The 134,171-nt window shown below is 58.4% G+C and overlaps 7 protein-coding genes across 22 annotated transcripts in view; 4 read left to right on the top strand and 3 right to left on the bottom strand.

Annotated features, from left to right (window-relative positions):
- KLHL21 (kelch like family member 21) overlaps window positions 1-4,392 on the top strand; it is a 12,373-nt gene extending 7,981 nt beyond the window's left edge. Inside the window, exon 4 of the mRNA XM_043573678.1 lies at window positions 1,025-4,392. Within this exon, the coding sequence (XP_043429613.1) occupies window positions 1,025-1,318 (294 nt within the window). The 3' untranslated portion in view covers window positions 1,319-4,392. The remainder of the gene's footprint in view (window positions 1-1,024) is intronic.
- Window positions 4,393-6,304: 1,912 nt separating this feature from the next.
- Window positions 6,305-13,816, bottom strand: ZBTB48 (zinc finger and BTB domain containing 48). 3 transcript variants are annotated; one of them, XM_043573674.1, is made up of 11 exons: window positions 13,656-13,816; window positions 12,409-13,105; window positions 11,690-11,931; window positions 9,521-9,632; window positions 8,825-8,917; window positions 8,347-8,433; window positions 8,040-8,194; window positions 7,466-7,602; window positions 7,230-7,394; window positions 6,751-6,839; window positions 6,305-6,664 (listed from the first exon to the last, which is right to left on the bottom strand). In XM_043573674.1, the coding sequence occupies exons 2-11, from the start codon at window positions 13,096-13,098 to the stop codon at window positions 6,368-6,370; spliced, it is 2,067 nt and encodes a 688-aa protein (XP_043429609.1). In that variant the 5' UTR covers window positions 13,099-13,105; window positions 13,656-13,816; the 3' UTR covers window positions 6,305-6,367. The 3 variants fall into 3 exon arrangements, with proteins under 3 accessions (XP_043429609.1, XP_043429611.1, XP_043429610.1); XM_043573676.1 differs by having other exon boundaries at window positions 13,723-13,816; XM_043573675.1 differs by having other exon boundaries at window positions 12,409-13,101; window positions 13,656-13,810.
- A 497-nt stretch (window positions 13,817-14,313) lies between these two features.
- TAS1R1 (taste 1 receptor member 1) lies at window positions 14,314-23,509 on the bottom strand. The gene is made up of 6 exons (XM_043573677.1): window positions 22,517-23,509; window positions 20,407-20,713; window positions 17,297-18,058; window positions 16,672-16,884; window positions 16,240-16,360; window positions 14,314-15,245 (listed from the first exon to the last, which is right to left on the bottom strand). Exons 1-6 carry the CDS (start codon window positions 22,705-22,707, stop codon window positions 14,314-14,316), a joined length of 2,526 nt encoding a protein of 841 aa, XP_043429612.1. The 5' UTR covers window positions 22,708-23,509.
- Window positions 23,510-23,622: 113 nt separating this feature from the next.
- NOL9 (nucleolar protein 9) lies at window positions 23,623-46,563 on the top strand. Of its 2 annotated transcripts, none has more exons than XM_043573673.1 (12): window positions 23,623-24,009; window positions 25,630-25,849; window positions 27,935-28,062; window positions 31,572-31,707; window positions 31,833-31,926; window positions 32,483-32,580; window positions 37,421-37,582; window positions 37,783-38,080; window positions 39,287-39,398; window positions 40,662-40,839; window positions 42,347-42,480; window positions 43,167-46,563. In XM_043573673.1, the coding sequence occupies exons 1-12, from the start codon at window positions 23,653-23,655 to the stop codon at window positions 43,314-43,316; spliced, it is 2,067 nt and encodes a 688-aa protein (XP_043429608.1). In that variant the 5' UTR covers window positions 23,623-23,652; the 3' UTR covers window positions 43,317-46,563. The 2 variants fall into 2 exon arrangements, with proteins under 2 accessions (XP_043429608.1, XP_043429607.1); XM_043573672.1 differs by having other exon boundaries at window positions 31,830-31,926.
- A 21,124-nt stretch (window positions 46,564-67,687) lies between these two features.
- PLEKHG5 (pleckstrin homology and RhoGEF domain containing G5) lies at window positions 67,688-95,477 on the top strand. Of its 5 annotated transcripts, XM_043573666.1 has the most exons (22): window positions 67,689-67,772; window positions 68,635-68,711; window positions 84,091-84,220; window positions 85,409-85,511; window positions 85,891-85,948; window positions 86,293-86,384; window positions 86,807-86,943; window positions 87,225-87,370; window positions 87,858-88,052; window positions 88,130-88,324; window positions 88,613-88,708; window positions 89,319-89,369; window positions 89,496-89,645; window positions 89,958-90,068; window positions 90,200-90,349; window positions 90,440-90,577; window positions 90,748-90,867; window positions 92,510-92,642; window positions 92,742-92,857; window positions 92,940-93,127; window positions 93,927-94,703; window positions 94,989-95,477. In XM_043573666.1, the coding sequence occupies exons 1-22, from the start codon at window positions 67,769-67,771 to the stop codon at window positions 94,996-94,998; spliced, it is 3,177 nt and encodes a 1,058-aa protein (XP_043429601.1). In that variant the 5' UTR covers window positions 67,689-67,768; the 3' UTR covers window positions 94,999-95,477. The 5 variants fall into 5 exon arrangements, with proteins under 5 accessions (XP_043429603.1, XP_043429601.1, XP_043429602.1 ...); XM_043573668.1 differs by lacking the exon at window positions 94,989-95,477 and having other exon boundaries at window positions 67,688-67,772; window positions 93,927-94,707; XM_043573667.1 differs by lacking the exons at window positions 67,689-67,772; window positions 68,635-68,711 and adding an exon at window positions 73,803-73,945.
- A 66-nt stretch (window positions 95,478-95,543) lies between these two features.
- On the top strand, window positions 95,544-100,717 carry TNFRSF25 (TNF receptor superfamily member 25). Of its 3 annotated transcripts, XM_043573671.1 has the most exons (10): window positions 95,544-96,290; window positions 96,834-96,954; window positions 97,148-97,282; window positions 97,649-97,816; window positions 97,915-97,993; window positions 98,737-98,792; window positions 98,888-98,995; window positions 99,205-99,242; window positions 99,731-99,905; window positions 100,099-100,717. In XM_043573671.1, exons 1-10 carry the CDS (start codon window positions 96,249-96,251, stop codon window positions 100,428-100,430), a joined length of 1,254 nt encoding a protein of 417 aa, XP_043429606.1. In that variant the 5' UTR covers window positions 95,544-96,248; the 3' UTR covers window positions 100,431-100,717. The 3 variants fall into 3 exon arrangements, with proteins under 3 accessions (XP_043429606.1, XP_043429605.1, XP_043429604.1); XM_043573670.1 differs by having other exon boundaries at window positions 95,544-96,954; window positions 99,208-99,242; XM_043573669.1 differs by having other exon boundaries at window positions 95,544-96,954.
- Window positions 100,718-100,939: 222 nt separating this feature from the next.
- Window positions 100,940-132,806, bottom strand: ESPN (espin). 7 transcript variants are annotated; one of them, XM_043573661.1, is made up of 15 exons: window positions 132,355-132,782; window positions 129,240-129,433; window positions 118,422-118,608; window positions 118,104-118,286; window positions 117,805-117,936; window positions 115,113-115,314; window positions 113,942-114,210; window positions 111,145-111,306; window positions 110,856-111,054; window positions 109,508-109,534; window positions 108,183-108,328; window positions 107,828-108,091; window positions 103,260-103,339; window positions 103,151-103,162; window positions 100,940-101,861 (listed from the first exon to the last, which is right to left on the bottom strand). In XM_043573661.1, the coding sequence occupies exons 1-15, from the start codon at window positions 132,646-132,648 to the stop codon at window positions 101,714-101,716; spliced, it is 2,499 nt and encodes an 832-aa protein (XP_043429596.1). In that variant the 5' UTR covers window positions 132,649-132,782; the 3' UTR covers window positions 100,940-101,713. The 7 variants fall into 7 exon arrangements, with proteins under 7 accessions (XP_043429596.1, XP_043429597.1, XP_043429595.1 ...); XM_043573662.1 differs by lacking the exon at window positions 109,508-109,534 and having other exon boundaries at window positions 132,355-132,780; XM_043573660.1 differs by lacking the exon at window positions 109,508-109,534 and having other exon boundaries at window positions 110,856-111,306.
- Between the last annotated feature and the right edge of the window lie 1,365 nt (window positions 132,807-134,171).

Here is a 134,171-nt window from a genome sequence, read left to right as displayed (position 1 = left end):
GGGGCACTGAGACCTTAAATAAATCCCAGGGTTAGACAGTTTAGTGAGTTCATCCATTCGGACCAGCATTCGATGAGTACCTGCTATAAGCCAGAGAGCATAGGGAGAAGAATATTCCCCAGAGGGACAGCAAATGCAAAGGCCCTGGGGCAGAGTATGCCTGGTATGGTCGCAGAACAAACCTCACAGTCCAGGGTGGCTGGAGCAGAGTGAACAAGGGGACAGCGGAGGCAATGAAGTCAGACAGAAGGTCTTTGGGGATTGACCCTGGGGAATACAGTTATTTATTGAGTGCCTACTGTGTGCTCTGAACAGGACACTGCTACCACTATCTGATCAGGGTGTCTCCCCTCTGCTTGTCGAGAAGAGAGGTGCTGAGTCTGACCCTGTGATGGAGCTGGGAAGGCTCGGTGGCATTTGGCCACGTGAGCAATCTCCTTAGTCCTAGTAGTTGTATATCTCCTCAACATCTTTTTTCTTCCTTAAAGTTCCCAAACCTGCTCCCATGATACCTCTGCATGGCAATTGTCACAACTTACAACATCCCAGTTTAACATTTGCACTTAGCAGATGGGACTTCTCCCCGTGATGACCTACACGTTACAGCAAATTTGGGCAAGAGGAGAAAGTCCAGGGGTGTGGTTCAGAGCCCAGATGTGAGTCAAGTCCTGGCTCAGCCACCGTCAGCCACATGAGGCACTGCTTTCCCACCTGTACGATGGGAGGACAGCCGGGCCCGCCCCAGGGCTGGTGCTGCTCACCGGGAGAGTCGCTGCTTCAGCAGCCTCCCGGCCACTGTAGGAACCAGGCACGGCGTGTGGCGCGCACCCCTCACCCCCAGCCCTGGTTCTGGAGCCGGGGTGGAGGAGGGCATTGGCCTGGCCTGGGGAGCGTGCAGAGGGCCGCTCTCATTTCTTCAGGAAGTGGCGAGGGTCCCAGGCACCTTCTCCATGGAGAGAGGCCGTAGGGTTTCTGCGCTGGCCTGGCTGCCGGCCTCCACTTGCCTGTCTTCCTTGACCCGCAGGTGCACGTGGGGGGCAGCCTGGCCGTCCTTGGAGGGAAGCTCTACGTCTCAGGTGGTTACGACAATACGTTTGAACTCTCTGACGTGGTGGAGGCCTATGACCCAGAGACTCGGGCATGGAGCATAGTGGGACGGCTCCCGGAGCCCACCTTCTGGCACGGCAGCGTCAGCATCTTCCGCCAGTTCATGCCCCAGATGCCCTCTGGTGGGCGCGGCTTCGAGCTGGACAGTGGCAGCAGTGACATGGATGTGGCCCGACCCCGGCGGCCACAGAACCCTGACGAGCTGCACTAGCCCTGGCCTGGCCCGGGGAGGGCCTCGGTGCAGGTAACACAGCATGTCTGGGGGCGGGGCAGTGAGCCCCTCCTTCGTGCACAAGGACGGGTTGGGTTCACCAGGTGGAGCTGGGCTCTTGGGTCGCCGAGTGAGCCTCAGGATGTGACACCAGGAGAGCCTCTGCATTTAGAGCCGGACTCACAGCTGCTGGGAGCTGCCTCCCTGCCAGCACAGGGCTCTGGCTCTAGCAGGTGATCCCTCATGCTGCCTCTGCCTATGCCTACTTGCTTCCATGTCAGAGAGGACGGCCTCTTGCGGGGACAAGTCCTCCCACGAGAGTCTGAGAGTGATCCAGGCCTGCTTTCCTAGGCCCGCGGGCTCTGCTGGCCTGGACCATCGGGAATCTGGCAGACGATGGCTGCAGTGGGGTCCCCAACTCCACGTCCGGTGCTGGACATCCCAGGGGCCAGCTCCCTGGATGGAGGCGGTCTGCCTGCCTGGCTCCTCACACCTGCTGGGATGTCCCACCAAAACGTGCCTCACAGGCGCAGGGCAGTGTGACTGGACGGGAGTGTGGCCTTGAAGTGGGCCCCAAGGGACGTGCTGAGTAAATCCTGTCTCCAGTGAACCTGGGTTGAGGCAAATGCTGGGTGCTCCATCCGCCTACCCCACCAGCTGGTGTTGCCACCTGACTTGGAGGCCTCCAGGACCGTCGTCCCAGGTGGATGCACGAGAGGGCAAAAGCCTGCAGGTGCAAGGTCGTGGCTCCTCCCTGGGAGGCCCTAGGAGTTTCTCATTGAAGCCCAGCCAGGCTGATGGTTGCGGATGCCCTTCTCTCCCCTAGGAACAAAGAATCCTGCTGCTTCCAAAGGAAGCCCTGGATGGGGTGGCCCCCGTGATTGGCTGCAAGGTAAATGCAGTCTGGCCCTTCCTTAGAAGAAGGGTAGGGTGGCCAGGGATGCAGCCAGAAAAGAGTCTCTTACGGTGCCATTGCTGAAGGTCTCTGCAGGGCAGGGGGACAGCCACGCTCCTCCCAAGCCTGGGGCATCCCCGGGAGGGTGGCGGGAGGAGCTCCCAGGAAACTGGGGCTCAGGGGTCCCCGGTTCCCTGTTTTCTCTGGGGAGTGAGTGGTCTGGCCTCCTCAAGGTCCCCAAGGATCCCTTGGCTGGATGTGTCTCTCTTCCAAAGAGGAGGATGCTTGCATTTCCCTCACTAGAAAGCTGGAAAGCAAATGTTTGTTGAGTTGCCTTTCCCAGTGAACCGCCTTGGAGATGTGTTCTTAGCAGGAGAAGAAAAGTTCTAGATGTCGCTTCACAAACAACACTTTCTTAAACACTTTCTTTGGCCAGATGGCAAGGGTTGTTCTGGGGGAGGAAGTCTTGAGGCCTAAAGAGCTGTTGGCTGGGGCCCCCACCTTCTCTGCCATATGCCGTCACTGTCTGGTTAGACCTGTTGCAGGAGCAGCTCCGGTCCACAGCCAGCCCTTCCCATCCCCTCAACTGTCACTCACTGGGTCACTCCCGCACACCCACTGCGCCAGGCGCTGCCAGACAGCCGGCCGGGTGGTGGTCCTGCCTGGGGCTCCCCCGCCAGGCGGGCCTGGCCGTGGGATCCCTTGGGCCCCGGGGGACTCCTTCATGCCCCAGGTCCCACCTTCACCCCTCCTGGCGTGCGTGTTCCCCCTCGATCGGGACTTGCTGCCCCTGTCCCCCAGTGATGGTCTGACCTCCCCTCCTCGGGGCTGGTGCTGCCTCCTCCTGCTCTGGTGCCTTCCCAGCAGGCTCACTCCGCGGGGGGTTTCCATGCCCTTTGGTCCCTGTAGGTAGAGGGTGTCCTGCCACAGTGGCTTGTCTCCTGTCAGTGGCAGTGGGGAGGGCAGGGCAGCGCTGCACAGGACCGAGGGAGCCCTGATGTGCACCAGGCACGGAGCTCTGCGCCAGCAGCTGCGGCCTGCCCACTCGGTGTGGGGACAGGCCACGCAGATAGGTGTCACGATGCCTGCTGACAGGTCACCTGCAGCCACCCCCCCACCCCTCCCCGGAGCAAGAGTGCAGGCCTTGATCTCGTGGGGAAGGCTTTGGCGCCCTTCCTGAGGGCTGTCTCCGTGGAGGGTCCCTTTGGCAGCCGGAGAAGGTGGGGTGAGGAGGTGCCAAGGCTGCTGGAGCTCTCCCCACCTCCCTCCAGTGGGGCTGGGCGCTGTCAGGGTCAAGGACTTCCCGTGGTCAGCGACTTCCAGGGAGAGGTATCGTGTAACACTTTTTTGTCGGGACGGGGCGCTGCAAACACGTTTTTCTGACAAAACCAGCCTCTGTGGACCGTACAGCAGGCCTGGTCCGTGCTGAGGGCTAGCGACCGCTCTGGCCTTCACCTGGCCTTCCCTGCAGATGCTCCCTTGTGGCAGGGGGCCCTGAGTCCTGGGTTCCTGCCCTTGGTTCTTCACCGTGACCAGCTGACACACCACTGGCAGCTGTTGGTTGGCTGGTTCAGTGTGTACCCGTGACGTCCTCCTCCACACTCGCTCTCTAGAACTACGCGGGTCTCCTCCACCCGGGCCCCATCCTCTGTCGGGAGCACCAGGGCGGGGAAGGGGAAGCAGCAGCCTCAGCAGCAGCGGGTTCCTGCAGTCCGCAGCCGGGGGTCCACGGTCAGGGACGGCCCTTCGGCAGCACCTGCTGCCCTGCCCAGCCCTCCCCACTTCCCCCGGTGGGGGCTCTCGCCTGGGGACACCCCCCCGCCCCCACCTTAGGAATGTCTATACACTGACCAGGGTCAGAGATGGGCCAGCTGGAGGTGGAACTGTGTTTGGATATACGGAACTTTTTAGTCTACGAGACAGTTTAAGTTATGAAAATTCAGTGACTCATATTTAATGCTGATTTGCTATAAAGTATTCTATATTTATATGACTTCAGAGACTCTTATGTACTAAAGGACACGCCCCTTTCAGTGTCCCAGCTATCTAGTTCCAACCCCAGACGGTGGGGCAGATTTGCCTATTTATTTGTCCTATAGGCCTAGGTGTCCAGAATCCTGTTGAGAGATTTTAGGATGCCTTCGATGTATACTTTTTGAAATAAAACTATTTCCTATAACTCGGTGTCCTGGTCTTCATCCTGCCGCTGCTGTCTTGGAGACTTCAGGCAGAGGCGAGGCGGGGCAGCGGAGGGCTGCCCCCGTGCCCACAGAGGAAGAGGACAGACCGGGGTGCCCAGGGCTTGTGCAAACGGTCTTGGAGCAAAGCTTCTGAGGCCCTTTCTTGTCTCCGATCGTTACAAGGTGGCAAGTAGTGGGAAGCGGAGGCTGAGCCCAGGGCATGAGGAGCACGGGAGTCCTAGCCCCACGTGCTGCCCCACGGCCAGTTTGGCCTCCCTGCCTCCACCCCTTCACCCGGTCCCCTGCCTCGCTCCCCCCACCTCCTGAAGGTGGGCTCTCCGGTGGTGAGGAGACCCCCGTCTGCAGGGGGTAAACCTCAGACCTGGGGCGGGGAGTGGGCCCTTAAAGGAGGATCCTGGAAGAGGCCGTGAAGTTCAGAAAGGTTCCTTGCGTATAACCCAAGGCATAGGCCGGTTTCTTTGTGGGGCAGGGAGCATTTTGAGGCCATAGTTTATTTTTTAATAACCTCACTGAAATAGAGCTGAGACAGTTCGTAGTCTGGGCATCGGCTGTTGTGCCTGAATATGGGCCTTACCTCTAAGCACCCCAGTGGTCGAGGAATACAAGGAAAGACGGTTAGATGGGTTCTGGGTGTAAAACAGATCGTTTCCTTCCTCAGACTCCAGGAGGAATTGGGCAGTGTGGAGCTCGTGTTTCAGGAGTCTTCCAGTGATAAGATTTAGGTGGTGCCCGACTTGAGCACTTGCTCGTGACTGTCACTGCCCCAATTCAGAGCTCGTTCTGTGCCGGGCACTAAGCAGAGCACCTCTGCTGTGTGTCAGGCGGTTGTAGAATGTGTGTGCAGAACTGGACACCCATCAGCGGGTGGGGCCTATATCCCCTGCCCTTGAACCTGGGCAGTGAGGTTCCGGTGTCTGCCTGGACCAGTACCACGTGGCAAAGGGGACACTGTGACTGGAGGGCTAGGTCATAAGGCCTCACAGCTCTGGCTGGAACATGGGTCCTTGGCACACAGCCACCATGCTGTGAGGAAGCCTGGGCGGCCCGTGGAGAGGGACCCAGGCCCACAGCCAGCACCGCCTTCCCAGGCACAGACACCCTCCCTCCCCCCAACCGCGCCCTCGCCAGCCTCCAGGGAAATCCTGGGGCGGCTTGCCATCTGGCGGGAGGTAACCGCGGGCTCTCTCACTGAATCCTTGTCTACAAAGCGGGTGCTATTACTAATTCCGTTGAAGGGGAGGACACGAAGGAGTCGCCTGCCTCGGGCAACAGGGCTGTCAGTGAAGAAGCTGAGGGGGAACGTGGGCGCCGGCACCCACACGCTTTTCCTGCAGGATGCGCACCCGGCCCTGCCGGCCCTGCAGAACCCGGGGACCAGCAAGGCCTCTTGTCATTCTAAACTTGGCCTTGCCGGCACTCCAGGCCACCTGCACCGGCAAAGCAAGTGAGGACCCTTCCGAGGGAAGGATCCTGTCGGCCGTCATCTGCCAGCCAGGGTCCAGAGCCCGCTGACCACCAGCCCTACCTCAGGCTCCCCGCTGGGATCCGCAACAGGCTGGCGGGGCGAGGTCATCGTCGGGGGCCCTGAATCCCATCCCCACTAGCTGGCAGCACCACAGCTGTGAAACAGCAACGCCATGGCTCCCAGTCCTAGAACCCTGACAGTGAGACAAGAGCACCCGGGCCAGGGCCTGGCCCCTAAAGACACCCGCCTAGAGTCTGCCTCTGCTGAGGTCTCCCAACAAGGTGGGGAAGCGGCTGGCCGAGCAGCACCCTGAGGCGCAGAGATGGCCGGGCGAGGCACCGTTTCTCCTAGAAGATTCAACGGGAAAGCAGCACACCCTGGACACCAGGTTACTGGGGAACAGACCACCAGATAGGCTGAAACGATGGAGTCCCAAACCGTGTGATTTATTGGGGGCTGGGGCCAAGTGGGCTGTGGTGGCAGGGGTGCTACGTGTCACAGTCCTCAGGGATGGCTGCCGTGATGATGAGCGAGGGCTCCATGACCCCGGAGCTCACCAGGCTCTCTTCCGCACAGAGTCTCTGGCTGGGCAGCTGGGAGGTCAGGCCGCCCTGCGCCAGGGATGCCACGATGACCTCGGCCGAGCCCACCTCCAGCTCGGCGGGTGGCTGAAGTGCCACCACCACCATCTTCTCGTCCTCAATGACCAGGTTCCGGAGTTTGCGCTGCCGCGGGTTATAGTTCTCCACCCGGTCGTGGATCTCCATGTGCCTCCGGAGGTGGGCCTGGGGGGCGAGGGGACTCAGGGCTGGGCAGGGAGGGGCCCGGGGTGGGGGGCAGGAGGAGGGACCCCGGCCGGCCCCAGGCCTACCTGCCGGGTGAACTTGTAGCCGCACTCGGTGCATTCGAACTTCCTGACGCCCTTGTGCCTTCGGACGTGCACGCGCAGCTGCTCCACGGCTGTGGGAGGGAGGGGACCCCGGTGTTGAGGGGAGGCAGGAAGTGGGCACCACGGTGCCCAGATGAGGGCGGTCCGTGGTCTGCAGCTGCTCCGAGGGCCCTGCCAGGCTCCAATGCCACCCTGAGGGTGCCACTGCACGAGACCCTCCAGGGCTCCCGCCCTGCCCTGTCACCGCAGCTCCAAGCTCCAGTCTTTAACGCACAGGGAGAAGAGATTCTCTGGTAGGAAGACTGGCACCAAGAAGGAGCGTGCGACAGCCACCGCCACGCCTGACCTCTCCCCGCGGACGCTCTCTGGCCCCGGTCAGCGGGATATGGCCCACCCTCCACCCCACGCAGGGCGTGCCTGGGGAAGGGTGAGCGCCAGGGGCCTCCCGCAGGCCCAGGTACCTTTGAAGGTCTTCCCACAGATCTGGCAGAAGTGGGGCCGGCCTTCCTGGTGGCGGCTGGCCACGTGCCTCAGCAGGGGCCCCTTCTCGGTGAAGCGCTGCTCGCAGAACTCACAGCCGAAGGGCCTCTCGCCAGTGTGAGTACGGTTGTGCTTGTCCAGGCTGGCTGTGGGGACAAGGCGGGGGCTCAGCCGCTGCGCCGCGGCCTGGGACGGGGAGAGGACAGGCCTGCCTCACCTTGGGTGCGGAAGGTCTTGCCGCAGAGGTGGCACTGGAAGGGCTTCTCGCCCGTGTGCGTACGCAGGTGCATGTTGAGATTAGCTTTCTGGGTGAAGGCGTGGCTGCAGAACTCACACACGTACGGCCTCTCATTCCTGTCCGGGGCAGGGGGCGGGGCAGGAGCATCACCACGGGAAGCAGCCCCCTTCACCCGGCGACAGCTGGGAGCACGGCTGGCCCCGGAGCCAGGGAAACCGGCCAGGCCGAGGCAAACCCGCCTGAGCCGTGGGACCAGGCACAGGCCGAGACCAGCCGTGCGGCACAAGGGCTCGGGCAGTGACAGGAGGGGCACCGGCGCCATCCCGGGAACCACAAAACTAAGAATCTGCCATCATGTTACCCTGAGATCCTCTCCTTCAGCCTTTCTGCCTGGCAAGCCTACTCCCCCCTCAGGCGCCCCCACCGAAGAGGCTACAGGCACCGGACTCGGGGTGGAGAACGCTCTGTCCCACGAGAGCATCACCTAGCTGCCTTCTGGACCCTCCCGGCCGGCAGTAAGACCAGGCCCCGTTGAAGCCCGGCCAGCCCGCACCTGTGCTTGGCCTTGATGTGCATCTGCAGGCCGTTTCGGCTTGAGGCCCTGTGCCCACACTCCTCACACACGAACAGTTTCTCCCCTCGGTGCTTGAAGGCCTCGTGCAGCTGCAGTTCTGTTCGGGACAGGAAGCACTTGGCACAGGTGGGACACTGTGGGGCAGAGGGAGTGAGACCAGGCTGAGAACGGGGAGGGGTTCCCTGGCCCCCCGCACGACAGGAACCACACAGCCTGCCGGGTCTGACGCGGCTGTGGCCACCTCTCTACGGCCAGCTCCCAGTTCTCAGCACAGCCTGGCACTTACGGCGTGGGGCTTGGGGGCTCCGTGGAGTTTGATCAGGTGGCTCTGCAAGTCCTTCTTCTGCATGAACTGCTGGGAGCAGGAGGAGCACTGGAAAACAGGCCCGAGGTCACCTCGGAGGCCACCCACACCAATGGGATCCTGGCCACCCCTAGGCTATCGGGGCAGCAACCCATAGGCAGGGCCCAGCCCGAGACGACAGGAGGCTCCTTGGTGTGAAGGACGCTCCAGAGAGGACCCCCCCCTGCCCCGTGCCGTGCCCACGGAGATGCCGAGCCTGCCCTCCACAGAAAGAAAAAGGACCCAGAGAGGGCCAGGGGCACTGCCTGAAGGGAGGGGACGCTGGATGGGTCCAGAAGGCTGGGCGTCTTGACAGCTGGCGAGAGGGAGGTGCCTAACATCACCCCACGTACAGGGCTTGGCAAGAGGGATCTAGGGGCTGTCCCTCCACCCACGGCCCCGGGGACAGGCCGAGCCTGACCTTGTAGGGCATCTCCCCGGTGTGGGACACCATGTGCACCCGCAGCTCCATCCTCCGGCGGAAGGTCTCCTGGCACACGGAGCACGTGAAGACCTGGCAGTGTGAGGGGCAAGCAGGGCCGGCATCAGGGGGGGGCCTCTGCCTGTGACGGCAGCCTCTGACCGGGCTTCCACTCGCTGCTGGGAGGAGTCTGCCCGAGGGGGGGATCGCTAGGGTGGGAGAGGGCAACACGTGACCTGCCTGCCCTGACCCTGACCGTGGCTGAGCACTGCAAACCCACCACACAGGCTGGGGGCAGGAGCCGGGAGACCTCACCCGCAGACCCCACACTGGCGACAGGCCTCCAGGAGGAGAGGGTGGGGTTCAGCCGGCCATGTCACGTGGGCCGGCCAGCAGGGTGGGGGCAGCAGCCCGTCCCCACCAAGGCGCCCCTTCTCCAGAGTCCAGGGACCCAAGCAGGCAAACTCAAAATGCTTTCCAAAAAGTCCCTCTGGGGCCGGTCCCTTCCACCCTCGGGACCAGTGTCCCCACCTGTAATACCAGGAAGCGGACTCAATGGCATCCGCTGGAGCGGACACTCCAGCTCTCTTGAGTTTACAGTCCTAAGACGGCTTCCTGAGGGCCCCTCTCAGATGGCAGGAGGACGAAGGCCAGCGTCCCCTGCCCACAGAGTCCTGGGCCAGTGCCCGCAAGTACCTGTTCCGAGCGGTTCATGCAGTTCCGGGCTTCGTGCTCCAGGAGGTTCTCCTTCCGAAAGTAGCACTTGCCACACTTGGGACATTCAAAGGGTTTCTCCCCAGTGTGTTTCCTGCCAGGGAAAGCCACGGCGGGCGCGGGAGACTGAGTAACTGCCCGCCTCCCCCTCACCCGGTGTCCCTCTGGCTCCCCCACCGACAGCGCCGTGCTGCACAGTGCAGCGCAAGAGCGGTCCTGAGGCCGGCCACGGCTCACCACGAGGCTTGTTCGGGCCTGGCCGATGCACCTGCACGGGGCAACCCAGAAACCCTCCTCTTGTGAGAGCCCGCACAGCTCCCTACAGCGGGGCCACCGCAGGGCCACACAGGCCCAGCTGGCTAGCATCTCTGCAAAGACAGAAATGATCCCTGGGTCCTGACTTCCTAGAGAAAGCACCCGGTCTGCCTGGAAGTTCTGCGGGCTTTACCTTCAAAACCGTAGCCAGAATCTGAGCACTTCACCTCACCTCCACTGCTATCACGGAGCGCAGCCATGCCACCCCTGGGTTCCCGCCAAGTCTGCCTCCCGACAGACGTGAAATTCAGCGGCCAGAGGCGCCCTCAGATATAGTCAGACCTCATCGCCTCTTTGCTCCCAACCCCGCGATGGTGCCTGTTTCACCGAGAAGGCCGGGGGCCTAGCCGGCCTGCCCCTGACCGTGGGGCTTCGCTCCCCAGGTCTGGTCTCCCTGACGCTCACTGGCCCCTGGCTCACCCCAAGCTCTCTGCTCTGGCTCTCCTGGACCCACAACCCCCTCCCCTCCGCCCCCCCTCCCCCCCCGCCACCCCGCTGCCATGCGCTTGGTGGAAGTCCTCATCTCCTTGGAGTCTGCTCAAAATTCCTTCCTTTAAAACTGCAACCCCACCCCACCCCTAGGTGGGACTCTCCTCCTTTCTTCCGTGGCACTTCCCACCTTCCAGCACCCTGTCAAGTCGCTGTCAGTTCCAGTCTGCTCTGCCCCGCTGAGAGGAAGGCCCCACGAGGCCCCTGCTCTATCTGCTAAGGTACACCAAGCGCCCAGAACAGTCTTGTCAGCCACCCAGCAGAAGACTGGAAGAGCTCTTACGACTTCGCAGAGGCCATCCTCCGCCACTCAATTAACTGTCCTTGTCCCCATCCCAATGACCTCACGGGGGCACTATCCCCTCACAGTTCTCAAGGCCAGTCCAGCGGCCTGCACCAGAGTCTTCTGCCGGGGGAGCATCCAGGCTGACGTGGGTCACTCCAGGGTGCCTCCCACACGGGTCTTCCCCAGACCCCACTGGCCGCAGGTGCCTCACAGCAAGGCGAGCAAACAGGCATCCCCCAGCTCCCGTCACTACTAGCTTCCCAGAGCGTCGCACTGAGAACATGTGTGTGGCCCAACCTGGCCTGGCGAGAAATCAGACTGGTGACATCTTGGACTATGAAGTGGCAGGACTGGAAGGCATGTCACCTGGCTGCCACCCCCAGAGGCCTTGCAGAGACCTGGAGCGGCACTGTTAAGAGAACTCTCTGTAACCAGGGAAGTGTCCTGTCTGTGCCGAGTCAGCTGCCGGGGCCCACGGGTGACTACCGAGCACTTACAACGTGACTACTAATCTGAAAAGCCAACTGTACTTTTATTTTAAGTTAACGTAGCTTCATACGGCACCTGGTTACCTTTTCGGACAATGCGGTTTTAAACAAATAGTCCTCTAGGCTCCACTGACACCATGGGGCTAACGTTTCCCCCAGAATCACAGGAGGCACCGACCCTAAAGACTGACACCTTGGCCCAAAGCCCACCTTGCTGGGCTTTAGAAATACCTAAGGCGGCGCCTCAGCCACAGCACAGAGCCATGGGTTTCTCTCATCCCCTTGGCAAAAGGCAGCTAGTGGTCAAGGTCCACAGTGGGTGGAACTTATTGACAAGGTGTCTACAGACCCACTCCAGAAGCTCAGAGTAAGAGAGAGACGAAGAAAGAATCTGTTCCACCACTAGATTCTTACTCCCTGATGATGAGAGGCATGTCAACATCGGGCACTACGAGTGTGAGACAAAGCCCTCAGCCCCCACGTGGCCCAGAAGCAGGGAGTGCAGGCCCCCTCCCCCAACAAAGGAATAGCAGACAGGAAAAAAAAAAAAAAAAAGAAAAACAGAACGTTTACCTGTTGTGGACTTTTAGATAATATTTGCTGAGGAACTTTTTATGACATGTGGGGCATTCAACCGGCACCGCTGTACCTTTTCTGCTCTCAGCCGGCTCGGCTGCCAGGGAACCTGTGCTCAGGGCTGGCTCTGCAGCACAGGGTTTTCTGATCATGTTTGATTTCCTCCTGGTTGGCAAGGCCTCACTCTCAGAAACATAATCACCATCCCCGTCGTCCTCAACTTGAACCACCACTTCCCACTAGAGCAGAAAAGGCAGCAGGAGGCAAGGTCACCAAATGAACCATTAGGAGTTCTGGGGGCAGATCTGCAGGGCAGTCGGCTCATTCCAGTTCCATCCCAAGATGACTCCCTTTATCGGTGACTGTTCCCATCAAGGTCCTAGGGCAGGCCTCCTCGGAATCTTGGATTTGGAGGGCAGTGACTCTGTGGTGAACTGGAAGTTTGGCTGGACTTCACTACCCTGGGGAAACACCTGTAACCCTGAAGCCAGCTGCCCAACCCCAAGAAGCTGCCAACCCTGGACAGCTGTGACTCACAGGAAGGTTAGCCGGAGGCTGCAGGATGGAGCCGGATTCCTACGTTTGGAGGAAACCTATTCCAGCCCCACCTAACAAAGATTGTATCTTGGGGTCCAGACTATCCCAGAAAAGTGTCAGTGTCTCCACCACCACCCCCAACTCCTACCTCCCCATTCCCAGCACCCTGGGCACAGTACCTCATTATTCCCGCCCTGCAGCTGGACACCTTCAGCCTCAAAGGGTCTTGGAGGTGCTTTGCAATCCTCAGGCTCCTTGTCTTCTGGGGGACAGAGCTTCAAGGCTTGCTTGAGTTTCCCACGGTGGAAGGAGGGGCCCTCACTCGGGGCCGGGAGACCAAGCTGGGGCCTTTCGGGGCTGTGGCTGCCACTGATCTCCTGGTCTCTGGGGACTTGACCCAGTGTCTTCGAAACTTCCTCTTCCTCCAAGCCTGCCGGCTCCTTGAGGTGGCTGTTTACATTCCGGGGGGTAGGTTTCCCCAGCCCACTCTGGCCACTTGATGCCTGCCCCACTGAGGCTTTGGGCTTGAAGCTCTGGCAAAGCTCCACAGCCTCTGGCACTCGCAACTCCCTTGCTGCCAAAAGGACCTGATCCCGGTTTCCGGAGGTGAGAGCAAGGTGACCAGTATAGAAAAAGTCCAACAGGAGACCAAAGATCTCAGCAAAGCCGGCAGGGAGGACAACACTGCCCCCTGAGCCATCCCCATAGAGGCTCTGGAAGAAGTGGCTGCAGCAGGCAAGGACACTCCAGTGTGCCTTGAACACCAGGCCTCCCACGTCCAGGGTGGCATCGCAGTACTGGCCCTTCTCTCGCTGCTTGTTGAGCTCCTGCAGAACCCTCACACTGTGCTGGATGAAGGAGCCGTCCATGGTCTGTCTGGAGGAGAGGAAGGTAGAAGTGACATCCTGGCAAGCCTAACCCAGGAGGAGCAAGGGGAAGCCCCTGGACTGGGGAGAACAAAGGGGGAGGTGGACGGTACTCGGTCATGTTTATCTCAACGAGAGCTTTAGGTCAACGTTAGAGGAAGTCAGCTCAGACAGGAATGGACTGAACACCTCCCTGGGAGTGGGAGCCAGGTGAGCAGGCCATACTGGGTGGGCCAGAGACAGTGTGTGGCGGGGGCACAGACGGACTAGGTTGGGGACGGAAGCATGGCTTGGCGAACAGGACAGGGTCGTGAAGAGGTGCGGGTGGAAGGAATCAGTGTGGGGGAAAGAGACGGAGAATCAGAGCGAACTGATCGGCCTGGCAGAGCGAGAGGACCCGTGGCAGGGAAGCTGCGGGTGCGGACAGGTGAGCAGAACCCACGCCGTGCCCACACGTCCGGGGCGGCCGGGCGGAAGGCGGTCGCAGTCACACTCCAGTTGGCGGCCACGGCGGCCCGCAGCCCTTCCCTCCCACACCCTGCTGCCTCCGAACTCCTCACCCGGGCCTGTCCTCCCTGCGACGGCCCCACAGACCCCGGACCTCGTCGCCTCCAGAGCCCCACTGACCAACTGCCCGGGCGGTACGTGCCCGGCCGACCGTACGGAGACGCCGCCGTCGCCGCCGCCGCCGCCGCCGCCGCCGGACGTGACGTCAGGGAGCGCCGGACGCGCTGGGAAACCAGGAGGTACAGGGCTTCTAGCTCCGCCCCTGGGGCGGGACCAGGCAGAGAACGGCCAATGGTATGGGGAGAGGGGGCTTGGCCCAGAGCGCTCGGCCAGGGCTAACGTCCCCGAGTTGCTTAGCAACGTCAAGCTGCGCCCTCGGGGCTGGGGCCGAGTGCCGGGGTTCCGGCTGCGGTCGGCTCCCGCGGCGTCCGCAGTTGAGGAGGCAGCGCCCCACCCTCGCTTCAGACAGCTAGAGCAGCCAGGACGCATGTTTCACCGCTTTATTGGCAGCTCGGAGCCTGGACTGGACTCCCGTGAGCGTACACTACCCGAGCCAAGACAGGAGTCCAAAAGGCCTCCCGGAGGGCGCGGGGCCCGCTCGCCTCGCTCGACCTTCGACCCTCAGGGCAGGGGAGGCGCCCCTACCCCACCTTCTACCCCTTCACCCCCCCACCCCCCACCTCCCCGGCTAGGCCCTGCCCGCCCCACTGGTCAGGTGGAGCCGCAGCGCCTCGTGTACTCCTGGATGGAGGCCTGGAAGTGCTCTGTGCTGTTGAGATCTGGGCGGCACAGGATCACGTAGCACTTGGGGAGGAAATAACCGCTGAAGCCGCCACTCAGGCTGCTCAGCGCCGCCAGCACGTTGACCGCGGGCAAGTACTTGCCCTGGTAGACGCTGGCCGTGGTGAAGAAGGCAATCCAGGACACGAAGTTGAGCAGCAGACTAAAAGTGACACATTTGGCCTCGTTGTAGTTCTCTGGCAGGTCCTTGCCCAGGTAGCTGCAGGCAAAGGCGCTGACGGACAGGAGGCCATTGTAGGCGAAAGCCAACATGAAGCCCGGTGAGTTGGCCTCTGTGCAATCAAGCACCACCAGCTGAGGGAAGCGCTGGTACTCCCTGGTGGGCAGTGGGGTCCACACCGCCAGCCAAGTTAGACAGATGAGCAGCTGGGCCATTGAGCTGATCACCACAAATAGGCCAGGACCGTGGTTTTGGACCCAGGCACGGTAGAAGGTGGGTACCTTGGCAGAAAACTTGAAGATGAAGACCAGTTGGAAGGAGCGGATGGTCAGGCAGGACAGGAAGATGGCAAAACCCAGGGCAAGGAGGCTTTGGCGCAACAAGCATGTGGGCAGCGTGGGCTCCCCAAAAAAGCCATAGAGCCCACAGCTGCCCCCTGCCAGGGAGCCCAGCATGAAGAAGCACAGTCGGCCCCCAGCAGACTTCACCACAGGGGTGTCTAAGTGCCAGGCAAACAGGCCAGCAGTCCCAGTCACCAGCAGCAGCAGCAACGTATTAGCTGCCAGCAGCACCCAAGAGATGGTCTCGTGCCAAGTCAAAAACACCACGGTGCGTGGAAAGCAGGTTTCACTTCCCGCAGGTGCCCACTCTTCTTTCCCACAAGGCTGGCAGCTGTGGAGGTCTGGAAGAAAAGGGGGAGGGGGCTCCTGAGAGCTAGATGAGCAGAGCAGGAATGAGGAAGAGAAGCCATGTAGGCCTGCAAGGTGCTGGGAGCGCTGTACCACAGAAGCCGGGCTCCTACTGCACACAGCGAGATAGGGGGTAGCCCTGAGTGGGGCCCCGCGGCCAAGTGTCTCCTCCAGATGCCTGTGTTAATTGCAGATTCTGGAGACCCTTGGATAGGTTCTGTATGGCTTATGATCCCAGAAGGGGCTTGCACCAAGAGATCCTTAGAGAGGGCCTTACTCTGGTAGCTCTGCCCACATGCCAGTGAGGCTATGATCCAATAGGAGCAACCAGCCCCAAAGGAAGGGCATTTTCATCTCCCCGGCACTTCCATTACCCAAAGCCCCCTATCTGTGCTGCCATTCTGTGGTTTCTCTGACTCTCTGACAACAGAAGAGATGTGTTCTCACGCCCACAGAGATAGTAAAAGGAAAGAACGTGGCTCACAGAGTCCAGCTCTGGGCTGAGCCCTTAGCTACCTGAGTTTGCTCTCTGATCTTGACCTTGCATCATCACTGGGTGGAGTATGCTATGTTTCTTGTCTGCGGATACAATAGTATCTGCATCAAGGCCAAGCTGTCCAAGGTGCTGGCTGTCTTTGGCAGGGGCAACGGAAGGGACTTCACACAGACAGCATGGGAGGGGACAAGGGAACATAACTACATCTGTTTGCATAAAAAGGTTGAATTTAGGATAAGATTGCGTCTGCAGGGATTGCATCAGGAGCCCTCTAGTAAAAGACATAGGGGACCTGAGGATTTCAACTGGTTGTTGGTTTCTGCTTCATCAGAACTCGGTCTGGTGGCAAATATTCTACAACCTGTACCTCAACTGGCAACAGAGGGAGCAAGGCTCTGGTTCTGCACATGCGTGGCCCAAGGGAGATCCCCTCATCTGCCATACAGACCCTGGGAGTGCTCAGTCATTCTCCCACTCATTTGGACACTCACCGCTCTTGTTGAGGAAGCTCCCGGCCTCACAGGGCACACACTCAAAGCAACAGTGGTAGAAACCCGAAATCACTCGCTGGTGCCCTTCGAGGCAGTCGCTGGAGCACACAGACTTTGGCACCTGCAAGAAGCCACAGGTGTTCTGGAACCACATGGAGTGGCCCAAGTCAAGGGATGCTCACATGGCGAATGGGAATCTCCGTGCATCTGCCTTCACAGCTCACTCCCAGGGCACAGCCCCTGGTTGTGTATACCAGCTGCAGCTGGCCATCTGTGTGCGGTCTGTGGGGCTTCCCTGGCAGGGCTGGATAGAGCCACGTTGGCCTGGCACCCGGGGCCCCCTCCTGCTCCGTGTGAGCTGCGTCGACAGTGACTTCAGGCTCCAGGCTGCCCGTAAGGCGGTGACTTGGTGAATGACCATGGCTCCATTACCTGGTTGTCCTTCCCGTTCCACCGGATTTTGGTTTTATTTATGTCCAGCTGAACTGGAGGCCACATGGAGGAGCCAATGACCCTGAAGTTCCACTTGGGGCCACTCCAGTCCCAGGCAATTATGTCGTAGCCACTGAGAGGGTCCCCGTTGTCATTAAACCTCACGGTGTCCTTGTGTAGGAGGAAATTCACCTTGCGGATCTGCTCCAGAAGCTGAGATAAACGGGGATCATGGAGCAGCCACAGATGACGCAGGCTGCTCTTCCTCAACTCTCCCAGACCCGGAAGGCTTAGGAAGCAAATGCTTCCATTTGGGTGGTTTCAGTCTGTCTGGAAATTCAGAGCCCCCTCCCTTCCAAGGAAGCCCCTCAACCCTCCCAACTGGCCTCCTGAGTGAGAGGAAGCTTCTAAAAAGGCCCCTTTCTCAGAGATTTTTAGCCCTGGGTCTGGAGCATGGTGGTGGGAGGGGCCGAGGTCAGAGAAGTGAAGCCCAAGAGAAGGAATTAGCCTTCTGATGGGTGGCCTTTGTCCCCCACCCCCGGCACTCAGTTGGCCAGAGAGGGATCACTCTGTTTGCCTTAGGAAAGCACCCCGTTTCAGGGTGCCGGGGTCTGGGCTACCTTACCTGCCAGGGGTAGACTCGGTCCCTGGAACAGGCTCCAGAGGCACAGCCCAGGAGCTGGTGGAGGCCATGGGCCACTGCGTAGACTGCCCGGTAGGCGTTATAGGCAGAGCTCATGGAGAATGCCCCGAGCGTGGGCATCTGCTCTGCCGTGAAAGCCCGACACTCTCTACAGAGCTGGTTGCTGCTGCACTCGGAGGTCCTGGAGCAAGGCCCAGGGGCCCCCTTATCTGCCTGGACATAGGCCTCTTCAAACTCCTTCAGGCCAGGGACAAGCCTCTGCTGGATGGCCACACCCAGCACCGTGCCAATGCCCTGGATCCCGGGCACATTGCTGATGTGTCTAGAGATGGCCCAGTCTTCTGAGGCGATCCACACCTTGGCAGTCAGGTTGGCCAGCACCACGGACTCAAAGAACACCCTGGCCAGCTGTCTGCTGGAGAAAACGACCACAACGGTGGTCCTCGCTCGGGCCAGGTGGTGCATGATGCCCTGCATCCTCTCGTCGCCCGGCCGGGCAGAGAAGGGGATGATGTCCTTGAAGGCAACGCAGATGCCCTGCTGGGTGGCCTGCTCCTCCAGCGCCTGCACTCCCAGCTGCCCGTAGTCGCCGTCGCTGCCGACCGCCGAGATCCAGACCCACCCGAAGCTCTGCAGCAGCAGCACCATGGTCTTCACCTGGTGCTTGTCGCTGGGGATGGTGCGCAGAAACGAGGGGTAATGCCGCTTCACTCCGAGCGTCACGCTGCTGGCCTCGTAGCTGATCTGCGGAGGGGGGGCGGGGGGGGGTTCAGTTCAGCGACTTCAGTGGCCTTGGCCTCAACTCAGGGCCTCCAAGTGCTGGCCCTGTGCTGGGCGCGGGGACCCGAGGAGGAGGGAGACATGGTCCCAGCCCTGGCTCTCAAGGAGAGCTCTGGTGGACTAGGAGGCTGACCAGCTACATCTAAAGAAGAGGCAGAAACCCAGGGGGAGGTTTGTGGGAGAAGAAGGGGAAGAGAACAAAAGCTACACCCAGTGAGAGAACTGACCCAGGAGGTTGGAAGCCGGAAGAAGGAGCACAAAAGTAGGCGTGTCTGGTCAGGGCAGGAGGCCTTACTCCTGGCACTAAGGTAGCTAAGATACTTGGTCTTTATCTGCAGGCCCTGGGGAGCCCCTTAAATGTCTAGGCAGAGAGGTAATCTGCCCAGACTTGTGTTTCAGGGGTGTATCTGATTTCAGTGAAGAATGTGTTAGAAAAGGCTCAAGACCAGAGTCAGGAAGAACTCCCTAGGAGACTGCTGGAATCATCCCGAAGAGACAGCTTGGCAGCCTGAGTTTGAGCCGTGGCAGCGGTGACGGAGAAGAGGGATGGGCCCGGCAGCTCATAGAAGGTAAAAAGCAGAGGCCGTGGTGGTGGGCTAACTGTGGGGGTGGGGGAAGGAGGAATGTAGGTGGCCCACGGGGTTCCTGGCTTGAGTGGAGGTGGTCACTCTTAAGGCAAGTGGGCAGGAAGCAGAGAGGCTTGAGTTGTATAGGGAGGTAGGTTCAGCTGGGGGGTCCGCTGGATGCATGAAGTGGAGACCCCGGAAGAGCAGCCAGAAATGAGGCTCAGTGCTTAGAACTCAGGACAGAAGCTAGGGAACGGGCGATGGAGCCGTGGGGCCACGGCCTGTGGAGAGGTTCTGAATGAACTGCCCCAAGATCTGCCACCTTGGCGTGTGGGTTAATTTCCAGTTGAAAATCATTAAGGCGCAAAAGACGCAGGGGGAAACTTTGTCCTTTCCCCTAACTGCCCAAAAGAATTTAGAGAGCTAAGCTGCCCCAGGTTCAGGAGCTTCACCATAGAGAATTACATCACAATAGGAACTAGGCGAGGTAAGCAGGGGTGGGGGTGGGGGGAACCTAGCAAAGTCCGATTTGTTAAAATTCCTCTCCATGTCCCATAGTTTCTGGATGGCCCAGCAAACATTGTGTAATACACATTCACTCTCTCTTCTCCTATGAAGTGTCTTCCTTTCCTTTGAAGTCTGACCCCTACCCACTTCTCCATAGTTCAGGATAGCAGATAAGCCTCACTTTGCCTGTCTTTGAACCTCTCGTGTTTATGTAGATTCCCTGTACATACGTGATTTTGACTTTCTCCTGTTCATCTGTGTCACATCAACTTAATCTTTAGACCAGCCAGAAGAATCTTGAAGAGTAGGGAAAGTTGTTTGCTCCCAGCACCTGCCTGGGAAAGGGAGCGGTCCTGCACTCTGGGAATGATCCACTTTTTCAGAAGAGGCGGGGGGAGGAGATTCTCCAAAGGAGACTGAGAAGGAGGAGGAGGAGAAGGAGGTGCCACAAATGAGAGGGAGGTGGCAGGTCATAAATGCCGAGGCAAGAGCGTCACTGAAGGACGGGTCAAATTTGTCACAAAGTCGTCATGTCAAGCAAAGAAGGGCTGAAAAGCATTTGCTGGACCTGGAGATCTAGAAAGCCCTGGAGATCACAAGAGCAGGAGTGGTGGTGCAGCAGTCAGGGCAGGGGCCCGGGAAGCAAGTGATGAGAGGGAGAAGCAAACAAGAAGAGAGAGCTCAGTGCACAAGTTTCCACGGAACGAGGGCAGAGAGAGGGCAGCGCTAAGACCACAGGTGCCTGGAAGACAGAGAAGGGTAAAGCCAGCTTATAGGCGGAGGAGGAAGCCTAGGACAGGCCTACGAGCAGAGGAGAGGGCGAGGCCCAGGAGGACAGCATTGGAGAGGGAGGGGGACCACACCTCTGAGCCTGAGCTGGGAGGGGGGGAAGGAAGACCGGAAGGAGGAGGGCGGAGAGAAGCGGACAAGTGTGTGAGGTGGGAAACAAAGGGTGTTCCATTCTTCACAGAGGAGATGGAACGGAGAGGGCAGAGCAAAGGGCAGCAGTTTCAAAGGAGATGGTTTTTCTCAGGACATTGAGGCAGGGAGGTCTGGATGCAGCACTTGGGGAGGAAGGGATGCTGGGGCGGGGACTGTGAAGGGGGCAGGGCCCCCTGCAGTGTGACCACCCAGGAGACTCAGAGTGGGCATGGCAGCTCTTGCCCACCCCCCACCCCCCCCAGCCCACGCTGGACCTGCCGGCAGGGGAGATGGACAGGCCCCCGGGCTCCAGCTCACCAGGGGCACCAGGAAGGGGCTCAGCAGGGCTGCAGTGGTGGCTGCGTGGTTGGTGGTGTCAGGCCCAATGACAGCCAGGGCGGCAGGCGAATAGTGGGAAGGGTCTGCTCGGATCTCTATGTGATGTGTCCCCAGCAGGGAGAGCACGTTTAGTGTGGCATACACGTTGGCAGACTCCGAGCACACGTCGTACAGCTGGTATCCCAGGGTGATGTTCGGCAGGAGGGCCGTGGAGTTGTTTATCTCCTCGATGCCAAACCGCATGGCCTGGAAGAGGTGGTAGCCGTGACCGTTGAAGCTGTCGGGCCTGTAGAGAAAGCCAAGCTGAGAGCTCAGAAGAGCAAGGCCTTGCCGAGACCCTCTTGGCGTCGGGGCTGGGGGGAAGGGTAGAAAGGAAACTCTGAGGGCATCTGTCCCGTCCCCTACCACCATGACCTCACTGTGGGCCCTGTACCATACACTCAGCTGTGTTAACAGGCCTTCGGGTGGGTGGGGGTGGGGGGTGGGTGGGGAGGGGCGGTTACAACTTGGAGAAACCACAAACCATTCCTCCCTGGGTGAGCATATTAGTGTTGAAAGGCTGATGAAGTCCTGTAGCAGGGAAACCTGCTGCGTGAGTCAGGGTTCTGCAGAGAAACAGAACCAGTTGGATAGAGAGAGAGAAAGAGAAGTTTATTTTAAGGAATTGGTTCACATGATTGTGGGGCTGGCAAGTCTGGCGTTTGCAGGGCAGGCTGGAAATGCCCTCAGTGGTCAAAGTTGCAGTGTTGAGTTCGAAGGCAGAATTTCTTCCTTTTTGGGGGGACCTCAATCTTTTCTTTTAAGGTCTTCAACTGACTGGATGAGGCCCACCCACACAATGGAAAGCGATCTGCTTTACTCACCCTGTTGGTTTAAATGTTAACCTTCACAGCCCCATCTAGACTGGTGTTTGGCCAAACAACTGGGCACCATACCCTAGCCAGGTTGATGTATAAAATTAACCACACACCTGTCGAACCTCGTTTACCTAGTATCTCTCTCATCAGGACACTTGTGAACGTGGTGAGGGTCTGTGTTCCTCAGTGCCTCTCGGGAGCTGCTGACTGGATCCCAACAGGAACACGGTTCAGCTCTGCTTGAAGAGTGTGCTAGCACGTTTCACTTTCCAGCCCTTCTGCTTGTTAGAAGGGTCGTCCATCATTTCTATCACTTGTGTCCATGAGTCCCTCAGAGGGTGCTCATTGCCTCCCACGGTGACACCTTCAGAAGCGGACATCCATGTGTCTCCTCTTCCCCAAGTCTCCTCTACCTGGGCTCCTATCTGTAGCTCTTTGGACCAGTCCTCATGCGCCAGACTCTCCAGAACCTTCTTCCTCGAACCCTGGCTGTTTGCCTTGGCCTTCCGGGCCTGCGGTCCTACTCAGGAACTGGGCAGGGTGAAGGCACAGGTGCAAGCCAGGTGGCGGCCGCTGCCCCTCCCTCTGGATGGTTGTGGGTTCTGCTCTCGCTCTGGTGCCTGCGGCTTCACCTGGCTCAGAAAGGGAGCCCAGGCGTCTTGAGGGTAGAGGTGACTGTCAGATGTGCGTCATGTTTAAGGCATCCTGCCACTGAGTCCCAATGCGTCCTCGAGCCTCCCAAGCCTGTGACTTGCACAGATGGCAAATAACTATCTTCTTTAGGAGGGAAACATATTTTTCTCTATTAGGCTGTCAACTTCCCAAAGGCAAGGCACCAATCTCAGGTATCTTTGCTAGGTTCCCAAAGCATGCTCCCAGTGCCTTCCCTCTCCTCCTCACTTGGCATCGGGGAGACACAGGAGTTTGAACCTGGAGAGGAGTGGGGAGGACACGAAAGCAGGGGAAAACCTAACTGCCTATTTAAGTCCCAAAGCCCAGAAATGACCGGAATGGGATTATAATACAAAGCACTCGAACAGCCAGGACAAAATCACGTATTACAAAGCAGAACCTGGGCAGAAGTGCCAGGGAAAGTCCAGCCAAGGCTTGAAGGTGGTGACCATAGGATGGGGAGGGATGGGAGGTGGCTCGGGAGGCAGAAAGGGCAAGATCCTCACTGAGGAGGACAGAGGATGGGCAGAGGTCCTAGAGGCACAGGACCCCTCACTCACCTGTCACAGAGGGTCACCGTGGGCCGGTGCCTCACGCCCGGACAGTCAGAGTGCAGAGGGAACAGACCTGCGAGGAGGTAATCCCCAGGGAGGCTGAAGTCGGCAGACGTCTCTGTGCTGTGGCAGCTGAGAGCCCAGCAGCAGGAGAGGGAGAGCTGCAGGCCGACCAGGTGAGCCGCCGGGAGTGACATGCTGGCCAGTCCGTCCTGTGCCTGGCATGGCCAGCCAGCACCCTCTGACCAGCTCGGCTGTTTAAATAGAATAGACAGCGGCTGCCCAGATGCTTCCCAACTTCACGCCTGTGCCAGGGGTGGGGCTGGAACCCAGTCGTAGGAACCAGGCTGTTTGCCTTGGCCTTCCGGGCCTGTGGTCCTACTCAGGAACTGGGCAGGGTGAAGGCACAGGTGCAAACCAGGTGGCGGCCGCTGCCCCTCCCTCTGGATGGTTGTGGGTTCTGTTCTCGCTCTGGTGCCTGCGGCTTCACCTGGCTCAGAAAGGGAGCCCAGGCGTCTTGAGGGGTAGGGGTCAGAGGAAGGCAGGGACACTGCTTCTCTGGGGGACAGAATGTGGAGGGAGCTGTGGGTTTTAGAACTTTTTACCTGGGCCTCAGTTTACCAAATGAGACTGACTTTAAGTTGACCTCCTCCCAGTCCTCAGTTTTCTGACACTGAAATTTTGGGTGAATCATCCTGGGTTCGCCTTCTTTTCCAGGGTGTCCCCTTCAGCCCAAAGACAACTGCATGCAAACACGGTATGCAAATAGACTGGTTTTGTTTAAACTGCCAATCTTGGCTCTTTTTCTGCAGGAAAAAAAAAAAAAAAACAATTCCAAGTGGATTTCCGGAGATGTGGCCCTGGACTCCGAGTGGGGTATCTGGCCGGGGTGGGGCTTTTGCATAATGTAAATAGGGCCCTCGGTGGGACGGCCCCACGAGGTGTGACCTAGGCTGCCGCCCCTGCCGCTCCAGGTCGGCAGGAGCCTCCCGGGGGCCTGCGGGAGCCCACGTGCGCTGCCGCGGGCGGCCGGCAGAGGGCGCCCCCCCCCCCCCGGCCTCTACTTTCCGCCGCACGACGGGCCGAGGGGCGGAGCGACCGGATCTCGGGAGATTCTCGCGCGGCAGGCGCCCGTGGCCAACATGGCGGACGCCCAGTTGCTTCTCAAGCGGGGTCCTTCCCGCTCCACGTGGCTGCGGGCCCGCAAGGCTCGGCCCCAGCTCGTCCTCAGCCGCCGGCCCCGCCGCCGGCTCGGGACCTTGCGCTGGTGCGGCCGGAGGCGCCTGCGGCGGCGGCTGCTACAAGCCCAGGCGGCCGGCGCGGACTGGCGGGAGAGCGGCTGCCTGGTGTCGCGCTCGGCCGCCCGGAGGCCCAAGACCGCGGCCCCCAGCCCGGCCCCGGCCGCGGCCCCCGCCCCGAGTTGCCCCACGACCCTCCCCATCCCGCCGGTGCGGCCGGCCGGCCCGGGCCGCGCCTTGCTACTGCTGCCGCGGGACCAGGTGGGTCGCACCGGTGGGGGGAGGCTGGCCGGCCGGGATCGGGGGGGGGCGGGGGGGGGGGAATGGGGAGCAGCTCCGGGACCCGCGGGCTGGGAGAAGACCGTGCGGGCTCTGCGGCCCCGGGTCGAGAGCGTTCCTCCTGGCGGCGGTGCTGAGCAGGGGGTGACTAGGGACCTGTTGTGGAGCTCTAGGCTTTGAGAGCCGAAGGGAATCTAATAGCAGGAAATAACAGGACCAGCTCACGTTTACGGGGTGCTTAGAGATGCCGGGCTCTACGTTCTAAGTGTTTTAGGTTTATGAACCCTTTTAATACTCTCAGCTCTATGGAGTCATTACCTTCATTTCCGTAAATGTTTACGGACGAAGAAACTGAGGTATAGTTTGGGTAACTTGCTGAAAGGCGTAGAGTAGGGGCAGAGCTAAGACTCAAACCAAACCGAGGCAGCTTAATTTCAGGACCTGGGCTCTTCATTTGGATGCTGGTGTGGGAGGTCTTCCTGCAGTGCCGGGGGGATGTGAAAACCCAGGAACGGGAGAAACTTGGCAGGCAGTGGGCCTTGGTAGAGATAGGTCTGTGACAGCTGCAGAGCCCAGTTCATGGGACCCGCTTGTTTTTCATGTGTCTGTATACACCGGCCATCTCTGTAGCTGTGGTGGGATATGAAATTAGGTTAAGGATAATCAGTACCCGATGGCCACCTATTACAACGTGTTGTTACTTAGAAGTTACTTGTTATGTGAATAGCAACTAAGAGTTTAGAATTTTATTTTATTTTGGAGAGAGTGAGTGAGCACGAGCAGGGGAGAGGGGCAGAGGTAGAAAGAGAGAGAATCCCAACCCAGGCAGGCTCTACACGAAGTACAGAGCCTGATGCCGGGCTCGATCTCCCGAATTGTGAGATCATGACCTGACCCAAAATCAAGAGTCAGAGGCTGAAACCAACTGAGACACCCAGGCACCTCTAGACGTATTTTTTATTTTTTATGTTTTTCAAATTTTTTTTTAATGTTTATTTTTGAGAGAGAGAGCCCGTGTGCAGGGAAGGGGCAGAGAGAGGGAGACCCAAAATCCGAAACAGGCTCCTGAGCTGTCAGCACAGAGCCCGACGCGGGGCTTGCATTTACAAACCGTGAGATCATGACCTGAGCTGAAGTCTGATGCTTGACCAACTGAGCCACCCAGGTGCCCCAACACATTTTTTTTTTTTTTTAAGAGGAAGGGGATGCCTTCCTTAGTGGGGTGGTGCATGCTACTCTTGGTCTCAGGGTCATCAGTTTGAGGCCCATGTTCAGCACAGAGTTTAGTTAAAAAAAAAAAAAAAAGTTTTGAAAATTTCAGTCATGGGGACACCTGGATGGCTCAGTCGGTTCAGCGTCCAACTCTTGATTTAGGCTCAGGTCATAACCTCACGGTTCATGGGATCAAGCCCTGCGTGGGGCTCAGCACTGACAGGGTAGAGCCTGCTTGAGATTCTCTCTCCCTCTCTCTGTACCCTTCCCCTGCTCATGCTCTTATGAGTATGCTCTCAAAATTAATTAATTAAAAAATTTTTTGCAGTCATTAGTAACAGGATTTGTCATGTTATTTCTTCTTTTTTGCCCGCCCCCCTTTCCTTGTAGGGTTTTACTTTTAGCGGAATCTGCCGTGTGACGTGCCTCTATGGCCAGGTGCAGGTGTTAGGTTATACCATCAGCCAAGGCCACCCTGCCCAAGATGTCTTCTCTACCTACACTCATTCTCGCCTTACTATCAACGCAGTTCATTATTCTGTGCCTGAGAAAAGCAAGAAGGAGGTGAAAAGGGAAGCCCGAGCTTTGCTCAGATCTCATCTTAACCGGGGTAAGGAAAGTAAATGGATAATTTACTGAGGGTATACTATAATAAGGCTAGTGTTATTATTTTTATCTTTTTGTAATGTTTATTTTTGAGAGAGAGACAGAGCGCAGGCGGGGGAGGGGCAGAGAGAGAGGGAGACACAGAATCGGAAGCAGGCTCCAGGCTCTGAGTCGTCAGCACAGAGCCCGACGCGGGGCTCGAACCCATGAAGCGTGAGATCATGACCTGAGCTGAAGTCAGACTCCCCACCGACTGAGCCATCCATGCGCCCCCAGTAATATTTGTATTTTTGTTTTTACTTTTGTTTATTTTGAGAGACAGCACGAGTGGGGGAGGGGCAGAGAGAGAGGGAAAGAGAGAGAATCCCAAGCAGGCTCCACGTTGCTGGCCCAGAGCCCAGCATGGGGCTCAAACTCACAAAACTGTGAGATCATGACCTGGACCTAAACGCTTAACCAACTGCGACACCCAGGTGCCCCCAAGGCTAATATTTTTAGATGCTTCCTGTTGCCTAGATATTGTACACTTTTCTGTGTCTATTTAAACCTTCACATGGGTCCTGTGAGTGAAACTTATTTTCACCATTTTTCAGATGAGAAAAGTTACCCAAGGCCACACAGCTAGAGTGTGGCCAAAGCAATCCTGGATTGACTTCTCTCTCCATCCAGGTGTGTTCTTATTATGCAGTATGGTTTCTTGAAGAAGGCCCTTAACGTAATTACTGCTCTCAAAAAGTTGACAATTCAGCTGAGGAGAAGGTGGTCCTAAACAGTGTAGAATTTAACGAAGTTACTATTTTTTCTTTTTCTTTTTCTTTCTTTCTCTCTTTCTTTTCTTTTCTTTTCTTTTCTTTTCTTTTCTTTTCTTTTTATTTTATTTTTATTTATTTATTTTAATTTATTTTTAAAATTTTCATCCAAGTTAGTTAGCATATAGTGCAACAGTGATTTCAGGAGTAGATTCCTTAATGCCCCTTACCCATTTAGCCCGTCCCCCCTCCCACAACCCCTCCAGTAACCCTCTGTTTGTTCTCCATATTTAAGAGTCTCTTCTGTTTTGATCCCTTCCTGTTTTTATATTCTTTTTGCTTCCCTTCCCTTACATTCATCTGTTTTGTATTTTAAAGCCTTCATATGAGTAAAGTCATATGATGTTTGTCTTTCTCTGACTGACTAATTTCGCTTAGCATAATACCCTCCAGTTCCATCCACGTAGTTGCAAATGGCAAGATTTCGTTCTTTTTGACTGCCGAGTAATATCCCATTGTATGTATGTATGTGTGTGTGTGTGTGTATATATATATATATACACACACATATATATACCACATCTTCCTTTTTTTTTTTTAAATTTTTTAAAATTTATTTTTGAGAGAGAGAGAGAGCACGTGCAAGCATGAGTGGTAGAGGGGCAGAAAGAGGAGACACAGAATCCGAAGCATGCTCCAGGCTCTGAGCTGTCAGCACAAAGCCTGATGATACGGGGTTTGAACTCACCAACTGTGAGACCATGACCTGAGTCCAAGTCGAACGCTTAACCCACAAAGCCACCAGGCACCCCAATATACCACGTCTTCTTTATCCATTCATCCATCGATGGACATTTGGGCTCTTTCCATACTTTGGCTATTGTTGATAGTGCTGCTATAAACATTGGGGTGCACGTGCTTCTTCAAAACAGCATACCTGTATCCCTTGGATAGATACCTAGTAGTACGGTTGTTGGGCCCTTCAGTAGTCCTGTTTTTAGTTTTTTGAGGAACCTCCATACTGTTTTCCAGAGTGGCTACACCAGTTTGCATTCCCATCTTTTTTTTTTTTTTTTTTTTTATCCTAATGTTTGTTTATTTTTGGGAGAGAGAGAGAGTGCATGCCTGCTTGCACAGGGGAAAGGCACAGAGAGAAGGAGCCAGAATCCCAACCAGGGTCTGTGCTGTCAGCACAGAGTCCAACTCAGGGCTCGATCCCATGAACTGAACCATGAGATCGTGACCTGAGCTGAAATCGAGAGCCAGTCGCTTAACCAACTGAGCCCCCCAGGCACCCCTGGAGTTACTATTTCTAAGGTACTTAATTTTTCTTTTTGCAGATGACAGATGCTGGTTGATGAAGAATTTTTCTCCTCTGTGTTCCATTGTGATGTTGGAACAGCTGAGAACCTCCACCGTAAACTTCTTAGTCAGCCACCCGGGTTTATCTTATGTCTTTGTACAAGAGGTATGACCAGTTTTTTTTTTGTTTTTTATTTTTTTTTTTAATTTTTTTTTTTTTTCAACGTTTATTTATTTTTGGGACAGAGAGAGACAGAGCATGAATGGGGGAGGGGCAGAGAGAGAGGGAGACGCAGAATCGGAAACAGGCTCCAGGCTCTGAGCCATCAGCCCAGAGCCCGACGCGGGGCTCGAACCCACGGACCGCGAGATCGTGACCTGGCTGAAGTCGGACGCTTAACCGACTGCGCCACCCAGGCGCCCCTTTTTTAATTTTTTTAATGTTTATTTATTTTGGGGACAGAGAGAGACAGAGCATGAATGGGGGAGGGGCAGAGAGAGAGGGAGACACAGAATCGGAAGCAGGCTCCAGGCTCTGAGCCATCAGTCCAGAGCCTGACGCGGGGCTCGAACTCATGGACTGCGAGATCGTGACCTGAGCTGAAGTCGGACGCTTAACCGACTGCGCCACCCAGGCGCCCCACGACCAGTTTTCATTCAGTTCTGCTCGTTAGTTTCACCAGAACAGTCCTATCAGATGACTGTAGGATGCTCGCTTAGAGAGCAGCATGGCTGTTGTGCTGTGCTGCGGGTTGTACAAAATGTCATACGTGTGTATGGTGAAAAGGTTTGTGTAGAACGGTCTGTCATGAAAAATGTCTCCCCTTCCCCGTGTTGTTCCCTAGCGAAAGCCGTTCTTTCATATTGTAAGTGGTTAAATGCCTTTTGGAGTTGTTATTTATTTTTTCGAAGTTTTGTTTTAACCTCCCTCTCAACGTGGGGCTCAAACACAGAACCTGAGGGTCAGGAGTTGCATGCTTTACCGACTGAGCCAGCCAGGTGCCCCGACTTCTGGAATTTTTTAAATGGTTTTCTTTTTTTTTTTTTTTCTTTTTAAATGATTATTTTTGAGGGGGTGGAGAGAGAGAGAAAGAGAGGGAGACAAAGCACATGCCGGGAGGGGTGGCAGAGACAGAGAGAGAGACAGAATCTGAAGCAGGGTCCAGGCTCCGAGCTGTCAGCACAGAGCCCGACGTAGGGCTCAGACTCACGAACCGTGAGATCGTGACCTGAGCTGAAGTTGGAAGCTTAACCGACTGAGCCCCCCAGGCACCTCAGGATGGTTATCTTTTTATCTTAATTCATTCACTTGAGACAGTGAATAAATTTTTCTCTGTGAATGTACGTTGATGCACTTATACGTTCTGTCATCTCTCTGTCGTCTCCATAGTTTTGCTGGTCACGTTCTTAATTTCTTAACAGTCAGGCTCTGTTTCTATAATTGTTTCCCATGAGCCATAAATTGAGCCTAACCTGCAGGATTTTTATCAGGCTGACTGGATGTGAGGCATGGGGAAGAATCAGGGATGACATCAAGCTCAAGCTTGTTAGCCTAACCGCCCGGGTGCGTGGAGTCACTGACCGGGGTGTGTGTGGGGGGGGATGGCGTAGGGGTTGCAGATTGAGGTGTTAGCTTTGAGGTGCCTGTTAGACCATTGGAGATGTCAAGTGGCCAGTTGCATGTGTGATTCTGGAGTTGGGAGCTTTCAGCAGAATGGTCTCTGGGCCGTGAGACGGGATAACAACACCAAGGGAGTGTATACGGAGAGGCAGAGAGGTTCGAAGTCTGAGCCCTTAGGCGCTGAGACCAGAAGAGGTGTGGATGAGGGAACAGCAGAGGCTGAGACAGAGTGGTCACTGATGGTAGAGAAAAACCAGAGTGTGGTCAAGAGGTGTTCAGAGGAGCTGGACGTGGGCGGTTGTGGCAGATGCTGATGGTAGGTGAGGCCTGAGAAGGGAGCTTGCGTGTAGGCGTGTGGTCTGGACTAGCGTGTCCGCAGTAGACCGCTGGGGCGCGGTGGGGCAGACTGATTGGAATAAGGTCGGGAGCCTGGGCAGAGAGCAACTCTCAGGTTTAATAGTAAGAGATTTTGCCTTTGTAGAGTTAAGTGGTACGGGGAAGGAGAGAAATGACACAGTATTTGGAGGAGTGTGGGCAGAGTTTTGTTTTTTGTTAAGATGGATGAAAAAGCCCCAACAGGTTTGGACACAGCAGGCGCGAATGATCTAGAGCAGGGAGGGTGCCAAGGATGCGGCAGAGAGAGGTGAGGACACTCAAAGTGAGGCGTCCCGAAGGAAGGCTTCTGGTTCTGGTGTCTGCAGGCCTGGGGCAGTGGCCTTGGGAGCACAGGCAGCTGACCTAGAGTAGGAGTAGCAGAAGGATATGGCGGGATGGGCTGCAGGGGTGGGGGGGGGGGGGTGGGGGGGGGAGGGGGGGGCGCCAAGTAGAAGTTCTCTTCTGAGTGGTTCGTTTTGCTCCAGGAAGCAGATCAGGATCATCACTGAGTGGGAGCAGAGCTAGTAAGTAGGTGTTGGAGGTTTGAGTGACAGAAGGTATGAAATGGGGGCAGGACAGCGAATGCACTGTTGTGGTTGCATCAGTTTAATCTAGTGCAGAAGCCAGTAGCTTGGTGAGGACCGTGGAGAAGGAGGTGGAGGCCCCGTGTTACCGAGCTTTGCTTCTTGTAAGCGAAGATTCTAAATGCCTTGATTTTTTTTTTTCCATTTATTTTTAACTTTATTTATTTATTTTTTTCTGGGACTTCACCACCACCGTTTATATTCCTCATGCTCTTTCTTGGGTAACTTTCCTCCCCCAATGTGTGTTACTACCTTCTAGCCTTATTTCTTCATATCCGGCAGATGGTGAACTTTATATGATCTCATAAGATGTTCTTTTTTTTTCTCCCCAGGAGTTACTCTTATTTTGCTCTCCGTGACTGATAGTTGAGCAGAGTATAGAGTCTTTTCCTCAAAACCTTGAAGGCCTTGCTCCATTGTTCTCTAGAATTCAGAGTTGCTGATAGGAAGTCACACACCAGACTGATTCTCGTGCCCTCTACGATGTCTTTATCTTGGGGGTGGTGAATTGCACGAGGATATGATCATGCATGGGGGGATCTTCCTGGATCTTCTTCACCTTCACCCCAGAGGCCTTATTCCCTCCGAACCCCACCTGCGTCCGCGAGGGTCTGCTCTTGATGCTGTGGGTTGCTTCCGTGGTTTCCTGTTGCTTCCGCTGGAGCACCAGTGGGTTAGCGGGCCTGTCTTCCGCGTGCTCTCAGCTCTGTGCATGTTCTTTGTCTTTTTACTTTATGTTTTTGGAGACTGCCTTGATGTTACTCTAAATCACCAACCTGTTGGACAGCTGTGGTCTTCTGTTGAATTGTTCTTGGGGCAATCACTTTTATATTTGCACAGGTTTTCCTTTCCTGGGGGGGCCTCCTGCAGAGGTGACGGCAGCCTGGAAGTATGTGTGAGCTAGGAGGACAGGTAGGGGTGACTGCAGGGACAGCTGATGAGCATTACGGAAGAGTTGGCTTTGGGCGTGAGAGAAAGGAGGGGCCAGGTTTATCTTTTGTAGCTCACAACTGTTTGAGGTTTACTAGCCTAGAGCTAGACGAAGAAATGTGCACTGTGTTCATCTTTTCTTAAAGCTTGCATTGTTAATTTCAGAGCCCAACCTTCCAGATTAACTCTGAACATTTAGCCCTGAGGTCTGTTGGCATCAAAAGAGAGAAGAAGAAGAACGGCCTTCGTTTAACTGAGAGTGCCCTGTCTGCCATGGAAGAGCTAGTCACTGTGTCCTGTGGTGAGTGGCGTGCAGTGATAAACGGAGTGTTCGTCCACCAGAGCCTCAGAGGGTTATGATTTGCGATTAGAGCCCTAAAGAAGGTGGCTAATCCTGGGCGTCAATGTTTCTTTTGCCTCCAGAAGAAGTAGACGGCTGCCCTGTCATTCTGGTTTGTGGCTCTCAGGACGTTGGAAAGTCAACATTTAATAGATACCTGATTAACCAGTTGCTAAATAGGTAAGAGTGGGGTTTTTTTTTTGTTTTTATTTTTTGTTTGTTTCTTAATTTTTTTTTGTTTAGACACGTTATTAGATTTGGGGCATGAAATAGGATTTTTGACTTAAGAAACTAGACAGGAACGCATCTTGACGTCTAAGTAGAGATTGTCTACAAGTCTGTGCAAAGCCGCTCAGCTGAGCGATGACCGTCTCTGTTCTGCTGTGTTTGGGAGCGACACAGTGACTGACCTCACTTATCAGCGAGGGGGCAAGAGGGGCTGCCTGTCTTAGATTCTGTATTTGTCCATACCCAGAGGCTCAGAGTAGGGGAAATTCCGTTGTATTTCGAAAGTAAGATTTTAGGTAGTACCAAGTTGTATCCATATTGTGAGTGGACACTGTGACCGTGCCTGCACATTTTCTTTTCGTTGATTGTCATGTTTGGAGCATCCAACCTAAAAGACTCTAAAAGGGTGGATTATGCCTGTGTGTTGCATAAAATCTATGAGATCTTATGTATTCATTTGACATAGTAAAGCTAGCTAAGGTTTTCTTTATTCCTTTCAAATTTTCAGTATTTCCTGTGTTGACTATTTGGAATGTGATCTGGGACAGACAGAATTTACGCCTCCAGGTTGCATTTCCTTACTTAATATTACAGAACCAATTCTAGGTATGTATTACACGTTTCTTTTTTTTTTTTTTTTTTAATGTTTGTTTATATTTGAGAGAGAGACTGAACACAAACGGGAGGGGCAGAGAGAGAGGGAGACACAGAATCTGAAGCAGGCTCCAGGCTTTGAGCTGTCGGCACGAACCCAACAGAGGGCTTGAACTCACGAGCTATGAGATAATGACCTGAGCTAACGTAGGATGCTTCACCGACTGAGCCACCCAGCCTCCCCCCCCCCTTTTTTTAATGTTTGTTTATATTAGCGAGAAAGCGTGTTGTATATTTCTTAAATGTCTTGGTTTTATAAAACTCAAACATAATGATAGAAAAAACTAAAAAAAAGTATAAATATGAGAAAAAAAGGGTAAAAGTGAATATTCCCCCTTCCACCCAAACTCCTGGTCTTCTTATAACAGTTCTCCTAGCTTCCAAAAAACAAAACTATGGTAATTTTCTAGAGTTCCATTTTGGTAAATGGAACTAATACCCACTTTGTTGTGTGTAAATCAGAAACATACCTTCCTATAGTATTTACATTTTATGTAACCATATATAATGATTTAAACCTAGAAATTACATTGACACAGTACTGTTAACTACAGATTTTAATCAAATCCATCAGTTATCCTACTAACATCCTTTTTATGGTTCAGAATCCAACCCAGAATCCCATGTTGCTTTTTTTTAATGGTAAAATATACAAAATGTGATACTATTTACTGTTTTAACCACTGATAAGCGTACAGTTCAGTGACATTCAGTACATTCACAGTGTTCCGTAGCCATCACCACCTACATCCAGAATTTTTTCGTCATCCCAAACTGAAATGCTGTCCCTGTTAAATAGCACCTGTCCTTCCTGCTCCTGGTGACCTCTATTTTGCTTTCTGTCCCTGTGAGTTCACCTACTCCAAGCCCCTCCTGTAGGCGAGACCTTAACAATATCTGTCCTTGGGTGACTGTTTTTTTCACTAAGCATAATTTTTTTTTCTTTTTGCTGACTTTAAAAGATTTATTCATTTATTTGGGGGGGGGGGGTGTGTGGAGAGAATATAAGTGGGGAAGGGGCAGAGAGAAAGGGAGACACAGAATCCGAAGCAGGCTCCAGGCTCTGAGCTGTCGGTGAAAAGCCCAACACGGGGCTCAGACCTATAAACTGTGAGATTATGACCTGAGCCGAAGTCGGACGCTTAACCGACTGAGCCACCCAGAGGCCCCAATGATCAGTCTTCTTTTTAAAAAAATTTTTTTTCTTAATGTTTTTATTTATTTTTGAGACAGAGAGAGAGCATGAGCAGGGAAGGGGCAGAGAGAGAGGGAGACACAGAATCAGAAGCAGGCTCCAGGCTCTGAGCCATCAGCACAGAGCTCGATATGGGGCTCGAACTCACAGACTGTGAGATCATGACCTGAGCCGAAGTCGGACGCTCAACCGACTGAGCCACCCAGGCGCCCCATGATCAGTCTTCTTACGAACACAGGGTGCCTTTCCAGTTTTTTAGCTCTTTAATTTCTTTCAGCAAAATTTTGTGATTTTCAGTGTGGAAGTCTTTCACTTCCTTGGTTAGATTTGTTCCTAAGGATTGGATTCTTCTAGCTAATACTGTAAGTGAAATTGCTTTCCTAATTTCCTTTCCAGATTCTTCACTACTGGTATATTGAAACACACGTGATTTTTGTGTGTTGACCACATACCTTGCAGCTTTGCTGAATTCCCGTATTACCTCCAGTAGGTTTCCTACGGATTTCTTTGGATTTCCTAGATAGAAGATCATCATCTGCGGATAGAAATAGTTTTACGTCTTCCTTCCAGTTTGGATGCCTTCAATTCCTTCTTCCTGTCTAAGAAAAGGCTAGGACCTCCAGTACAGTGTTGAATAGGAGGAAACATTTCTTACTCCTCATCTTAGAGGGAATGCGCTTCACCGTGCCGTCCATGCTGTCAGCTGTGGGTTTTCATTGTCAGTTGCGTTCCTTCTTTAGGGTGAAGAAGCTGCCTTCTTTTCCTAGCGTGTGGAATGTTTGTTGTCGTGAAAGGGCGTTAGGTTTTCGTCAAGTGCTTTTTCTGTGTCTGTCAAGATAGTTGTGTGATTTTTGTTTGGTTGACTTTTAAATTTTATTTATTTATTTAAAAAATGTTTTTTTAAGTTGATTTATTTTGAGAGAGAGAGAGAGAGAGAGAGAGAGAGAGAGTGAGCATGCACATGAGCAGGAGAGGAGGCAGAGACAGAGAGAATCCCAAGCAGTCTCCAAGCATGGAGCCCAACATGGAGCTTGATCCCACGAACTTTGAGATCGTGACCTGAGCTGAAATCAAAAGTCAGACGCTTAACTGACTGAGACACCCAGGCACCCCTGTTTAGTTGACTTTTAACAGGTTTAAGATTTGAGTTTTAAAGTAATCTCTGTACCCCATGTGGGGTTTGAACTTGTAACCCTGAGATCAAGAGTTTCACTCTCTATTGACTGAGCCAGCCAGGCATCCCTGTTTAGTTGACTTTTAAGAGAAGCAGATGATATATCGGGTGGCTGGATATGTTCTAGATTTAACAGACTTTTTGACAATGAGAATAAGTAGAGCATTCACGCTGCTTTTACAGTTTTCTCAAAACTAATTGTTTGGACTTCGCTCTTTAGCTGGTTTCATTGTTCCTTTGTTTCTTTTATGTTTTCCCCAGTGCATTTACTTTTCTTTTTTACCCCTTAATATTTCAGTAGGTGTTTCCCCAAACAAGGACACTCCACTGTATAATCCTAATGCAGCCACCAAATCAGAGCAGCTGAACTGCTGGAGTACTGTCCCTCGTCCATCATCCAGCTGCCTGCCCCGGCCCAGCGTATATTTGCAAATCTTTAGTCCTCGGTCTGGAGCAGTTCCTCCAGCTTTCCTTATCGTTCATGACCCTGGCAATTTGGAAGAGTACCTGTCGAGTGCCCCTCATGGCTTGATTGAGATGTGGTGCTGTGTTCTCAGTGCATCATGTCAGCAAGCTGTCAGTTGGCCCTGTCACCAGAGAGGTTGCCTCTGATCATTTGGTTAAGATAAGTGTTTGCCAGGGTATTCCACTCTGTCTGTAACTAGGTGTATTATTTGTTACTTCTTCTGGGGTGTCACTGCTTGTAGATCCCCTCGGTGGACAGAGCTAGGAAATACATGCACGTTTAAACCCATACGTGTATATTACGTGCGTACGTATTCATACATACATATACACTACGTTTACACTTCTGTGTACGTGTTTTCTATTTATTAAGAGCCACAAGTTTACTGCAGTCATTCTGATTCTGGTCTGACACCCTGGGTTTATTCTAGTTAGCCTTCCTCCTCCCTCCCGTATCTATAAGTTCCATATCTGATGATAAGAACTCTGGCTGTGATTGTTGTCAGTGTATTTACATATTTACTCAGTCTCTTTGTATTTGTTCAATCCCTCTGCTATGCAGGCCACTTCCTCAGCTGTGGGCTGCCCCAAGTCCCCTTACTCCACCTTTGAGGGGAGCCTTGCCAGCCCTGTCCCAGGTGGCCTGGCACCAACCACATTAACCAAGGCCCTCACCCTGCTGACCGTGGTGCCATGTGGTCCTGGTGACCAGCCAGATAAGGGAAGTAGGTCAGTTTTGACGGACTGGTGCTACAGTTAGGAATGTTTGCTCTGGGGGCACCTGGGTGGCTCAGTTGGTTAAGCAAGCGTCCAACTCTTGATTTCAGCTCAGGTCATGATCTCGCAGTTCATAGGTTCGAGCCCTGTGTGGGGCTGTGTTGACAGCACGGAGACTTGTTGGGTTTCTCTGTCTTCTCTCTATCTCTGCCCGTCCCCCATTCACGTTCTCCCTCTCCCTCTCCCTCTCCCTCCCCCTCTTTCTCAAAAAATAAATAAATAAACATTAAAAAAAAAAAGAAAAAAGGAACGTTTTCTCTGGAGCTGAATCATCTGAGTTCAAGTGCAGTTGGTATCTACTAGCTGTATGACCTTGGTCAGTTAATCTGTGTCCTCCTCTATAAAAATGGGTGTAGTAACACTACCTACCTCATAGGATTTTTATGAAAATTAGAGACTACTTGTGAAGTAACGTGGGGCATAGGAAGTGCTACATGCTAGTGAGTGATTGCTGCTTACTTGTCCGAGGATGGGGACATGGTTTTGTTCACACGTGTATCCTGAGTATCTGGAAAGATACTGACTTGGCTCACTGAGCATCAGTGTCTTGTTGGTGCTCAGTAAATGAATGGCCATATTAGGACATAATAAGAATTGGGATTAATTATATGTGACAATGAGGGGGCGTGCCTGGGTGGCTCCTTTGGGTAAGTATCCACCTTCAGCTCAGGTCATGATCTCACAGTTCGTGAGTTCGAGCCCCTGTCGGGCCCTGTGCTGACAGCTGGGAGCCTGGAGCCTGCTTCGGATTCTGTGTCTCCCTCTCGCTCTGCTCCTCCCCCACTTCCACTCTGTCTCTGTCTCTCTCAAAAATAAACATTAAAAGAACATGAAGATGTCTTTGTATTAAATTTAAAGCTAAGATCTTTTTTTTTTTTTTTTTTTTTTTTGAGAGAGAAGGCACAAGTGAGTGAGGGGCAGAGAGGGAGAGAAAGAGAAGTGGGGCTCGCGTTCACCTGATGTGGGACCTGAACTCACTAACCCTGTGATCATGACCTTAATGACTGAGCCCCCCCAGGACGCCCTGAAAGCTTAGAATTCTGAAAACGAGATACAGCTATTCCCAGTGGTAGGATAGATAATCTTGAACTTCTTGCGAATCTTTGTCACTGGCAATGGCCGACACGGAGCCCTCGCCTCTTTTTAAATAGCCCTGCAGACTCTCACCTTTATCGTCCTAGGACCACCTTTTACTCACCAGAGGACACCGCAGAAAATGGTATATTATGGGAAACCTTCTTGTAAAAACAACTATGAGAATTACATTGAGATAATACAGTACGTGTTCAGCTCCTACAAGAGAGAGGCCCCTCTCATCGTCAACACGATGGGCTGGGTGTCAGGTAAGCCTGCGGAGGTGCATCTCGCGGCAAAGGGTGGGCGGTACGAGTAAGCTTTTGGCTTCAGGCAGTAACGCTGAAGCCCCGTTCTTGGGAAATCGTTCTTACTGATCTTTCTGTGTCGTAGACAGAGGTGCCGTTTTCTCGTAGAAACGTGTCCTTGCATTTTAGTGTGCCAACTGCTCGTGTCCCCTTCCTCACAGACCAGGGGCTTCTGCTTCTCATCGATCTCATCCGGCTGCTGTCTCCCAGCCACGTGGTCCAGTTCAGTTCCGGGCGGAGTAAGTACATGCCAAACCTCACTCCTGACTATGTAGACGACATGGACGGCCTGTACACAAAGAGCAAGTCCAGAATCCGGAACAGAGGTTTCCAGCTGGCGGAGTTTACAGAGAGTTTGGAGTTTGCCGATGAAGAAAAGGAGAGTCCCGTTGTGTTCACTGGACATAAGCTGATTTGCGTCCAGTCAGACTTTGCATTTAGAAAAACGCCAAGAAATAGGTGAGTCAGCCACCGTGGATGGAGGATGGAGTTCTGTTCAGTGTAATAAGCCTCTCTGCTCTCATTTCCTTAAAGGGAAGAAGTTCTCTACAAATGTTCAACGTTTGTTTATTTTTTGGGACAGAGAGAGACACAGCATGAACGGGGGAGGGGCAGAGAGAGAGGGAGACACAGAATCGGAAACAGGCTCCAGGCTCTGAGCCATCAGCCCAGAGCCCAACGCGGGGCTCGAACTCACGGACCGCGAGATCGTGACCTGGCTGAAGTCGGACGCTTAACCGACTGCGCCACCCAGGCGCCCCTCTCTACAAATGTTCAAATCTCTGCCACAGCTACATGTTTATGAAGGAGAATCGGCTATTTTCTGAGCCATTATTTTCCCAATGGAAATACAGACAGTCCCTGATTTAAGATGGTTTGATTTCCAAAAAAAATTTTTAGGGGTGCCTGGGCGGCTCAGTCGGTTAAGCGTCCGACTTCGGCTCAGGTCATGATCTCACGGTTCATGGGTTCAGGCCCCGCGTCGGGCTCTGTGCTGACAGCTCGGAGCCTGGAGCCTGCTTCGGATTCTGTGTCTCCCTCTCTCTCTGCCCCTCCCCTACTCGTGCTCTGTTTCTCCTTCTCCCAAAAATAAACATTTTAAAATTTTAAAAAACTTTTTTTAATTTTTTTTTTTTAAGTTTATTTATTTATTTTTGAGAGAGACAGAGTACAAGCAGGGGAGGGGCAGAAAGGTAGGGAGACACACAATCCGAAGCAGGCTCTGGGGTCTGACCTGTCAGTACAGAGCCCGATGCGGAGCTTGGACCCATGAATCCCGAGATCGTGACCTGAGCCAAGTCAGATGCTCAACTGACTGAGCCCCTCAGTCGCCCCAGTGTGCGAGGTGTCTTAAAGGCGTTTTCATCCTTCCATATTTTCAGCTTCCGGTGGGTGTATGAGGATGAAACCACGTCATAGGTTGAGGAAGACCCATAGCCAGAAGCGGCCTCCAGCTCTGGTTGCCAAGAGCCTTTATTTAAAGGCGAGTCTTTAGGCGTCATGTTTTTCCAGTGGGTTTACAGAAAGGCAGGGTGTGCCAATGTCAAGGTGGGAGTGTGTGCTCGTGTATGTATAATCTGCGTAATGACCAACGTACTGTGTTGCTGAGCGCGAGGTGGATGTGTAAGGTTAAATCTCTATACTTCGTTCTGATTTACTTTTCAGAGAGTCGCATAACAAAGTTCTTCGTGATCTGGCGGTACTGGGTTACCTCGGCCAGCTGCAGCCCCCGGTGCCAAAACCACTTTATCCTTTACATGGTCTGACACCCTATCAGGTAACCTGAACTTGTACGAGGAATTGTCTTTGCTTACTTAGCCAACACTTGTATGGCTTCCTGTGAGCTGGGTGTTCTTCTGGCCTCTTACCCCAGAACAGCCCTGTTCTGTGGCTTCTGTAACTGCCTCACTTTACAGATGGGAGGTTGAAAGCTCTAGCTTGAGAGCCCACGCTCTTAGCTGCTGCCCTGTGCTGGGCATGACTGTGCTTCGTGCTGGTTAAGAACGTTCTTCCTGGGGGTGCCTGGGTGGCTCAGTCATTTAAGTGACTCTGGATTTCGACTCAGGTCATGATCTCAAGGTTCATGAGTTCGAGCCCTTCATCAGGCTCTGCACTGACAGTACAGAGCCTGCTTGGGGTATTCTCTCTCTCTCTCTCTGCCTCTCCCCTGCACACACTTGTGCTCGCTGTCTGTCTGTCTGTCTCTCTCTCTCTCTCTCTCTCTCTCTCTCTCAAGAATAAACATAAAAAAAAAAAAAAAAAAGAAGAACGTTCTGCCTCATCCCGGAGGTGGCACTGGGGAGCCCAGCTCTAGCATTTCTACTTTTGAGCTGCGTGTTTTGGTATCTTATGCAGAAAACAGAGGCTGGGCCGGACCTCCCAAGACGGTCATTTGGAAGCAGTGAGTCTTCACAGTGGTCAGAAGGGGAGGCTCACCCCGCTTGCATTTGCGTCTTGGAATCCCCCTAGACTTCACCCCATTCAGGTTATCTTGAGACTTGCTTGAGTCTTGTGTGTCTGTTCAGACGAGAAAGTTCTAGACATCAGTTTAGGTGTCTAGCAAGTGTTGGCTGGCAAAGAACTTCTTTTGAATTTCTCTGTGTTAAGTATTTAGCCAATGTTTGTTAGTGTTTCCATTCTGTTTAGATACTTTTTGGTAAGCACTTTGGCCAACATAACTAACTTACTAATCTCCCTCCCTCCTCTCTTTTCTTTTCTTTTCTTTTCTTTTCTTTTCTTTTCTTTTCTTTTCTTTTCTTTTTAATAGTTATTTTTGAGAAAGTAAGAGAAGGGAGAGACAGAGAGAGGGCGGACAGAGGATCCAAAGCAGGCTCTGTGCTGACAGCAGCGAGCCTGATGTGAGACTTGAACTCACGAACCGCAAGATCATGACCTGAGCCAAAGTCAGATGCTCAACCGACTGAGCCACCCAGGTGCCTCTGGCCAACGTAACTTTAGATAGCTGGTTAGTCAACTTTTAAAAATTAAAAGTAATCTTTCCAGTTGAATTAATTGAGGGAGATGCACATTTATTTTCCAGGTCCCTTTCAATGCAGTTGCTCTCCGAATTACTCACGCTGACGTCGCTCCTACCCATATATTGTATGCTGTGAATGCCAGCTGGGTTGGTCTTTGCAAGATCCTAGATGATGTAAGAGGGTACGCAAATGGACCAATCCTGCTCGCCCAGACTCCAATCTGTGATTGCTTGGGATTTGGTGAGTGAGAGTAAACCATGTCTGTATATCAACTGAAATTGATCCCCTTCTCCGCCTGTAAATGGCTGGTCTTGACCTTGTATCAGTCTCCCGGCTGGAGTGATCAGAGAGTGCCTCTGGCTTCTATACAGTGGGCCTGGGGGCTGGTGCGCAGGAAGGAAGCAGCATTTTCTCTGCTTCTCCTGCCAGCTCTACATCTAGGATTCTTGAGGGCCCGGTCATGACCTTCTTCTCACTTGACACATTTTCCCTAGGCCACCTGTCCCCATGCTGGGACCCTAGATCTACCTTTAGGCTGATCTCACTGGATCTCTGTAGCCTGACTGCGTGTCTGAGTTCCAAGCCCACGTTAGCAATGTGTGTCTTCACTTGGGTATCTCACTGGCATCTGAGTCCTAGGTCCATGACTGAGGTCCTAATGTTCTCCCCAGAACCCCTCCCACCCGGCATCCTCTCCTGTTCCCAGGCCTGTGAAGAATCCTTGGAAGATTCACCCTGCCCTGGGTCCACCTGCCCTGGGTCCACCTCTGCTCACCACATTCAACCTGCTAGCAGGTTTTGGTAGCTCGTTTCCCAGGGACGTCAGATTCCTCCGTCCGTCTCGTTTCTTCTTACTCTGCCAAGAGTCTGGGCCACTGTTTCCGTGCCGGACTTCACGGTCGGGTGGTCTGAGGACAGACATGATCATGTCACATCCTGGTGGTCCCCATCACATGGGCCCAGGACCATTGGCCTCGTACTGCTTCGGGGCCCTTCCTCCTTCGCCAGGCCTACCTCATGTGATTGTCCCCCTGGCTCACTGAGGTCAGTAAATGTCAGGGTATGATTCTAGAAGGGTGCTGGACTTATGTAACCCGAAATTAGCAAAACCCTTAAATAATCACAAATTTTTGCTTCATATACTACTGCTCCGCAGAAGTGTTTCCACAGAAACTATGTCACCTGGTACCGAGCCTGAAGGAGGAATTGGTGATGGGGAAAGATTGTGTCGTCTGTCTGTTCCTCATGGTGGCTTTTCTCCCTCTGGTCTGTGTGCGCCTTATTGAAGACAGTCCGGGACTCTGGCATATGGACCACTTTGGTTCCTCACAGCTAAACAAGGAGAAGGGGACTAAGAGTCGTCAGATTACTCCTGTCTCTTGGAACTTTGTATTTTCAAAGCAAAACACAGTTGAAATGGAAATTAATTTTTTTTTTTATTAAAAAAAAATTTTTTTTAATGTTTATTTATTTTTGAGGGAGAGACAGAACATGAGCGGGGGAGGGGCAGAGAGAGGGAGACACAGAATCTGAAGCAAGATCCAGGTTCTGAGCTGTCAGCACAGAGCCTGATGTGGGGCTTGAACCCACGAACCGTGAGATCGTGACCTGAGGTCAGATGCTCAACCGATGGAGCCACTCAGGCCCCCCTGAAATTCTTATTTTAAAAGCCATTCTTTGATTCTCAGTGGTAGGGAGATTTAATATTTTCCAGAAAGGATATCTTAGTGTTTTGTGTGTCTTCAAGGAATTTGTAGAGGGATCGACATGGAGAAGCGGCTGTACCACATCCTCACTCCTGTGCCCCCAGAAGAGCTAAGAAATGTGAATTGCCTATTGGTCGGAGCCATTTCCATTCCGCAGTGTGTCTTCAAGAGCCAGGTGAGCACTCACACTCCCAGGGGCAGCCCTGAAAGTTGCTGGTCGTGTCCATGGCGAAGAGAGTCACGGAAACACGTTATTGTGTGGGAAACTCACACTTGGTTGTAGAAGCTGGATGAGGCAGATAGAGTGTCAGGGTGGCCTCATGGTCCAAGACCATGAATTGCCGCCATTTGTGGTCAGGGGTCCGGTGGTAGAGCCATCATCCCAGGAGTAGCTTGTGGGAAAAGAGAGCAGAGGTGATCTCTCCAGAGTTACCCCGTCCTGAGGACAGTCTTTGGGCACATTGATGGGAAGGTCGTGTTGGCCAAGGACATCAGTGTGGTGGCCTGAAAGCCAGACTGCAAGGCCTTCTGGCGGCCTGGGGAGGCCATGGACGTCCCACCCCTCCTAGCTGCTTGTCCTAACTTGTGTGAGAGAGAAACACACCCACGCCCACTTACTCTCGGTTAATGTGTTTGTGGAGTTGAATTGGACAGAAAGAAGCCAGTGACCTTTGTGACTGGGCCAGTTGCATCAAGTGAGCTGTCTGGGGGGCGGGGGACCAGAGGCCTTAGGAGTGTGAGGGCCTTTCTCAGACTCTCACTTTTAACGGTATTTTCTGGGGAAGAAAAGAAACACTACAAATTCTGACTGGCAGGACTTGGGACTCTCCCTCATCCTCCTTGTGTTTGTTTCTGTCTCAGCGTGGGCTTGAAGGGACTATACCTTACGTCACAACAGATTATAATTCTAAACTTCCTGGAGCATCAGAGAAAATTGGAGCAAGAGAAACCGAGGAGACCCGTGAAGAGAAAGTACACCCAAAACCTAAGCTCTATCGAAAAATAAACTGATGCCGATGTGGTCCATAGGGGCAGGAGCTTTTCTACCAGAAAACTCGTCTCGGTCTGCAGCCTGACGTCAGCCTGACGGCGATGGCGGGAATTGTGCGGTGACGCAGCAAGCAGAGCTCCCTGGGTAACTCGTGGATCTGTTGAGAGTAAATTTAACTCTTTTTTTTTTTTTTCCTTATGTTTTTCTTATTTATTTTTGAGACAGAGAGAGACAGAGCGTGAGCTGGGGAGGGGCAGAGAGAGAGGAAGACACAGAATCTGAAGCAGGCTCCAGGCTCCCAGCTGTCAGCACAGAGCCTGATCTGGGGCTCGAACTCACAAACCGTGAGGTCATGACCTGAGCCAGAGTCAGACACCCAACCAACTGAGCCACCCAGGCACCTCTAAATTTAACTCTTTTCCAAGCTACGTGATCTAGAGCTCTGCCCTAGTGTACTGTATGGTTCATCGTACTTTTTTATTTTCTAAAGGGTTAAAACAACAGGAAAAAGGTTGAACGTCATTAGAACAGAAAGAACACAGTTGATGCCTCAAAAAACTCTTTAACGTCCTGGTTTTGGGAATCTGAATAAAAATAGGGAAACTGGGGCCACAGAAATCGACCAAAGAGGAAGGAAGGCCGGCCAGCGGGGTCGCAAGCATAACAGGATGTGGGGGCTCCCCTCGTCCTCGAGCAGCGATGGCAGACGGGCAGGAGGTCCAGCAGTGGGCTCCACTTGTGGACGGTCAGGGCCAGGCGGTCGTTCTCATCCCGCCATTTGGTGCTGTCCACGTTCTCTTCCATTCCTGTGGCCTGGTGTGTCCGGTGTTAAAAGATCATGTTTGGTCTGCTCAATTTAATCAAGGCTTAATAGTTAACAAAGTTTGGACTCAAAAAACCCTTTGTATTTTGGGGGTTTTTTTGGTTTTGTTTTATCTGATGACTGTAAGCTGAAAAAGTTGCTTTGAAATCCAGGAAACCTTTCCTGTGGCCTCTTTACAACTCTGTCTGTCCTAATTGACTTCTCGTCTGAGGTTGAAGACCCAATGTGCACAGAGCTGCACACCAGGCTGTTGGAAGGACAGACAGGGCACCTGTGGGAAGCCCCATCTTGCCTTTGACAGCTGGACCTGAACTCGTATATAAGGACGGACAACTCTGTGTCATGAGCGCTTTCTCCTAGGGGCACTGGGGGCCGGCGATGACACCATTCTCCCAGATGGCTTTGGGGAAGATGACGGGAATCCATCCTTTGCCTTTTTCCCGGTTATCCCGGTTCCTGATCCCCCGGGGTTGGAAGTGGTTTCAGTAAACAAGGGTGTCAGGTGGGATCACGTCATTTGTGCACTTAGATCAGTGAGAATCTGATGGAGGTAGCATTTCAAACTAGTCTTGTGAATTCCAGCTTCCTACGGCTCGTGTGGAAGGCAGGTCGTTCCGATGTGAGTTTTAACATCTGTGTTCATCTGTGTTCATCGGTTATCACCGTCCTACTTCCCCTGGTGGCCCCGCGCATCTCGGAGACCCGCACTCACAAATTCTCACTGGAACTCTGCCGCCCTCCAGGATTGGTTTTGATTCCCTAGACTGTTTAAGGTCTAACTTAGTTGCCTCTTATTTGATTCTAAATTTACCTTGTGTGTGTTTTTCTATCTTGGCCTTGCCAAGAATTTTAACAGTCTGCCATCATCAGCTTTCTGCCTCCTTCCCTACTTCCTTGTGTCTTTACGGTGGTCCCCACTGTAGGTCATTGGCAGCAGGTGTCCAGAGGAAGGAAAGTGGGGCCCTGGCACTTGAGTTTTCATTCCATCTAGGCCTGCCTTTGGCCCGATTTCCCTTCTGCTCTTCAGGGCTGCCCACGAGTGACGTAAACAAGCGTTGCCGCTAGAGGGAGCTGCCAGCCACCGGTCAGATGGCCATCGGGCTAGCACGGGCCCAGGAACCTGCCTGGGACATTCTGGAGGCTGAGACCCTGGGGACTTGGCTCTCTGGCCAGCTCAGTGGGCCTGCTCAGACTGGCAGTGGTGCCATCTGCCCCGGATGTCAGTCCCTTTGTCAGTGTCAGCAGTATGGTAGGAAGTTCTATACTCGAGTTATTCTCAACAAAAACTCCGTGTGTGTGTGTGTGTGTGTGTGTGTGTGTGTGTGTGTGTGTATGATTCCATGCTTATTTAAGAAAAAGAAATAATGTGACTCAGAACTTGAAACCCCTAGTTGCTCCTTTTGTGGTTGTTTTAATGAGATTCCTCTACAGGAAAGATAGATGTGAAAATAGATAACAAGATTCTTGGATCCTGGGGTTTTATTTTGTAAATAAAGTTCAGCTCCCAGCTGTCCTCTGTTAGGCCTGGGGGTGGAAGCAGTGACACCCCTGGAGAGCTGGCCATGGAAACGAGGTCTGAGAAAGGGGAGAGGGCCAGTTGAGCTGGCCCTTCAGGTGCCTTGAATGTTTGCGAAATCGGTCTGGAAGAGGCCTGCGGGGGTGGGGGGCCCTGGGCTGGGTGGACGGAGCCCAGCCCTCTGCTGGGACCCCTGTGACAGGTGGCTGCTTACCTGCTGGACTCGGGTTTCTGCCCAACCTTGTGAGCACCAGAGGACACGGGAGCAGGTTCCTTCCGTTGTGCCAGACGGTGATTTTTTTGTTTTTAATTGTCCGATTGCTAGCTTCCTTCCTTAGGCTTCTATGTGGCCGTATAGTGGGTAAGGCGGCAGGCTTTGATGTCCGAGCTGAGTTGGAATCCCAAGGGGCCACGGGCCAGCCGAGGAACTTTGCAAGAGATATTTGACCTCAGCCTGTTTACTTCTAAGATGGGTTGGTGGCTGTTCCCTCGGGTGCCTGTGCGTGGGGTACATGAGACTTGTCTATACGTGGCGGGGCAGTGTAGACGGGGACCAAGATCGTGTTCCTTACGGTCACACTGGGTCGAAGAAACTAAATGTTTAAATCCACAGCTGTCTTCCCTTTCTAGCCAAGTGTACTGTTGTCACAACCAGGGACGTGGGTTCCATACCCTCCACTGAGTCCCCGTTCCTAGAAGTTTTTCATAGACTTCCACTGAACTGCTTTTCAAGTTGTATGAACGCGTCACACGTGTGGTACGTGGCTTTAGCCACACCACGTGGGTGATCACTGTCTCGTCTGGTGTTTTTCTAAACGGCACGTGTGTTCTACAGAATTGGGGGTCCTGCCGTATGTATGGTTTTCTATGCAGCTCTTTTCAGTTAACACGTGAACTTCTGTATCATTAAAGATTTTTGAGAACATGAGTTTAATTGTGTGCTTTTATTACGTATGCACAGATAGACCATTTTACTCCAGGGAGTTATTTGAACGCAGGAGATGTTGTGATGAACACTGGGGAGAATAAAGCATTGGGACGTGGGATCTGGATGCCAGAGCAGGGAAGACAGGAAATCCTAGCAGATGCCGGTGCCCTTTTCCGGCACAATATTGAGCGCAATGGGGAGTTTAAGTTTTGTTTGGGCCCGAGGATGTAAGTTAAGAGAAAACGCTATGTCCTTTCCGCCCCATCTCCGAGAGTGTGTTGCTGCCGGAGAGGTTCGAATTAAAGAGGAAAACCAGCCTGGGGTCTGTGCCTGAGCGCAGTGATGCGAGCCCAACAACTCCCAACTCTGTCCTCGCTGTCCCCACGCTGGCCTGGCGGAAGGGAGGAGCCTGGGCCAACCAGCGGAGCCCGAACCAGGGAGCCAACTGCTGTAAGGGGGAAGGAGTCCTTTTCAGAAAGGCTTTGCCCGGGAAAGTGGGGCAGGGGGTAGCTGCGGGCAGTCAGCAAGACCCACGTGGAGGCGAGGGGCGGCAGGTCCGATCTGGGAATGCCGGGAGCTGAGGAAGCAAAGTCTTGGGAGTCAGCAGATAGAGCTGAGCCGGCAGACGATGTGTTGGGCTGGGAAGCCAAGGGTTGCCATGGCGACGGGCCCTGATGCCACTGTGGTGCTCAGCGGACCGTGGTGTGGGTTTTCCCGAGGCTTTGGAAGGTGTCTGGGCTGTGAACATCTGTCGGGCGGGGAGAGGCCACCAAACTGAGAACTTCATCTCTCTCGAGGAGGCCGGCCAGCTGCTGGCTGTTGGGATTGCAGAGATGAGGGTCTTCGTGGAGTTGCTTTCCAGGAAAGGAGGGAAGGCACCTGCCGAGGCAGCCGGCACCGCGAGAGCCCTTTTCCAGGGAGCAGATGCGTACTTGGGAATGGGAAGGGAGAAAACCAGCAAGGAGCCGGTGTGAACCATGGCCACAAAGTCCATACCATCAAATATGCAGCTCCCAGGGGGCCTGCGTCCAAGGCGAAGCAGGTTGGCGGGGCTGAAAGCTCTGGTTTTCTGTGCAGACGATTCAGTTGGACGGATTCAGCCTGGGGCTGAGTCTGGGAGAAGCCCTCTGGTGTTGGGTCTAGGTGGGCAGAGACGTGTGTGTGTGTGTGTGTGTGCGTGCGCGCGCGTGTCTGACACGTGGCTCGAGGACCAGGCAAGGTGCCACCAGAGGGCAAGTGTGAATCCAGTCCTGCCAGAACGTGGGTTCTGGCTCAGCCTCCGCCCAGGAAGTGGTGAGTGCTTTCTGCCTCTTTGTCCAACAAGGAGGGTTGACGACCCAGAGCAAGAAGAGGAGGCTTTGAGGCTTTGCGGGTCTCAGAGGGGCCACCACCCCACGCTTGCGGAATTAGTCTGAGCCCTGGAAGAAGCTCTCGGGGCTGGGCACTTCTGTCCTTGTTAATTGGTGAGATGATGAACTGAGAACATGGAAGGCAGGGGTTGTCCAGCCAGTTTTAGCCGTCAGCTTTGATTTATGGCTGCAGGTAACGTCCTGTCTTCTGAGAAGGCGGGAAGGGGAGGCTTTCTGTCTCAGCCATCCAACTCCTGGCAGGGCGCCTGGGTGGCTCAGTCGGTCAAGCATCCGACTTTGGCTCAGGTCATGATCTCATGGTTCGTGGGTTCGAGACCCCGCCCCCCCCCCCCCCCCCCCCGCCCCGTCTGGCTCTGTACTGACAGCTCAGAGCCTGGAGCCTGCTTCGGATCCTGTGCCTCCCTCTCTCTCTCTCTCTTTCTGCCCCTCCCCTGATCATACTATGTCTCTCTCTCTCAAAAATAAATAAACATTAAAAAAAAATTACTCTAGTAGTGGGGCGCCTGGGTGGCTCAGTCGGTTAAGTGTCCAGACTCTTGGTTTTGGCTCAGGTCATGATCTCACAGTTTGTGAGTTCGAGCCCCGCATCTGGGTCTGCGCTGACAGTGTAGAGCCTGGTTGGGATTCTCTCTCTCTGCCCCTCCCCTGCTTGCTCGCTCTCTCTCTCTTTCTCAAAAATAAGTAAACATGAAAAAAAAAAAGCTCTTGTGGCAGAACTGACAAGTTGCCTCAGAAGGGCCAACGGTGACGGATGGTTATCCAGCTTCCTCTGTGCGAGATGGAAGGTGGGGGGTAAATGTGCTCCAAGACCCTCCAAACTGCCACGTTTTGTGCATTACAGTTGTGTCCCCACTGCTAGAATGGTCTGGCCCAGGTTCCTGGGCCTGGTCTTTGAAGCTCTCAAGAAAGGCCTTGAAAGTCCTCTTAAACCATCAATATTTTTAAGTACTCTTTTGATACACGCCGTGACACATTTTGGCAGCGGGGTCAGGAATGTGAGCGTGGAATCAAATGGCATTCCAGCACCCCAGAGCCGGAGCCCTGGCCCGGGAAACACCCCGTTCCTGGCCAAAGAGAAATGGCTTGGGGATGCGTTGGCCACTGACTTCTGCGTGCTCAGATGAGAGCACCCATTCTGGCCCCCGACCCCTGTCACACCCTTGGCTGGCCCGAGGCAGGTTTATGAAGCAGGCAGTCGTGGAGCATTGCCCCTAATACCTACGTAGGCCCTTCATCGCAGGGTATCCCCTACTAGGAAGGGGTCTGCACTGTTGACGTTTCCTTCCTCCGGCTCAACCCCGCAGCAAAGCTCCCCTATCGTGGCTGGTGTCTCTGGGGGGGGGGGGGGGCAGCCAGAGAGTAAAATACAAGTGTGCCGGCCACGTTATACTGATATACGAGTCCCCGTGACTGATGTCCAGTGAGCTCAAGGTCCATCACCGCCTTCTCATGAAGGAGATTATCTCCAGACATGAGTGAAATGTAGGCTACAGGCCATAGGCGGTGTCCCCCAGATCATACCTGCCACACACGGACGGCAGAGAACGGCCCCCTTTTCGGCCTCAGAGTACTCTCGATCGTGCCTTTAAGCCCTTTAACATGTTTTTCCCTTTGGGGAAACCCTTTGGGTCGCTCAGCCAGTTAAGCATCCGACTCTTGATGTCGGCTCAGGTCATGAGCTCGTGGTTTGTGGGTTTGAGCCCCACGTCACACTCTGTGCTGACAGTGCAGAGCCTGCCTGGGATTCTCCCTGGCCCTCTGTCTCTCTCTCTACACCTCCCCTCCTCGAAATAAATAAACTTAAAAAAAATGCTGATACATAAAAATTCTACCTCGTTCTTTTTAGTGGCGTCCTGATATGTATTGGCTACACCTTAATTTTTAAACTGGCCTTTTGTGAGAGGACATTTGGGGTGGTTTCCAATGTTTCACCCTTGTAAATGACACCATAGCGGACGTCCTTACACCTGTATCTCTGTGCGCTTGTGAAAGACTATGGCAGCTCCTGGAAGGGAATTGCTGGGTGGTAGGGTGTGAGCATTGGCACTGTAATGCCTGTTTCCAGACTGTCACCCAGAAAGCCACTTGTTCTCTCCTTGGTGGAGTATTTTGGTTCTTCATCTGCTCCCATGTGCGTTCATCATCCTCCAAGAACCTGTCCCTGACGCGTGAGGGCAGGTGGCTGGGCAGGTGTCCCTTTGTGTGATCCCGGGCACGTCTGTTCTTTGTTCCCTCCCATGATGGAGATGCTGTGGCTCTTAGCCGTGGCACAAGGTCAGCTTTAGGCTCTGTTCTTGTGCCTCTAGGACTCTCTGAGGAGAGCACAGAAGGCACATCAGGCATGATTCCTTTCTCCTCATTAGTTTTCCTTTCTTTTTTTTAAGATTTTATTTAAAAAAAATTTAATGTTTATTTATTTTTGAGAGAGAGAGAGAGAGAGAGACTGTGGGCAGGGGTGGGGGAGGGGTAGAGAGGAAAACAGAATCCAAAGCAGCTCCAGGCTCTGAGCTGTCAGCACAGAGCCCGATGCCGGGCTCGAACTCACGAACCCTGAGATCGTGACCTGAACCAAAGTCGGATGCTTAACAGACTGTGCCACCCAGGTGCCCCTAAGATTTTATTTTAAAATGATCTCTGCACCCAATGTGGGGCTTGAGCCTACAACCCCAAGATCAAGAGTTGCAGACTCCACTGACTGAGGCAGCCAGGCACCCCTCATTAGTTTTCCCTTCTAAGGACCCTCTCGTGTGGTGAGTTTTTAGGGACACAGATGAGAGGCAACTGACCCGTGCTGAACTATACCCCTCTAGTGGGGTGATGACCTTCGGCAAGTCCCTAGCCTCCACACCTCCATTTCATGATCTTCAAAGTGGGGGTAATAGTTGTATCTACCACCCAGAGCTATTGTGGAGATCAGATAAGGAGGTATTTGAGTCAGTGTCTGATAATTCCAGTATTTCGAGTTTTTGTGGGTTTCTGGTGGTTTTCAACCGTGGAGCCTTTTTTCCTTCTGTGCCTCGTTATCCTTGATTCTGTATTGGACATTGTATTTTTAAAATTATTTGTAGGAAAAATTTGAGGTCTAGGCGGATAGAGGATTTTCGTGCAATTCTGCTATATGCCTGCAGACAACGCCAGTCTGGGATGCCCTTACTCTAAATTCAAGTTGAAGATTCTCTTCAACTTTGTTCCCCAGACCCCATATGGCCGTTAAAAGTGAAGCGCAGTTCCCCAGCTTTTTTGTTTTTTTCATAAATAACCTGAGGGTAAGACCATCTGATTTGACTTCCCTAGATCTTCCTTCTCTTCTGAGTTTTAGCTGGGTTGATGTTTTTAAGATTAAAGTATCTTAAAAAAAGTTTTTTTAATGTTTATTTTATTTGAGAGAGAGAAACAGAGACAGAGCACGAGCAGGGGAGGGGCAGAGAGACAGGGAGACACAGAATCCGAAGCAGGCTCCGGGATCTGAGCTGTCAGCACAGAGCCTGACGTGGGGCTCGAACTCACGAATGGCGAGATCATAACCTGAGCCGAAGTCAGTTGCTTAACTGACTGCGCCACCCAGGCGCCCCTAAAATGTCTTTCTTTTAATTCACCTTTTTCTTTGTCCCAAGTGGGAAGGATGATCTAATTTATCTAATCCACTGTTGTAGGAAGCAGAGTCCCCCCTGTAGCCCCTAGGGTCCCCACAATTACTTCTGTGACAACAGCTTTTTAACTAAGTCAGATCACATCCCTCCTCTGTTAAAGAACGAAAACAACAACAGAACTCTTACGGCTTTTGTCTCATAATAAAAGACAAAGTCCTCACGGGTCTTCATGGGACCTGATGCCCCATCACGTGTCTGACTTTATCTCCTCCCCCCTCCCCTGCTCCAGCCACACCGGCCTCCCTGAGGCTCCCTAGCTAGGGTGACCAACTCATCCTGCTTTTAATACTCAAAGTGCAGGGAATCCTCTCCGCCTGGGGCAAACTGGAGGAGTTGGTCATTTTAGCTTGAACCCAGGATATGTCCCTACCTGGGGGCCTTTGGCTTGCTGTTTTCTCAGCCTGAGATGCTCCTTCCTCAATATCTGCATGGCTAGCTTGCTCATATCATTCCAATCTCTGCTCAAAGTCACCTTCCTCAGAGAGGGAGACTGTAAAATACTGTGCATGTACCCCCCCCCCCCAACACTCTCTCCGTTACCTGCTTTGTATTTCTTAGATACCAGTGAACAGGACCCAGGCAGAACCTCGCCAGCTCCATATGGAAGGCTCTTGAACACCAGCATCTGCTACAGAGCCAAGACAGCCTAAGACCCAGCAGCTGCCCTGCCCAGAATTGCCTGTGTAGGCTGGGCTCGTATCCTGGGCTCGGAGGAAGGAGGGGTCCTTAGCCTCCATGGGCCAAAAAGGAGACAAGGCCTGTCCGAGGCAGCCTGAGTCACTGCTGGGGATGTGCAAGGGGGCAGTAATGATAGTCTCCAACCATCAGGATCGGTGTTTCAACGATGGACTAGATATTTTGAAATCCCAGCTGTCCTGGAAGTCTGGCCGGTCTTTTCTGTGGTTGGGAACCTGGCCCAGAAGCCTTTGTTCCTTGGACAGACTTGGCCCTTGAGAGGGCCCAGCCTCTCAGTCTGTCTGGCCAGGTTTAGCAGTCTGCAGTGGCCAGCGGCCGGCAGTGAGACTGGAATGTGGCCATCCTGCCAGGGCCACGGACAGCCCTGGCAATTCAGACCCCCAGCTCCTCCTCTTCCCCCTTCCCAGGCCGGGAAAACCCTGGCACCCCAGCTGCCCGAGCTCCTGGGTCCAGCAGGGTCTCAGCTCCTCCCAGGGGGTAGCCGGATCTGACCCCAGGCTGGGTGTCCCAAGCCTGCAGGCTGCCCTCTGAGCTGGGGTCTTCCTGTGAGGAGCCCTGCCGCCTTAACCTTGGAAGATGAGCTGGAGCCCAGCTGGACCAAACTTTGAGGAATTCAGATGTTGGCCCCAGAGAGAGAGATGGTTGACTGTGAATCGATCCAAGTCCCAATCAATAAGCATTTCCCTGTCACCTTTTCTGGGCCAGGCTGGGCCTGGGCCCTGCATTTGGGGGAGAAGGAAGCCAGTGGTTGCTTCAAGGGGCTCCCAGTCTAGATGGAGCCTGGTTTCCACCATTCTGGTGTGGTCACGTGCTACGGGGACAGGGGTAGGAGCCAGCCCGGCAGCCATCGGCTCAACAGGGAGCAGTGGGTGGGGTGGGTCTGGAGGGTCAGAGTGGCCATGTCAGGGAGGGTGGCCTCGCCCCACAGGTGAGAGGAGCAGGCTTTTAATCAAAGCAGTGACATTTTCAGATCTGCGGCGTGTTCTCATCGTGACTGAAAGTCAGTGTCCACAGAGCCCATACCAGGAATGGAGCCTGAGTGTGAAGGCCGCTCCCCTGGATTAACTCACTTAATGCCCACAGCAACCCCACGAGATAGTGCTATGAATACCCCTGCTATCTGGGGGAGGGAACTGAGGCCCAGAGAGGCTAAGCAACTTTCCCAACGTTCCACAGCTGCAGGAGCTGGGATCTGGAAGCCAACTAGGAGGGGGTAGAGTGAGGCAGGGAACCAAGACTGGATGGGGGGGCCTGAGGGGGGCCAGGGCATTCCAGGGGCAGAGCTTAGAGTGGTGTGGGCACCTGGTCCATGACCAGCCCAGACTGGGCTCGACGCCAGGCTGCAGTGGGCGGACAAGTGGGTGGTGATGGTTGGGCCAGATGCTGGACAGTGACTGGACCTCCCCTCCCATCACCTCTGGGGAGCGGCCCGGGTCAGAGAAGCCTGTTGTCTGCCTGTCTCCCCCACACTTGGGAGCTGAGTGAGGGACCCGCCTCTGTTCAGGCCTGTGGCCAGTGGGCTCAAAGGTCAGGGAGGCTTGTCCCAGCCTGAGGTCCTTCCAGAGTCCCGAGGCAGGGTGCATCCGGGGCAGGAAGGGCCTCAGGACTCAAGTCACCCAGGACAGGTCCACCGGAGTCCCCGTGGCTTGGGGCTTGGCCTAGGGCGCTGAGCAGCAGTGGGCAGGAGGGGCCGTTAACTAGATCCTGGCAGCATGTGGAAATTGAATGTCTTGGCCGTGGAGGGAGCAGCAGGTGGCATGGAAGGTCATAGGGAAATGGGTGGCATCCCCCATCCAGCCCCTGGCTGACCTGGGCAGGTCTCTAGGCCCCTCTGAGCCTTGGCTTCTTGCTCTGCAAAATGGGCGTGATGTTGGCACAATGACAGGATCCTTAGGCAGATTGAGGGGCACCCAGCCCCCGTGGCTCTCGTCCAGAGAGCCTAGCACACAGGTGTTCGCCAGGTGTTCGTGTCCCTGTGTGAGCCGGGCCCGGAGCTGGAGACAGAGGGACTGAAAGAGGGGCTCCAGCTGAGCAGGAGCCTCTGCTTCTGAGGGGTCTGTGTCGGAGCACCTGAGCGAGAGCAGCACAGGCTTCCCTGGCCCTGGCCACTCGGGTCCAGCCTCTCCCGTGCCTGGCACGGGGCTCCCTGACAGCAGAATCTGTCCCCAGGCCGTGGCAATGGGTCACGCCCATTCACATCCCTGAATGTCAGGGCCGCCCGGCTCAGGGGGTAGTGTTGACCATCAGCAGCCTGCCGTGCCCACCCTGGGGATGGAGTGGAGACCCCCTGCATTGTTCTGCCCGTCTCGGTGCTGGGCTCTGCAAACCCTCCTGGGCCTGGACAGCATCTCACGTGTCACAGTCCCAGCCGGGGATTGGAGAAAGGGGTGTGTGGGCAGCAAAAGAGGGTGGCGGTCACCTCTTAGAGCCCTCCTGTCATGGTGAGGGCAGCGTGCCCTGGTGGGCAGTGTCCCACAGAGGCTGTGGGCCACGAGAAGGTGTTCTGGGAGAGGGCATGGGGCTGGGGCCGGGTCAAGGCTCAAGGGCAGGATTGGCTTGTGGCCAGGTGGCCGTGCCCCAGCTTTCCACCAGAACCTCCCACATCGACGGGACGTGGACGACTGAAGCTTCAGGCACATGTGTCCAGGCTTCGGAATGGTTTACTCTGCAGGGGAGGGTGTATGCCGCTCATGCCAGAGACCCCACTGTTTCACCCCTCCTGCAGCTGCCAGACTGGATGACGGGGGTGGGGCACTGCCTCCTGGCCAGGGGTTGGCTTCCATCATACCCTGGGGCCACCCCACCAGGGAGTGGTCCTGAAGGGTCCTTGGCCTGGGCCACCAGCAAGCGTGGACAGATTCTTGTCTTTACCTGGAGCTGGAGGTCGAGTGTGTGGGGGGGTGGTCATGCGAACCATCTCCTCTCAGAGCTGGCTGATGGGGTAGAAACAGAACGGCGGAGGGCCGGGAGGTGGCCAGCGCCAGCCCCCCACTGGGTTATGTAATGGGCCTCCGGCTGGCTGGCCTGACTTAATTCCTAACAGGCTCTGCAGCCCGAACTGAGAGCGCTTATGCAGGACACGGCCCACGAGGCTACTTCTCACGAGAGCCTTGTGGCTGGCCCTGGCACGGCCCCGGGGCACTAGCTCTATTCCCAGCCACCTCCACCAGCCCACACATCTGGCACTCACTCCTGGGCTGCCCTGGGGGTCCAGAGAGGCCTCCCCAAATGCCAGAAGAGGAGGAAGGGATGTGACCCCCTGCTTCTGGGGGGGCTTAAGGGACTACAGAGTGTCATAATGGATCTTGCCTGGGAAGGGGGAGAGGCAGGGCCCGTCGGCAGGATGCAGGGACCCTCCGTCCCTGTGGGGCTCTGTGCCATACTCCTTGCTTAGTCCTATGCGGGCAGGATGCCATGGAGACAACACTGTGGGGGCCTCTTTCCTTAACCCATTTCACAGATGTGGAATCTCAGGAAGTGTGTCTGGGGCTGCCTGGCTCTTGAGGCAGAGGCGGGACCTCGAACCAGTCCTACCTCTTAGGGAGCTGCCCTCAGGGAGCTGCAGGGCCTAGCACAGCGGGGAAAGGGATCAGCCGGGGTGGCTGAGGGGGAGGGGACATCTAGGGCCCAGGGACCACCCCTCCGCCCCCAGTCTGCTAGCTGAGGCAGGGAAGATAACTCCAAGGCCAAGGTGTCTGTTTGGCCAGGGCCTGCTGGGAGGTGGCCAGGGTGGGAGCTGATGGCTGGTTTGGGCCACCTGCCCCTTTTCCTCTTTCACTCCCTTACTCAGTGGGCCTGCGGGCCACTCAGGCAGGGTTCCTGCTTGGATCCTCACGTGGCACTTCTGCTCTCAAGGGAACAGCTGCAGTTTGCAGAGGGCTTAACCCTTTCCCACATCCAAGGCCATTGCCAGGCACTGGATGGAGCAGCCCCCAAACCAGCAACTTGTCCCTCTGTCCGTCCTGGCCCCTGCCCCTGGCCACGGGAGCCTCCCAGTGGTGGGGACAAGAGGCACACCTCTAGGTTCTCCCTGCCTGGGGCTGAGGCTCCAACCCCAACAGGGCATCTTGAGAGAAGAGCATGAACCATTGGTCTCCTGGCTCTCCTCGGGCTGTCCTGCCCAGAGGTCGTGAGGTTCCCGCAGGGTGGGCCTGGAGAGTAGGGCCTGGGACTTCGGGAGGACAGGCTTCCAGCTTGGGACTGTCCTGCCTCCCTCCGGGCCTCGGGCTGCCTGCCTATAACGTGCGGTAACCGTGTTGCCAAGGGCCAGGCCGAGCAGCCCAGGGGTGAGATGACAGCTCTGGGGCTCGTCCCCCTCCCACTTGACCTCTTCCAGCACCGTGTGACCCCTGGGCAAGTTACTGGCCCCTGGCCTCAGCTTCTCCAGCACCATTGTGGGGACAATGGCACCTGCCTCATGGGCGGCCGGGAGACCTAGGGGAGAGAGCATATGAGGGATGCTCAGCTCGGCATCTGGCCTACGGTCAGTGTGGCCGTCCTCACTCCTGACCTTCCTCGGGCTGGAACACAGCAGCATGCGAGACAGACGTGCTGTACCCCAGCTATTTCAGAAGCCACAGAACCGCCCCCCCCCCCACATTTATAAGTAGTGTCACCAGCCATCTATTGTCCTGGCTGCCCCCAGACTGAGTAAAAGGCCCAGGTGTGTTGGTCCACCGCTGCTACAGACACCGACTGCCCCTCGGAGGTGGGGGCTGGTGCGGCACCTGGAACACTGTGGGGGCTGTCTCCCCAGCCTGGGGCTCCCTCGTGCCCTCCTGCTTGGGGAGGATGGACGCAAGGCTGGGGATGCGGGCCTCTCGCCTGGACAGAAAGGGTGTCGATGGGGCGATGCTCCATGGGAGCCAGAGAGGACATCCAGGTGGAGAGGTGGGAAGCATGGACACATCTGGGGACAGAGAGAACCTGGAGAATGACGTTGAATGTGCCCTGGACAGCGGGAGAGGGACCCCAATCTCTCTGCAGCATCAGAGGCCTGAACACAAACAGCCGCCCAGTGGGGCCTCTGCAGGGAGTGGGGACTCCTTGAGCTGAGGGTGGGAAGAAATCCCCCCGCCCTGCCGGGTAGGGCCACTTTGAGGCTGCCTGTTCTGAAACCAGAACCAAGTGTGGCCCCCGCCAGGCCCGAAAGCAGAGGGATCTGGACCGGGTAACTGCTCCGTGACCATCCCCACTCTGTAGCCCTGGCCTCTGTCGGGTGGTCCCTGAGACCCGCCATGGCTGCTGGGGACAGGTTGTTTCACTCCCCTGAGCTTGACCTGATACCCCACACCGGCCACCTGCTCATCAACACGAGCTGGGGCGGGCGCCCCCAACCTCCTGTGCACCCAGGCCTTGTGGGTGCCAGTGATAGAGGACCAAGGGGACCCAGATTTGTCTGTCCCTGGCCCTTTGCCAGAGAAGGAGGGGGTGCTGGGCAGGCAGGCAGGCAAGCATATGGTTTGGATTACTGGAACTGCCTCTTGGCACCTCAGCCCTCAGCTGGGGGCGTGCAGGCTGCTCGGACGGCCATCCCTACCACCCTCTCACCAGACACAGCCCTGGAGTGACACCCCCCCACCCTCGAAAGCAGAGCCTTCTGCTGACAGCTGTGTTCCAGCTCTGCAGCCCCCCGGGGCTAGCTCCTTCTCCGTCCTGGCGGCCTGGGGAGCCAGGGGAGGCTCAGAAAGGGAGGCTCGGCAACACGGCAGAGGCAGGCTGGGGGGCCCAGCACCGTGTCCTTCCCCCTCCCGTCGGGATTTCCAAGGGGCTGCCCCACCCCCCCAGGTGGCCGTCCAGGTCCCTAAACTGGCTCTGAAGTCATACAATCCTGGGTTCAAATCCAAGTTCTGCACCTTGTTAGCCGAGTCCCAGTCTCCTCATCTGGACCACGGGGTTTAATTCCACCTCCACGGGGAGAACCGAAATGACCAGGCAGGCACGGCTTTCCTGGATACGAGGGAGGAGGACTCTCCCCAGGAGGGCGACCATAGGTTTTGGTTTTGATTTTCTAACTAGATAAAAATGTACACGTTTCACGGGGCTCTAGAATAACTGGGCCGGGGACCTTCACCTTCTGCGTAGCTGGTTTTTTCTCCTTCTCATGGTTCTCCTTGCGGGTGGCTCGGTGCCCCCAGCTCCTCCAACCCCCCACCCCCCCACCCTTCCAACCTCCTTGATGCACCCACCCCGGAGCCCACCTGTGCCGGGGGCAGTGAAGCTCCGTGATGACAGCAAAGCCTCTTTGGGTTTGGCCCGCCCAGGGCTCCATGCGTGGTGCTGCCATTAGTGTGGGTGACCGACACATAGTCCAAGAAGGGAGACGGGGTGGGTAGGCAGCCTGGTGAAGTGTGGCCAGCCCAAGGAGGGGAGAGGCCCTTGGGGAGAGCCCAGAGGGCAGAGTTTGGGCCTCACTCGCACCCTGGGGCTCAGCTTGCCCAGCGGCTCCTGCCCTCTGGCCCCTGGATGCCCCCTTCAGGCCTTTGCTTGGTGGAGCTGGGAGACAGGCCTGGAGCTTCCTGGGGGAGGGGACCCAGTCGGGCAGCTGAAGCAGCTCTGGGAGCCGTCCCGTAGCACCCCCATGGGTGCTTGCACTCCTCACTGGGAGACCCTACGGGCCCCAGCTAGGGCTGGGGGCTGGGGTCAGAAGTCAGGGGTGGGGGGGCTGGAATTGCTTCTGGGGCAGCACATTTTTCTCCTCTGAAAATTTATCTTCGCAAAGAGACCACGGAACAATTGCAGTCTTTTCCGGGCTTCTGCCGGCCCCAGACGGCCTGCCCATCCCCTTGGTGGGGGCTCCGAGGGGGCCGGGAAGTTGAAATTTGTAAAATGTCTGTAGGAGGGGAAGAAAGGCGCTTTGTGTGGGGCCGGGGCCCCGGCCATTGGTCAGCTCCAAGGCCCCCAGATGCTCCCGGCATGCTCCCTTCCCAGGGGAGGGCCGTGCTTGCCGGCCCAAGGCCAGCCCAGGGTCCCTGCAGCCCCTCCACAGCCCCTGTACTCGCTGTGTCCAGGCCTCGGGGACCTGGGTCCCCGGGGCCACCCAGCCTCTGAGGGCACGGGCCTGGTGGGGGAGCCCCCTCGGGCCTCAGCATGTTTCTCTACTGGAAGAAGCGGGGCGCCTACGAGCTGGAGGCCCTGCCTGGTGCCCTGGCCGAGCTGGAGCTGGGGGCCGTGGAGCGTTTCTCCTGGAGCTCCACCCTGGACATCATTGAAGACCTCGGGGGTAGGTACGGGCCCACTTTCCCGGGAGGGCTTTCGGGAGCCTCTGACACCCGATCCACCTGGCCACCTCCCTCTGGTCAGGGCCTGTGGCCCGCTTACCACGTACATGTTACTCTTGGTCACGTACTCGGCAGTGGTGTGGAGGCCAGAGCCCCTCCTGAGAGCCGCTGCTGGTGGAGGAGAGGGGCCCGAGGACCCTGGGAGCCATAGGAGAGGTGAGGGCGGGCCAAGGAGCTTCTCCTTCCTGGGGGCTTGCCTGACAGGCATGTGGGCCCCACGCCTGGGCCTGGAGCAGGGCAGCTAGAGCGGAGGACAGCAGCGACCAGTGCCGGCCTTCGAGCCTGGGTTCTGCTTCTGTCCTCTGCCTCCGAGATCAAGGCCATGTGGTAGGATGAATCCTTCTGGAATTTGTATGGTCAAGGCCCCGGGACATGTGTCCACGCAGACGAGGAAAAGAAGCAGAGAGAGATTAAGGTTCCCAAGAGACAGGACAGGTAGTGGGGGTGCTGGGCCCACAGCCCGCGCTTGGATGCCCACATGGCCACTTCCTTTCTCAGAAGTGAGATGTCAAGAAAGCCCTATGAGTGGGAGGATGATGCCAGTGGCACCGTGGAGTGGCCGACGGGTGGTACGCACGGAGCACTTCAAAGCTCTACGTGGCCCAGGTCAAGGGCACCGTTACCTGCTGTTATTACTGCCATTATTTCATCAGAGCTCAACTAATCAGAGGTCCAGAAGAATATTCAGCTTCCGGGTGGCGACTCCAGTTCTGTGGGGTCTGGCCTACAAAAGCCGGGCCTCATCTTGGGCCCCAGGTGGTGGCCTCCCCAGGCCACGGGCCCAGAGGAGCATGGGGAGTGATGGGCAGGCCTGTGGTCCACCGCAGAAGACCACACGGGGCGTGGGTTCCACAAAGCTCGCTGGGAAATGCTCCTCCCAGAGAACGGATGTCTGGTGGGTATACATGACAGGTGTCTCGTGTGTTATCAGTCTTATTGCTTCCAGTCCCACCAGCCAAAATGGATAGGAGCATGTGGCTGCTTGGAGGGGAGGGGCAAGGACTGCCCACCCAGACCCTGGGAGCACCGGGTACCTTCAGGGCACGTGCAGGAGACCGAGGGTGCAGGACAGTGTGAGGGAGAGCCTGTGCCACGAGGCAGGGTGTGGAGCAGGAGGTGGGGCAGGCAGTGTGTGGTTGTGGGCCAGCCTAGAGGCAAGCCTCCCTTTTCCTTCAGTCAGACACTGTTCTGGAGCCAGAGGGTAGGCTGGGTGGGGGGGGAGTGAGCCTGGGGCGTGGGCTGTGGGAGTCCTGTTTGCTTGTACTGACTCACCTGGCAAGTTCCCATCCACCTGAGGCAGGTAAAGTGGCCGAGGTCCCAACAAGGGCTGGAGATGTGCCTGAGCTCATCCCACCTGTCCCGGCCACGAGCCAGGCAAACCCAGCAGGGGCTGTGTCCCCCACTCCTATTTGTTCTCTCTGTCCCCGTCTTCGAGAGGAGCCCAGACTTTGCTGCTGCTGGAGACCTCTGCCTGGGATGCCCTCGCCACTCAGCGTGGCTCCGGGGCACCGTCTGCGAAGCCCGCCCTCCTCGTGCCCTCCCCAGGCAGACCACCCCTCCCGCCTCTGGGATTCCATAGCCCACCGCAGCGCCCATCTGCTTCCAGCTCTGAGCCCCAGCAGCTAACACTTAGAGGGGACCTTCTCCTGGCATCTTCATGAGTACCCTTTGGGGCAGGGATGATTCTTTTTTTTTTTTTTTTTTTAACACTTATTTTTGAGAGACAGAGAGAGGCAGAGCATGAGCAGGGGAGGGAGAGAGAGACACACACAGAGAATCCGAAGGAGGCTCCAGGCTCTGAGCTGTTTGTTAACACAGAGCCCGACGAGGGGTCCGAACTCACAAACCGAACCGCAAGATCATGACCTGAGCCGAAGTCGGACGCTCAACCACCCAGGCGCCCCAGGGCAGGGAGGATTTTTGATGTCCCCTTTACTCTGGAAGCAGGGTCCTGAGTGGCGGGGGGGGGGGGGGGGGGGGGGGGTGGGGGGGGGGGGGGGGGGGTGGGGGGGCGGACACACAAGTCCCGCCCTCACACATGGCCTGCTCACAGCTGGGAGGGCGGCCCTGGCACACAGTGGGTGGTTCCAGGCGCGTGAGCAGACGTCGGGAGTGAGCCGAGGGAGGCTGGGTGGGTGAGCGGGCACACAGCTGTCTGTGTGGGCTCTGTCCTCTGCAGCCAGCTGGCCCCTGGCCTGGGCCCATCGGGGTGGGTGGTGAGCCGGGCGCCAGCACGGCCCCGTGATGGGGGTGGGGCTCAGGCACGGAGTGTGACCGTCCTGAATTGGAACCTCAAACGGGGTTCTGCAGCCCCGCTCCGATTTCTCCTCGGTCACTCTCGGTTCCTCCAAGTCCATGGTGGGCAAATGGGCAGGTGCCCACAGCAGCCTCAGCCGGAGGAAGTGGCTGGTGGCTCCAGGCCTGAGTGTTCTGTCCACATGGTTTCTCTGGCCCCAGAAAGGAATTCTGAGTGGGTCCTCCCACCCCTTCTCACTGAGCCTGTGGAGTGTGGGCACGCACGGCAACGGTTGGGGTCTCCGGACTCCAGGAGATGAGGCCATCGATGGTTCTGGGCTTCAGGCAGGGGCAGCGTCGGAGGCCACGGTCCATGTTCCTTCCTCCAGCTGGGTCCCCTCTTGACCGCCCGACACCAAAATGCTCCACGGGGCTTTGGGGAGGGTACCACATGTCTTTCCTGGGCCACCTGTGATGCTCTGACCAGGGTAGGGAGTGACAGATGGTTTCTGGGGCCAGAAGCCAGGTGCCCGGGACATGCCCTCTGGCTCTAAGCCAGCTTTGGGCCAGATCAGGCCCTTCCACAGGCTGCCTGGTGAGGGGGCTTTATGCAGCCTATGGCGGCTGCCCCAGCAAGGACAGGCTCCCAAGAGGGCTGGGTCTGCGTGGGAGCGGGCATTTAAGGTCACAGCTGCTTCCTGGGAGGGGCAGCCTCTGCAGGGCCAGGCCTGGGTTTGGGAGGTGGTGGGCAGGAAAGGCATGGCCTCCTCGGGGCCGAAGGGTTCATTGAAGTGGGGGCTCACAGTGAGGGGTGTCTCTGAGGAATGAAAAAAAGGTGGTTTCTTATATCCTCAGGCCAGCCTGGGGCCAGCTGGGAAAGGGGGCACTTATGTGACAACGGGGGCATGAATTCATGTGTGCCAGGTGCCATGGGGGCACCCTGGGGCAGTGCTGCCTAATGGTTAGGAGCCGAGACTTTGAGTCTTCAGCCTTACCACCCACACAGCTGTGTGACCTTGGGCGAGTCCCCCGATCCTCTGAGTCTTAGTTGCCCCGTCTGTAAAACAGGCAAATGATCGTACCTCCCTCTCCATTGTTTAGAACGGTGCTCTCCAGGGGTGCCTGGGTGGCTCAGTCCTTTAAGCGTCCAACTTCGGCTCAGGTCATGATCTCACAGTTTGTGAGTTCAAGCCCCGTGTTGGGCTCTGTGCTGACAGCTTGAGCCTGCAGCCTGCTTTGGATTCTGTGTCTCCCTCCCTCTCTGGCCCTCCCCCACTCGTGCTCTGTCTCTCTCTCTCTCTCTCAAAAATAAATGAACATTAAAAAATTAAAAAAAAAAGAGCAGTGCTCTCCAATAGAGCTTCCATTGTTGCAATTTTCTTTTTTTTATTAAAAAAATCTCTTTTAATGTTTATTTATTTTTGAGAGAGAAAGAGAGACAGAGTGCGAGTAAGGGAGGGTCAGAGAGAGAGGGAGACACAGAACCCAAAGCAGGCTCCAGGCTCTGAGCTGTCAGCACAGAGCCCGACGTGGGGCTCAAACCCACGAACTGCAAGATCATGACCTCAGCCAAAGTCAGACACTTAACAGAGTGAGCCACAGAGGCGCCCCATCATTACAGTTTTCTAATAGCCACGCTAAAAAACAAAACAAAGACGAAAAACCAACAACCAAAATTAAGTTTAATGATCTTTTCATTTAATCCAGTGCATTCCAAACATTACCATCACAACTTGTAATCAACGTAAAAAATCATCAATGAGATTTTACACTCTTTTTCTTCCCCCCGTGGAGTCTTCCAAGTCTGGTGTGTTTCACACGTACAGCGCATCTCAACCTGGACTGGCCTTGTTGCAGGTGCCCGGGAGGCACAGACCGTGTGGCTGCCATTTGGGGTTAGATCACACCGCAGAGGGTTGGACAGTGAAAGGAGACCAGGTCTGGAAAGCCAAGAGCGCTGAGCAAGTCAGAGAGCCCTGTGTGGGCAGTTGCTCCTAAAGCCATCGGGTGGGGAGGAGAGGTCAAAAGTAATAGGTCATTTCAGAAGCCCATCCCAGGATAGTAGGATCTAGCAGGCAGAGAGTCATCTGGAATTTGGATATGTTGAGACACAGAGGCCTTGGAGAGTGGGGGGGGGGGGGGGGGGGGGCATCAGTAGACAGTGATGTGAAGGACGTGGCAGGGGGCAGAGGGAAAGAACCAGGAAGGGCAGGGCTGGGGTCAAAGCTCAGTTCCCTTGGGGTGGGGGGTGGGGGGTGCTGCTGTGAGGTCATAGGGAGTGGTAGCGATGGGGGTGGGGGGTGGAAGGGTGGGTGCCTGTCTAAGGCACACGCAGCTCGGGCCCTGGAGCCGTCAGGGATATGGGTCCAGAGCTGCCAGGCTCCTCTGGTTTGTCCATAGAAGCCAGAAATCCGGATTTTTATGTGAAATCTGACTTTTCAAAGCTGGCAACCAATTCAAATTCTTTTGAGGCACCGTGCTTGGCCAAACAAAACATGTCTGCCGGCCGGCTTCTGCCCAGGCGCCCTGTCGGCCAGTTGTGGTAGAGATCATGTTGGGAGAGACGCAAAGGCGGCATCCCATGACTAAGATAGGAGGTGGGGGGAGGGCTGGAGGGTGGGCCTGTCTGCCTGGCCGAGGGGGCCCCTGGCTTTCCAGGACGGAGGGAGCTGGAGGGGCCAGGAGGGCTGCTGGGCTGTCTCACACCCAGGGGGGCAGCCTCTGGCACCCTGGGTGCGGGGGGCAAGTTCAGGGCTCCACGTCTGCCTGAGGTTTGGCTCAGGAGTCGCAGCCAGACACCCACTCAGGTTGACTCAAATCAGAGGGGGTCCTACAGGAGCAGGCGGTGGAGACAGGCCCCGGGAGCTGTGCCACGGTCACAGGGCTGTCTTCTCCCCTCCCTCTCTGCTCTAGGGTCCTCCCCACTGACCAGCTGCTTCTATGGGTCCCCTCATTCTTGCTCTTCAACAATCACAGGGCTCTGCACCCATGCACACTGACTTCCCATGATCGGAGGGCTGCAGGGCTGCAGGGCCCCATGGGTATTGCCCGTCTCGATTCAAATTCTCAAGAGAGCAAATCCAATTGAATGGGCTAGGCCAGGTGGCCACCTCTGGCCTGATCTATGTCCAGGGTATGATGTTACCTGGTACAGTGTCCCCCTCACCAGGCCCACCCTTCCTCCAGGTTGTAAGTGGGCTGGCTTGCTGGGAGAGGAGCTCCCGGCAAGCCTGTGGTGGGGATGGCCTATGCCTGTGCTGAGCCCTCTCCAGGCCCCAGAAGCCCCTCTTACCGGGACCTTCACTGATTTTCCTGTGTTTGGGGTCTCTGGGAGAGAGAAGCACACCCACAGACCCCAGGAGGTTGCAGCTTTAGCACGGAGAAAGCTAGCCCCCAGGCGGGTGAAGAGCAAGCAGTCCAGAGAGAGGGTCTAGAGAACAGATGGAGCATCTCGAGAGAGCTGAAACCGGGGGCTCAGAGGCTAGAGAGTTCAGCCAGGTAGAGCCCCAGCGCCTGGAAGAACCAGGACAAACAACTCCAGAACCACAAGTCAACAACTCAGCGGCAGCTGCGGGCGGATCAGGCTGTGCAGGGGCTGTGGCCTGACCCAGTCACAGCAGGACATAGAGAGCTGGGAAAGCAGTTCCAGAACGTTGTGGTGGAGGAAATAGCCCAGAGCCCCCAGAATTTAGAGCCAGAACCCAGAAGTCTTGGGGCAAAAGGTGTTAGAGCCTGACCCCAGGCCTGGAGTTATGACCCAGGGGACCTGAATTTGAGAACTCCCTTACAGGGCACACGGGAAATACCCCCCAGTCCCCAATATGGCTGAGGGCCCCAGGTCCCCATGGAAACCCAGAAGGCAGAGGGGGGTGGGCAGGGCCCTCGGGACCCCTGACCCCCAGGGACCCTGTCAGGACAGGCCTTACTGGCCCTTTGTACATCTGAGACCACAGAGCTTCTGATGGAGAAACCAGAATTGTGTGTTTCTGTGAACCGAGTGAGCAGCACAGGCCTCAGCGCCCTGAGAATTACAGCAGGCGGGCCTGGCCCTCCTCAGAAGCCCCAGCTTCAACTGCACCAAGAGGAGACTGAGGCCCGTGTGTCATTGGCGCCCTCACCCAAAAGCCTCAGGGCACCATTTAAGCCCTCAGGATAGATGCTTCCCGTAATCCCTCAGCCTCTTCCGGGAGAGCCCCCTCCCCACTGCATGCAGATGTACTATCCCTCAAAGGGCCCACGGGAGCTCCCCAAGGCTTGTCAGGGTCACTGATGGGTCCCCAGTGCCCAGCCTGGGGCTTGGCACGTGGTGGCCCCTCAGGGGACTCTCGATGTGTATTTGCTGAGTGAATCTAGAGAACCCAGAAGACCTGGACCAATCACACTTCCCTCTGCCAGGAGTCCTCGAGGGCAGGGACTGGGTTCTGGTCACCTATGAGTCCCCAGGGCTGGCCCACGTAAAAGATACATGCAGGAAGGCAGTACCCCACTCTGGCTGAGATGAGATGAGATGAGATGAGGCTAGAGGCCAGGGGAGCCTTTGGGAGAGGGAATCCCAGCCCCACCAGAAACCGGATCTTCCACTCCTGGGTCGCATCCACGGAGGGCCTCCTGGCACTATCTAGCCCATGGGGTGGGGTCTAGACAGGCTTGGGAGCACCTTCAGTCCCTCGGGGCAGTGCTGGCCACCTCCCGAGGCTCCATTTCTGTAGTGCAAAGTGTTTTGTAACCATTAAAGTGCTGTCCGGGTGTGAGTGATGCCATTTACATAAAGTACAAGACCAGGCAAAACTAACCGATGCAGTTAGAAGTCAGGACAGTGTCCTCCCCTTGTGGGGAGTTCCTGGCAGCCCCGCGGGGTGGGGGGTTGGGGAAGGGATGGGACGTCTGGGGGGCTGGTGATGCTCTGCTTCTTGAGCTGGGTATTGGTTTTTTTTTTTTTTTTTTAAGTTGTGCCAACTTATTATTTTTTTTTTAATTTTTTTTTTCAACGTTTATTTATTTTTGGGACAGAGAGAGACAGAGCATGAACGGGGGAGGGGCAGAGAGAGAGGGAGACACAGAATCGGAAACAGGTTCCAGGCTCTGAGCCATCAGCCCAGATCCCGACGCGGGGCTCGAACTCACGGACCGCGAGATCATGACCTGGCTGAAGTCGGACGCTTAACCGACTGCGCCACCCAGGCGCCCCGGGTATTGGTTATTTTGTGAAAATACATTTTGTGAACATTTATTGAGCTGTGCGCTCCTGCACTTTTCTGTACATGTTCATACTTCCCAAAAGTTTTTAAAATGTTAACCAACAAAACAACAGTAGCCACCAAGCCCACTCCATTTGCGGAGACCTACCCCTATCCGTGACAGCATTTCCCAATGCGGGTACTCTGCTGGGGGTGGGAGATGAAGGGCCAGAGAGCTGTTCCGACCTGCGTTCCTACCTACAGGAAGGTCCCATTTCCACTTAGATGGTAGCTTTCGGGCCAGGGGAAATGGCAAAGTTGTCTAAAATGCCTTCATTCCCACCTGCCAAGAGATTGAGAAAACGTCTCCTGAGCACCAGAGGTGTTTTCATGTGAGGTGTCTGGGAGGCTGAGGGTGTTGGGGAACGGGGGGGGGGGGGGGGGAATCGCCTCGCACCCTCCCGGCGGACACCCCGCGTGGCAGGGTGCAGGCGCCGCTCAGCCAGGCGCGGAGTAAGCATCGCAGGGCGGGAGACGCGGGAGGCGGGGCGCGGCGCAGAGGGGCGGGGCGGCCCGCGGAGCCACGCCCCACGTAGGCGGGGTCTTCCGTCGGGCTCCTCCTGCCGCCCACCTGCCCCGCCCCGCCTCCCGCCGCCGAGGGTCCCGCGGCGGCGGCGCTCCGGCCTTTCCCCCGGCACCCGGCTGGCGCCCGTCCCCCGCCGCCGTCGCCCGCCCCGCCGGCCGGCCCGTGGCGCCCCCCGCCCCGCCCGCCTCCCCGGCCGCTCGGCGCCTCCTCCATGGGTGAGTGCGGGGCCCCGGCCCGGCCCCGCCGAGCAGGCCTGCCGGTCGGCTGCCTCCGCGCCGGCTCGAGGAGGGGCGCGGGCGGGGGGCGCCGCGCGCAGGCGGGCCGGGCGGGGGGAGCGGGGGGGGGGCGGCAGGGCGCGCTCCTTCCCCTGCTCTGGGTAAGGCCTGCTCCCGGTGGGAGGTGGACGCCGGCCTCGGAATCAGGGCGGTGGGGTTCCAAACTCTGTCCCCTTGTTGGGGCCCGCTTTAGCAGCACCCCTTCCCCTGGCCCTGCACGCTGGCTGGCGCGGGCAGCCTGTCTGCCCCTTCCCAGCCCCCTCCGCTGCTGCACCCCAGCCCCTAGGAAGAGAGGCAGCTTGGAGGGGGCCAAATTCTGGGTCAAAGATGGACCGCGGGGTAAAGGGGACACCCCGGGCCTTTGAAGAGGAGTCCATCCACAGAGGCAGTGATGTGGAGGTCAGGGGGTCAGAAGGGACCGCGGACCCGGCAGCCCTCTGGGGATCCCCCAGGAAATCTGGAGCCCCGCAAGGTCACTGAGCTACCCCGCCCCCCACTAGTGGGACAGAGGGAGGGAGCAGCTCATTTCCAAAGACGTTTTCTCCCCGTGGAATCTGGATAATTTCCCTGGGGAACTGCAACAAGAAAAGGGCTCTGCAAACAGATTCCCGTGCAGATAAGTTGGCATTTAAAAGAGAAAGGGACACTGACCTCCTTTGAAGGGAGGATTGAGGAGACAGCTCCACCCATCCTCTAGTCTGGAGGCCACTGGGGCCCCAGGGCCCTCCTGGGTGCCCTGGCCTGGGGCGCAGCCTCCCTGGACCCCACCCGACTGATAACCCTCTGCTTCTCTCCTCTGCAGATGACCAGAGCCTGGCGGAGGAAAAGGGACTGCGCTGTCAGAACCCCAACTGCATGGACAAGGGGCGGGCAGCCAAGGTAGGGAGGCTGGAGGGCCTGGGTTGCGGGGGGCAGAGAGGACAGGGCTCCAACCCTCTCTCTATTCAGGCATGGATACCCACAGTGTCCTCTGGGTTCAAGGGTGGGCAGGGCCGCAGGGCGGCTTGTTGAAGAGGCCAAGGGGCCGCCCTTGGCTCAGAAACAGCAAAATGGAGGGGACTTCTGTAAGAACAGGGGGCAGGGGTACACCAAAGCCCTTTCCTGCACTGCAGTCCTTGTGGGCACCCTGAGGTGACAGGAGCTGTGGCCCCATGTCACAGATGAGGAAGCTGAGACCCAGGAAGAGAAAGGACGCCCCGCCCCCGCCCCCCCCCCCCCCCAGCTCAGGCTGTGCTCCAGTGCCCAGCTGGCCCCCTTCCTGGAGCACTGGATCACTCTTCAGGCCTGGGCATGGGTCAGGGACACTTTGAGACTTGGTGAGAGTGAGGGTGCCATGGGAATGACAGAGGGAAGAAGGGACAAATTGGTCCTGAAGCGCCAGGCCTTGGGAGCCAGCAGCAGGGCAGAACAAGAGGGAGAACGATAAATATCGTCGCCAGGCACCTCTGTCCATTATGCGCCGGGCTTTGTGCCACATGCTCTCTGTGCCTTATGTGCTGTTTGTGGCAGCTCTGTTGGGCCGGCCTGCGTGCCCCCTTTTCCAGATGAAGATACCAAGGTTCAGAGAGGTCCTGTGACTTGGCTCAGGCCCCACAGCTCATGAGAGACCAAGCCAGGGCTCAAACCCAAGCGTGGCCCCTTCCAGAACGCATTTGAGTGACCATGGTAATGACTGCCAGCTCTTACTGTGTCAAGCTGGGGAGCTGAGGACTCGCTGTCTCCTCCTTCTGGCCTTCTGAGATCTGTCCTGTCGTTATTATTTATAGATGAGGAAACTGAGGCTCAGGGAGCTAATGGCTCACCCCAGGACACATGGCCAGGATATAGTAGAGCTGGGATTCGAACCCAGAGCCCGGCTCTGTGTAATGTCAGAACCTGTGTTCCTAACCACCATGTAGCTCAGCTCTGCCAGCTGCAGGAAATTAAAAATGCCACCCTCCCACCCCCCCAGCTCCCTCTCCCACCCCCCTCCGCCCAGACACATGCTCATACATTCTGCACAGGAAGACCAGGTTAGAAGGAACAGAGAGGACTGTTCTGGGGGCGGAGACAGGAGGGGGAGGCTTTCAGTTGCCGTGGTCACCGGGCAGGGGGGTGGCTGTGATGTCAGACACAATCTGCTGGCACGGATGGTGCCTGGCATTGGGGCTCTGGTGTTGGCTGGTTGCCTCTTTCCCAGATGGGGGCTCCTGGCAACAAACTGGCCTCAGCTACCCCCAACATACATCCTGCCAGGGGCCTGCAGAGCCCTGGGGCCCCTCCTTGGGTAGTTGCTCCTGGGGCAAGTCCCTGAGCTGCTGCAGGCAGGGGCAAGGGTAGGAGGGCTCGGACCACGTAGAGGTGAGGCCTGTGAGTTGAGAGCTGGTCTCAGCAAGTGGGGGCCCTCCGCAGCCTCCCGGTCCTAGCTCCAGCCCAGCCCCGGCCTGCCTGGAACTCGGCATGACTGCCATGGGCCAGAGGGTCACCCAGACTGCCGTGGGAGACACGAGGCCCTGGCACTCGTAGGACCCACTTTAGGACAAATGGCACAGACTCACTTTGGGGCCAAGGATGCCTGAGTGATCAGAGAGGCAGGGGGGCCAGTCTTGCCAAGGGGTCGAGCAGGCTGAAGCAGAGAGCGAAAGAAGAGGCAAATGACATCCTGCTTTGCTGAGGAAGAGGAACAAAGAATGTCCTTGATGGTGACAATTACCACCACCAACCAAACGCACTTGTGCCCTAGGTGGGGTGTCGGGCCCTGATGCTTGTGTCACTGAACCCTTGAGAGCTCAGGAGGAAAGTGTTATTCTCGCATGACGTGAGGGAAATGGGGCTCAGAGAGGAAAGAGCTTTTGCCCACCTTGCACAGCATGGCCGGCAGAGCTGTTTCCGGAGGGGGGATCAAGGGCCTCATTCTTGTTCCTCCCCAGCCATGCTCAGAAGGCTAGCAGGATAGGACTAGCTTTTTATTTATTTATTTATTTTATTTTTAAAATTTTTTGATGTTTTTATTTATTTCTGAGACAGAGAGAGACAGAGCATGAGCAGGGGAGGGGCAGAGAGAGAGGGAGACACAGAATCCGAAGCAGGCTCCAGGCTCTGAGTTGTTGGCACAGAGCCTGACGTGGGGCTCGAACTCATGAGCTGTGAGATCATGACCTGAGCTGAAGTCGGACACCCAACCAACTGAGCTACCCAGGTGCCCCAGGACTAGCTTTTTAAAGGAGATGATGTCATTCATGCGTTCACCAAATGAGCTTGTAGCGTCTGCTGTGCAGGGCCCACTTCTAGGCCCAGGACCTCCTGGAGCGGACATCCTAGGAGGGGAGAAGTCAGCACTTGGGTTTGACAAGCCTGTCTCCAGGCTTTTTAAATTTCAGCCTGTTGTGGGTGCTGGGGCTTCTGAGATGAAGCAGCTGCCCTGCGCCTACCCCCTGCTCTGGAGGTTCCGGGGCACAGGCTCCTGGAGGAGGCTGCTGGTGTCCTGAGGAACGAGGAGGTGTGGAGATGGAGGGAAGCTGAGTGAGCAGAGGGGCAGGAGCCCCCCGAAATCAGGGCCTCGGAGATCACAGGAGAGAAGTTGTACCCCTGCCCCTGCTCTGGATGAGGATGTGTAGAGTGGCTCCAAGGTCAAAGCCTACTCCTTTCCAGCTGTGTGACCCTGGGCAAGTCACTATACCTCCCTGGTCTCCGTTTCTTCATCTGCAGACTGAGGCTTCTTGAGTTGTAGGTAGGATTAAACAGGGCTCAGATGTGAAGTGCTTGGCGTGGAGTGTGGCATGATGTAGGTTCAAGAGAATGCTAGCTGTTCATCCGCCATGGAAGGGGAGAGAAACCCCTAGGCTTTGGGCGTGCCCTCCTTCCCCTCCCTGAGATCTGAGACCTCCCCAGATTCCAGCCCAGACCCCAGCCAACCCCACCCAGCATGGCAAATGTTTATGGCACATCTGTCCTGTCCCCAGGGCAGGTGGAGCTTGGAGTCTTGGGAGGGGTGGAGATGAAGGGAGTGTTTGTTCCCTCTCTCAAGGGGGGCCTGGTGATGATATAGTGAGTATCCAGCCCTCCTGCAGAGTAATCACAGGACAGATGGTGTCCGGACTCCCCAACTCCTCGCCGGGCCCCCTTGAGCTGGGTGATCTGGTCAAAGTCTGCAGGGCACTCCAGGTCACAAGGGGACATGGTGGAGGGCTTTTGCTGGCCCAGGGGACATTGGACCATCACTTCAGAGGGAACTGAAGACTCAAGGGTATTTATCCTGGAGATGGGACCCTCAGGGCATCATTCTCAAAGGTGATGCTTCTAGCAGCCACCGCTCATGTATTCAGCACCTACTGTGTGCCAGGCCCTGCTTTCTATGCCTCCCCAAAGGGACCTCCTCTTGTCCTCACACCCTCCCTATGCCATAGGGACCACCCCATCTCCACGTGAGCGATAGGATCCCATGAAGCAGGGGGGTAAGTGACTCACCAAGGCAAGGCCAGGACTTAAACCAGATCTGTCTGTCCTCAGAGCCTCCCATTTCTAAGGAGCTATCAGGAGGAAAGGGAGGTGACTTTTTCTGCTTGGCTCCAAGGGCCCAGGCAGGATGGGAAGTTTCCAACAGCTGAAGCTGCTCCCCAGTGTACAGGTTGTGAGCACCCCATTCCTAGAAGTATTCAAGCAGAGTGGACGTTGGATTTGATGACCTTAGAGTTCCCTGCCGGTTTAACAACAGGTTGTGAGCTGGCAGGGATGAGTCAGGGGGAGGTGTGTCTAGGGGAGTGGTGGCCAGCTGAAGACCAGCGGACACAGGGCAGAGGAAGGGGTGGATTTGAGATCCTTGTGGGGAAAGAATGGGCAGGATGTCGTGAATAATGGGAGAGGGAGTCACCTATTCTCCCGGGTGGTGCTCTGGGAGTGAGAGGTGGGAGGCCAGGGTGCCCTTGAGAACGGCCAGACTCTGGGGATTTCTGGGGGTGACTTTTAGATGCTGGTCAGCTGTAGGCAGGTGGCAGTCCAGTCTGCAGCTGGAGGAAGCGGCAGAACCAGAGTAGCAGGGCAAACGGAAGTCCTGGGCTTTGGCTAAGTCATTCTGGGGGCAGCGGGTGATGGCATGGGGCGCCAGGCCCAAGAGGCAGGGATAGAGGACCCACCATGTGTGATGTGGCCAAGATGAGCCGTCCTGGAGTGGACCCAGCCCCAGTGAGGTCAGTGCTGCCAAAGAGGGCAGAGCCTTCTAGGAAAGAGAACCGGCAGCCTAGAGGCCTTGGCCTGGTGACAGGCCTGTGGGAGGGGGTTCTAGGTTTGGAAAAACGATGGTGGGCCTGAGCCCAAGATCGGCCCCAGGCCCACCCCGTAGTGATAATTAGGGAAGGGGGTTGGTGTGCTGGGGCCAGTTCCTCTCGCAATACTCCTGTATCCTCCCCGGTATCCTCGTGCACTCCCCGCAACCCCCGTGCCCAGCGCGGAGTTATTCTGAACTTAGGCAGCCGGGAGAGGGAAGCTGGGAAGCACCAAAGGGCCGAATGGCCCCCTTTTCAGCCATGCCAGGCACGGGCTAGGGAAAAGGAGGGGGCAGAGATAGGCGGGCCCGTTTCTCAGGCGCCGTGGACGGCACAGTTCAGAATCCAGCGGAAGCGAGCCTCGCTTGGGGCGATGCCCGGCCGGGCTCGGCCTGCGGGTCTCCGCGCCTGGACCCCCCGGGGCCTCCCTCTCTCAGGCCGGGACTGCTTCCCGCCGCGGGCCCTCGCCGGGGACCGGCGACCTCCCGTCTTCAAGCCCAAGTTAAAGCCTAGGGACTTGGAACTTCCCGCACATTTGTGAAGAGCCAGCCCCCTCGGGGACAGTGACGACCCCTCCCTCCCGGCCCCGCAGCCCGGCCCCTAGATTACCCCCCAGCGCCGGCCGCGCTTCCTTCCCGGGCTCCCCGCGCTCCCCCTCGCCAGCCGGGCGCGCCGATGGTACGTCCCGGCCCGCCCAGGTGGTAGCGCCCGCGCCGGCCTACCGTAATTCCCCTACGTCCCGCGCCCCACGGCGGCTCAGAGCCGACTGAGCCCGCCCCGCGGCTCCGGTCTCCCTGGCTCTGCGCGCCCCTCGGGGCTTTGGCAGCCTTGGCCCGAGCCCCAGCCACAGGGGAGGAGACCCATGTCCCTAAGGTGAGTCTCAAGGGGAAGCTGGGGACGAGACGGGGCTGGGATCGGGACGGCTGTGGTTCCGGCGTCCAGGACTCCCCCCGAATTAATGGACAGAACCGGGAGTAAAGGGACCGACGCAGTCCCAGGGCTGCGGGGGGCGGGGGTGGGTATCGATGGGCTCCACTGGCTCTACCTCCATTTACCTGAGGGTGGAATGGGCTCAAGCTCCCGCCCCCACCCCAGTGATTCTAGGGTGGGGTTGGCTCGGCGCTAGGGCAGTGTGGAGCCAATGGGGACCCCTCTCCGGTGTGAGGATTGTTGACTGGGCGAGAGGATCCTGGAGTGGGGCTTGGCGCGGGGTGGCTGGGAGGCTCGGGCGACCCTGCCCAATCTGGGCGTCCGAGAGTTGGTCCGAGGCGGAAAGTCGTTTCGAGGCCGGCAGGGGGCGCGCGAGTCTGAGCCTCAGGCAGTCTGGGCCGGCCGGGACCCGATTGGGGGAGGGGGGAGGGAGAAGACCCATGGACCTGGAGAGTCCTTGGCTTGCCTTGATGAAAGAAATGGAGACCGAGGGGGTCCTGGACCCTACAAATTCCCTAGTAACCTTCCCCAGGTTTGTGGGGCTGTAGGAGGATTTTACTGTTCTTCTGCCCCTTGGCCAGGGTCCAGGCACATATTAAGGCCCAGGAGCCATCCCTAGGTAGAATATTCTAGAGAACTGGCCAGTGCCCTCTTTGCACAGATGGGCAAGGGCAGGGGTAGGTGGGACCCAGAAGCAGGTCTTCTGTAGCCCAGGCATGTGCCTTCTTCCTCATTCCCTCTCAGGGAGACTTTTATACAGTGCTGGAGAGAGAGGTATCAGGAGAAGGCACTGGCTTCGATGCTGGCATCTGGGGCTCCAGGACCTGGCACATTAGTGCAGGGACTGGGCAGGAGGTGAGGTTCACTGACCACAGCCTCTGCCTCTGTCCCTAAAACTGGGTCCCAGCTGGACTGCTCCCTGGGGTGGTAGGGGCCTTGCTGACTTCTGGGGCCCACGTGGGTAGCTGGGCCTGCAGAGAGGTCCAGCACAGGGCAGGGCCTCAGGGCAGGCTCTGCCTCCAGGTGGGCCCCAGAATCCAAGGACAAGGGGTGAGGCCCAGGCCTAGGGGAAGGGAGGGGCTGGGTGGGCTGTTTGGAGAGCAGCCTGGCAGAGTTGGCCCCACCCTGGCCGACCTGCTCAAACATGCAGCCTCCACCCTTGGATTTCCAAGGAGCTAGATGGGGCCTTGGGGCCAGTAGGCTCCCAGGGAAGCTCAGCCCGGATGGGGAGCCCCTGGGCAGTGGTGTCCCTCTAGCCAAGGTGCTCCAGGCTGGTTGTTGTGGGCAGAACATGGAGCTGGCCCCAGATCTATGGTCTCTCCTCCTAGACAGGGAGCTCCTCTGTCTCACCAAAGACCAGGCCGGGTCCCCCACCTGCTGTGGGGGTGGACTGCCCACAGTCCCCTGCTTTTCTGGGTTTGGGAGATGGTGCTGCGGCGGGGGAGCGGAAGGGGGGCTTCTGCCTTGGAGACTCCATTATTCATCAGCCCCAGCATCTGGTTTCTGGGTATCAGTTTCAACAAGCCAGTCCTGACTCATGAGCCTGGAGCTGGGGCTGGGCTGGAGAGGGGCCCCCTCCCCAGGGAACCAGGGATGAGGACTTCTTTGTCCTGGGCATGGGCTATTTCAGTTCCCTCCTCTAGAGGAAGTGGGGACCCAGGAGTCTGCTGAGGCCTTCTCCCTCTCCTGGCGTGAGGGCCAGGGTCTCCTTTCCTCCCCTGACTCTGCAGCTTCCTTGACCCTCCTTCCCTCTCGGCCCTGGGGCACTAGGGCCCTGGCCTTCTGAGGAGCAGGCCCTCTGCCGTGGCTGGAGGAAGCAAGAAGCAGCGTGACTGGGGAATGGCCAGGGCCTGGTCACTCAGATGACCTCCGGTGACCTACCTGGCCCAGCCCCCGAGGTTTCTGCTTGATGTGACCTGCTAACCCCAGGCCAGTAGGATCCCCCTGAACTGGCTTTGGGACCTGCCCTGTTCCCAAGCCGGTAGAACTCAAGGCCCTGCTGTTAAACCACCACTTAGCTGGTCTCCATGCCCCCCACCCTGCCTGAGGCCCCTGGATAGTGGTCCAAAGCACAGGCATTCTTCTGTTTCCCCACTTTGCACCCGGGGCAAGCCACTTAACTTTTCCAAGCCTCAGTGTCCCCATCTGTTAAGTGGAGATGGTAACCGTGCCTCTTCCTTTGAGAGTAGTGAACAGGATACTGGCACAGGCCTGGCATTTGGGAGTGCTCAGCTGTCAGCCTGTAGGGCAGCAAGAACAGAGAATATGTGGTAGAAACCACCGCCCAGGCCAGCAGGCCCGAGGTCATGTTTGCTAGCAAAAAGAAGCAATCCTACAGTCAGGCAGTGGGGAAGGTTTTGTCGACCACTGGCAGCAGGAAGGGACACCCTGGCAGAGATCTTCCCTGCCCTCGTGGCCTTCTCTGGCATGAAGACCCTTCCTCTGCTTTCATCCATTTGTTCTCCTAGTCTACACTGAGCACCTGCTGGGTGGAGGGCACCGTGTGGGCCAGACAGCTAAGGACCCTGGCCTCTGGAGAGGATATTCAAGTGGGGAGGGGTGGTCATCAAGAAGTGAACAAGGAAGTCAAACAATTTCAGGTAGTTTTAAATGCTTAGGAGGAAAGAGTTTAGTTCAAGAGGATTGGAAGTGAGACATGTAAGGGGCTTATTTTGAGAGGAGGTTAAAGCCTTGTTGAGGAGGTGGCATTGAAGCCGGGATCCAGTGCCAGCCGTGGCAAGATCAGGGGCACAGGGTTCCAGACAGAGAACACAGAGGTGCGGGTGCTGAGCTTGGTGAGTCGTGGGGATGGACGAGGCAGGCTAGCATGGAGACCACCATGAGGGACCTGCCGGGAGGTGAGGTCGGGGCTAGCCATGTTGGGATTTTATTCCAAATTCCTGGAAGGTTTTAAGGGAGGAGTGAGGTGTCCAGGTTTTAGTTTTCAAAAGATCTATCTGCCTGTGGTGTGGACAGTGGATGGCTTGGGCTTTGGGAGTGGAGGTGGTCCTTGAAACCTCCTGATTGGAGTAAACTGCTGCCTCCTCAGAGCCATCTTCAGAGACCCTGCCCTGTCCCCCCCCCTCCACCCCATGGAGGAGGAGCTGTGTAGGGGATGGGTAGGGTGATGACATCATGTCCCCCCTGCAGCACCAGAGGTACTGAGATGGGGTCCCAAGGAGGCCATTCCAGAACAAGAGTCCGAAGTCTGGGTTTCAGTCCTGCCTGTATGTAGACTTTTGAGTCACTCCATAGTAGTGCCCGCCCCCCGCCTCTTGGGAGTGAGTGTAATCTACAGCGGGGACCCCACCATCACCCCCCCCCCCCAATCCTGGTCCCTCTAATCTAGTGCTCTGAAGAGCGCCTCCCTGGCCGTGGGGCTGGTGGAAGGGACCCAGACCCAGCCTGGAGCAGCAGAGATCTGGGGGGAAAGCCGAGTTGGGCTCCCAGGTTTTCCCGATGCTCCGTCTCACCCAACTCCTGGGGGCTCCGGAAGATCTACCATCACTGCCCTTTGCACCCACGTGCCTGCCTATCGCCTGCCGCCTCCACCAGTGGTCGGTCGCCTGGAGCCCTCCGCTCCTCTGCCTTCACCGCTGGCCTGGGCAGTGGGAGCAGGGTCCCCCAGGCCCAGGCTCTGAGGCTGGGCTCTCCAGGACTGTGCGCGGGCGCCAGGGTGACGCTCCGGAGGGGCTCTGAGCGCTGGATGTGTGGCCCGGCCAGTTGGAGGTCAGAGCAGAGACAGGTGTCCCCGTTCTGCCCCCCACCCCCTTCTGCCACCAGCTTTCGGAGGGCTCCCTTGGGAGAGGGAGAAAGGGTCCCGGAGCTGAGGTTCTGAGGCGGGGTCTCCAGGACTGAAGGGAGGGGCCTTTGGGCCCCAGACGTCGGCGTTGGGGGTGGGGTGGAGGGCCGGGCGGAGCGGGGCGCCAGCGGGGCTGGGCGGGGGGTCGGGACTCCGCAGCCGGGGCGGGCCGGCCCGGGCGCCCTCGTCCTGGGAGCTCCCCGAGGCCCAGAGCAGGTCCGACGGGGACGCCCGAGCCCCCAACCTTTGCGCCGGGGGCGGGGCTGGGGTCGCAGCGGAGCCGCCCCGGGATGGCCGAGGCGGGCGGGGGCCCCGGGGTCCCGGCGCGCTCGGCCGGGGGCGGGCGCGGCCGCACAATGGCAGGAAGCGGAGCCCCGCGCTTTGTCCGGCGGGCGGCGCAGACCGCCGCTTCCTCCGGCCGCCATGGGGACGGGCCCCGGCGTCTCCGGGCGCCGCGCGGCCTCCAGGCCGGGCCCCGGGCTGCCCTGTCCGGCGGAGGGTCGCGCCCGCGACGGCGAAGGCCAGGTACGGGGTGTGGGCGGCGGGGCGGGGGTGCGCGCGACGGCCCGCCCCTGGGGATGTTTCCCCACCCTGCGACCGAAGGGCCCCGGGCGGCGAGGTGGCCCGCCAGCCCTTAGCCTTTTGTGTCTGGGGCTGCCTCCCGACTCACCTGTGGGTGCCAGGCCCTGCGCTGGGGCCCCAGCTGCCTGTCCTTCCTCCGCCCAGGCCCTGCCCACCCTCCCCCCATCCCCGCTCCAGCCTCTGGCTGGTGTGCGAGTGGGGAAGTCTGACTGCTGGTGCCCCATCCCCACCGTGCTCCCCAACGGGCCCCCTCTGTTATTCGTAAAGCTGGGGTCCGTTCGCTGCCTTTGGAGGTGCTGGGTGATCCGGCTGTTCCATCCGGTGGGCTCTCCTCTCGGTGGGTTGAGTCCCGGGAACTTTTTTCCTTGGACCCTGCTGCCCCTCCCCCACTGGCAGGGGTGGTGCCAGCTCTCAGAGGGTGGCCGTGGTGGGTGGGCAACAAGGAGGTGGAGAATAGGCACCTCGGTCTGAGAGAAGGTCCAAGAGTCTGGCTTTGGGAAGGGGCTGCCCTGTTTTAGCGCAGGGGAGACCCTCGCTCCCAGAGGGAGCTGCGGACACCCAGCAGTTTGGGGATGGAGGTGCGAGAAGGGGTGGGGGAGCAGAGTCAGAGCAAGGGGCCTCTGCCCACCCCAGTCTGAGCCTCCCAGTGGCCTTGAGGTTCTCTCTGGGGGCTCCTGGAAGCCATCATCAACCAGACTCGTTGAATTAAGTAAAGAAACACCCACCTGGTTCAGATCCTGGGCCTGACCTTCACATGCCCCTGCTGTCCCTGAGCCTGGGGGCTGCTGGGGGGATGGAAGCAGAAGAGGTCACCACGGTGGAGGGGCGCTGGCTCCCGTCACCATTAGTAGTGGTAGTAGTTACGGGTAGTAACGGGAGGAGGAGCGGCGGTGGTGTTCACCAGAGCCCAGGACAGAGCTGGGAAGTGAGTCCTCCTGAGCGCCTCAGGGAGACCAGTGCCTCCACAGGGCGGGCGCCTAGTAGGTGCTCAATAAATGTTCGTGGAATGCTGAATCTGCTATCGGGAGTGACTCTGTGTACAATCTGCCGCCCGTACGTTAGATTGGTTTAAAAACAGGATTGTGGCAGAGAGCCAGGGACTTGGGCTGGAGGGGTCCCGGAGGCCCTCCGCAGGACCCTTCGAACCTAGCATGGCCCCTGCCATGTCACCTCCCACCCACTATGAGACTAGGGCCTGGGTAACCCGCAGGTCCGCAGTCCCACCGCTCTGTGCCTGGGCGCCAGCAAAATGAAGCCAGCGGGGAAATCACAAGAGGCCTGGAAGGGGTGGGAGGGGCCATCTGTGCCAGGCCGGCTGCCAGGCTGGATGCAGAGGCGGGGGATGGCCGCCTGGTTGGCAGACTGCGGGGCTCCTCGGGAAGAAGGGGCTGAAGTGGGGTGGGTGCCTTGCCCGGAGTCATTGTCAAGAGGAGATGCTTGCAGCTGGTGGGGGGAGGGGCGGGAGGAGGAGGGTCCAGAATCTGCAAAGCCAGGGCTGATGTCTGTCAGCCGGGCAGGCAGAGCCATGGTGGAGGATGGCGGTTTTCACACTGTTTGGGAGTAGGTGAAGTGAAGGTAGAAACAGCTGCGCTGGCTGAGGGGCGCCCCTCACCCCTGCCCAAAACCCCATGGACACACTTGAAGACCGCTGAGAAGGGTGTGGGAGTTGGGCGCATGTGGCGCTCAGGCTGCCTTCGGGAGTCTGGGCCATCGTGTCCACGCCCCGCCGCTCACCCAGGGCCCAGCCCTGGAAACGTCAGACCCCCTGGAGCCAGAGGAGTCCCCAGTCTGCCCCCTGCTGGCTGTCGTTTCTCTGCCCACGTTTTTGGGTGTTCTTGTTTTGTTTTGTTTTGTTTTGTTTTCTCTCTGACCGAGGCCTAGGAGGACACAGGAGCCCAAACAGGCAGCATCAAACTATGACTGCTTCCCCTTCTCACTATAGCACTCCCCCACCGGCCGCCCGACTGCTGCCCCCGGGCCGGCTTCCCCCGCTCCTCTCTCCCTTCTTAGCCACCCAAGAGATAGCCGGCATGAATGTGCTGGACATCTGGGCGCTGGAGCTACCCACGCTGGGTTCCAGTCCCGGCTCCGCTGGCTGTGTGAGGCCCAACAGGTTACTCGAAACCTCCCTGAGTCCCACTTTCCTCGTCTGTAAAATAGAGGCAGTCGTAGCTCCTGCCTCCTCGGGGGAGGGGCCCTCCGTGCGGCCCCAGGCACACGGTGACCCCGAGTTACAGCGATCAGACTTGTTCTTCCTCCCTTTGATTACTTTCTCTGCTGTCTGTCCTCACCCTGTCTGTCACCTTGAAAATCTCTGATGGGGCTCTCCCCAGACAAAACTCTTCAGTGACCCTGCATCACCCTGATTAGTAGACCGAACAAGTATTCGCTGAGTGGCTAGGACCTGAGCTAGGGCAGTGAGTCGGACAGACTAAAATCACTGTCCTTGCAGGGCTGGCGAGCTGGAGAGGCACCAAAGTGAAACAGGCTGGTCCACGCAGAAAGGACACCGAGGGGACAGAGAGTGTGGAGCGGCATTGACTTTAAAGCGTTGTTGTTGTTTTTTAAGTTTATTTATTTATTTTTGAGAGAGAGAGAGAGAGAGAGTGCAAGAGCATTCCAGCCAAGGGAGTGGCAGATGGTCAGGGCTCGGAGGCAGCGAGTCGGGGTCGCCAGGGGGCCGTGGGTGGAGCAGGGTGAGCCAGGACAGGAGGGCAGGGCAGGAGGGCCCCTGCAGTCACCATACGGGACTCTGCCCTTTCCTGGAGTGAGATGGGAAGCCGTCGAGGGTTCTGAGGAGGTGAATGTGACTCCTGGTTGAACAGGGGCCACTCTGGCTGCTCACGGAGATGATGCTCAGGGCAGGTGGAAGCAGGGAGACCGGTTATGAGGTCACTGTTGGAATCCCGCTGGGAAGTGACCGGGACGGCCACCAGGGGGCAGCAGTGGGCTAATGAGCCTGGCCGGGTTGAAGCCACAGCTATTGAAGGGAGAGCCGCAAGCATCGTCCCATCATCCCATCGACTGGATGGGGGTGTAACAGAACGGTCAGAGGTGACCCCAGGGATTTGGGCCTAATGTATTCATTCCCTGGAGCTGCGGTGACAGTGAACCCCGATTGCGTGGGAAGTTTATTCTCCACATACGGAGAGCCACACAGTGTAGTCTAAGCCGGTTGCCTCGTTCCCACGTGTCCCTGTTTCTGTCTCTCCTCTTCTTGTGTGAGGACCCCAGTCACAGGATTACCCCATACGCCACTTGGTGACAGACTCCAGCATGACCTCATCTTAACTAAAGGCATCTGCAATAACCCTATTTCTAAATAAGGTCACATCCTGAGGGACCCGGGGTTAGGCCTTGACCTGTCTGAGGGACGCAATTCAGCCCATACACCCACACAGCTGGAAGGCACTGCCATTGACTGAGGTGCAGGGAGCTGCAGGGGGCAGTCCAGCAGCACACCAGAGGACGTGGGCAGTGGGAGGTGCTTCTGGGAACCCAAGGGGGGCATGGAGAAGGTTGGTCTGGTGTCCTGGGTGAGGACCTGACTGAAGATTTACCTCCGGGAGCCCTCGGCACGTAGATGGCTTTTCGGGTCACGAGACCGGCTGAGTCCCCAGGGGTATGGGATGCGGATAAACGTGAGCAGGAGGCAGGCAAGAGAGCCAAAAGCTGCGGGGAAAGCCACAGAACATGGGGTCCTGGGGCCCACGGAGGAGACGGTGTGCAAGAGACCACCTGTGGCAGTGCTGGGTCCTACGCGTGGACTTAGAAACATGGTGGGAGGGAGGGAGTGCCCTTGGGTGTTGGTTAAGTGTCCAACTTCAGCTCAGGTCATGATCTCACGGTGTGTGGGTTTGAGCCCCGCGTCAGGCTCTGCGCCTGCTTGGGGTTCTCTCTCAATCTCTCTCTCTCTCCCCCCCACCCCAAATAAATAAATAAACAAAACAAAACAAAACAAAACAAAACAGTTATTAAAAAAAAAGAAAACATGGTGGGGGCCCGAGATGGGAGAGGGTCTGCGAGAGAAGGGAAGAATTAGAAAATCTTCCGTTGCAACCGTCGTAGTCATGTTTGATTTAGGCAGACGTCACCAGTGGATGTGAAAACCCTGGAGTGTGAGATTGCCGGGAACAGGATGTCTCGAAGTTATCTCCCCACGGGTTACTTATTCATTACAAAGAGAAAAAGGGCCTTTACGCAGTACCGCGAGGCCCCCAAGGGATCCAGCCGCGCTGACGGGCGCACTGAGGAGGGCACAGTCCACTCTCTCGTGTCGTTGCCCCAAATGCTCAGCCTGAAACCATCCAAGGACCTCCAGAAAGATCCCCGTGGAGGGGCTTTCTCCCAGACTGCTGGCTTGAATGCTTCAAAAACGTCAGTGTGATGAAAGAAAAAACAAAAAGGACAGAGAACTCTTTCTTAAAGGGATAAACAGATACAAACGAACGCATGCGCGAATCTTGAATTGGCTCCCGTATGGGGAAAAAAGCTATAAAGGCCATTGTTCAGACAGCGGACCTTAGACGGATCATATACCAGCGTTCGGTTCCCCGAGGGTGCCCATTGTTTTGGGGGTTTGTAGGAGAACGCCCACGCCCTTCTGCGCCAGGGGAGAGGTAGGTGACAGAGAAGGCCAGTGTGACAAAATGTTCGTGACGGGGGAAGGTAGAAGGTGTGTGGATGTCATTGTACCGTTCTTACAGTTTTCTGTAGGTTTGAAACGTTTAAAAATGGAAAGCCAGGGAAAATAAGGTAACGAGTACTGGGAGGGAAAAGTAGGAAGTGGTCAGGATGGAGACCTGTTTCACCGGGCTTCGCAGAAAGGGCTTTGCAGAAAGGGAACGGGGGAAAAGGGAGCCGCAGATGGGAAAGAACCTGTCTTGAGCCAATAGACGGGGAGCCTGACACTATAGGGGAGGGGAGGGCTCGCTGGGAGGTGGCTGGGACCGGAGCACGGTGACGCCCCCAGTGTGGGGCAGGCGGGTGGACGTGTTGGGCTGGGGTGGGGGCAGGGGACAAGGAAAGTAGGAAGCGGAGGGGTCAGAGGTAGGCTGTGGGAGCCGGAGGGCAGAGGAGAAAATGGGACAGTTATCCACAGGGATGGGGGAGAACGTGTACAGGGTGATACGGTAAATACAGTAAATACTGGTGTGTGCGGGGGGAAGGGTACTGCCTGATCACCCAGACTGCCAGCACCTGCCCCTAACTCCCCCAGAACCCCCTCCGTCCCATGCGAGTTTGGCCATGCAGGGGCCAGACAGGTCACAGAACTTAGAGCAGAGGGTCTGGAGGGGAGGACAGGAAAGGCTTGCCGGTTCCAACACTGAGCTGGCAGAAGCAAATGGCAGCGTTGAGCATTTTGGGATGCCCTTCCTGCCTGCACCCCAGGAAGAGACCCTGGTAGCAACAGCCTCGTGGTTCCTTACAGGAAGTCTCCCCTCCACCATCTGTTCCTCGAGGGCAGGGATCTGCTTTTCTCTGCACCCCTCAGAATGGAACCACGGTGGAGTTTGGGAAAGGTCTGCAGAGTGAATTCATCAGCACAGGGCACCCTGTGGGGAATGGGCGGTTGGAAAATGAAGAGCAGCCCTCGGACGGACCACAACCCCACTTGTGCACTGCAGTGGTCGGGCCACAGGCCCGCCTGCCTGACCCTCTATGGGGGCCCGGCCCGACCCACCTTTCCCTCCTTCCCCACAAGGTATGCCACCACGCTGACTGCCAGCAGCTGCACCGCCGGGGGCCCCTCAACCTCTGCGAGGCCTGTGACAGCAAGTTCCACAGCGCCATGCATTATGATGGGCACGTCCGCTTCGACCTGCCTCCCCAAGGTGAGCGTGGGTAGGGACCCCGGCTGGGCGCGTAGGGTTCCCAGAGCAGCTCTGAACTCCCTGTTTAGGGGCACGGTGTCTTGGTAGCTTTTGGAGCTGTGACGAGCCATCAGAAGGACAAGAGTTGGGGCACCTGGGTGGCTCAGTTGGTTAAGCGGCCGACTTGACTCAGGTCATGACCTCACGGCCTGTGAGTTTGAGCCCCGCGTCGGGCTCTGTGCTGATGGCTCAGAGCCTGGCGCCTGCTTTGGATTCTGTGCCTCCCTCTCTCTCCACACCTCCCCTGCTCGCACTCTCTCTCTCTCTCTCGAAAATAAATAAACATAAGAAGAAGAAGAACAAGAGTTAACTGTAAATCATGAAACCCAAGTACGTTGTGGCTCCTTCTGTGCTACGAGTTTTTAAACAAGAGAAAAGGTTGGGGGACTGTGCCCCGTGTTGAGAGCAGGCCTGTCTCTTCTGGGTTCTGGGTCCTTGTCGTTGGTTCTGCACATCCCATACCTGCTCCTGCCTTTCGCCCTGGGCCAGCATGGAAAAGGCCCCTTTCTTTTCCTCAGGGTAGGGGACTGCTGGGCAAATCCTCCAGCCAGGCTGCTGGCGAGCAGGGGCCGTAGGGGTGGGTGTGGGCAGGTCAGAAGGAGCTTGTAGAAAGGAACCAGAAACCCTCCTGCTGAGTGGGGACCTGGCCCGGGCCCAGCACCAACTGGCTGTGCTGGGGTGACTTACAGGCATCTGAGCCTGGCCAGAAATGCCAACCCTGTGTCTCCATTTTTAGCTGGTCAGATGGACAGAAGGACTCTCCCCCTCTACCAAGGCCTCCTGGGACTCCGGGTGTGTTCACAGTGGTGGGGGGGTTGTGTGGAGAGGAGGCCTGAGAGAAGGAGCCATAGACTTTGGTTCCTTCCTGCAACAATCCCAAAGGCAGAGCTTCCTTATCCCCATTTTATAGAAGGGTAAACTGAGGCCACAGGTTTGGGGGCAGGGCATCACCTGGGGTGTCATCCCAGGGTGCTTGTGTCTTTTTGAGTCTAGGGATGGATGGGTGATCAGCAGTGACTGAGCCCCTCTCTGCACAGACCTGAAGGGCCCTAGTTTGTTGGGGGTGGGGGGTTCCCAGGACTGGTAGCAGGCTAAGAAGGCAGCCAGGGAGGGAATAGGCATGACCTTTCCTCCCACTTTACCCCAAAGGCTCTGTTCTGGCCAGAAACGTGTCTACCCGGTCATGCCCCCCACGCACCAGCCCTGCAGCGGACTTGGAGGAGGAAGAGGAAAGCTCTCTGGATGGCAAAGGGTAGGTGGGCAAAGCGGACACCTGAGGGATCCCAAGGCTGGATCTCAGATCAGAGATCCAGGGACAAGAGGCTTCAGAACACCCGGCTGGAGACCCCTCCATGTCCCTGTGGATGCCCTGATTCCTGGAGGAAGCTGCCCAGCCTGGGCCAGCCTCCAGCCTGGCGCAGGCAGACTCCTGTCTAGGTACCACTGGGTGTGGCTCCTGGGTTGGCCACCAGAGGGCACTCAGCCCCTGTGGGCCCTGGCCTGCCTGAGCTGCACCTGAGTTAGTTATCTGATTGCCTGGGGTGAGCAAAGAGTGGGCAGCCGGGGCCTGTTCACATCCCGCCCTGGTGAGGGCCTACCCGTGCCTCCAGCCTCTGCCCTCTGTCCTGCAGGGACCGGAAGAGCACAGGCCTGAAACTCTCCAAGAAGGCAAGGAGGAGACACACAGATGTAAGGAGCCCCCGGGCTGTCAGGGGGGGCTCCTGTCAGCCCCTGCCCTTCCTGGGCCCTTTCCTTTCCATCCCCAAGACTGGGCCCGTCTGCTCTGAGCTCCAGGACCAGGAACAGGGCCTGGAGTGAATGGGTCCCTCCCTGCCCTGCCGCCCACTACCGGATGGGAGATGCCACAGGAACACCTCCCTTGGGCAAGAGGGACACTGGGCACCTCCTTGGGACCGAGGCAGGCTGGGGAGATCCCCGGGTTCACTCCCATGCTGGGGTTCCCATCCTGCACCCTGGTAGGCGGGGAGGCGCCGAGACAAGGGGTGCAGAAGCTGAGAACCACACCCTTTCAGGACCCCAGCAAGGAGTGCTTCACCCTGAAGTTTGACCTGAATGTAGACATTGAGACAGAGATCGTACCAGCCATGAAGAAGAAGTCGCTGGGGTAGGGCTTGGTGGGGGCCGAGGCAGGGGGAGTGGGGCCGGGGGTGCGGGGGTTCCTTGCAGGCATAACTGTGTGTGTCTGTGTGGTGGCCGATGAGTGAGCGGACCCACCCATGGATTCCAACACGTGTGCGCATGGCCCGGTTCCTGGATGTGGACCAGCACGTGACAGTGTCCACCCTGGTGGCAGACACGGAAGCGGGAGGGCATGGGAGCACTGGCTTGTGTGTCGACCCATGTGGGAGCGTGCGAACCTCTGTAGGCAGCTGTGTGTGCACGCACACCTGTATGTCCTCGTACCTGTGTGTGATCCTGCGGGTGGCTCCCTTTCCCACTGGTAAGGTGGGGTGGAGCTGGGGCTGGGCATAGGGTGGGGGTTTGTGTGCCTGCCCCCTAACAGCCACCCCTCCCATCCTGGGGCAGGGAGGTGCTGCTGCCGGTATTTGAAAGGAAGGGCATCACGCTGGGCAAGGTGGATATCTACCTGGACCAATCCAACACGCCCCTGTCCCTCACCTTTGAGGCCTACAGGTTCGGGGGACACTACCTGCGGGTCAAAGGTGAGCAGTTAACCTGGCAGGTGGGGTGGCTGGGGCCTGACTGGGCCTCCCGGAGATGGCTGCTTCTTCCCAGGCTCAGATTCCCATTGGCCATGGCCCTGAGCTGGCTCATTACCATACAGGTGTCTCTGCTGGGCCCTGGCAATGGGTGCTGGCAGGGCGGGGCCTCACGGGAGGGCAGCTAGGCCTTGGTTGGGATCCAGGAGAGAGAGGTCTTAGGTTCCCTTCTCCACCGGGCCTGGATGCTGAGGACCTCTCCTTGCCCCCTACTGCTGCCCCAGCCAAACCGGGGGACGAGGGGAAGGTGGAACAGGGAGTGAAGGACTCCAAATCCCTGAGTCTGCCAATCCTGCGGCCAGCCAGGGCCGGGCCCCCCTCCTTGGAGCGCGTGGAACCCCAGAGCCGCCGGGAGAGCCTGGATATCCTGGTGAGGGGCTGTGTCAGGGCTGGGGGCGGGGAGGGACCTTAGAGGGGAGGTCAGCTGGGCCCCTCACCTCTTGGGATTTAATTTCCCCTTCTGGAAAATAGGGGTGGCTCTGAGGATAGGGAGCCCCAAGATAATGGGTCTTGTCTCTGAGAGTCTGCTAATGCCTGAGGAGTGTGTGTGTGTGTGTGTGTGTGTGTGTGTGTGTGTGTGTGTATCCATTTGGAGCTGTGCTTATAAGCTGTGCATCTAAGTGTGCCTGTGACTGTGTGGTGCTTGAGGCTGGGGGCTGGGCGGTGGTCCAGCTACACCTGTGCCTGGATCTTCAGCCTCCAGAGCATCTACGGGTCTTAGAAGAGGTGGCATCCCAGGGCGGGGATGCAGAGACCCTCCCACGTCTCAGCTTCCCTGAGGTCCAGGAAACCCACTGTGGGGTAGGGGGGTGTGAGGGTCAGGGGGGCCCTGGCCTTGATCGCCCTCTCCCGGCCAGGCCCCTGGCCGCCGCCGAAAGAACATGTCGGAGTTCCTGGGGGAGACGAGCATCCCTGGGCAGGAGGCCCCCACGCCTTCCAGCTGCTCTCTGCCCGGTGGTAGCAGCGGTGGCAGCGACAGCTGGAAGAACCGGGCGGCCAGTCGCTTCAGTGGCTTCTTCAGCTCGGGCCCCAGCACCAGCGCTTTGGGCCGGGTATGTGGTCCCGTGGGCCCTGGGGCAGGGTGGCTGGCGGGCCCGTCCCCTGACCCCAGCTGTGGGTCTCCTTCCAGGAGGTGGACAAGATGGAGCAGCTGGAGGGCAAGCTGCACGCCTACAGCCTCTTCGGGCTGCCGCGGCTGCCCCGCAGGCTGCGCTTCGACCACGACTCGTGGGAGGAGGAGGGGGACGAGGAGGAGGAGGAGGAGGAGGAGGATGCCTGTCTGCGGCTGGAAGACAGCTGGCGGGAGCTCATTGATGGGCCTGAGGTGGGTACAGCCGCGGCCCTTCCTCCCTTCCCTTCAGGGAAAGGGGACACTTCCAAGGACCCAGTGACAAGGTGCTCTACAAGGTGTTCCCCACCAGGCTGTGGGGAAACTGAGGCGAGGAACATGCGGTGTGCCGCTTGGCTGTTCTAGTGGTGGAAGAGGGTGCAGAACTTGGGGGACCTCATGTTTCCACGGGGAAAAGGAGGTTGCCTGCAAGGTGGCTCACCCCCTCCCGGGTCATCCTGGCACACTCTGGGACTCCTGGCCAACCTCCTGCACTTCCCGCAGAAGCTGTCCCGGAGGCAGTGCCACCAGCAGGAGGCGGTGTGGGAGCTCCTGCACACAGAAGCCTCCTACATTAAGAAACTGAGGGTGATCACCAACGTGAGTGTGGGTCCGCACCCTGCCTCCCTGCCCCCCAGGGCCTCCCTCTGGGGGCCCCTGAACAGAGTTTGGGGCTTTGCAGAAGAACAGGGAAAGAAAGCTTTGGGCAAGTTTGCCAAGTTAGCTGAGCACTAGGTTCACTCTTGGACTCTTTCATTCAGCCACTGTCTCTGAACACCTGCTGTGTGCCAGGTGCCCAGCAGCCCACGCCCGGCCTGTGGAAGTGGAGTGTGAGTGTGTGTGTGTGTGTGTGTGTGTGTGTGTGTGTGTGTACTTCACCCTGGGGAGAGCACCTATCTTTGGCTTGGGGTTCGGGAAGAACTCCTTAGCTGAAACTTGGGGCCGAGCCAGGACAAAGCTGGAGGAGAGAGTTCCAGGTGTCACTGCAAGGCCAGTCTCCCAGAGCTTTCCCTCTGGGGACGAGGCAGGATGAGCCCCCGGTGGGCCGTGGAGGTCGGGCCTTTTCTGAAGGGGTGAACCGTCTCTGTCCCAAGCTGCTTCAGGGCTTCCTGGGAGGGGTAAGGGGTAGAGGGGAGCCTAACAGCCTGGGGGTGGGGGGGCGTCGGGACTGGGACGCCCCCCCCAGCCGCAGCGCCCCCTGCCCCCACAGCTGTTCCTCTGCTGCCTCCTGAACCTGCAAGAATCGGGGCTGCTGTGTGAGGTGAGGTGTGGCCCCGGGGGGGCGGGGCCTGCCGCTGGGGGCGGGGCGGGGGCGGGACACAAGGATGAAGCCGGAGGGGCGGGGCCCGGCCGGGGGCGGGGCCGAGCGCACCTCCCGCCCCTTCAGGTGGAGGCCGAGCGCCTGTTCAGCAACATCCCCGAGATCGTGCGGCTGCACCGCGGACTGTGGGGCAGCGTGATGGTGCCGGTGCTGGAGAAGGCGCGGCGCACGCGGGCGCTGCTGCAGCCCGGGGACTTCCTCAGAGGCTTCAAGATGGTACGGGCCGGGCCGGACACGGGGGGTGGGGGACACCGCGACAGGGCTAGGGCGCCGATCCCGTCTGCCCACCACCCCGGCCTCCCCCCCCCCCCGACCCTGGCGCCACGTGACCCCTAGTGGTCGGAGGCAAGGAATTCCGAGTTGGTCGCCCGGGTTTGAACCCCACCTGGCCATCTGCCTTTTCTGTCTGGCGGAAGTTCAGCCTGGGGTGGTCGCGAAAGTGCGGCGAGGGAGGGCTCGTGAGGCTCCCGGCGCAGGGCCTGGCCGCGGAGAGCGCGCAGTAACCGTGCCTGTTCCGTCTCGGGCCAGTTCGGCTCCCTCTTCAAGCCCTACATACGATACTGCATGGAGGAGGAGAGCTGCATGGAGTACATGCGCGGCCTGCTGCGCGACAACGACCTCTTCCGGGCATACGTCACGGTGAGGAAGGGCCGGGGCGCAGGACAGTTGGGCCCACCGGGGCAGCAGGTGCACGGGGGGTGGGGGGGCGGGCGTGGCCTGGGGCCCGGGGGCGGGGCGCGCCCTGAGCCGAGTCCCCGCTTGCGCCTCAGTGGGCCGAGAAGCATCAGCAGTGCCAGCGGCTGAAGCTGAGCGACATGCTGGCCAAGCCCCACCAGCGGCTCACCAAGTACCCGCTGCTGCTCAAGTCTGTGTTGAGGAAGACCGACGAGCCGCGCGCCAAGGAGGCCGTCGTCACCATGGTAACCGGGGAGGCGCGCGGGGTCCCTCCGCAGCTCGCGGTCGCCCCCAGACCCTGGCCCTGAACCTGCCATCGCCTGCCCGCCCTGCAGATCGACTCGGTGGAGCGCTTCATCCACCACGTGAACGCGTGCATGCGGCAGCGGCAAGAGCGGCAGCGGCTGGCGGCCGTGGTGAGCCGCATCGACGCCTACGAGGTGGTGGAGGGCAGCAACGATGAGGTGGACAAGGTGGGAGGCTGCCTGTGCGGGGGACCCTGGCCCCGTGGGAATGGAGGAGGGGCCACCCTGGCAGACAGGCGCCTAGGCCGGGAATCTTTCGCGCGGACTTCCAGCGGAGAAGGGGAGTCAGACCGTGACCTCCCTACACGTGCCCCCCCCGCCCCGCCCCCAATCACCAGCTCCTGAAGGAATTTCTGCATCTGGACCTGACAGCACCCATCCCTGGCGCCTCCCCCGAGGAGACACGACAGCTGCTGCTGGAGGGGAGCCTGAGGATGAAGGAGGGGAAGGACAGCAAGGTGAGTCTAGGGACCACCTCACGCCCGGGGCCCCTTCTGCACCCCCTCTTCCCCTGTGCGTTTGGACCACCCTTTCCTGGGGACCTTCTGGGCCCTATTTAGTGGTTCTCAGCTGCCCTGGCAGTTGGGTGGCAATTCAAGAAGGGATGACTTTGTGGTCACACGAGGGCTGATGATCTGCCTGCCGTTTACTCTTTACAGATATGGCAGCAACCACACAGCCCGTGGGATGCTGGTCTTGCCCACTTGCTGGTGCCATGTGGGTTCCTGGTGGGAGGGAGGGGGCCCATTCCAAGAGCAGGCCAGGAACAACCTGGAGCCTCGCTCCTGAGCTATTAATCCCAGGTGCTTAACCCAGAGCCTGCAAATTGTGGTTTTAAAATCACTTCCCTCTTTCTCTTTAATGTAAACCTTTTTTTTTATAACTAAGGTACAGTTTATTGTAATAACACCTATAAACAAAAATAAGAGACACATAGTATTGTTTTTGAGAACAAACTGAAATAATCTCTGAAAATACTTACAATCTAAACTACTACCATAGGAAATTCTAGAAAGTATAAAAATACACAAGCAGAAGTCCATTAGCCATCACAATGATATCATCACATGTCCTGTAGCTTCTGGAAAGCTCTGCTTTTTCACTTCTGAGGGGATCAAAGTGAAAAATACAAATATCTTAATATTATCATAAACATAATTTTTTTAAAGGAATTATTTGGTACACCTGAGTGGCTGAGTCGGTTGAGCGTCTGACTCTTGATTTCAGCTCAGATCTTGATCCCTGAGTTGTGAGATCGAGCCCTGCACGAGACTCTGGCTGACCCTGGAGCTTGCTTGGGATCCTCTCTCTTCCTCTGCCCCTCCCTGTTTTCTCTCACACAGGCACACACTTTTTCTCTAAAATAATAATTAATTAAAAAAAAGAATTTGTTTTTATTACATTTCTTTATTTTTGAGAGGCAGAGAGAAATGGAGCGTGAGCGGGGGAGGGGCAGAGAGAAAGGGAGACACAGAATCCGAAGCAGGTTCCAGGCTCCGACCTGTTGGCACAGAGCCCGATGCGGGGCTCGAACCCGCAGACCGCGAGATCATGACCTGAGCTGAAGTCGGACGCTCAACCGACTGAGCCACCCAGGCGCCCCTTAAAAAGAATAATTTTTATATTGTGGACTATCTAAAAGTGAACACTTTCAGCACTGCTGCCCTGGACCCTTTAATTGTTGGCTGACAGTCACTTAAGCCTCAAAATCTTCAGACATGCTTTGAACCACCCAAATGGAAGCAGTCTTTGAGCCTCGTTCAGTTATTCTCTATCATTTGAGAATATTATAATTTCTTGTGGTTTACCAATTTCTGGAATTATTTTTAAATTATAATGTAAACCTTTAATTGAAATAAATGACAAGTATGTTAGCTCCACCTTGCTCTTCATCTTAATTGTATTCCCAGATTCATGGGGGGCAGGGAGCAGGGAAGGCGTTTGACCAAACCCGGGTGCCCCCAGCAACATCACCAAAGTGCAGGCAGGAAGGGGCCCAGCCCAGGAGAGGGCATCGCGGCAGATAGGCTGAGGTCCCAAGACCCTGGCCCTGATCCCGGGCCTGGCCTGCTCCCCTTGCTCCCCCCACCCCCACTCCAGATGGACGTGTACTGCTTCCTCTTCACGGACCTACTCTTGGTGACCAAGGCAGTGAAGAAGGCCGAGAGGACCAAGGTCATCCGGCCACCGCTGCTGGTGGACAAGATTGTGTGCCGGGAGCTTCGAGACCCCGGTGAGGAGGCCGGCCCTGCTCCCGGTGGGGTGGGGAGGGGGCCGTGATGGGCAGGGGCTGTGGTCCTAGCTGGCACTGATGGGAGTCCCTCCTCACCAGGCTCCTTTCTCCTCATCTACCTGAATGAGTTCCACAGTGCTGTGGGGGCCTACACGTTCCAGGCCAGCGGCCAGGCTCTGTGCCGTGGCTGGGTGGACGCCATTTACAACGCCCAGGTGAGAGCCAAGTGGTGGGCGGGTGGGTGGCCAGGGTGGCCTGTCGGGGGGAGCCGCTCACCACCCCCTCCCCCACCTGCAGAACCAACTGCAGCAGCTGCGCACCCAGGAGCAGCCAGGCAGCCAGCCGCACCTGCAGAGCCTGGAAGAGGAGGAGGACGAAGAGGACGAGGACGAGGACGAGGAGGAAGCGGGGGAGAGTAGCACTTCTGCCGCCAGCTCCCCCACCATCCTGCGCAGGAGCAGCAACAGTCTCAACTCCCAGCACTGGTATGCTCGCCCGGGGCCGCTCAGCGGGCCAGAGCAGGGCAAGTGCTGCGGCCCAGCCCTCCTGACCCCGAGCAGGGCCCTCTTGACCCTGAGCAGGGCCCTCCTGACCCCAGGGCCGCTGACCCCGAGCGGGGCCCTCCTGACCCCAGGGCTGCTGACACCGGGTAGGGCCCAGACTCCCCACCTTCCTCCGAATGGCTTCGTGCCGTGACCACAACATGAGGGAGAGGGCTCTGTCTCCCACCAGAGTCCCGGCCGGGATGGCAAAAGGTTTTGAACTTGAGCGCTGACTCTGATCCCCCAGTGCCAGTGGGGTGGAGCTGAGCGGAAGATTCTTTTTTTTTTTTTTTTTTTTAATTTATTCTTGAGAGAGAGAGCGTGAGCGAGCAAGTGGGGGAGAGGCAGAGAGAGATGAAGACAGAGAATCCCAAGCAGGCTCCGCACTGCCAGTGCAGAGCCCGACACGGGGCTCAAACTCACGAGCCATGAGATCATGACCTCAGCCGAGATCAAGAGTCAGACGCTCAACCAGCTGACCCACCCGGGCGCCCCTGAGCTGAGGATTGTTGCACTGTGTCCAGCTGGAGGGAGGAGTGTGATGGTGACAGACATCATTATGGGTATCTGTGTTGTGGGCCCAGGGTTGGGAGCTCTGGCTCACAGGCCACATGCTTTTGCCATCTCTGAGCCTCAAGTCGGGAGGGCGGAGGCTGTGGACCTCTGCGTTGCCAAGCACTGGCTATACCAGGCCATCTGGGCTTCCTGAGGCTGGGCTGACTGTCCTCTCCCGGCCCCACAGTGCCTCAGATGGCTCCACGGAGACCCTGGCCATGGTTGTGGTGGAGCCTGGGGAGCCGCTGTCCTCTCCCGAGTTCGAGGGTGGCCCCTTCAGCTCCCAGTCGGACGAGACCTCTCTCAGCACCACTGCCTCATCTGTCACGCCCACCAGCGAGCTGCTGCCCCTGGGGCCCGTGGACGGCCGCTCCTGCTCCATGGACTCTGCCTACGGCACCCTCTCCCCCACCTCCCTGCAAGACTTCGTGGCCCCAGCCCCTGTGGTGGAGCCAGCGCCCCGGCCCCCAGAGTTACCACAGGCCCCTTCACCCCCACCCTCACCCCGTCTCCGCCGCCGCACCCCTGTCCAGCTGCTGCTCTGCCCGCCCCACCTGCTCAAGTCCAAATCTGAGGCTAGCCTCCTCCAGCTGCTATCAGGGGCCACTGCCCGTGGAGCGCCCCCGGCCCCCAGCCGCAGTCTGTCAGAACTCTGCTTGGCCGTTACGGTCTCTGGCACGAGGACTCAGGGCTCCCCTCAGGAAGCCGGGCCCAGCTGGGTTCACCGGGGGGCACCTAGCCCTGGTAGTGGCCCCAAGCTATCAGAGCTGGAGGGCAGAACCAGCTTCCCAGCTGGGGCGCCCGAAAGACCCACCAGGAGGAGCAGAGAGCTGTCCTTGGGGGCCTCACCCAGGGTGCAGCCCGAGCCCCACCCAGGGATCTCTGCCCAGCACCGGAAGCTGACGCTGGCCCAACTGTACCGAATCAGGACCACCCTGCTGCTTAACTCCACGCTCACTGCCTCGTGAGTGGCCTGGGGTAGAGGGCTTGTGGCCCAGTGTGTTGGCCTTGGGGGCACTGAGTCCCGGGATGGGTAGGGGCACTGTCATGGCTGGGAGCAGATGGCATTAGGAGGTGGGGATGGGAGAAGGGAGCCTGAGACCTGCTTCAGGGCCTGAATGGCAGTGTCTACAGTGGGTGGTGGGGAAGGGGCCTAAGGAGTCTGGTGGGGCAGGGAGGGTGACCAGAGCCCCCTCTGGAAGTGGCATCGATCAAGGAAGGACTGTCTGTCCCTTCCCTTCTCTTGCAGGGAGGTCTGAGCAGAGGGAGGCCCCCGAGGGTGCCACTGACCGAGAGACAGCAAACAGCATGCCTCCTGGGGCATCCGGGTCCCTGCTCCGGCTGCTGCCCGCACAGTAGCCAGAGCGCCGGGCAGGACCCCCGATTTGCACTTTGCCAGACTGGATGGAAGTGGAGGGGGGCTCAGCAGAGCTCCAGGCCCAGGCCGCAGTACTTCCTCAGGACTCCCCCCAAGGCCACCCCCACTAACCTGTCCACCCGACCCCCGCAGGGTCCCTTGTTCGCTGCTCCCTGAAGTCACCAGCTCCAATCCTGGGGTGGGCTCCAGGGCGGCCTTTCCCACCTCCACCCTCATCCGGCCCCAAACGGGATGTTTGCTCTCCTGTCCTTGCCTCCCTCTCTCCCAGGCCCACTGGCCACCCCAGGCTCGGGTTGGGCTCTGTGTAAAGTTGCATATTTATTGAGCTTTTGATTCTTTTATAAAGACTTGTATATACTACCAGAAGAAGTTCTTTGCTTTTGGAACCAGCCCCTTTCCTGACTCAGGTGCACTTGAGCCGGGGGGCAGGGGGCTCTCACTCCTGTCGCCCTCTGTCTGTGGTAGGGCACCCCCGGAGGAGACTGTGGAGAAGCATTAGTGAATTAACAGGGCAGAGGTGACCAGACCAGCACCCCCAAGATCACCCCCCATCCCCTGCCTCAGCCACAAGGGCTACCCAGGATACCCCATGAAGTTCTCCCTCCCACGAGGTCCCTCACGGGCCCTGCCCTGGGTGGTCCCCGTAAACTTATGCCAGGGCGGGCGATGCGTCTCAGGCTCTACTGAGAATGCCCGCTGGGACTCCCCTGCAGGGGCGGGGCCCCTGTACCCACACCCAGGCAGTATTGGGGAGGCTGGGTCTCCCAGCTGCGTCGCTGTCGCTGTGGCCCAACCTCTCATGGCTGAGGGAGGGCTCTGAGGCCCGAAGGAGGGAAGTCACTTCACCTGGAAGTTGTAGTCTCAGGGCCGGGGCCAGAACCCAGGCGGGGGGGGGGGGGGGGCGGGGGACCTGGATGCTGCCCTGTCCTGTGTACGCCTTGCTGCCCCCAGGCCACCTCAGGTGAGCTCAGGTGCGCAGGGGCAGGCTGCGTGGGCTGGGGGCCCCGCCCTGGCCCCCACCCCTGAGGCGGGCTCCCCCGGGGCTGGCTTGGGGCAGAGCGGGCGGAGCGGGGGAAGCCCCCGGGCTGGCGCACGCCTGTCATCCGAGGGCCCAGCAAGGCGCCAGGAGCCATGGAGTTGCGGCTGGGGGGCTGCACGGCAGCGGTGGCTGCGGTGAGTGGGAGCACGGTGGAGGGGGGCGGGCAGCCTGGAGCCTGGCCTCAGGCCTGGGTCGCTGCGCTAAGAACGATGGGGCCCCACTTCGCGGGGAAGCGTGCCAGCACCACCACCAACCCCTCTCCACTTAGAGACTCCGCTAGTTAGAGCCATAGCCGGGCGGGGCCCTTCCGCTGAGAGGAAACCCCCGCCCCGGGGGCCAGAAGGGTCTAGGGGCCCCAGGCAGAGAAGGATCCCGGTCCTCCACCTTACACAAACCAGGAGTGGGGACGGGGCCCCCCGGTGCCTGCCCTGGTGCCCTGGCAGAGGGAAACGTGTGGGGGGAGCTGGCTGGAGACCTCGCTCTGCCTCTCTCGAGCCTGCTCTGTGCACCGGGGGGAGGGAAGCTCATCTTACCCCACATCCATGGCACCTCCCGCCCAAGAACCTGAGAAGAGGGCCTCTCTGAGGGCAAACGCGGTGGGGGGCTCGGAAGGGGGGGAGGCCGGGGAGGGCCCGCACGGCCAGCCCTGTCACAACCAACAGCCACCTGTCTTCCAGGTCCTGCTCCTTGCGCTGCTGGGCGCCCAGGGCCAGGGCGGCACACCCAGTCCAAAGTGTGACTGTGCCTCCAACTTCCAGAAGAGGAGCGGTCTGTTCTGTTGCAAGGGCTGTCCAGCCGGTGAGCAGCCGAAGGGGTGGGAGGGATGTGGAGGGGAAGTGAGGGCAGACAGAGGGAGATGGGGTTCAGGCGGGGTCAGGAGACAGGGGAGGTGGGCAGGGGTGGGGAGGAAGTAGGGAGCCAGAGATAGGAGAGGAGGGAGGGGAAAGAGGGAACCCCCTTTGACTGTCTGACCCGGGTCTGGTTTCCACAGGGCACTACCTGAAGGCCCCCTGCCCAAAGCCTTGCGGTGCCTCTACCTGCCTCCCGTGCCCCCGCGGCACCTTCCTGGCCCGGGAGAACCACCATGAGACCCGCTGTACCCGCTGCCAGGCCTGTGATGAAGAGGGTGAGGGACCTAGTGCTCAGTGGGGGACTCCTGAGGACAGGCCATGGCCAGGCTGTTTCTGAAGGAGGTGGCTGGCTTGGGCTTAACCTCTGGTGCGACAGCCCTGTGTCCACCCATCCCAGGCCCCTCTCCCCTCGATCCCACCCTAGGATTCCCTTGCCCCCTCACTTCCTGATGACCCTCCCATCTCCATATATGCCTCAGCCTCTGATCTGGGGCGATCTCCATGCTCCTCTCCCTTTGGGGGTGGCCCCGTCTTGGGCTGCCCCCATCTCCATTCTCCAGGGGATCTGCCCGGGGTCCCCGCGGGGGGTCTCCGGCCCTGATGGCCTCCACTCTCCCCATCTCCCTGAACACTCTTGCCAGTTTCCCAGGTGGCCCTGACGAACTGCTCAGCAGTGGCAGATGCCCACTGTGGCTGTGACCCGGGCTGGTTCCCCGAGTGCTTGGTCAAGTCCTGCAGGGACGGCTCCCCCTTCCGCTGCCACCCGTGCTCAGACTGCAGGGCCCTGCACCGCCACACACGGGTGCCCTGTGAGTACTCCCGCTCTGGGCTGTCTACCCCTCCACACCCCCCCCTCCCTAACTCCCGCTCTCCCTTCCTGACACACAAGCCATCTCCTGGACTGCAGGTTCCGTCAGAGACACCGACTGTGGGACCTGCCTGCCTGGCTTCTATGAATATGGCAACAGCTGTGTGTCCTGCCCCACGTAATGTCCTGGCTGCCCTGGGACAGGGAGGGGGTTCTGGGAGCAGAGTGGGGATCCCGGGAAGGTGGAGGGAGCTCGGTCCTGTGGTGGGTGGGTGCCATTTCAGGCAGATATTGGATACTGAAGGGAAATCTGCATTCACCTTATGCCAGATAAATAAGGGGTTGTGTCCTTTAGTAATCTTTCCAGCTGTAGGTTAAGGAAGCATAGGATTTGGCCGTTTATAGAGAGTCAAGTTGATACAATTTCAAAACTATGATCTGCCACTCATTCTCTGGGAGATCTTGGGCAAGTGACGTCACCACTCCGATCTGTGGCTTCTCCATGTGACGATGTTAGCAGGTTCTGCCCCCCCCACCCCCGGGGCACAGGTTAAGGGGTAAAGCACTTTATCCATTCATTTGCTCTGCAAGTGTTTATTAAGCATCTACTATTTTCCAGAGATGTTCTAGGTGCTGGGGATCCAACAGGGAACAATGTAGGCAAATCCTGGTCCTCATGGAGCTGACATTCTAGTAACCCTCAATCTAGTCTAGAAAAAGCTCCATAAATAGCGGTTGCTGCTCTTGTTTCTGGGGACACCAGTGAAGTTTCAGCAGTCCTTTGGGAACATTCCAGGGTACTGTGGTGCCCAGGGAAGAGACCTGGGGAGGGCAGGGCCTCCAGGATGGAGAGGACGGGTAACCTCTCCTGGTGTCTACTCCCTCATGCCCCCCACCCCACCCCACCCCCTCTTCTTGCAGGAGCACCCTCGGGAGCTGTCCTGAGCCCTGTGTGACTGTCTGTGGCTGGAGGCAGAGTAGGTGGTGTGCTGGGAATTTGGGCAGGATTATTGGGATGGTTGGGGAGGCTGGGGTGTGGCTCCTATCCACCACTCACCGGCTGTTCTTTCAGTGTTCTGGGTGCAGGTGCTCCTGGCTGGCCTGGTGGTCCCACTCCTGCTCGGTGCCACCCTGACCTACACATACCACCGCTGCCAGCCTTGCAAGCCCATGGTTCCTAGTAAGTACACGCACATGCACGCATGCACATTTCTAGGGGCATCGGGTTAGCATGGGTAGCCCAGAGCCCACTCACCCCTGATGCAGAGGGGGGAAACTGAGGGAGAGAGTGCTGGGGGCAGGGGTGGCACAGGAACCCAAGAGGAGCTGGACCAGCACCCAGGTCTAGGAGTCTTGCCTGGTTGCTGATGAGATGCTCTTGTCTCTCAGCAGATGAAGCTGGGTTGGAGGCCCTGACTCCCCTGCAGGTAAGAATATTAATATTCAGGGAAGAGAGTGAGCAAGAACCCAGGCCTCAGCCTTCTGGAGCTGAGAGGTTGGGCCGTATTATAACTCTTGGTCCCCCACACGGGCACGGTGGCTGGCAGGCACAGAGTAGGCCTAATGAACACATGTGAATTCCCTGAGTAGTCGGTGAATGAGAGCAGCAAGGCACCTGTCTCTAAGTGGCTTTCAGTCTGGTGGGATCCAGACAGGTAAACAGAAGACAGTTCAGTGAGATGAGTGTCACCATAGGGAGGCCTCCGACAGGGTTGGGGCCACAGGGGAGGGCAACCAGGACAGGGTTCTTTCAGGCAGAGGAAATAGTTCTTCTGGGCCACCCAGTGAGAGATGAGGGGGGACTTCGGGAGGCAGCCTTCGAGAATGCTGACTGATCCAGGGAATGGCTACTCCCAGCCCGAGACCCCAGGAAGGGGTGACCCCAGGCTGACCTGGGGCCTCTCTTGGCTTCCAGGCCACCCACCTCTCACCCAGGGACAGCACCCTTCTAGCTCCAGCCAGCAGTATCGAGAAGGTCCGCGCCACGCATTTGGTAGGCAATGGCTGGGCCCTTGGCTCCCCTCAGAACCAGGAGGCGCCCTGCGCGGAGGTGACGTGGTCCTGGGACCAGCTGCGCAGCAGAGCCCTCGGTAAGAGACCTCACTGGCCTTGACCCCATTCTCCTGAGCCTAAGATGAGAAGTAATGGTTTCCTGAGGCACCACCTGCCCACTTCCCGTCCCAGGCGGACGGGGTGCACCCCCCTGGTCCCCCCGCTCTGCCCGTGGTCCCGCCTCTGGCCTCCGTTCTTGTTCCCCACCGACTCTCTCTGGCCCGTCCCCAGACCCGCCGCCGCCCATGCCCACGCCTTCGCCAGCGCCCCCTGCGGGCTCCGCGGCAGCCACGCTCCAGCCGGGCCCGCAGCTCTACGACGTGATGGACGCGGTGCCCGCGCGGCGCTGGAAGGAGTTCGTGCGCACACTGGGGCTGCGCGAAGCGGAGATCGAGGCCGTGGAGGTGGAAATCGGCCGCTTCCGCGACCAGCAGTACGAGATGCTCAAGCGCTGGCGTCAGCAACAGCCCGCCGGCTTGGGCGCCGTCTACGCGGCGCTGGAGCGCATGGGGCTGGACGGCTGCGCCGAGGACCTGCGCAGCCGCCTGCAGCGCGGCCCGTGACGCGGGGGCGGGGGGGGGGCCCACCCCGGGCGCCTCTGGGCTCTGGCGGCCCTTGCAGAAGCCCTAAGTACGGTTACTTATGCGTGTAGACATCTTATGTCACTTAATAAGCTCCTGGCACGGCCCTGCGTAGCAGCGCCAGCCGCCCTCCCTGCCGCGCGCCCCCTGGGGTTCTGGTTGAGGCCAAGCGGCATCGACGGATATCGGGAGGGGGCAGGAGGTGGCTCAGCAGTGTCTCGGCCCGACTTTGGCCGAGGCCTGGGTATTAAATCTGTGAAGAAAAGCTACTGCTTGGTGCTTCCGAGGGGCTGTGGTGTTAAGTGGCCCCGGCTTCGTTTCCTGGGGGGCGTCGTCGAAAGGCCCGGAAGTCCTAGCGCCCCAAGGTCGGGGACCCACGGTGGAACCCAGTGTGGCCCCTGGCGCCCAGGCCGCCCCCGCGCCCCGCTCCCGCCCGGCCGCGGCCTAGTTACCCGACGGAGAGAGGAAGTCGTGGCGACAGCGCGAGAGAGTGCACGTCAGCCGCGGCGGCTGAGAGAGCTTTAATGGGGGTGCGGGATGGCGGGGACGGGGAGGAAGCAGGTGGAGACACAAGCGTAGGGACCCTTGCCTCGCACTCACGCCACCAGCGTCGTGAAAGGGTCTGGGAATCGTGGGACCCGGGGGGGAGGGGGGCGCGGACTTCACCAGGGGGAGGGGCTGGGGGGGAGGCAGAGGTTGGGCCCCCGGAGCTGCAACTCGGTCCCGACGGGCAGGTTGCCGGTTTCATCGTTTCTGGTAAACAAATGACTGAGAGGAAACCCTCGGCGGGGATGGGAAATGCGGGCCGGGTGCAGATCTGGGTCACGACGGGAGGAAAACCCCTTCCCCGAGCGCGGGGCCTGCCTCCGCCCAGGATGCGCCCGCCGCGTGGGTTCCGGGGTGCGGGGGAGGGGGCTGCGGCCGGGCGCGCGCCCCGCAGGAAAGCAAGGTCGCCACCCACGGGGCTGGGGAGCGCTCTGCGCGACCTCCACCGAACATGCAAATATATGTAAATAGGCATGCAAATAAGCAGCATCTTTTTGCGTCAACAGCTTGCTTGGGCACTTTTCCTGGGCGACGGCGGCGGGCGCGTTCCAGCGGCGCCCCGGGCTGGGCATGCGGGGGCCGGAGCGGGGTCAGGGAGAGGTTCCAGCGCGGGAGGGGAAAGGCAGCGCGACTCCCAGCCCTTTCCGCCGGAGCCGGGCAGGCCGGGGCGGAGACTGGGGCCCCCAGAGCTCACGAGGCTGCGAGCAGGAGGGCGGCACCTAGTACTTAGCGATGTCCCCCTTCTTCAGGATGATCTGTCGCTGCCAGGGCGCCAGCTTGCTCTCATCGTAGCCCAGCGTCCGCAGCTTCTCCGACTGCTCTTTCTCTCGCTGCAACTCCTCCTGCTTCTGTCGCTCCTCCTCTTTCCTAGGCATGGGGCGGGGGGGGGGGGGGGGGGGGGGCAGAGCCGCGGGCAAGCGTGAGACGGTGGGCCAGGCACCGTGAGGGGCAAGTAAGGCGTTACTGGGGGCAGGGGCTGGGTGGCCAGGGCAATGGGTTCTAGGGGCAGAAGGGCTGGGGGACTGGGGACTGGGGTCGGGTCAGGAGCCACAAGGATAGGGTGGGAACAGGGAGGGGCTTGGTTGGGGGCAGACTGGAGTCACGGGGGCACACATAGGAGCTGGGTGAGGGAGAGGCTGTGGCTGAGTTATTTCTGGCTGGGGTATTACTGGAAACAGGGGTGCTGGGTCAGAAGTGTGGCAGAGGGTGAGCGGGGAGTGTCCTGGGGGCAGGACCCAAGTAGGAGGGACCACATTAGTGGGAGGCAGTGGTGGCTAATTAGGGACGGTTATTATAAAATACGGGCTAGAGGGGCGCCTGGGTGGCTCAGTTGGTTAAGCGTCAGACTTCGGCTCAGGTCATGATCTCGCGGTCCGTGAGTTCGAGCCCCGCGTCCGGCTCTGTGCTGACAGCTCAGAGCCTGGAGCCTGTTTCAGATTCTGTGTCTCCCTCTCTCTCTGCCCCTACCCCGTTCATGCTCTGTCTCTGTCTCAAAAATAAATAAAAACGTTTAAAAAAATAAAATAAAAAATAAAATAGGGGCTAGAGCTGTGCTGCTGACAAGGCAGCCACTAAACTCAGGTGGTTACTAAGCATCTGAAGTGTCAGAACTGAGATGCAGGATACGTGTAAAATGCGCACGGCATCACGAAGACTGCTTTTTAAAAGTTGTGACACATCTCGCTAATGACTTTTACACTGGTTACATATTGAAATAATATTTGGATATTTTGGGCTAAGTAAAATGTAAATGTTAAATTCACCTTTACCTTTTTATTTTTTCAAAGTGCCTACTAGAAAACTTTGCACAGTGGCTCGTGTTATATTTCTGTAAGCACTGGGCTAGATTACTGGGCAGAAACCACGCTTTGCGGGACAGAGGTCAAGGTTATTGGTACTGAAGTTGGGTTATAACTGAAGGCTAGGTTAGTGGGAGACGAGGGGCTCGGTAATCCAGGCCGAGGTTATCAGGGCAGAAGATCTAGACTTTGGGGCAGGGGCTAAGTTGCTGGGGGAGAAGAGTCTGGTGGCATTAGTGGGAGCAGAGAGATTGTGCTACAAACCAGACAAGGGGGTGTGCTCAAGATGGGGCTGGATGAAGGGGCAAAAGGACTGTGCCTAAGCCAGGGAGGGGCAGCAGGTCGGCCCACACTCACCGCTTCTGCTCCCTAGAGGAAAAAGAGACAGCATTATTTGGTGCCACCACCTCAGGGGCGTGATCAAGACACCCTACCAGGCCCTGAAGCTTCCGGTCCCCCGGCTCACCTCTCCTCTTCTAGCTTCTTCCGCAGGAGGTCTCGCCTCCAGGCAGGCATGCTGGCCAGCCGGGCCTCCTCCTCTTCCTCCTGAAACACAAGCACAGAACTTCAGGACCAGCATGCGCTGGGAGGTGGGGTTTGGGGGGAGGTGCACCCCCAACCCCGGGGGACCCGCGCTAGTCAGGGACAATGGGATACAGACGTCCTTTCACAGAGCAAATAGATGAAGGTGCCTGGCCACGACCCCCTTAGAGGGGGCCTCCTGTGCTCTGCCCCCTCATAACTCAGGCCCCCTGTGTTCTAGAGGTGGTGCCAGACAGGTCAGAGCTAAGGTGCAGGAGAGGAGCAGAGAATGAGATTTCCCACTAGGGCAGGCTGACGGATGGCTCCAGGGCCCTGACCTCGACTCTCTGGGCAGACCCATACTTGGGCCCCCACAGATCCAGCCAGCTCGGAGGGGCTCAAGCTGGCCTCCACTGCGAAGGACCCCCTGGCCTATGCACGTCCTGTTCCCAAGTGGAGTAGACACTACCTCTACAACTGTGTGGCTGCATCGACTTGGCAGGGGCGGAGGCGGGCATCCAACACAGGCAGCTTACAGCAAAGAGTTTTATTACGTGGATGTTACACAGGAGAACACGTCACACGAACACTACACATGTGGCTCCCTTGACCTCAAAGAAGTAGCTGTGAATTCCAGTGCAAAACCAAAGAGAGGAGAGCCACACTGCCCCAGGGGGGACCCATGGTCCCTCACTCAGAGGGGCGGCTTCTTCTACCTGCCTACCATGCAGAGCCGGGCGAGACTGTAGGCCCAGAGGGGAACACCTGGTTTGCCCTGTGCCCTGCCCACTGCAGCCACTGCCCCACATCTGGTCACAGTGGGCTTCAAAGGCTCTGGCAGACTGGTCCTGGATACTCCGGGTTTTCCAAGGCCACCCTGCTGGCTTCTGGGTTTTTCCTGTGGGCTTCTGGCCTCCAGAGGGCATCAGACGGGCATCCAAGCCTGGGTTAAGATGCTTGAGGGGGAAATTCCGATTTCTGCTGCTCAGATGTCAAAAAGCTCTGCCTCCTTCTCCTTCCAGAAGGAGAAGCTGCGGTCGATGTAGCGGCAGATGTCCTCGTTGCTGAACTCGCCCATCTCAGACACCAGCTCCAGGGGGTCTTCGACAGGGGCTTCGGAACCAGGAGGGTCCCACGTCGGGGGAGGCGCGGCTGGCGGAGGGGGGCTGGGGGGCTGCGGCGCAGGAGCTGGGGCCTCGGGCTGCCCCTCTGGCCAGTCCACCGTTTGACCCGGAGGGACCTTTTCTGCCGGCTCTCCCTCCTCCTCTGCCGCCTCCCCCTCCTCCTCCGCCGCCGCCTCCCCCTCCTCCTCCTCTTCCTCTTCTTTTTTCTCTTCTTGCTCCTTCTCCGCTTCTTCTTCCCGGGCTGGCTCAGCCTCCGGGCTGTCTCCAAAGAACTGGCGCCTGAGGTCCTCGAAGCCGTCGCTCCAGGTTCGTCGGCCAGCCTCCACCTCCTCGAGCACCACGCGGTGGAAGAGGCGGATGAGCTCCCACGGGTGGCTGCCCAGCCGGTCGAACATCTCGTAGCACAGCAGGTGGCGGAACTTGCGCTCCTCGCGGCTCAGGCCCATCTCCAGCAGCTGGAAGTAGCCGAGCATGAAGAGGTCGAGCGTGAGGCTGTCGTAGCGCGGGGGCGCGCCGCCGTCCAGGGGCGGCAGAAAGTGTTCGGGCCAGTACAGGCCGTGAGCCAGGCCCGAGCCACACGAAGGACGTACCGGCACCTGCCGCAGCAGGCTCCGCCAGTGGCCCAGCAGCTTGCCCACCACCTGCCGCTGCTTCAGCAGGCGCAGCAGCCGCGCATCCGGGCCGTCGCCGGCCGGCGGCTGGAGAGCGTCGGCGGCCTCGGGGCCGGGGCCCGTGCCGGCGGCCACCACGCGGGGCAGCAGTCTGCGCAGGCGAGCCTGGGCGTGGCGCCGGGGGCCGCGGAAGGTCCACTTGCGCCAGTGCTCCAGGAAGAGGTAGACGATGCGCTCCTTGCGCATATCTATGTAGTCCTGGACGCCGCGCAGCTCGGTGGAGAGCGACGGCTGGCGCGCCAGCTGCTGGGGCTCGGGCAGCGCCGCCTGGTGGTCCGGCGCGTCGGGCGGGCCCAGCGCGCCCACGGAGTCCCAGGGGGCCGGCAAGCCGTTGGCGACCGGGGCGCTTGGCTCCCCGGCGCCGGCGGCCACGTAGTCCTCCTCGAGGATGGGCTCTCGGCCCGAGGCGGCGGCGGGAAGCGAGAGCTTGCGGCGCGAGCCGCGCGCGGGCGCCGAGCCCTGGGCGCGTAGCTCGTAGACGGCGCGGAGATGCTGCACGGAGACGCCGCACTCGAGGATCTCGCGCGCCACGGCCTCGCGACACCAGCTGAGCGAGTGCGAGCGGCCGAGGCAGAGCGGACCCGGCCGCCAGGGCGCGTCGGGCAGCGGTGCCAGCGGCTGGCCGGTGTCGGCGGCCAGCAGCTCGGCCAGGTGCGCGGGCCGGCCGCCCAGCGCGGCCAGCAGCGTGGCCATGCTCTTGAGGAGCGTGGAGATCTTGCTGCACCAGGCAGGCAGACTGGCTGCGCGGCCGTGCATGCGGCGCGGATCGACGGTGAAGCGCGGCGCGGAAAGGGCGGCCGAAATCGGCAGCAGCTGCTCCAACTCCAGCTCCAGCTGCTCCAGGCGCGCCTCCAGCTTCTGCGCCTTGTGCAACACCTGCAGGTTCTCGATTTGCTGCTCGATGCGGAGGATGTCGGCTTCGGTCATGAGCTCGCCGAAGGGCCCGAGGATGGCGTTGTGCGCGCTGGAGTACCTCCAGCCCTCGCGGGGGTAGCAGCATGAGCTGGCGGACGTCAGCTAAGGCGGGGAAGACAAGAGAGGGGAGGGAGGCGCGTCTCCCTCTGGCCCGGCTCCCGCAGCGGCCGCCGGGGGGCGCCCTTTGCATGTCCTGGGTGGTGTAATGGCTCCGCGGGGCTCTGTTGGCAGGGATGGGCCACGCCCGGCCGGCGGGTGATTACACTGGGGCGAGACTTCGGCCCAGGCCGCTACTCCGGGCGCTGGGCAGTGTCCACTTTGGTCGCTGGCGGGGTCGTTGGGCGCTGTTGCAGAGACTGAGCGGGCAGAGGGAGTCTCCACACCTGGCTTGGTTGCTCATTACACCACCGAAGGAACATGCAAAAGGCGTTGAAGCTGCGACGCCAGGCTGCCCTTTCCCACCCCATCTCAGGGCTGCTGTTTGGAGGCCACATCCCAGAGGGACCTCGCGCATGACCTCTTGTCAGCTGTCCCCACAGCCCGAGCCCTCCCTGTGCACGCTGTCAGTGTTTTACTGCTGAACCAGCTTGAAGCCTCAGCTCTCACCCCTTGTCCCCGGCACTAGGGATGATAATCAATTTTATGAGCTAGGTGTGCCAGGAACTTCTGAGAGTTTCATTCATTCCTCACTTTAGTGCTGGGCTTCTGCAGCCTGGGCTGGGGGGGGGGGTCGTCCCACATCCTCCCGGTTCATCTTGACCCACTACAATCAATCCGTTCCCTCACAGACACACAGGATGATGCTAATTCCCTCACTTAACCCCTCTCCCAGGCTCCCTACTGCTGCAGGAGAAAGTCCATTTTCTTCAAGGCCAGGACTTGGTGATCTGCCCCCACTGATCTCTCCAGCTCCGCCCCTGTACTGACAGGACAGTCACTGAGCCTGCTCTTTGCCTCACTCTGTTCCCAGCCCACCTCTCACTCATCTTCCAAGTCCACCTTGGACTTCACTTCCTCCTTCATAACACTGGCCCCACCCCAAATAGGACGGTGGGTGCAGGGCAGCCCCAGGCCTCTGCATGCCCCATCCCAGTGAGGGCAGTGTTGTTAACAGCCCCGTCCCTGGCTTCCCTGCTCACTCAGGCTCTCATGTTACCTTGTTTTGTATTCTTGGGGGCACTTATCTCTCTACTGAGATGCTGTGTTTGCTTGTTGGTTGACCCCCTCCCGCCCCACCCCCCAAAGCCACCTTTGAAAAGGCCTTGAGATATTCATCGAGAATCCCTAGAGGCTACAACAGCGCACAGAACACAGCACCCAGGAAACACGTGCTGAGCCGGTCAGTGGCAAAACCACCCTGCCAGCCAAAGACGGTCAATCATCTGACAGATAAGAAAACAGGCTGGATGAGGCTCGGTCTCGAAGGCTGGAAAGTGGCCGTGCAGGAAAGGGCCCAGGCCAGTCTGACTGCAGCCCAAAGCCCGTTGGCCACGCAGAGGGCGGTCCCTGGACCAGCAGGTCAGTCTCACCAGGAGCTTCCCAGACACGCAGAGTCTCAGCCCCACCCACAGCTCCTGAATCAGAATCGGCATTTTTACAAGATCCCGGGCGACGTGAAGCACATTCGCGTTTGATGAGCTTTGCCCGTCTCACGGAAGGACAGTCCCCAGGGCAGGGGAGGTCCTCCAACCCTGCTTCCCGCCCCCCAAGGACAACGGGAGCCGCCTGAGGTGGAAAGGCCCCCGCAGGCCGGGCGGCGATGTGGGGGATGGGCCCGGGCGCAGCAGCCCCGCCCCACCCACCTTCCGTCTCTGCTCCTCCTCCTCCTGCATCTTCAGCTGCAGCTTGCGCACCATCACCTGGCGCTTCCACTCGGGGATGGGCCGGCCCTGCTCATCGTGCGTGGGGATGAGCGCCTCCACGTCGAGCTGCACGCCTGGCGCCGGGGTGGCGGGCGGCGCCGGCGCCACGCTGCCGTTGAGCAGTGGCTGGGGCCCCACGGCCGGCGGGGTGGGGCTGCGGGCCCGGGACGGCGCGGGCGACGCCTGCGGCAGCGGCGCTTCGGGCTGCGGGGAGAGGCGGCGAGGCTGAGTGACCGGCCGGCACGGGGGAGGCGGGGGGGGGGGGGGGGGGCGGGGTACCTGTCGAGCCGCCTACCTGGGAGATCGGCTGCCCGCTGCCCGAGAACACCGTAGTCAGCCCCTTGCTCTGCGGCGTCGGCTTCAGACTCTTGCCGGCCTTGATCTCCGCCAGTAGCTCCGAGTTGTCACCCGTCGGGGACATCATGTTGAAAGACTTGGTGCCTGCACGGAGGCAGGAGAGGAGGTGCTGGCCAAGCGGGGGGGGGGGGGGGGGGGGGTGCGAGGTCTGCATCCCCGCCGCCCCTAGTCTTCCCCTCTGCCTCCCCCTCCCCAAGTCGGGAGGGGCCGGGCCCCAGATGACAGCTCTCCAGATCCCAGGCCCTGGGGGCGGCTCTTGGGTACCCCAGAGGCAGGCTCCCCGCTGACAGCTCACAGAGCCCCACCATCTTCCCGGCCCTACTCACGGGGCATGGGGGCCCTGCCTGGAGGCCCCTGGGAGTTCATGCTGGCTCTTGGGCCGGCCCTGGGGACTCCAGCGAATGTCTCCACCCAGGACACTGACTGACCAGCTCTAAGACACTACCTGTCTAAGGCCAGCCACCCGACCTTTGTCCTGGGTTCCCTGGCTCTGCCAGCCAGGGTGGAGTCTCCCTCCAGCCCTCTCTGCATCAGCAAAGCTCAGTGACCCTTGGACTGAGTTGCCTGGGGCCTCCGTGGCTATATGGGCTCAGGACCCTGGATACCAGAACCAAGCCAGTCCCCTCCCCACCTCCCACACAGATAGACAGACAGACATGGACGCAGACACACTGGTTGCAAGCCCGTCGTGTAGCAAAGCGCTGCTCAGCTCTGGGGGACCTAGGAAAGCGGAGCCTTTACTAAGGATACGGGGTGAAGTCACCCAGGAAGAAGGGCCAGGTGAAAAGCATGCAAATAGGCAGGTGCACGGAGTTTGCATTTTCTGACAAGGCCCGCGGAGGCGGCTGGGGTTTGGGAAGGGCTGTCTTTAGAGACCCAGGGAGGGGTGAGGGCTGGGTGAGGGGAACAAAACAGGCCAACAGCTCTTGGGTTCCCCAGGTTGGGGATCCCTGAGCGAGCAGCAGGAGGGGTAAAAGGGAAAGCTGCCAGGCAGGCACTGGCAACAGGCTCATTTATTTGGGCAAAACTGAAAGCCATGGGTAGAATTTGTGGGTGTGTGTGTGGGTGTGGTGGAGGTGGGAAGGTAGCTGTGGGGCCAGTGGCCCCACCTGTAGTGTGGAGGACCCCTGGCCTGCCGGCCCCTGGCCCTGCCCCCTCCTTTTTTTTTTTTTTAAAGCCCCAGGTCCTTGGCCTTGCTTCCCCTGAGCGTGCCTTGTTCCCCGCCCCGCACCTCAGCCAGGAGCCCCGCACGCAGCTACTCACTCTTCCTGTGTCTCAGGACTCTCACTTCTAGGGATTGAGAGGAGAGAAGTGACAGCAAAGTTAGGACAAGGAGGAGGCCGGGGTGAGGCTAGGACAGTGGGGGGGGGGTGTGGATAGAGAAGGGAGGGCAGGAAGAGGGGAGGGAGACACGCAGAGGAGGGGAGACAGGAGAGGAGGAATTTTCCAGCTCATCTGACCCTGGCTCAGGCTGCTCTGGGGCTCCACAAGGGTGGTCCACCCAGTTCCGGGCTTTACTGCTGTCCCTGAGGACTGGGTAGGGCTGCCACTGGCCCTGGTTCCCCCAGCAAGGGCCTCAAACTTGGCATTGGGTTGGGATAGGGCACCCAGCCCAGGCTCTGCTGAGAAGGGGTTTCTGGAGAAGCCCAAAGTCTATTTTTCTTCCGTTCCTAGCATCAGCCTTGCTCCAGAAAGAAAAAGCTAACCCCAGAGCTAGGGCCCTTTCTGGAGGCTCAGCTGGTGGTGGACAGGCTACGATGGGCCCTGGTCAGCAGGGGCTGAGGCTCCATAGGGATGTGAAGGGAACCCAGGCTGGCCCTACCCTGGACCCGGTTATACCCTTGCACGCCTAGTGAGGGACATGAAGCTTTGGATGTCACTAAACATGGTCCCTGCACTGAGTGGCTGGGTGAAGAAGGCGTGCGCGTGCACACGCACACACACGCGCACACACACGAGGCACCACCTCCTGGGCCTTGCAGGAGCCCTGGCATGCAAGAGACTGCCCCACCTCACAGAAGAGAAGCCAGGAATCTTGTTCACCAGCCTAGACCTTAAAAGGATGCCCATGGGGGTCATCAGGAGGGAAAGGGCAGAGCATGATGGGTCACTGGCCTCGTCCCCATAGCCGGGTCGTAGCTGGCCTGGGGCCTCTGGGGTATCTGGCCAGGAAGAGCCCCTGAAGCATCTGAGAAAAGCTAGCTAGCTTGGAGGAACAAGAGATAGGGGTGAGGAGCAGAAGAGAAGCTCAGGATAGAGAAGGGGCAGGACAAAGGTTGGGCCCTGCCTCTTTGAATCCAGTTCTACTTAGAGCTGCCCAGTTAGCACCAGCCCATTAGAAACACCAGCCGCCAGAGCTGGGAGGCCTTCCCTGCTGCATGGGACGCGGGCCCAGAGAGGTCACTGAGGTGCGCTGAGATCACACTGAGGCAACCCAGAGCCTCCTCTTAGGGTGAGGTCCTCACTGGGGTAGGGGCTTGCCGCACGAAGAACGAGTCGGAACGGAGGGAGCACCAGGGCGGCAGCAGCAGCTGGGGAACGAGCGATGTCTAGGCTTCCCTCCCCTTCGGGGCCGGCACCGCCCCCCACCCCTCAACCCGCCCCTACTCACTGCCAGTGGACGAGGAGGAGCGACGCTGCCCGCAGCCAGGGCCAGCGCCCTCGAAGGGCAGAGGTGGAGCCGGCGGCGGCGAGCTATGGGCCTCCGGCAGGGGCGGCGGCGGCGGCGGGGGCGGCGGGGGCAGCTCCCTGGACGCCTTGGGGTCCGCGGCGCAGCCGTTATGCACGTGGTTCCCGGGGAGCAGCGCCGCCTGCGGGGGAGCGGAGGGGCTGGCGAGTGAGAGGCGGGCGGCCGGGCCGGGTCCCGGGCGGCCGGCGGGCGCGGGCTGGCAGGCACGCACCTCCTCGCTGTGCGCCATGCCCGGGCGTGTGGCCAGCGGCTCCCCGGGACAGCGGCCCAGCTGGCGGTAGTAGTCCCCCGTGCTGGGCTGCTTGCTGAAAGCGCGGGGCTTGCGGCTGGAGTCCTGCCTCCGCAGCCCGTTGTGGCCGTCGCGGGAGCTCAGCTGCGGGAAGACAGCGGCGGAGGGGCTTCAGGCGCTGGTCCCCGGGGCCTCCCACGCCCCGCCCCCCCAGCTCTTCACTTTCCCGGGGCTCATGGCCAGCGGCCGTCGAGGGGTGCAGGCAGCCGGGTTCCCAGGCCCTCCGGTCCTCCGAGCGGGGATGGGGCGAGGGTCCCGGGGAAGGGCAGGCTCGGTCGCCCCCCCAGGGAGGGGTTCTGGGCGCAGGCCAAGGGCCACAAGGGCCCCCAGTGAGGCTAGAAGGGGCGGGACCAGGGGCGGGTTGACCCAGCCCAGTCGCCAGGGGGAGCCGGAGAAGGGGCAGCTCGCAGTTTAAGCCAGCGCGAAGGCCTCTGCCTCACCCCACGCCTGGCTACCCGGCCGTCCTGCGCGTCCCCAAGGCTCTGCCGAACCCTCTCTTTCAGGGACCCCGACCCCGAGGGAGCCCTCTCAGAGCCCTTGTCCTGTTGGGCTCCTGGTTGCCCAAGGCTCTAAGCCGCGCGGTCCTGGGGCTGCTCCTACCTGCGCCAGTGCCGGTGGCCCCCGCTGTGCACCTGGCGGCGGGGGCGGCATGGACCCAACACCTGCGCCACCTGATCCTTCCTCTCGGGTTACAGCCCAGCCCTTGCCCGCCCGCGCCCAAGAGCGCCTATGAGCTCTGTCGCCCTGACATCACCCAGGGCCAGCCAATCCCGCGCCGACCCACTCCCAGCAAGGGGGGATGCCACGGGGGCTCCACCTGCGTCGCCACGACCGGCCGCAGCACCTCGCCTGCCCCGTAAGCCAGATGTGGCCCCGCCCCTGCTCCGCTCTCCCTCCGCTAGGTGTCGAGCACCCCAGCCCTCACCCCCCCCCCTCCAACTTGTCCCCTCCATACCCCGTGGCCGGAGTGCGGGAGCCACCCGAGCAGTGGAGCCCCAGGTGTTTGGTACCCCCGGGTTCCGGGTCACGCCCCCGCCCTTCCCCTCCCGCATCTGGAAACCATCGACATCCGCGTAAGCGACACCGACACCCGCGCCTAAGCCTCGGGTTTCAGGGGCGGCAAGGCGGGCTCGGATGACAGCGCGGTGGCCCGCCCCATCGCAGCTGCCCCCTGCTAAGCCTAGCCCAGGGAAAAGGACATGGGGCGGCGGGGCCAAAGGCCGAGTCCCTGTGCGGGGGCTGTCCCCTGATCCACCCCCCCCCACCCCCCGCCCGTGCGTCCCCGCGGTGGCCCCGGACCTCCAAGCCCCACCCGAACCGGCTCTCGTTGCAGGAAACCCGACACCACAGGATTTGTTTTCTGGGCCAGCCCGCCCCTCGGCGCCCCCTGCAGCCCCAAGGCGCGGATGCCGCGACCCTGCTCCCGCTGCGGTCAAGCAACGGCCAGGCCCAGGGGGCGGAGGCGGGGGCGCCAGGCGCAGTGGGCACACAAAGGGCCCTTTGTGGAGCTGCCTGTCGCCTGCGGCCCTGCACGCACACAGCGGGTAGGGGCACGGGACCTCAAGATCCTGGGGCTCAGGGGAGTGGAGGGGGCACAGGCTGTGCTTTGGCCAGAGCCCACACGGCGGGCCAGGAAAGTCCGCCCGCCCTTGGCCCTCTGCAGTCCTCTCCTGGGCCCTCTCCACCTCACAGAGATGAAAGGGGAACCCGACTGACAGCCTGGCCACAGATGGCATGAGGGGAGGGTGGAGTCGCTGTGGAAATTGCCCCTCCCCTCCCCCACCCAGTGGCCTTGTGACCTGGAACACCTGTGGGCAAATTGGTTACTCAGCTTGGCTCTGGAGTGGTTTGCCTTGGGCTTGAGGGAGAACTACAGGTCAGGGCTCCCACAGGACCCTCCGGAGCCTAGACCCCATACTCAGCCACCTGTGGTCTCAGGCTGCCCTCCATGTCCCAGACCAGCAGGCTCTGCCCTGTTGGCCAGCACCCCCGGGGGCCCCCTGGGGGGCTCCCCGACTAGCATTCTCAGCCACCGAGACTAGTCCTCTGGCTCCAGAGCCTCAGCCAGGACCCCAGAGGCCCTGACATCCTGGGCACCTCACACTCAATGTGCCCACACTGGACACAGCCCCCCTCCCCACAGGCTGGCTTCTCCCCCACACGTCGCATCTCAGGACTGGCCCTTCCATCAGCCTGGGCAGTCAAGCCTCAGACTGGGTAGCCAACCTCAGCTTTACCCTCCCTCAGCCCCCACTGAGTGCTGGGTCCCTCTCTCCCTTCCTCCACCCTCCTCCTGGCCCTCACCTTCCCTGCCCCCTCATCTCCCACCTGGAAGACAGCCCCTTGGGAGCCATTCCCCACCTGAGCCTGGGGCTCTGGGCGCAGGTAGGTCTGCGGAGGGGGCAGTCTCTGCCAATTCCGTGACCACCCCACCACGCTGTGCAAGAGGTCGGGGAGGACCCAGCTCCCTGAGAGGCCCGGCTGTCTGATTATATGTTCCTTCACCCATCACCAGTTCCCGAGAGGGTAGTGGCTTCGTCTGACTCATCTCCCTGTCCCCAGTGCCCAGCCCTGAGTCCCCCACAGGGCTAGCCAGGAGTTTATACTCTTGAATAGGCCACTGGCCTGGGCCCCCCCCCTGCCCTGTGTCCATGAGCCAGGCAGTCTCTTGGCCTCAGCCCAGCGCTGGGAGGCAGGCAGCTGGGAGAAGGTTCACTACCTCCTTCTTGAAGGCCTCCTTCTCCACATGGCGGAGTTTGCTCTTGGTCTGCACGTAGATGTCCGCGGCATGTGGCTCCACGGGGGGCTTGGGAGCCGGGTAGCCTGGCGGGGGTGGGGGCAGTTGGGTGCTTGGGGGTGGGGGCGGCGGAGGGAAGCTGGGTGGTGGTGGTGGTGTGGTTCTCCCCATCTTGCCCTGGGGTCGGCCCAGCTCGGGGCTCAGCATGTCCATGTAGCTTTGTATGTCTGCAGCTCTGGAGCTGGCAAGGCCTGGGGAGGGAGGGAAGGCGGGGTGTGGGAGTTTGCAGAGTCCCCAAGACTGAGACCCCCTTCCACCCAGAAGCAACGCGCCAAGGGGTGAGGTGGGCTTAGGGATACGGCTTCTACAGCTCACTGGGAGCCCCAGCAGCGCAGGGCCCAACCGGAGGGTGAAGGCGTAACTCCTGAGCTCAGACCTGACAGGGCCGGGCGGCAGGAGTCCGCATGGCCATGCCCCAAACTGCAGGGCCACCCCACCATCTCTGCGGCCACCACCTGGCAGGAGGAAGCAGGTATCACAGGTGGATGGCCACCTAGGCTCAGCGTGTGGTCAGCGCGTGAATACCTGCGTGCCCGCCTCTGCCTAACATTTGCGCGTTGGTGTGTGCAGGTGTGCAAGCATCTGCGCATTTCTTTGTATTTACAAATGTGTTTGCATCGGTTTGTGGACGTGGGGTGTGCGTGTGTTAATGTGCACACGTGCCCGGATATGGGAACGGAAGGTTGTGTGTCTGTGCTGTAGTGTAGGTGCGTGCGTGCATCTGCACGGTGTGTATGCGCGTCCCTGTGTGCTGTGCAAACACGTGTGCCCTCTTGAGGGCACACAGGTGTGTGTCACGTCTGGTGAACATCTGTGTGTGTGAGCGAGTGAGTCATCTGGAGGGGGCACGTGGGGTTTGTCCCAGGGAGAGTACATGTGGGTGCACAGATGTGCTTGCAAGCAGCACACACCAGGACAAGTGTCACCGGCCTCTCACCAGGACCAGCAGCCCTTCCTGGTGACCTGGGCAGCCTCCGGCGTCAGCGGTGGGCAGAGTGGGCCTGGGGCTGGCCCTCAGGGCCCGGTGGTCTGTCCCGGTCTGCGCCCCCTCCTCCCTCCTCCCTCCTCCCTCCTCCCGGCCTGGCCCGCTCACCACGTGGGGGGCGCCGGCCCTTGATGCTGGAGTGGCTGGAGGAGCAGGAGTCGTAGTTGGAGAGGGTGCTGGTGGGTGAGCTGAGGTCAAAGTTCAGCGGCTGGACCGACACGGTGGTATTGGGTGAAGACATGCCCGAGTCGGGCTGTTTGGTCTCCAGCTCAGCAGACGGATCCCGGGACAGCACGCGGTGCTCCACACTCTGAACAGGAGGGAAGGCAATGAGGTCGACAATGAAGACCGGTGCGCTCGGGCCAGGGTCCTGCTCCGGCATGTCCTTGCTGTGTGACCCGGGCCGAGCCGCTTCCCTTTCTGGGCTCCCACCCCATAATGAGAATGTCTGTTGGGTTCTTCCCAGGCTAAGATTCAAGCCCAGCCCCCTCGCAGCAGGACCCGGGGTTCTTGGGAAACTCCCACCCCAGCCCCTCTTTGCTCAAGGGGGTGGAGACATGGCCGGAAGAGGGGGCCCTGGTCTGGACCCCAAGGGCAAGACTGCCATGGCACCAGCCAGAGGGATGGGCTCCAGTGTATCTGCGGGGAGGGGCTCAGGAGCTGCAGCTGATGGGAACACCTGGGGCAGGTGGGGTAGGGGAGGCGGGTGGGGCCCCACAACTTGCAGGGAAGACTGATTCCCCATTACCCGGCCAGCAGCCCTGGTCTCTCCCTGCCCTACTGGGGCGAATCCCAATACCAGCCCAGCCTGTCTCCTGATGGGGCCCTTGGAGAAAGGGCAGGGCCTGGGGTGGCCCGGCTGAGTCTGGAGGGCAGCCGGGCTCAGGCCACAGGCATGCTGTCCCCACCACTGTCTATGCCCCACCCATGGGCCTGACCCTCCCATGGGACGGGAGCGGGCTGGGGTGGGGGCTCGCTTACATTGCCCATGCTGGCCTTGCTGCTGGCAAGCCCGCTGGCTGGCTCCGTCTGCTGCCTCCTGCCCAGGCCTGCTCCTCCCTGCCCCGCGCCCCCTCCCCTGCCTGAGAAGTGTCACAGGCCCCCTGGGAGCAGGAGGCAAGCCTCGCACCAGGTAACAGCTCAGCAGCCCTGCTCATTGGCCCTGTAATTAGGGGCTCTGTGGGAGTGTTTGCCTTTTCTGGGCCAGCATTCTGCATGGCTTGGATCTGTCTCTGCTGCAGCTGGGCCTGTCTGGGTGAGGGGGCCGAGGGGCCCACAGCCCACCCAGTTCAGCGGGGCCGGGCCGGGCCCTGCTGCCTCTTCCATGAGCCAAGGGGAAGCATAGGGGCTGGGCTTCTGGTAGGGGGAAGATGAAAATGCTCTTTTCTTGGCCATCAGCAGTGGGCAATGGGGGTGCCCAGTCCTGACCCCACGGATAGCAGAGGTTAAGGGCCCAGGCTCTGCAGCCCGGAACGCTGGCTTCAATTTTCACCTCTCCCACCTACTAGCCAAGTGACTTTGGGCAAGTCACTTATCCTTCCTGTCGGTGGGGATAACAGTATCTCCTGCCCCCATTAAGGTATGAGGAAGATTTTAACAGTTACTGAAGGGCCAGAGTATGGTAGCCAGTACATGCTACACAATGTCAGCTGTTAGTATTAATTTACTGTGGAGGCTGAGATTACGCTAGAAAGTGCTGGCAGGCTGTGTCCCAGAGTGAGGATTCAAGGGATAGTGTTTATTGCTTATTTATTGCTTACTTAGAGACAGAAGGGCTGGGGCTTTGTGCCTCCTCCCACCCCACCCTCCAAACAGAATCGTACCCTCTCTCAGTGGGAAAGAGCCACCTGTGGTGCAGAAATGCCCCTCACAGCATCCACCCCTGTTTGTATACCCTGGTGACAGACCGTTACGCTCTCTGGGCGGCCGTTTTGGGGGGACATTCTTCCTTGGGTCCAGCTGCAGTTTCCGACCGCTGGGCCTAGCTGTGCTCTGGAGTACCCAGTACCAGGGTGCCCCTGTGTGCTTGCAGACAGGGCAGACGGTGCTGTGGGCAAAAGGCCATCCCACCTTCTCCCCTCCAGACCTCATTTCCTAGTCCCTCTTCTGGCCAGGCTGCCCCCTGGAGCTGAAAGGCACCTGGGAGGCCCACCCTCTGTCTTCCCTCCTGTCCCAAAGGCATTACACCAGATGAGGCAGTGCCCTGAACTTGGAACCAACCACACCTGAGCTCAAGTCCCAGTAGGTTACTTCCCAGCTGCACAACCATAATAAAATAATTTAAACAGAAGTTTCGTTATGAAGCAGCCATGAAGTGAGCAAACATACACTGTCGTGGTCGAGAGCAGTGGCTCCAGGCCATGCCTCTCAGACTCCACCACTTAACAGCTGTGTGACCTTGGGTGAGATGGAGACATTAACACCACCAGTAGTTAACCAGTAGTTAAATGAGCTACTACTTATGGGCTGTGGGCAGGTGAATGGACTTGACCATTCCCATTGGTATGAAGTGTCTTGCGATTTCTCCAAGCCTTCCTTCTTACCAGGAGGACGCTGGTCCTCTTCCCCTCGACCCTTTTCCTTCGCCCCCTCCTGCCTCAAATGGTCAGTGGCTCTGGGCTGGGAAGGGTAATGGTCTAGGACACTTCCTCATTGTGTGACCTCGGACAAGGGACAAGGGGCTTCATGTCTGCGAACCTCAGCTTCCTCCACGGTAAAGGGGTAACAACACCTACCTCTGGGGGCAGGGAGAGGCGGGGTGCGGGACGAGATTAAGCAGGGGGCAGCGCCAAGGTCGTACCAGGTTCTCCACGGTGCGCAGGTAGCGGGTGCAGTGGCTGTGGCCATTATAGTCCGAGAGGTCGGCCGCCGTGTATCCGTCACGGTCGCGGACGTCCAGCTCCGCGCCGTTCACTACCAGGATCTGGCAGCACTGCGGGGGTCGAGTACTGAGGACCCCGGTCGCCAGCCCGGACCCCCGTCCCCGCTCACCGCCCGGCGCCGGGGCAGGGTTGTGCTGAGAGCTCGGCGCCAGCAGAGGGCGCCCGTCCCCCCCTCCCCCCCCCCCCCCCCCCCCGTCCGCTCCGGCCCCGTGCCCACCTCCAGCTCCCCGTTTTCAGCGGCGTCGTGCAGAGGGGTCCCGCCCCACAGGTCGGCCGTGATCTCGCCGCCGTGCAGCAGGAGCCAGCTGAGCACTTTGGCGTGGCCGCGGCTGGCCGCGAAGTGCATGGCCGTGGCGCCGTCATTGTCCTGCTCCGAGAGGCTCACGTCGGTGCAGCTCACCTGGGCGGGAGGGGGCGGGGGAAAGACGGGCGGGGGCTGGGCGCCGGGCCCCTCCAGGCCCCGCCCCCGTCGGTGCCGGCGGCTGGGCGTGCAGACCCCGCCCTTCCCCGGGCCCCGCCCCGCCCCGGAGCTCACCAGCCACACGATGACCGGGCAGTGGCCCATCTGCGCCGCGGCATGCAGCGGGGTCATGCCGTCTTGGGCTCTCACGTGCGGGTCCGCGCCGCACTCCTGCACCAGGTACTGCGTCACCTCCAGGTGGCCCTCCTGGCACGCCAGGTACAGGGGCGTGGCACCGTTCTTGGTTTGCGCATTCACTCCCCTGCGGAGACACAGCACCCACCTCGGGCTCTCAGCGCCCACCTGCCTCCAGAGCTTCTTAACGCCCCTCGCGCTCTTTTGGGGAGCTCTGGAGGGCCGGGGGCGTGGGTTGGAGGAGGTTTGGTTACCGGGTCGCGCTATACCTGACTCCCTCTGGACTCGGTCCTGTGCCAGCCTCCCTCAGGGGGGCCCCTCTGGCCTGGCCACTCCCCTCCAGCAGCCTCCCTGCTTCCGTGTGCATCTGACCGAGTTAGTCCCTGTGCTCAGTAAATAGCTCAACCTCTTCACCAAGGTCTACAAGGATGTGGCGAGCTGGCCTCTTCTTACCTTTTCAGCCACACTGAACCACTGTCACCGTGAGCCCCCAAGTCCCCAAACCTTCTGTCTTACCTTTATGCCTTTGATCAGGTCCCTCTCTATCTGGAATGCACTTCCTTCCTCCTCCCTAGGACTCAGTCCAGATCCCTCCTCAGTGAGGCCTGCCCTGATTTCCCCAGGCAGAGCCTGCCTTTCCTACCTCTGTGCCCTGTACGGCCCTGGGCTCACTCCACGGACTGCCTATCATGCTTGATTGAACGTAACTGATTTTGGCCTCTGCCTCCCCATGGAAGACTTAATTCCCAGAGGGCAGAGTAGTAGGGTTGCCAGGTAAAACACAAGATGCCCTGTTAATTCTGAATTGCGAAACAAGAAATCATCTTCTAGCATAAGTATGTCCCAAACAAAGCATGGGGCATACTTATACTAACACATTATTTGCCATGTATCTAAAGTTAAACTGGATATCCTGTTGTTAATCTGGCAACTGTACAGGAGGCCACCATTCACCAAGCACCTCTGGTGTGCTATATATTGGTGGGCGGGCTGGACCTCAAGCTGTATGACAAAGCTGTCATCATCAAGACAGTATGGGACCGGCACAAGAACAGACACTCAGATCAATGGAACAGAACAGAGAACCCAGAAATGGACCCACAGACGTATGGCCAACTAATCTTTGACAAAGGAGGAAAGACTATTCAATGGAATAAAGAGTCTCTTCAGCAAGGAAGAGGGAAAACCTGACAGCTACATGCAGCAGAATGAACCTGGACCACCTTCTTACACCATACACAAAAATAAACTCAAAATGGATGAAGGACCTAAATGTACGACAGGAAGCCATCAAAATCCTCGAGGAGACAGCAGGTCAACCTCTTTGACCTTGGCCGCAGCAACTTCTTACTCAACACGATATTGGTGGGCAGGTTCTCATCGAATGCCCCAGCTTAGGTCCTATTGTCATTCCCGTTTTGCAGAGGGGCAATTGAGGCTCAGGGGCTTTGACTTGCCAAAGGTCACATAACTGGTAAATGGCATTGGAGCGTATGTTTGTGATGCAGAGCCTGGTGCATGCAGTAGGCACACGGGGAGTGAAGAGGCCGCTCCCTGTGCTCACTCCTGGGGCTTCCCTGAGGCAGCTTGCGGGTGTCATTGCTCCTCGTGCCCGTTCCCCAGCTGCTGAAGAAGAGTCCTAACCGGGGAACTGGGAGTCAACCCCATGAGGTGGAGTGCTGCCGGGAAACAGGGAAGCTGGCCCTGCCACTGACGGAGTCTGGGTGTGGACAGCCCAGAGCACAGTTACCACAGTTGGGCACTAGGTGGAGCCACAACCCAGGACCAGACACAGGAGCTGTGTGCCCACCGCCCTCCCCAGCGAGTCTCAGAAGCTCCCTAGGGGCTGAGCCCCCCTGTGCTGGGTCAGCCCTCTGTGCCCCAGGAAGTGCAGTTCTTACCTGACTTCACATCTTCCCGCCCATCTGCCTCCCCAATCTATCTGCTGGCGACATCAGTCACACACTCCGCCAGTGTCCGTCCACGCCCTCCCTCCCTCATCCAAGTGCTCGCCCAGCTGTCCGTCAACATGGGCACCAGGCCACCCAGTCCTCTTCCCTCTCACCCACCCTGTCATGACATGACTTGGTCCCTTTCCCAGCTGACTTCTCCCTGTCCCTAAAACCCTGGTGCCTGTCCACTTCCCGGACCCCTGACCCCAGGCCACCTGCAGCCCCACACTGGGCGCCTCCCTGCTCTCTCCTCACTCCTGGCCCGGGCACCTCCTCCCTAGATACAGAGCTGCCATTTTCTAGGGCTGATGCGGAGTGTGGCACTTCACACATTTGGGGTGGGACAGAGACCATGCCTGGCTGCCCTCCGTGACCCAACCCGTGCCAGGGCAACGGTGCTCACGAGCCGACAGGGCACACGGTGACAGAGACTCACCCACACGCCTCTCCCCAGGAACAGTCTGGCTTGCGGCCACCAGCCTCCACGCCCCAATGCCATCGTCACCCCCCACACATGCATTCACATACTGATGTGACAGTAACAGCCTGTTTAATATTTCATGACCAACACTCAGTGGCCTGAATTATTCACCCCGTAACCAAGGCACAGTGAGTGCTGGGGTCCTGGGGATCAGAGGCTGAGGGGGCCACCATCCAGGACCCACTGAGGCCTCTCTGGGGAGGTCTGAGTCAATGGCGACACCATGGGGCGCCAGATACGCCAGGAGCCCTGCCCTCCCAGCACCCCCTGCTTGGCAGGTGTCCACCATCCAGGGGTGGCCAGCCAGCCTGGGAAGGTCTGAGAAGGTCTGAGAAGCTGGCACAGGGCAGGACCTCAGCAGGAGGGGGCAGTCCTGCGCACAACCTCCTGCCAGGCCAGTGGCCGCCGACACTCCCCGCTGGAGTCCCTGGGCCAGAGTAAACACTCAATAAACGTTCCTGCCTACCAGCCTTCCAATTAGCATTTCAGCCTCTCCCGTCCTGGAGCCACAGCCTCCAGCCCAGGAGGCCCCAGCACAATGAGGCAGATATGCTGATGGGCGAGGGTGAGGGCGAGGGCGGGGAAAGGGGGTCCCTGGCCTTGTCACCTTCTACTTCGGCCTGGAGGCAAGAAGGGCGGGGACACCCTCATGCTCACTGGGGGAAATCAGAAAAATATGGAGGAGCACAAGGAGCAAACTTAATTAATTTCAGTGGAGAGCTGAATATATCATAGTGGCGACGATAATCGATACCAGTGAAAGCAGGTCTGTTTCAGGCACCGTGATGAGCACAGAGCTTTCTCACCACGTCCTCTCAGCGACGGAGGGGGGAGGTGCTGGCATTGTTCCCATTTTCCAGATACTGTGCAAAGAAGCCTAGGACCGCTCGATGAGAGACAGGCAGAGAAAGACCTGGGCACAAGAGGGACTTAGGGGGACGCCTGGGTGGCTCAGTCGATTAAGCGTGTGACTTCGGCCCCCCCATCAGGCACGGAGCCTGATTGGGATTCTCTCTCTCCCCCTCTCTCTGCCCCTCCCCCACTCACACTGTCTCTGTCTTTTTCAAAATAAATAAATAAACTTTAAAAAAAAAAAAAAAGAGGAACTTGGGGTATGAACCCCCCCCCCCCAAGCTGTGTCAGCATCTTGCCTCTTGTCTCTTTGATCTCAAAGCTGTCTGCAGAGGGGCAGTAATCGCCCAGGAAACATGCTTGGAGACCCCTCAGCACAGGCCTGTCACCTGGCATGAGCCTGAAACCGTTGTTATATTTTGGGATCCCTCCTCCCTGTACCTCTGTGGGGACACCGCTGGGCTGGGGTGTCCGGGCTCAGCCCAACACAGGTCAGGCCAGGCATTGTTTCTGTTGTGGAGGGTCACCCAGAGGACGGGGCTAGGGTCTTGCGGGGGTACTTCTGGCCTCAGGATCCCACCTGCTCTAACCCATCGGGTTCTAGCCAAAGTGACACGAAGGGTAACCATTCCAGTCCTGGCCCCTGCCCTTGGCCCTGGCCTCCAGCTACCACCCTGACTCTGTAGCTCACTAAGTAGGACCCTAGTGGGTTATTAAGCTCCTGAGCCTCAGTTTCCAAATACGGCAAATGGGCATCATAATTGTCCGGCATCTCCTTGCCTCTTATGAGGGAATGGAAGAGGAAGCTTTGGAAGGTTGCACATTTCCTTGGAGGGAAGGCGGCTCTTTGCCTCCTGGTGTGACAGCCGTATCCTGACCAGCCAACCCCCTCCCCCACCCACTGGGTCTCAACTGTCACTCCCTGTGACCAACCCCAGGGGTTTCCCCATGCTCCTCTGACTTGGCCATTCCCTAGCACGTGCCCCTCCTCCCTCTCCGGAACACCTGCTCCTCCTGGCTTCCTGTACCAGCAGCCGACTCCCACGCCAAGCCTCCTAAGTCTTCTTTGCTGGGCCCTGGCCTTCACCTGACCTCCAAATGTGGGGATGCCCCAGGGCCCCCTTTCTGAACACAGTCTTCCCCCCCCCCCCGTAAGGTCATCCACTTCCCAGGGTCAAAGGCCACCTGCACCCCCATGCTGTTCCTCTCTCTAGCTTGGACCTGGAGTCTCTCTATCCGGCCCTCACCTCCGCCCACCGGTCCTTGTGTGCATTGCCCAGGCCTCTGGAACTTTACGTGCCTAGAGCAGATCTCTTGCCTTTCTCCCTCAAACCCTCCCCGACCTGCCAACCCCATTTTGGCAAAGGACACCACACTACCCTCCCTTGAGCCCAAGCTCTAGGAGTCTTTGGAGACCCCCAACCCTTGACCTCTTTATACGCCTGAAACTCCCTAGCAACAATCACACGAACCATATTTTTCTCCCTCTTTGGAAAAAAGAGGACATGAGTGAACTGCGACAACACAGAAAAAGTGGAATGCTTGCTGGAAATCTCCGTCCAAGACCGGTGCCGGCTTGCTGTTGCCACTGCTGTGGGCAGCAAGGAGCGACCCGCCCACAGAACCAGATTCAGGTCAAAGAACAGCATTTCTGGTGGCCAACAATTTCTGCTCCAAGGGAGGTCGGGAAGGAGCTGATCCTATAAGGATCAGGGGTAAGGCCGCCTTGGATAAAATCATGGGTCCTTTGGTGGCTCTACGTCTCTTAGCCTCCACTCACGCCTCCTGGCTCATTTGAAAAGATCCCAAATTCGGCTTGATGCAGGGAAGAAATGCAGTGATGATTTTAGGGAGGTTCTAGGACGCTTTACGCCCAATCCATCCGGGCTGAATACCCTTCCCTGCAACTCCCCCAGCCTCCCAGGCCTTCCTTCTGGTCCTCAGCAAAGCCAAACTTGATCCCACCTCAGCACCTGCCTCTGCTGGTTCTTCTCCCTGTGATGCTGCCACGCCAGGTTTCTGCAGGGCCGGCCCTTCTTTTTATCCAGGTCTCTGATGAGCTCTCACCTGCTCTAGGAGAGCTTCCTTGACTCCCTCAATTTATTTCTTGTGTGTGTGTGTGTGTGTGTGTGTGTGTTTTGAGATTTTTGTCTTTAAGTAATCTCTATTCCCAACGTGGGGGCTCAAACTCACAACCGAGATCAAGAGTCACACACTCCACCGACTGAGCCAGCTAGGTGCCCCTTGACCCCTGAATTCAAAGACAACCCCATTGGTTTCTACCAAACTACCCTGTTTTGCTTCATGGCACTGGTCACTGGAGACGTCTTGTGTGCCTATTTGGTTCACTACTCCAGGGACACATGTCACCAGGCTGCCACATGCCAGGATGGGGCAGCGCCACGCAAAGAGCAGACCCCTGCCGTCAGAGTTTGGTTCCCCTGCAGCTCCCAGATGGCAAGCCAACACACATGCAAATACATTTCTGTGAATGAGGCACGTGCTGTCCACCTGTCCCCTTGTTTGCCCTGGAGCCTCCCGGAAAGTGGGCTCCAAGAAGCTGCGAGGGCTCATGACACCCCAAGCTCTGACGGCGTGCCTAGTTGCTCGTTGTTGAGTAACTGGGTGGTGAGTGAGACGGGCAGTCAGACGGGGAGCTCTGTGATGTCCCCTCGCACAGGGCCTCAGCTGGTCTGTTTGCCAGGTGGGCCCAGGGACGCCCAGCTCGGAGTGCCATCTGAGGTCACTCAGTGAGCTGCACGCGGGGCCGGACAAGCCCCAGGGCTTCCGGCCTCCTCATGCTTTCGACCAATGTTTAGTGCGCGTCAGGCACTGGGCCTCCAGGATGGGGAAGACGAGGTCCACTCTCCCTGGCTGGGGAGCGGCGGCAAGAGAACGCCCCAAGATGCACAGAACGTAATGTCAGGTGGTTACGAGGGTGCGAGGGAAAATAAAGCAGGCGAGGAATGTGCTGCTGGGCAAGTGACAACCTAAAGGCGGCCGTGGGCAGGCCTTGCGGAGGAGTGGGGGTGGAGGAGAGACTGCAAGTTAGGGAGAGGGTTCCAGGCGGCAGGAACAGCCAGTGCGAGGCTGGAGCGTACCAGCCTGGTGGAGGAGCAGCAAGGAGGCCCGGGAGGTGGAACGGGGTGTGGAGGGGGGAGCGGCTGGCGGTGGGGCGTGCGGGCTGGGCCAGGGTGAGGAGGGCCCCTGGGCCGTTGTGGGCAAATGGCCTTCTCTATCAGTGATCAGGGAGACTGTGGCCAGTCCGGGCATCTGACTTGCATTCCCAAAGGCAGAAGAGCTGGACAGCAAGAGGGCCAGGGTGGGGAGACCTGAGAGATTAGGGACTGGACCAGGAGTGGGAGACAGACCTGGAAAGGGGATGTGGTTTGATCAAGGCCATACAGGGAACCGGGGAACTGGTGGGGCCTCGGCTGCTCAATTAGCCTCTCTGAGACGCCATGTCTGATTCTGTCAACACCGTGTAGCAGGGACATTTGTTTAATTCACTGATGTATCCCTGGCACGTTAAAATATTACCTCGCACGGGGGCCCTGGGTGGCTCAGTCGGTTGAGCATCCAACTCTTGATTTAGGCTTAGGTCATGACCTCATGGTTCATGGGATCGAGCCCTGTGTTGGGCTCCATGCTGAACATGGACTTTGCTTAGGATCCTCTGTCTCTCTCTCTCTCTCTCTCTCTCTTTCTCCGTCTGCCCCTCTCCTCCACTTGCATTCCCTCTCACTCTAGAAAGAAAGAGAGAGAGGGAGAGAGAGGGAGAGGGAGAGGGGGAAAGGGAGAAAGAAAGAAAGAAAGAAAGAAAGAAAGAAAGAAAGAAAGAAAGAGAAAGGAATGAAGGGAGGGAGGAAAGAAGAAAGAAAGAAAGAAAGAAAGAAAGAAAGAAAGAAAGAAAGAAAGAAGAAAGAAAGAAAGAAAGAAAGAGGGAGGGAAGGAAGTAAGGAGGGAAGGAGAAAGAGAAAGAAAGAAAGGGAGGGAGGAAGGAAGGAAGGGAGGAAGGGGGAAAGAAGGAAGGAAGGAGAAAGATGAATGAAGAGAGGGGGGAAGGAAGAAAAGAAGAAAGAAAGAAAGAAAGAAAGAAAGAAAGAAAGAAAAGAAAGGAGGAGAGAAGGGAGGAAGGAGAAAGAGGAATGAAGGGAGGGAGGAAGGAAGGAAGAAAAGAAAAGAAAAGAAAAGAAAAGAAAAGAAAAGAAAAGAAGGAAGGAAGAAAGAAAAAGAGAGAAAGAAAGGGAGGGAGGAAGGAAGGAAGGAAGGAAAGAAGAAAGGAAAGAAGGAAGAAAGGAAAGGATATTGCCTGGCACAGAGTAGATACTCAATGAACATTAGCTGAATAACTCAATCTGCAGTCAAATGCTCTACCACTGAGCTCAATCTGAATCTCAATCTATCCCTGAATAACTCAATCTGTAAACTGGGCTGCTTACAGAGCTATTGCCTGGGGTGGTTATAAGGCTCAGACCGGTGGGGGGGGGGCGGGGGGCCGGTGCTAGGCACTTAGCACTCAGCAGGTCGGAGCTCATCCGGGTTTATCCTGACCCCTGGCCAGGGCACTTCCAGTCTCTGCCCCGGGGCAGGGGAGGCCTCAGGCAAAGGAGATACTTGCAAGGAGGTGGAATTGATGCAAATCTTTGGACAGACTGACTTTCCAGTTGGCTACGTCTGGCAGAGCACGGGGCCCCAACGGAAGGAAGAGCCCAGAGCCCCGCCACCCTCCACTATTCTCCCCAGCCTCAAAACTCAAGCCCAAGGGTCCGAGCTGAGCCTGGGGCTCCCCTCCAGCTGCATAGACCCCAGGTGAGCAGATGGTTGAGGCCAAGCAAGCACGAGGTAGTTCCTGGGCCCCAGCACCCCGCTGGCAAGGTGGTCAGGAGCTCTGAGGCGATATATTGTCTGCCCCGACTGGAGGCCTGGATAGCTGGTTCCCCTCTACCAACCACTAGTGCTCCTGGCCAGGAGGGTCGGTGCTCCTGGCCATCGCCCTCAGACCCAGTTCCTGCCAGCCTCCATGCTGCCAGCTTAGGAACCCTCCTTCTGCGGGGAGGATCCCCACGGGAAAACAGCCCCAGAGGCCACTGTAGCAATTCCTCCACCTCTGGAAGAATTCGCCCAATGGATTGGGATACCCTGGAGGAGAGGCAGGTGGGCGTGGGGTGTTCCTGCAATCTGAAGCCTTTTCTAACACCCTAAGGTGCAGCCTGGCTCTAGCAAGGCCTCCCCCGAGGCTGTCCAGCCCGCCCGCTTCCCCGCAGCTCGGCCATGGCCCGCTGCTGCCCACAGCCTCCTTGGGCGGGATCGAGTTTCTCACTGGTAGGTCTGGGAGCCCTTCCTCCCTCACCAACCGCCAGGGAGAGCTGAGCCCTTGTGAATAATTCACTGTGCTTCACAGCAGGCCCCGGAGGCTCACGAGAGTGAAAAGCGTGGAGTCACAGCCTCCACAGCCAGGCTGCCCGGGTCCCGGGTTAAGCCCTGTGGCTTGGGGGACAGCCTGGGCCTTTGCCCTCTCCATGCCCCGCCTTGGAGAGCAGGAGTCTCTACCCCCGAGATAGGAGTCTAAATGGGCACTGACCTCCAACCCCCAGCAGGCCTCCCAATTCCCAGCCGCCCCCTCCTGCCTGAGGCAAGCACATAAAAGCATTTTCTTATCAGCCAGGTCACACGCTGTGGCGGGGAACGGACCCAAGTCCTCTGACCGCCTCTGTGAGATGCGTACAGGCCTCTGAGGGGCTGATGGCTCATCAGCCCAGGCCACCTGGCCTCCGAGTTGGCCCCAGGACCCAATCACAGCCAGCATCTGGCATGGCCTGGGAGGGGTCAGCGTTCCCAAGGCCCGGAGCCCGCGATGGTGCTTCATGGCCCGGCCAGTCTTCCCGAGGCTGGGATCGCAGCCCATGGAGGGCTCCAGCTCATCCCAGGCCCCAGGCTTTTCGGTGAGGAGGGGTTCAGGGGCCAGCCTGGGGCTCCACCCCTACCCCTCCCGCCCACGTTCCTCACCAGCGCTGCCAGGGCTGGGCTTGGAGCCCTCTCTCAGTTTACATCATTTGGGCTAAGTTGGCATTGCCATTAGCCTGGCTTTTGGGGGCCCATTACGTGTGCCGAGGGAGGCTTATGGGTGCAGAAGGGTGGCCACGGCCCACTCGTCCCCTTCTAGGGCCTCAGTGTCCTCTGTGTCACGTGACAGGGTGGAACAGAAGTGTCGGGACCAGGTCCCCCAGGGGTATTGCTGATGGTGCCAGGTGGGGAGCACTCAAGGGTCTCTGGGGCCCTCCCCTAAATCCCAAGGACTCTGATGTGACCCAAGCCTTAGCTTGTCCAGAGCAGAGAATTCATGCCGAAGTGACACCAAGCGGCCTCTGGCAGGGATGGCGGTGGGAAGTCCCGGCCCGTGCACCTGCTGGGCTCCCACCCACCAAACCAGGCCATGCCTGCTTAGCAAGGCGACTGCAGGCTGAGCTGGGGGTCTTAGGACTGCCCAACATCGCTCTGATAGGGCCAGCCTGCCATGGGGCCATGGGGCCGGGCAGCCCTCCTGCCTCCTCTCTGGCAGCCAGCTGTCCTGCAGGCTCCCTCGGGTGTGGAACCAGTGGTAAGGATCGGCCCTCTGACTTCAGGGCTGCTCTCCTCCTGAGACTTGGTCCTCTGTCACTGCTTACACCCCAGGCACCCACTTGGACTGACAAAGGTCACTGATCAGAGCCCCCATTTGTCAGGTCCCTGGGGCCACTGTTGTCCCACTCCCCTGAGACAATCCTCTAGGACCCTTGCTTCCCTCCAGATCCACCTAATACTGGCTCCCTCCCTTCCCCCAGGGACCTCCCAGGACTCCCCTGCTCTGCACTGAGCCCCATTCTTCCTCATGCTCCCACCCCACCTTGGGGAGCTCCCAGCTCACTGCTCAGCAGCTCTCTCAGACCTGCCACTCAGGCTGAGGACCCTGGGAGGATTGGGGGCCCCACCTCCCGTGGTGGTGGGAATGGGCTGAGGGGCCACAGGAAGTGACAGGTTGCTCTGTGGACAGCCTAATCAGGGGGCAGGAGGAGGCTCCTCCTCCTTCTTGAGTAGCGGTCTAGGAAGCTCTCCCATATCTTCACCCCTGCCCCCCATCCCCCCATTAGAATAGTCTCGCAAACTGGCACAGGCCAGAGCTCAAGAGAGCCACACGCGTAGGCTCCCTGGAGAGGAGCATGTGACCTTGGCCCACGTGCCCAGCCCCCCAGGGGCAGCTGTGCTGGGGGACACCTGCTTGCAAAGCTCTGGGGCAAGTGGCTGTGGGCGGCCCGCCAGGAAGGGAAACATTGCAGCCTGGGTAGGAGCTGTCTTCGGCCTGGCCCTCTGGCCACTTGAGTGGCCCAGAAGCGGTCACTCCCCTGGAACGCTGGAGGGGCGGATTCCAGGCAGTCCCTGGAGGCCTCGCCCACCCGCAGCACCCAGAAGACGGGCGAGGAGGGTTGTCCTTACTCAGGATAGTGCCCGATGAGGAGCCTCAGGGAGGGGAAGTCTCCTTTGGCGGCAGCATAGTGGATGGCCAGGGCGCCTGTGTCTGTGGTCGCGGTGGCCTCCCCACCGCCATGGCGCAGGAGCCATTCCACCAACTCGGGGTGGCCGAAGCGGGCAGCCAGGTGCAGGACTGTGGCACCAGAATTGTCTCTGTCCTGTGGGAGAAGAGCGCATTAGTCCCGACGCCTTGTCCTGCCCCACATCCCGCCGGCCACAGGGGCCCTTCTGTCCTCGGGCACCTAACCGGCCCCAGTTCATAAGTGGCAGCCATCCGTGCCAGGCTTCCTGAGGCTACAGGTCACGGGTAGGAACTACTTGCATATAGTAGACTTTCAGGACATAGCACTCTCATCCTCCCTGCAGGAGAAACTGTCCCCCAGATGCTCTGGGGACACCTGAAGGAGCGAGCAAGGGTGGCTGGGGCAGGGAGGGTGGGCTGTTGGGGCTCTACCAAGCTAGCATCAGGACTGTGGGGGGCAGCCCCTGCATCTAACCCTTGGTCCTTCCCTCTCCCTCTCCCCAAGTGTCACATGAGAAAAGGCCTCCAGCTTGGTGTACCTTCAATACCCCAACATCAGTGCAGAGAACTGCCCCCCCACCGGCCCCCCAGCAGACTCCCTGTTCCTGGCCCAGGGAACAGGCTGCGTTCTTGCTCTGTGGAGGAGGAAGCTTCTGGGTACCGGTGGCAGGGCCCGGACAGTCAGCCAACAGTGGTAGGTGTGGGCTCGAGGCAGCCCCTGGGAGGGGCTTGGGTAGGACACCTTCCAGGGCACCCCGGAGGGGGCAGGCTGATGATCATGGCCCGGAAGTACTAAATGTGTCATCCATGAACACCCAGGTGTGTGCGTCTCTGTGGCGGGAGGGGGTTGGCAGGTGCTGCTGATGTTCACCTGGGCTGGAGGAGGAGAATCACAGAGAACCCAGAAGTCTGGACTCAAAGGCCGGCGAGTTTGGGAGCGTGGGCACCGGTTCGAGAACAGCACGAGCTCCCAGCACCAAGCACGTGGGATGATGGAGAAGCGGGCAGGGAAGGGGGTGCGGAAGCAGTGAGAGGTGGGCATGGTTTACTAGGATCAAGGAAGGGAAGCCCCTCTGCCCAGAGAGAGGCCCCGTGGGGCCTGGTGTGGCCAAGGAGGCTTGAGGAAGGTGAATCTCAGAGGCTCTTATAAAAGAGGCACAAGGAAAAGAGGGCACAGAGGGGACAGGGGCCACCACCAGTAAGTCACCAGTCAGCTTCTGGGGGTGGCTGTGGGGCTAGGAAGGAGGCAGGAGGAAGGTGAGGGGGACCAGGCGGCACAGAGGCGGCTGAGCACAACACTGAGAGCCCTCTGTGTGCTGGACCGCCCAGGCAGGGGCTGAAGATTGCTTCAGTCTGTCCCCCTGAGCCCGGACCTCTGCATGGGGAGGGGTGGGGGTGGACAGTAAGGAGAGAACCCGGGCCTATGGGCTCTGGCCTGTCCCCAAGCCTCCAACAGCTGCGTAGGCCCCAGGAGCCTCATGTGCTGCGGCCCGCACCCTAAAGCTGCTTATCTCTCTGGGCTGAGGAGGGCCAGGGATCGAGGTCATCCTCCCCCACCCCACTTCCGTCCTCAGCACCCAGGCTGGCTGGGGCTCGAGGGAGGGAGACTTGATAAGCCAGGCACAAGGCCACTTGTTCCTCTACCTCCTCTGCAGTGGCCAGGGAGGCTTCCGGCCAAGGCTGGACCCTGGGATGAGGGAGGCGTGCCACCTCCCAAAAGAGTGGGTGTGGACCATGTGCCAGGAAGTCCTGATAACAGAGCCAGCCAGCAGATAAGCAATCCGTCCATCTCCCAGGAAGGGTAGGAAGGGGGGTCTTGCCATTCTGAAGTGGGGGGGTGGGGTGGGGTTTGGTCATCCTTAGGGCACAACCAGCCAGCTCTGGGCCACCCCTGCCTTCTTTCCTTCTACATTCAGTTAACCCAGTGGTCTTGCTAAGTGGGAAATCAGTTCTGGGTCCTCTCTCCAGGGGCTTTTCCCCACAACTAGAATATCATCCAAATTCCTAGCCCCGGCCTATGGTGGCTTCTCCCAGCACCCTCCCCTGCCCCCCCTCCCCCGCCCCAAACATGCCCTCCTCCTGGCTGTTTCTGCAACAGGATAAGAATGTGTGTGCCCGAGGGCTTTGCACTCCTTGTTCCTTGCACTTAGAACTCTCTGATCGGCACCTGGTCACCTCCTTCTCATCATCCAGGACTCCCTGCAGAGGCCACTCACTCCTAGCCACCTCGCCCACGCAGCTAGCTCCCTGACACCCCACTGCATGGTCCATTGCCCCCATGGACTGACAGTTCCAGGAGATCAGGAGCGTGACTGAATCCCCAAGCCCGGTACCTGCTGGATGCTCTAATGCCAGCAGGAGCGAAATGCAGAGATACACTTAGGGCCCGGAGCTGCCTCCTCCTCCAGCCCAGGAGGGGCCAGGCTTATATCCGCCTGAGGGCCACTGAGTGAGACCAACTAGGTGGGGTCTTGGGGCAGGAAGACTCAGGCTGGGCTGGAGAAGCAACTCGAAGCTGGAAGGGAGGAAGGCGCTGGTGTCCCGGGGTCAGCTAAGGCCCTGGGGAGGCCCCATTTACCACGCCCATCACCCCTCCCCCACGCCCTGGCCTTGGGGACACCTGCATCTCTGCCTGGGGTGGCCTGCCGGGGGGGCACTTTGCCCACCCTCTTCCAGACCTGCTCTCAGGAGACCTGGGCTTCTGATTCCGTGCCCCACCTACACTCCAGGACTCCCCTGGATCAGTGCTTTGCTCTTCTCCCCATCCTCCCCAGCCCTGTCCCAGATTATATACTGGCCCAGGTAAGCCCAATTCCCTCTGGCTCCCCATTACCCAGTGCTCTTCTAGGCAGTGGCCCTGGCTTGCCGGGGCGTCTTCCCGGCGCGCTCTCCATCTGGGGAGCCCATCCCACCCCAAGCCCTCTGGAAGAAGCTCGGGAGCAAGCTCAGTCGGTAGGTGACCAATCTCACCCACCCTGGAGCCAAGGCGGCTCTGGGCCAGAGCTCCCCCCCTGGGGAGGAAACCCCCAGGGCGCCCAGGGAGCCGCGCGGACCCACCTGCACTCCGCAGCCGCCCTGCGAGAGCAGCCACTGCAGGCAGGCGAGGTGGCCGGTGGCGGCGGCGTCGTGGGCCGGCGTGGCTCCGTTGCGCGCGCGGGCCGTGGCGGGCAGGGCGGCCTCCTCCACCAGGAAGCGCAGACAGTGCAGCTTGCCCGCGCGGGCAGCGTGGTGCACCGGCAGCGCGTCCAGCGGGTCCCGCTGCGAGGGTCTCAGCTGGCCGGCGGCGTGCAGGGACCTCAGCACTTCCAGTTCGCCCTGCCGCGCCGCCTGCAGCGCCAGCGCCAGGGCCATGGTGCCGCCCGCGGCGCCGCGACCCGCTCAGCGCGTTCCCCTGGACGCCATGCACCGGTCCTGCCCACGGCGCGGCCGTCGGGGCCCTGCGGCTCCGGGGGGGGGGGGGGGGGGGGGCGGAGCGGCTGCCGGCCGGGTCTCGGGCCGCACTGCCTCGCCCGCTCCGCTCCGCCTCCGCCGCGCTCTGGGGCTGTGGGGCCCCCCGCGGGCGCCCGGCGTAAGGCTGGGGCCCGCCCCCCGCGCCGCCTCGCCCCGCCTCCGCCGCGCCGCCCCGCGGGCTGGCGACAAAGGCCAGTGCGCCCGGGGACTTCTCTCCTGATTTGGCTCACGTATAAATAGAGACCCCCGGAGGGTGGCCAAACTGGGTTCGAATCTGAGAGCCGTCCAGGCGCTGGCGAACAGAGCCCCCAAACGAATTAATTCATCAACCCAGTGCCCACTACCTGCTGTTCCAAGCGCTGGAGACACAAGCCAGCAAATAATTACCACCATTCCAGAGAGTGACGAGTGTCGCCAGCGCAGAAATATGGGCTTAGAGAGCGAGTTGTAGGGGCTACGTGGGTGGTCAGGGAAAGGTCCCTCTGAAGAGGTACGGTGGGCTGGGTTTTGAATGATAAGAAGGGGCATTCCAGGCAGGGATGGCTGCCAGGGCAAAGATCCTGCAGCAGGAACAGGCCATACGAGTCCTTGGGGGGCTTTGGGTCTGTTTCAAAGTGGGTGCAACAGGTGCTGGGCCCTCCAGGCCCCAAGAAGTGTCCTCAGAGCCTCCTGGAGGCAGAAGAAAGAAGAGGAAGGGGCACGAATGCCCGGTACATTCAGGTTTCTGGGTCTGGAGGCTGTGGGCTTAGAGAGTCCCCAGAGACTCTGTCTGGTGTATGTGTCGGGGGGGGGGGGTGGGGGGGTGGGGGCGGGTGGTCAACAGTGAGCTTGGGGGCCTGGGGCTGCCAAATAGGGAGAAAGGAAAGTAGGAATGCAAGGGCTGGGGGCAGTGGGGAGATCAGCAGAGCGGTCACCTGGGGAGCAGGGCCAGGACACTTCCCTGAGGGCTCAGGAAAGTTCCAGGAGGCAGGGGGCCAGAACACACGTGTGCCAAACCAGCCTGCCTGCATAGCCGGAAGCCTTTCGTGGGAGCTGGAGGGAGGCGTAGCCCCCTGGACAGGAGGACAAGCTGCCAGAAGGCGGGGGCTGCATAGTTGTGGGAGCACAGTCAGCACGTCTTGTGAAGTTGAAACAGCCTGTGCCCTTCTTTTCCCAGCCCTCACCCCCCCACCCCCTCCCCCTCCTCCACCCCCCGACTGGAGCCCTGTGAGGGTTTGTTTCACCCAGCACCTAGCTAGGACCAGCTCAGGGATGCCCCGAGCTGTAGACATGCCGTAGAATGAACCTGCTTCCAGGAACAGTGGGAGTCCTCGTGTGGGACTCTGGGGCTGACACCTGGTGGCGCTGTGCACCATTACCTGCAGGGCTCCGAGGTGCCGCGGGAAACCAGAGCTGCTGGGGCCTGAGTGGCCTGGTGGGTTTCC

The sequence above is a fragment of the Prionailurus bengalensis genome, chromosome C1, assembly GCF_016509475.1.
Source record: "Prionailurus bengalensis isolate Pbe53 chromosome C1, Fcat_Pben_1.1_paternal_pri, whole genome shotgun sequence".
Taxonomy (NCBI): domain Eukaryota; kingdom Metazoa; phylum Chordata; class Mammalia; order Carnivora; family Felidae; genus Prionailurus; species Prionailurus bengalensis.
The sequence above is the reverse complement of the archived record's forward strand: the minus strand, read 5'-3'. Positions and strand labels throughout refer to the sequence as shown.

Bases quoted from the DNA above. Each gene is read 5' to 3' on its own strand.
- ZBTB48 (XM_043573674.1), bottom strand. From the start codon at position 13,098: ATGGACGGCTCCTTCATCCAGCACAGTGTGAGGGTTCTGCAGGAGCTC. The intron at 7,603-8,039 runs GTGCGGGCTGGC...TGCCCCGGACAG, and splicing joins CACATCAAGGCCAAGCACAG to GAATGAGAGGCCGTACGTGT. The intron at 6,665-6,750 runs GTAGGCCTGGGG...CTCGCCCCCCAG, and splicing joins GCTACAAGTTCACCCGGCAG to GCCCACCTCCGGAGGCACAT.
- TAS1R1 (XM_043573677.1), bottom strand. From the start codon at position 22,707: ATGTCACTCCCGGCGGCTCACCTGGTCGGCCTGCAGCTCTCCCTCTCC. The intron at 16,885-17,296 runs GTAAGGTAGCCC...CGTTTATCTCAG, and splicing joins ACCGAGTCTACCCCTGGCAG to CTTCTGGAGCAGATCCGCAA. The intron at 16,361-16,671 runs GTAATGGAGCCA...GGCTTCTTGCAG, and splicing joins GGAACGGGAAGGACAACCAG to GTGCCAAAGTCTGTGTGCTC.
- NOL9 (XM_043573672.1), top strand. From the start codon at position 23,653: ATGGCGGACGCCCAGTTGCTTCTCAAGCGGGGTCCTTCCCGCTCCACG. The intron at 39,399-40,661 runs GTAACCTGAACT...TTTATTTTCCAG, and splicing joins ATGGTCTGACACCCTATCAG to GTCCCTTTCAATGCAGTTGC. The intron at 42,481-43,166 runs GTGAGCACTCAC...TTTCTGTCTCAG, and splicing joins AGTGTGTCTTCAAGAGCCAG to CGTGGGCTTGAAGGGACTAT.
- PLEKHG5 (XM_043573664.1), top strand. From the start codon at position 78,228: ATGGGGACGGGCCCCGGCGTCTCCGGGCGCCGCGCGGCCTCCAGGCCG. The intron at 85,949-86,292 runs GTAAGGAGCCCC...ACACCCTTTCAG, and splicing joins CAAGGAGGAGACACACAGAT to GACCCCAGCAAGGAGTGCTT. The intron at 90,578-90,747 runs GTGGGAGGCTGC...CCCAATCACCAG, and splicing joins GCAACGATGAGGTGGACAAG to CTCCTGAAGGAATTTCTGCA.
- TNFRSF25 (XM_043573669.1), top strand. From the start codon at position 96,699: ATGGCACCTCCCGCCCAAGAACCTGAGAAGAGGGCCTCTCTGAGGGCA. The intron at 97,817-97,914 runs GTGAGTACTCCC...CCTGGACTGCAG, and splicing joins CCGCCACACACGGGTGCCCT to GTTCCGTCAGAGACACCGAC. The intron at 97,994-98,736 runs GTAATGTCCTGG...CTCTTCTTGCAG, and splicing joins AGCTGTGTGTCCTGCCCCAC to GAGCACCCTCGGGAGCTGTC.
- ESPN (XM_043573657.1), bottom strand. From the start codon at position 132,648: ATGGCCCTGGCGCTGGCGCTGCAGGCGGCGCGGCAGGGCGAACTGGAA. The intron at 115,315-117,804 runs GTACGACCTTGG...CCTCCTGTTCAG, and splicing joins TGCGCACCGTGGAGAACCTG to AGTGTGGAGCACCGCGTGCT. The intron at 114,211-115,112 runs GTGAGCGGGCCA...CTCCCTCCCCAG, and splicing joins GGGCCGGCGCCCCCCACGTG to GCCTTGCCAGCTCCAGAGCT.